We start from the raw sequence: 144,179 nt of genomic DNA on the forward strand, positions 1-144,179 counted from the left end.
CAGCTTTGGATTGCTTCCTTATGGTGATATGATTTTCATGGCTTTGGGTATTGATCACAACACTTGGTTGACATGATATGACAGGTAGTGATGGTATAGGCAATCGCTATATTGTTTCACTGATTTTTTTCAGATTTTGGAAAAGACTAGTTCCTAGTAACTTGTTACAGTAGATAATGCATTTCACCAAAAGTGATACCATTTATGTGGTCACATCCATACTTCTTCATTGGTATGTTTTGATTGTATTTGGCAATTTGTTGACTCTGATTTCACATCATGACTTACTATATGGTTTTGATACTATTGGATTGATCTATATTTGTGGCATTACACATCTTTCTCCTATTATTGGAGAAAGGGGGATTTTTCTTCATGCACATCTTTTACCCCTATGGCATTTTGTGGCATTATGCTCTGAAGTGAATTTATGATATACTCTGATCTATGTCTTATTCTTATATATCATATGTTTATCTTTAGTTCATTATTAGTTTTCTTTTCTCTCCTTTGGTATTATTGTCAAAAGGGGGAGATTTTTCTGATTGCTCCATAAAAATTTAGATTATGATTCAGTGATCAGTTTCAGAGTATGATTCAGTGCTCAGTTTCAATTTGATCAGTTTCATTGATACAATTTCAATTTGACATTGATCACAGTGGTTGTGGTGTTGGTTTGACAACAAGTATTCCAACATTTTTGTGATCTGTGTAGTGATATGAGAATTCACACAGAACTGATGTTCTTGGTTTCAGATGTGTAATACAGGTATATTGGTTCAATTTTTTGGCTTTGCTTCATTGATTTGACACCAATGCCAAATGGGGAGTTTGTTACCCCTACAAAATTTTTGGTATTGTGTCAAATTGCTTTGGTATGGATATTTAGTTAATCACTTTTATGATCATTTGACACTTGACATAGGTTACATGAAATATTTGTTTTGTGACTAATCAAATGCAAAGTTTTAAGTCACTTAATGTGACTAGGGCATGTGAAGTGCTTGGTCCCCACCATGAAGGAAATAACACATTAAGCGGTGGTTTGAAATAAAGAGGTGCAAAAGTCTATAAAATCACGTTATGTGACTAGGAAACATAACATGGTTTGATCCCCACCATGAATGCATTTGTTTTTAGTGAATGTCATGCAACATACTCACATATGCTAAAAGTTTCATTTTCAAATGGTTCTCTAGATGAAAACCTAAATCCGGTGAGCTCATTTTCACGAAGCTCGAACCGACAGGAGATGAAACCTTTTTAAGGTTTTACAACCAATGATCTTTGATGCAGCACAACAAGAATTCTTTGAAAGTTGGTAAAATCCGACCAAGATGGGTTTTAGAGGAGAGAGTTTGACCTTCAACAACAGGTGTTTCGCATCTCTGTTATTTTCTTTTCTATCTAACAATGTTAACGAAAAAAAAAACTTCCTCTTAGTTAAGTGTTTGTCTGAAAATGTTTAGCAAAAAGGTTTGTTTCTTCTTTATCTATTCCTGTTCGATTATCATAAAATCTTTAAAATCTTTTCACTTTCTGTTAAGAGTCTCTGTTTAGCGAAAGTTGTTAGTAAATCCCTATTCTAAAGGCGTCAAAATCTTAAGTATGTAGGCATCAGGTTTTTGTGTTTATTTCACAGTTTTGGTTGAAAACATTTCATCTGTCTAACCCATCCAAGTACATGTATGGGGTTGTGGTTAGGTTGAGGCTATGTCTTATCACTCATTATCAACTTCATGTTATATCATAATTCTACAACCCTAGTGAAGGGTTTGTTATTTTCTGAAATGTTTTATTAATCTGAGTTTGGAGTAGCTTCGGGTTTGGTAAAAGTTTAGGGTTTTGTTAACCCTAGTTGAACTCTACTCGAATTTTTTAAAAGATGAGTTTAAAGTTGTGGTTACTTGTTTTTAAGTTCAAAAATATTTGTTTTTCTTTCTGTTTTGTATTCAGTTGTTAAAGAGATTCAGTTTGTTCAAAACAGTTAGACTTTGAACTTCAGTTGAAAGCCATGACAACATTACAGTTGGTTAAAAAAAGGTTATAAAATCATAGTGTGGAAGGTTTTTCTTTATCATGAAAGAGAGAGGAGAACTTGGACAAATGACTTGATCAGAAATATCATTTTATCATTTACAGAATTTTGCAGTTTTTTATTTTGTCTATGATTCTCAATTAGAATCAGATCTATATATGATTTATGAGCATTGGATTTGTTCAATACACAATTCTATTGCACATTGCATGATAAGCATACCAGTATTATGTATAAGAATAAATATGTTCTTTGCATGATGCTGATGTGTTTGTGCATGTAAAAGATTAATAGGATCTTGTACTTGAACTTTGCAAAGATGAACTCTTGCTTCTGACTCTTACGAGTTCAGAAGATGATATGAAATGAAATAGAGCAAAAACTCTATATGTACTCAAACTCATTTGTGAAAGTTGTATAAGCAATGAGGCACACATTTGTAGCCACTGAGGCAAATTTGTAACCAATGAGGTTCTTCAGCTAGTGAGGCAAATGCAAACATTAATTTTGCAGATTAAGCCAGTGAGGCATTTTTGAGTGGTTTTTCTACACCATGAGGGTTTTCCACTCAAGACAATTTTTGTGTTGTGAGTTGTTCCTTAATTTGCTTGCTCCCTATGTGCATTTTCTTATCAAGTGTCATTCAGTTGAAGTTGTCCTAAGATTCATTGATCAACATAAAAATGTATTATTATTTGTGATAATGTTCTCTGGTCATCTTTATTTCAGTCAGTCAAGCTTCACAGCAAAATCTTCGAGTTATGGTATCAAAAGGTTGTGCAAACATCTTTACTCTTAAGTCTTATATCTACGAGTTCATGTTTCACTTCATAACATTGAGTTGATATCTTCTTGACATAAACTTGTCAGTATTGTGTTATTGTATTGATCTTTGTCATAAGTTTTCATGATTAATATGTTGCAATATTTATGTTCAAGAGAAGTTGTCTTGTTACTCCAGTGAATATTGCATAAGGTCTGAGATGTTTTGTTGAGTTATCAATGTTTTGCCAAAGTGTTTGAGTCTAAGTTTGGTTGTCCTCATGGTTGCTATGTTCAAAGTGTGAAAATGATTATTTCAAATTCATTTGAATTGATATACCACCGATTCACCAATCGTGAAATAAAAAGTTATGTTATTGAAAAAAAATTGTATTACCATGTGGACAAATTAGATTGGGCAGAAAAAAACATACTACATCAAAGAGTTTAATCCAACAAAGGACCATAGTGAAAAAACATATTTAGGGGCTATTAAAGGTAAAGCGTGGATGCTAATTGCACAATTGAGAACTAGGTCACACCACCTTAGATGTGAGACTGATAGGTGGAAGATACCCAAAGAAACATGGGAGGAAAGAGCTTGCCTATTCTACAATAAAGCGGTTGTGGAAATAGAATGGCACTTGATCATGGAGTGCACGACTTATGAGGACATCTGTATTCAGTATGAAAATGGGTTGAGGGTTGACAACGTGCATCAGTTATTTGAGGAAGATAGAATTAACCAAACTGCCAACCTCCTAGTCAAAATCAATAATAGAAGATTGGACATCGAAAGGAATCTGAAGATTAATTAAGGATGCTATCTTCAGTGTTGGAAAATGCACACTCCAATGAGAAATTGTAGGTGATTGAAGGTATTGTCATTAATGGCAACCTTACAATCATGTGATACCAGCATGTAGACACAGGCACCGGCACCAAAAGAAAGATTGCCAGCACCCTGGCCGACAAGAATTTTGTATAAATGTATTTTGTAATTAATTGTAAAATATTTTTGTAAGTCGACTTGGCAGATTGTAATATGACTGATATATGTATGAGATCATTGTAGATCATTTAGAATGAGAAGAAGATGGAAGGATTAATGTAGACCTAAGATGTGAATTGTAAGGCAGATATAGGATAAGGGTTTATGTATGTAGCAGAGCTTAAACCAGTACTGAATCTAGCATAGTAGATGTTGATCTGAAGCAGTACAAGACATTGGATTAGTATTATCCATTTTGTAAGTCAGTGTGACTTCTTTTTGTAATTGAGCAGTGAGCTCTAGGCACTTGGCCTTCCTACATGTGCAGGCCCCTATTGTAAACAGTAATATTCTCTTATTGGCCAGTAAGCGAATATTGTGGGTCACAAATCCCACCGAGGTTTTTCCCACACCGGGTTTCCTTGTTAAAAATACTATGTTATGGTGTGTCTCTTATGTTGTGGTTATTGCTCTTATTTACTACATTATTTTTGGTTTACCAGTACACAGTTTTGATATGCTTTTCATTCTATAAGTTAAGAAATTTATTATACCGGTCAGATATTGATTCACCCCCCCCCCCCCACCTCTCAGTATCTTTGGGAATCCTAACAATTGATATCAGAGCTTGGTCCTCTATTTTCAAAAGCCTAACAGCTTGAGGAATATCTTGAACTATCATGTCCCCTTTTTAGCTCTATCTAGCAGAGACATGTGAGTTAGCCTATTATGGAGTCTTGTAGGTTGGCAATGGTGGATAGAGACTCAGTCAGGATATTCAGTGTTTGGATTTGGTGTTTTTGACAGTAGTAGACCAGTTTGGAGTAGTTCCTTGATTTTAGGAGGCAATTCCTACTTTTTAGGAGGTTGTGACAGCGTCCAGGGCTGGGGTTCCATGAGACCATTCCTTGGTTTCAGTTTCAATTGATTTGGGTGTGTTTCCTAGTTTTTAGGAGCATCCCTAGATTTTAGGGATGAGACTGCCAGTTGATCCATGATTTCCGACATCAGTCATCGACAGGTGACAGGTTCCATTTCAGACTTTCAGAGTCATTTGAGCCTTATGTAGCTATTTGGGTTATATTTTTAATATATTTAAATATTTCCTAAGTTAGCATTTAATTAATTAAATAAGACTATGTTTATAGCCATTTTGGAGTAATAAGGGGTTTTTGGCTTCATCTGGATGCATATGCCCATGTGTTATAGCTCGTTGGAAAGGTCTTGAACTTTTCTAAATGTTTCCCATTTGTTAGGGACCCTTTTGATGAACATAATTCTTTTATATTAAAAAAGTGGCGTTTTCTCTATACTTGGCGACTAAAAATGAGAAATAAGACTTTATAAGCCTAAGCACACTTTTCATACACTTTTAGGGTTCGAGCTAGAGGGAAGGAGTTATAAGGAGATGGTAACCTAATTATCAAGTATCTTTTACACATTTCATCTTTGATTTGGAGAATTTTCTCTAGAGAGCGATTCAGCATCTAGGACGGAAACCCTAGGGTCTTGCCTGTCTGGGACGTAGCCCCCAACACAGTGGTTATTTGGTTCTTGCATTCAATTTTCAGTTCCTTAGAGTTGGTACGACATCTTTTCTGGAGGATTCAGTGAACAGAGTTAGGGTTCAGCATGAAGATTGGGGTTTTCAGCTTGGCATCACCTAACAACCGTACGGTTGTACTTTGCAGCCATTTCTCTTCCCATGTGAAGCTATGTAAGAGCTTTAGATCTTTTCCGTGGCCTCCTTCTTGATTACAGTATTCACTCTTCATCTAGGTTGGATTCACTGTTATTGTAATCTTCCTGGAATTGTTTGGAATCACTATCTAGATAATTATTTGATTTAAATAATCATAAATCTACTTGGTACGATTCTGATTTGGCTGTGTATGAATATTTATTTCCAGTACTCTTTTCATGTACTTGTTCTTCAATTATTACTTATTGAAAAACTATCAAAAACACAAAAATAAACAAACCTTCTGTAACTTATGTCTATTCTCTAAAACCATCAAAGGAAACACAAGAAAATATAGTTTATTAATTTAAAAACTACAGCAGATCAGCAAAGAGATCCATCAGGGATCTTTCAATTTTCTTTCAGACTATGATGTAGAAAAAGTGAAGAATATCAAACTTGAGGATGATCTAAAGGCTACACAGGATATTATTCGAGGACTTCAAGAAAATTTCACTATAGCAAGGAATAAGAGAAGAGAACTTTGTGAAAAGATGCAAAATGATGAAGATGAAAAAGAAACTCTTAATGATCTGGTAAACAAACTGAGACAAGAGAACAGTACAATGAAGAATGAGATGCAAAATATGACTATAATATTTTGTAAAGAAACTGAAAATCATAAGAAGAATGAAGAGGACTTGGTTAGAAGACTAAATGATGTTGGAAATGAAAACACAAGACCCAGTCATGAAAATGATATGTTGAAGACAGATTTGATGCATACACAAAATGACAGAACTGAACTCATGAGATAGAAAGAAATGTTGGAGAATGAACTCACTGCTGCAAATCAACATAAGGAGAAATTCAAGAAAAGTTCAGAAGAACTTGTTGACATGCTGAAGAATCAGAAACCTAATGGTGATACAAATGGCCTTGGCTTTGAAACTAGTGAAAGCTCTCGTAGTGCAAACAATCATGATCATAGTAAACCGATAAGACAACCTAATGCTTACAAATTTAATAGAAAATTATTTAACTGTAACAAGTATGGTCATAGAGAAAATCAGTGTAGATCTAGAAATTATCAAAACACTAATACACCCACTAGTCAATGTTCTAAATGCAACAAAATTGGTCATAATTCAGAAAACTGTAGAATGAATGTAAGATGTTATGTTTGTGGAAGATTTGGACACTTATCTAATCAATGCAAAACACAAACCGGCATAGGATATGGAAAAGTTATTCAGAAAAATAATGTGACTTGTTATGCTTGTAACAAGATTGGACATATTGCTAAATTTTGTAGAAGCAAGACACCACCGGCAAATAACAAAGGTCCTAGTTTGAAAGGTAATGAAAAATTTGAAGAGGTAAAGCAAGAATTCTAAAAACAATGGATCAGAAAGTCAGATTAGAATGTTGATGGGAATACTCCTCCACCGGCAGAACAGAGTAACACTCCATCAGCAGGAGACTCTTCATCTAACTGAAGGAAAATCCTTTGGGGGTTTAGCAACAAACTGAAAAACATGCTAATATACCCTCGGTTGATGGTGAGAAGTTGAATTACTTCTTTACCGACAGATGAGTTAAGTTGTGACTTAACCAGCAAGCATTAAATGTGGTAGTTGGAGAAAATAACATTATAAAGTAAGTGTTTTGGCTCTTTTTTTAATTCACCGAGCATTCAAATCTTTGAGAGCACGAAAAATTCCCGAGCGAAGGCATCCTTAGTGAAAAAGTGAAGCAGTTCATCCAAGCACTCATCCTTAAGGAAAATTGAGGTATTTATAACTATGGCTTCCTCATCCACAACTGAATTTATTTCAAACCCTACTGTGATTGAAGTTATCAAGCGCCCTAGACCCGTATTCAAACTTGTTCTCGAAATAGAAAAGAAAGATGATACCCTAGGTGCATTTTCTCAAATTCCTAAAGGAGTAGTATATGCTGAAGATCCTAGGATATACATACATTGTCATATAGAGGAATTAGGAGATGATGAAATCAAGAACATGTATAGGACTGTGATTTGTGATAAATCTAGAAATATCAAATCGGAACATAAAATAGTGGGAACCCTAGGTTTTACTGAAATCCTTAGTGTCCCGGATTTTCCCAAGGATGTTATAAGGATTGTGATAAGAAGAGTGCATGGTGAATTATTTTGGTTGGATTCAATTCATAAGATCACCAAAGAAGGTGGACCTTCGAACTTAAAAATAATTGATAACTTACCCCCACCTCTTTCTGATACTCCACCAATAGAAACAGTTGACACACAACCCACTACTGAGAGCATAGAGACTCCTCTAGAGGATACAACTCCTGAGTCTAAAGTTTTGTATACCATGAATATAGATACACAAGAGGTGAATATTGTGGTAGATAAAGAGACCATTGAGGACAAGAAGAAAGATATGGCTACTGAGCCACCGATTGCAGATGTTGAGGTTGGAGTTAGTGAGACTGAAAATATAAGCATTGAAAAACCTACAGATACAGAGAAATTGGCAGAGGACGCCACTGAGAAACAATCTGAAGCACCAGTAGATGAAACTGAAAAACAATCAGAGGTGAATATAGAGAAATCAACAATTGAGAGCTCAATGAAATCCTCTGAGGCACCAGAACAAAAATAGGAACACCCACAGGTTGATACACAGGTTGAGAAATAGGCTGAAATTCAAACAGAGATAGTGCCATCGACAACAGCTGAAAAGCCTAAACCTTTTCTAGTAGAAATGCAAACACAAACTGACCTACCAGAGGCCGAGACAAGAAAAGTTACTACTACACTGGATAGCATGGAAATTGTGAAAACAGTTGGACAGACATCTGGTACTTCGATGATAGAATTCAGACCAATGAACGTGACAGAGGTATTATTGGATTCTATTAAGAAGATCACTAAATGTAATGCATAAGCCTATAAGGTTATTGATGACACAATTCCTATTCTTAAATTGATAGCACCCAAGTGCATTGTGGATAATAAAGATTCTTTAGGTCAACTAGACACATTGTCCAAATACATCATCGGTAACATTTTGATAGTTGATCAGATAAATGAGAACACATTAAGGGAGAGAATGATTAAGGAGAAAGACAAATTCTTTGAGGAAATAGTGAAGAAGAATAAGGAGAAAATAGAAACCTTATTACCGGAACTAGGAGAAATAATTTTGGATTTCAAGAAAGAGAAACCTGCAAAACAAATATTTTGATAGAGAACATAGATTCAGATATCACCAAAGCTCAAGAAGGCATTAACAATATTGCTGATAATTTAATAGGATCATCCGATTCATTTTTGGAAATTGATAAGAACATTGTAAATTTTGAAGAGAAAATTGAGAAGTTGGAAAAAGACAAAGAGAAGATAAAGGATAAGGCAAAGAACTTAAAATGCAAACTAGGTCCTAAACTAGATTACCTCATTTCTTTGAGAAAATAAATTTCTGAGGCTCTAGTTCCCGGACTTAAGACACCGGAAGAGAAAATTCACATACTAACCGGTACAGTTCAGAGAACAGAAGCAACATTAAAGGATAGTAAAAGATTCAGTGACAGTCAGAACTTGGTATTGGTAGATCTTTTCCAGATTGTAACCCCCCAGTTACAAGAATCTAGGCAGGAAACACACTCCACTAACAGCAAATGACAACCTTTATCATTGATGTCAAAGGGGGAGTAGTGAGATGAGAAAAATGATCAGAACAAGACATCATCAGCTCAGGGGGAGCATGGATTTTTGACAACACAGTTTGGGTAAGAAACTCTTTTTGGACACTTTTTAATTTTTCTCATGAGTGTTGCCATCAATGTCAAAGGGGGATATTGTTGGCAAATGCACACTCCAATGAGAAATTGTAGGTGATTGAAGGTATTGTCATTGATGGCAACTTTACAATCATGTGATACCGGCAGGCAGACACAGGCACCGGCACCGACATACAGATCACTGACACCAAAAGAAAGATTACCGACACCCTGGCCGACAAAATTTTTTGTATAAATATATTTTATAATTAATTATAAAATATTTTTGTAAGCCGACTTGGCTGATTGTAATATGACTCATATATGTATGAGATCATTGTAGATCATTTAGAATGAGAAGAAGATGGAAGGATTGATGATGACCTAATATGCGAATTGTAAGGCAGATATAGGATAAGGGTTTATGTATGTAGCAGAGCTTAAACCAATACTAAATCTAGCATAGTAGATGTTGATCTGAAGCAGTACAAAACATTGGATTAGTATAATCCATTTTGTAAGTCATTGTGACTTCTTTTTGTAATTGAGCAGTGAGCTCTAGGCACTTGGCCTTCCTGGATGTGCAGGCCCCTATTGTAAACAGTAATATTCTCTTATTGGCCAGTAAGTGAATATTATGGGTCATAAATCCCACCGAGGTTTTTCCCACACCGAGTTTCCTCGTTAAAAATACTGTGTTATGGTGTGTCTCTTATATTGTGGTTATTGCTCTTATTTACTGCATTATTTTTGGTTTGACGGTACACAGTTTTGATATGCTTTTCTTGCTATAAGTTAAGTAAATTTTTTTACCGGTCAGTTACTGATTCATCCCCCCCTCTCAGTATCTTTGGGAATCCTAACAAGTCCCATAGAGTTTTTAGTCTCATGAACGTCATCAAAAAATTCCATTCATTGATTCAATGTTCATAAATTTCCCTAAAAGCTAAAAAAAGGATTAAAATAGTTAAGGAATGTCATATTGATAATTTTGTGATTTAACGAACTTCCTAATATGTTGACATGGTTTGTATGTTCTCCATCTTGATGAAAATGACACACACCAAAAGCAAGAGAGAGGAAGAAAGGTGATTTAAAAGTTCCCAAGTTCTAATTGTCGATAACTTGGCAAGTTTATGAACCTGTCGAAAGTGCAGCATAATTTATGAAAGGCCAAAAGCATCGATCCCAACAGGTTGATTCCTTTCTCTTTTGAGATTTTAATTCTGTTCTCACAAACATACATTCTAGAATTTATGTCCTTGGTATGTTGTATCCCTAAACTCTTGTCATTTAAAATTCAAAAAATAAAAATGTACTACTTGCACGATGACCAAGAAATGTCATTAATGCAATTGTAATACTCATCAACTACCATATCAAATCCCATGAGGTTCAAAAGTTATTTTTTATACAAGCCGACATAGATTCAAAAAGAAAAATAAAACTCAACCATATCTAGTTATTATTGCAGAGCAGATAATTGACACTCCATCCTCAAGTAATTTCAATAGATTTCTTAGACAATGTTTGGTCCATGCACACAATCCCTGAAACCATCAATGTGTATAGGAAATGCAGAGGTCCAAAGGATGTTCTTTCCACATTTGTAAATGTCCTCATCAAGTTTTGAAAGGACATTCTTTTATGAAACACTGATCAAAATGACGACTACACCATTGACACGATTTCTATAATATACTTGCAATGGATCACAAAATTGATTGCACCTTTGATGCTTTGCTTTATGGGAATTAAAGGCCCTACTGTCCTCAATGTCAAGAGTTAGTTCTCAATTCCAACATGAGACAAACAATGAATAAATTACCTTTGAAACCTATATTTTAGCATTTCTAAAATTATTAAAAGCTTGCTCAATGCCTTGCAAGTAATAAAAAGTTATTTCATTTTTTATCTTTTCTCATCATTCTTGTATGTTCCACATTCTTTCATTTATCAAATAGGAGGTAGATCGTTTTGCTTCCCTTGCTATGTTGAGTAAGTGTTCTTATCTTGATGTATGAATGAGTTTTTCCTCTTTTTTGAGATGTACATCATCTGTGCTCGTTTGCAGGAACTATTTGTGAATTTCATATCATTTAAGCTTGTTATAAGGTATATTGTGGCCATATATCTCTCTTAGTGCTTGTCAAACCTCTCACTCCCATACATATTTGCGTATGTGAATTTATAGCCTTTCATAGGTTTCTTGTGTTGTTGTTGCAAGGAGAAAATTCAATTAAGTTTTAGTATATCACCATCTTTCCCTTTCCATATTTTTATTCTCCCTTTCGTCTACGAATCATTAAAGTAAAAAGAAGCATTAGTTTTAAACTATGTTCAATTAGATCAACCCATGCTTTCAGACTTGGAAAGGAACCAACCTTCTTTGATAGTCCAACTTCAAGTTAATAAGGTCTCACATTTAGAGTTCATTTCGATTATCTTTAAAATATTGTGACAAAAGAAATAAAGAGGAGTTAAAGATCTATGTCTAGTCCTCCTGTGACAAGATCAGGGGCTGTGAAATGTAATTTGCAAGGTTGCTTTGGGGAAAGCAAAAATTCTTCAATTAATGGGAAGAGAGGAGCTTCAGCCTCCCCTCGAGGACAATGAAAATTATTTCTTGGAATGTTAGGGGCTTAAATACCCCTAACAAGAGATGGACTTAATTAAGTGTGATATTTTTATATTGCAAGAAACAAAGTTGTCAAAGGAGTCTGCTAATTTGGTTTTTTCATCTTGGAGAAGGTGGAATTTTCTTTCTTCTCCTGCTTATGGTGCTTTAGGAGGTTTGGCACTGCTTTGGAATAATTATAATATTGAGGTACAGTTAGTGGCATCTGCTACAAATTGGATGTTGACTTTAGTTATAAGTAAGATTTCGAAAGTTAAATTGTGGCTTTTTAACATTTATGCTCCATCGGGAATTCAAGGGAAGAGTAAGTTATGGTGTGAATTAAAGAGGATTTCTTCTCCCTTAAGACATGGTTCCTTTATTATCTTCGGGGGTGATTTTAATGATATCACTAATTTAGATGAGAAAAGAGGAGGTGTTTTTCTTAATAAAAGGATTATGGATGACTTTGGGGATTTCATTTCTAATATAAGCCTTTTTTATTGTAAATCTCAAAATGAGGTTTTCCCATGGACAAACATGAGAAGGGATTTTTCTCAAATTGCTAAGAGATTAGATCGGTTTTTGTTATCTGAGAATTGAATTGATTCGGATTTTGAATTCTTTTCTTCTATTATACCAATCTCGGGTTCTGATCATTTTCCAATTTCCCTTTCACTTATTGAGAATAGGGCTTCTTTTAAGTCTCCATTTAAATTTGAGCCCATGTGGTTTAGGGATTCTTCATTTTTGCCTCTGCTTATGAAATGGTGGAATTCTGTTCCTTTTTGTTCTGGGTCCCGTATGTTTCAGATTGCTAAGAAGTTAAGTTATTTGAAATTGAATATTAGGGAATGGAATATCTCGCATTTTAAGAACATTTTTCAGGAGAAACAAAGGATTCAAGATATGATTGAGTGTCTTAATTCTCATGTGCTTCAACATGGTATGATGCCACAAGTTTTTGATGAATTGAAGTCACTAAAATTACAACTTGAGGAGGTGTTAGCTAGAGAAGAAATCTATTGGAGACATAAATCTAGAGAGTTATGGCTTTCAGATAGTGACAGGAAAACAAAAAAGTTTCATTCTTCAACTAAGATTAAAAGATGTAAGAATAGGATATCTTGTATTCAGTGTCAGAATGAGAATTTATTGACAGATCCGAAGGACATTGCTTCAGAGGCAATTAGGTTTTTTAAGTCATTATTATCTTTGGAAAATAGAAATCTCAACAAGGATATTATATCTAATATTCCTCCTTTAGTATCTTTGGAAGACAATAAGATGTTTATGTCTCCCTTTTCCTTAGAAGAAGTTAAGAGTGTTGTCTTTACCATGAATCCACATAAAGCTCCCGGACCTGATGGTTTTACTCCCTTATTTTTTCAAAAATGTTGGGATTTTGTGGGAAATGATGTTTTATTGGCTTTCAAGGAAGCTAGGAGAAATACGTTTGTTTTAAAAGAACTTAATACTACAATAATTGCAATTATTCCTAAAAAATAGGATACTATGACTTTTGGTGACTTCCGCCCCATTGTTTTATGTAACACTCTGTATAAGATATTTACGAAGGCAATTTCCCTTATGTTGGCAAAAATTCTACTTAGGATCATTTCATTGGAGCAAGGTTGTTTTGTTCCTGGAAGGGAGACAACGGAAGGTGCAATTGTAGCACATGAGGTGTTGCATTCTATTTCCACCCAAAGAACCTCGGCCATGATACTTAAACTAGACATGATGAAGGCTTATGATAGAGTAGAGTTGGGGGCTTTATGTGTTGTTCTTGAGAAGTTAGGTTTTTTCAAGGCCTGGGTCAAATGGATTCGTGCATGTATTTCTTCTACAAGATTCTCGGTTTTAATTAATGGTTCTCCTTGTGGTTTTTTCACTTCCTCCAGGGGTTTGAGACAGTGAGATCCCCTTTCTCCCTTTTTGTTTATTCTCCTAGCTAAAACCTTTAGTTGAGCTATTAGGGCTACTAAAGTGGGAGGGTTTTGGAAAGGTATAAGGATTCAGAATATTCCCCAAAGTATTTCTCATTGTCTCTTTGCATATGATACTATGTTATTTGGACATGCTTTGTTAGTTGAGGTAAAAGTGATTAAAAGAATAATATAGAATTATGCATCGTTTTCTGGTCAGAAAGTGAATGGTGATAAATCAAAGATTTTCTTCCTTAATACATCACAACTGGTTCAACATAGGTTGCAATCCTTTTGGGGATTTGAGACTGGAAATCTTCCATGTACTTACCTTGGGATTCCTTTCTTTGTTCAACAGGATAAGATTGGTTTTGGGGATAAGATTATTTCGGTCATTTCTAAAAGAATTCTCTCATGGAATGATAGATGGTTAACTTTGGTGGGTAAAATTCTTCTCATCAAGTCTATTTTGAATGTTGTTCCCATATATCTCATGTCTGTTTTGAAGTCTCCAAAAGCAACTATTGTTAGTTTACAGGATACTCTTAGAGATTTTCTTTGGAACAATAATAAAGATGACAAGAAAAAACTCCCTTTAGTTGCATGGGATAAGGTATGTTTGCCTAAGAAACTAGGGGGAACAAGAATTCAGAGTTTGGAGAATCAGAATTTAGCCTTAGGTGCTAAGTTGGTTTGGAAATTATATGACAAGCCTAACTCCTTATGGGCATAGATTATGTTTGCCAAATATTTAAATAATGGACCGAGAGTACATTTTTAAAGTCTTAAATTTGCCTTCGGGTTCTGCTATTTGGAATTTCCTTCGTAAATGGATTGTTCATAATGGTAGAAAGGTCAGATTTTGGGATGAAGTATGGAATGGACACACACCTCTAGTGAATATTAGGGATTGGTCTCTTTGGATCACTATTATTTCCTCCCTTTGGGGTGTTTTTGTAGTAGATTAGTTTGAAATTGTGACTAGTGGACCCCTTAAGCTAGCTAGATGGAAGTCAATTGAATTCTTAGATGTTGATCAAAGTATGAAATTAGATTTTGAGAAGATTTTTGGGGATAGAATTGTGTATTTCTTTCTGATTCTGAGGATGAACTTATTTGAACAGAGAATATTTCTGGTAAATACATTGTTAAAGATGGTTACAACTCTCTTTATGGTTGCTAAAGATTTATCATCCTGGCCTTATAAGTTGTTTTGGCATTCGGCTTGTCTTCTTAAAGCTGGAGCCTTTGCTTGGTTGGCAGTTCAGGATAGAGTCCTTACAGGTATGAGATTGGACAAACTTGGTATTACTGTTGTCTTCCCTGGTGTCCTTTGTAACAAAAATTTGGAATCTTCTTCACACCTATTCCTACATTGTGATTGTGCTTATGAATGTTGGCAATGGTTGTTTGAGAAGTTAAATATATCCTTTGTTATTGGTAAGGATCTCATTTCCTATTTTTGATCTTGACCCTTTATGTTTGCCTCATCTTTTTATGCATGTCTTTAGATCATATCTCCATCTATTGTGATTTGAAATGTTTGGCTAGAGTGAAACAACAGGATATTTAAAAAAACAAGTTCTCCTGTGTCTGAGGTTCTATTAAAAATTGAGTCTTCAATCTTTGAGGTTGCTTTGTTGTTTATTTATAAGAATTTGAAAAATCTTACTTCTTTTTCGCACTAGGATAGTAGAGTTACTAGTGTTTGGAAGATGTTGTCGATTTTACCCTCTCATGGTTCAATTTTAAAAAAGAATGATGCAATAGGTAAGAGATGCTCTGCTAGATGGAAACCTCCTCCGCAAGGGCACTTTAAACTGAATTTTGATGAAGCCTCTCATGATAACCCCGGGTTGGTTGAGGTAGGCATGGTAATTTATGATCACAATGCAAATTTTATTCGAGCTAAGTGTCATGCTATTGGTTTTAAAACTAACAATTATGCTGAATTTCATGCTTTGTCTTTTGGATTGAATATGGCAATCTCTTGTGGAATTAAGGACTTAATAATTGAAGGTGATCCTATGGTGATTATTCAATATGTTATGAAAAAGAAATCGAACTGTTGGAATTTGCAGTATATACTTGAGCTCATTTTACAAAAATTAGAATTGTTTGACTCTTTCTTGTTATCCCATTGTTACAGAGAAGTTAATAAGATTGCAGATTATTTGGCAAATTTAGCCATTGATAGCAATGCTAATCGACAAGAGGTGGGTTTTGAGGAAATTCCTTCTAAGGTATGGGAAAGTTTGCAACAATAGTTATGTGATTTTCTTGAGTAATGTTGATGTAAAATTTTATGATGATAATTATTCTCGCTTTCCCATTTCATTTCAAGTATTCATGTTCGTTGCCTAGAGGAGAGTTCAAGCTCATGGTTTTTGATACAATAGTGTTTTTCTAAAGGTTTTTTGATACTTTATTTTTTGGCTGGAAGGTTTTTGGCTCATGGGATTTGCCACAGAGCTTTGGAAAATTATGTCTTCTTCCATTGATAGCAACTGTGGAAACTAATATTATATGTGTTGTGACCGCATTTTGTATGTGGTTTTGGACAGGGTGTATAAACTGATTTGTTAGATACTATAAATTTATTTGATGAGCTGTGACTAGAGGTTTTCTTCCCAGGGTTCTTTCCTTTGGTATGCTCTTTGAATCTTATGTAAAAAATAAAAAATATTAATAAAAAAGGTTTAGTGGAATAATCCACTTTTATTGAAAAAAAAAAAATACATTTTCATTTAAAAATATTATATTTTTATCAAATGAACATATACAAAAATAAATAAAAAATTAGGAAAAAATAATCTCATCTTATAGAACTTATATATAGAAATCAAAAAATATTTGGCACGATAGGATTATCTATATATAGAAGCATTTAAAATTAGTTCCTTTATTACATCAAATAGTTGCAATAAAATATGACCAATTGTTTTGTATATAAATAGTTTGGATCACTGCCATCCTTGCAGTACGGTGAGACGATGCTCCTGCTCAGGTAGACGTACCGATGAATGATTTCTGCAAAAAATTCATACAATTCGATGATAAGTTTCATTTCAAGTAAATAGTAAATCTATATGTGCTTTCAATAGCCAAAATACCAAGAAAAGGGATTCAAAGTAAATAGGTTCCAAAGCAAACAGTCAGCACTACATTTGTTAAACTCCAAATAATTGAAGAATAGAATCTACATCCGCCATGGTTGTTGAAAGCTTTGCTGCCAAGGGTTGGTAGCCATTCCAGTTGATAGCATTCCAACATTATCGTTGGAAATTCTCTCTCCATATCTCCTCTCTTCGGAGAGCTGCATCTATATGGTAGATAATTACATTCTGTAGAATGATAAATACAGTACTAGACGACATTAATATCTGAACGTACCATTTTGTGTAGTTCATCATTATCTTTTTGCAAGTCATTGGCCTGAATTATTACAACAGTAAGCCATTTGAGAGTCGATTCACATATAAGAATTACTTTAACCAATGAATTAACAAAGAAAAAACTAGATATGAATGTTCAATATTTATACATATAATCTCAAATTATAGATCGATTATATATTGCTCTTACCCTCCTTTGGAGCTCCTCCACAAGTCGGTTCTGTCACACAGTCTAACAGTTATCAATTAAGCTGAAGAAGGGAAATTCCAGATGCCACAATTGACATCATGTGTTACATACAATTCCTTCTATCATTTATGTTTGCAGGTGGAATCAAAGTTATTTAATATTTTTCTATTTTTTATTATTTGTGTTTATCATTGTAAGAAAAATTACAAGTGCAAAAAATTGCAGAGAAGAACAATAATACATAATATTCAGATTTATGTGGAAAAATTTGGTAAAATTATATCAAGAAAAAAACCAAGGTCAAAATATATTTCATATTAATTCTCAGGAATTTACAAAGTTACAACAATTCAAAACTGTACTTTAAAATATGACTTCGAACAACATATAACAACCGATTGCAGAGTCCTAATTGAAAACAACTTACTAAATATAGTAAGCATGAATCGCACATCTACATATATGACATATACAGAAGTTACTAGATGAGATCCATATTGACTTCACATTCCAACAACTACCACATACAACTCCTTTTACATTAATACTATTAATTTGTTAAGATTCGCTTCTATAGATTTTAGATAAAATGATCCAAAAATATACTTGTCTCAAAAGAAAATCAATATGCAACAACATGAAAAATAGTTACCTTTCTCTCCCTTACTCTATTCATTCCTACTTGAATCTGGCGCTCCACTTGCTCCAAGTCATCAGGACCCAAAGAAGAAAGTTCCTCCCCCTTTAAATTCCTGACAAGAAAAGTAGAACGAAAATGTGTTCTTCGTGAAAATTAGATCATATAAGATACTAAGACGCTAAGAGACAATACTAGGCATGCAGCCGTTGTAAGCTTACCTAACCATTTTCTCCGTGACCTGTATCTTTTGCATCAATCCTGCTACCTTTTCTGACTGAGATGATGACTACACAATGACACCAGAATTAAGTACGATCGTCTCCATCATACTACAAGAGTAAGCTGGCCAAGGGTGTTTGCCTATCCTTGGCTTAATAGACACATCCAAAATAATTATTTGTTGGACCGATTTGCTTTGAAACGTATAAAGTTAAGATATAAACCAAACTTATTAGAGTTATAATTGTTAGCCTGGTAGAGAGGTCCTAGTTTTCAACCATCTTCTCCAATGTAGCAACGTCAGCAGTGCATGTAAATGTCAAACAGACATTTCCAACGAAGGGTGGTCCAAGATTAGAAGAAATTATAGAAGAAAATCACCGCTAACTCTTAAAAGAAAATAAAATGAAGACAGTTAAAATAGTTATTAAACGTTTGAGTAATTTAATATGTGAATCTAAGATGTTTAAACTTTGAACAATGGTCTCATTGAAGTTGTTGGGCTAGGGTGAGAAGACCAAGCTAATTTTCAGGGTAGTTTCAACAAAATTTCATTGTAAAAACTTAAAAAATATGAAATGAGACAGATTTTAATGTAATTAAGCAAAAAGTTATATATATAGCTTATTAAGGACGTGTTTATTAGTTTCCTTTAGTTCAAGAGTAACTTCAAGGATTTATTTTCGCAGTGGCATAACTGAACTGACTTGGATCAACCAATCCTAATTCAAAACATTTTATATTATATTTTTTTCGCTGTCATTTTATAGTTTTAATCTTATTTGAATCTTGTTTTTATATAATAAGAATGATAATGTGATATAACCTGACCAATACAAAGAAACAAACAACACTAAGGCTGCAGAGCAAGAACAAATAATGAGCACCACGTCAAAAGATGCTAAATACATCAGATGCAGGCATACAATCCAAGGACCGAAAGAGACGAGACAAATCAAGGTAGTCTGAAACCACCCTAGGGAGCACCAAACAGTCCCAATCATTCTTTGACAAACAAAACCATTCCATTCAGTCCCATTCATTCTTTGATAAACAAATCCATTCCATTCCTAGTTGTTATCTCTCTTTTAATTCCAACTTTGGTATTATAAAGACATATAAAGCAATATGAAAGCCTCTCTCCCAACTCCTTTTTTCACTTCATTTCAGTTGGACAACTTCTGCGTTTCAATCATAGGCCTGACATGAGTCTCCCCCAAATCCCTAGTTTCATCAAATTTCCTCTCGCTACAAAGCTCCTCTCAGCCTCTGATATCGCTTCTAGAAGGACTGTGCATATATCATTAATAGCAAATGTTCCTTTTCCCTCCCAAAAGGTTGCTTGCTCCTATTGCTCATGCACAACCAACAATGAGGCGATTATGGCAAAGCAGTGGGGGGTCCTAATAGACCCTTTTACCTAATTTAAGATATAAGGTAATCATAGTAGGGAGTGCTTTATCCCCTTCCAATAAAACAATAAATCTGAAAAACACAATAAAGTAGGTGATGTGGATCAAGACCTCCTAACATTCCAACAGCAACCCAGGAAGTCCAATCCATGCCGAAACATTACCAATGCATTCTTTCTCAACATAAAACATAAAAGCTTAATAGCCATCCAAGAGGGGACCCTAGATAATCTTCACTGTTCATTAAAAAAAAATGAAAAATCATTTATAACACATCAATATTTAACCTAATCCAATGAAATTTCCAACAAGCAAACTCCCCAACTTTCAAGCTACCCTATCAACAATACAATCAACTTCCTGAAATTCAAGCTACCCTATCAAAAAATAGATCAGGGACTTGTAGCAGAAGATTCTTACCGTCCACAAAACCAAAAATTAGACTTCACTGATGACCACAAACATCAGCCCTAACATCTTATGTCATTGGCATGTCATAATAATGTATACACCTTCGGTGTGCCTAGAGGATGTGAACACCTCCAAACATTTCAAGCTTAACTTCCCATTTAGCCGAAGTTAAACTGATTCTTGGATTCCATTCGACCATGGGAATTAATGATTCACACTGTGTAGTTCAACGTCACTCGATTGTATAAATAAACACGTATTGGCTAATACAAAAGTGAAGCTAGGTCAGTTGAACAAATACATTAAATGATGCATGACACTTTTCTTTCCTTCAGCAATTATGTTGGGCATTTGTTGGAAATTGATGTTGTCATCCTCATCCGCTAGCCTTATACACCAGCGTTGTTATCCTCATCCGCTAGTGCCCAGCATTGTTATACTCATCTGCTAGTGCTGTTCGTTTTTTGTTTGTTTTTTCAATGGTGGATCGTCTATCGTCTTTTATTACTTAGTTTCTATTTTATTTAATGTTGCAATTTTGAATGCTAATTTGTTTTCAATTCCAGAATTTGACGGAAGTGAGTATGATTACTGGTGTATAAAAATCAGAGACTTTTTTAAATAGAAAAAGACGTTTTTTAAATATAAAAAGACGTGGGAAATTTTAGAAACGGGGTATGAAGAGACTCCATGTTGGAATGCACTTGCAATAAATGATGTAACAGCTAAGAAAAAGAATGCATAGACTTTATTCACATTCAAATTGCTCTTGATAAGAGTCTGTTTCTGAGAATTGCACATGCAAAGACTCAAGGCAAGGATCATATCAAAGTTGTCAAGCTACAAACCTTGAAATTGAAACGGGAATTTGAGAATTTAAAAATGTAGGAAACAAAGAATACGAATGAATAGTATAAGGGTCAAAGATGCAGTCAATAAAATGACTACTTTGGGTGAAGCTATGAGCAAAGAAGTTGTGATTAAAAAAGTGTTAGGTCTTTAACACTGAGATGAAAAAACGTTGCCATCGTTATTGAAGAGAGCAAAGATTTGTCCACTTCTGAGTATGATCACCTTGTTGGGTCTCTTATATCACATGAGAAAAGATTGAGAGATTCATCTCAAGATGTGAATGAGAAAGTTGCTTTTTCATCTAAGGTGCAAATTTCGAAGCATGAAGATGTAAATAGTAGCTCAAAGAGAAATCAAGGCCAAGGTAGAGGCCAAAATCAGAGTTCATCAAGAGGAAATAGAGGAAGAAGAGGTGGTCAAGGAGGAAGAGGTAGAGGCTGATTCGACAAGAGAAATATCCAGTGTTACCATTGTAACAGGTATGGCCATTTTGAAAGAGATTGCAGATTTTATTAGGTAATAACAATAAAAATGTCAATTGTGCTCAAAAGAGTGGAGAGGCTTCCTCAAGTAATTTTTTTTTATCCTATGGCAAAGCTGAACATGATATGAAAAATGTTTGGTATTTAGATTCAAAGTGCTCTAACCACATGTCTAGTAATAAAGATTTGCTTTCTACAATTGATGAGAGTTTTAAATCAAAGATTATGCTTGGTAATGACAACACTTTAGAGGTTGCAGCAAAAGAAGCCGTGAATGTGGCTACAAAAAAAGGTATGAAAAGTGTCCAAGAAATTTTTTATACTCCACAATTGAAGCACAATTTATTAAGTGTTGGACAGCTATGTGAAAAGAATTATAAGGTTGTCTTTGACAACCAGAAATGTACAGTCTATGATAAAAATCAAGTCAAGGAATAGGATGTTCCCGTTGCATTTTGATGAAAATAGCAATCATCTTGTCATTATGGCATATAAGGACAAAAGTTGGTTGTGGCATCTAAGGTATGGACATTTGAATTTTAATAGCTTGAAATTTCTGACATCAAAAGCTTTGGCTTTTGGGTTGCCTAGCTTTGGTTTTTGGGTTACCTAAGGTTCAAGAATACACAAAACCTGAAGGGTATGCTAAAGGCAAGCATGCAAGAGAATCATTCTCTAAAGAGAAAGCATGGAGGGCACATTACCCTCTTCAACTGCTTCATTACCCTCTTCAACTACTTCATTTAGATATTTGTGGTCCTATGTAGACCACGTGTTTGGGTAAGTCATCATATTTTCTTACTTTCATTGATGATTACGCAAGGTATTGTTGAGTTTATCTTTTAAAGTCCAGGGATGAGGCATTTGATACATTTAAAAGGTTCAAAGCCCTTGTTGAAAATGAGAAATGGTGCAAAATTAAATGTTTAAGGACAGATCAAGGAGGAGAATTTTGCTCAAGAGATTTCAAGAGTATTTGTGATTTGCATGGTATAAGAAGACAACTCGTAACTACTTACGCACCTCAACAGAATGGGATAGCTGAGAGGAAGAATCACACATTGGTAGAAATAGAAAGAAGTATGTTCAAACTAAAGGTTTGAGTAATTATTTTTGGGGTGATGCAGTTGCTACAACAGTGTACATTCTCAATCGGAGTCCCACTAGAGCACTTGCAATGATGACTCCTTATGAAGCATGGTATGCAAGAGGCCTAATATTACTCATTTTTGAGTTTTTGGTTGTCTGGCTTATGTACAAATTGCTGATCAAAATAGAAAAAAATTGTATCCCAACAGCGAGTCTTGTATTTTTTGTTGGGTATAGTGAGCCTAGTAAAGCTTACAGGTTGTATAACCCTTGCACTAATAGTGTAATTGTCTCAAGGGATGTGATTTTGATGAAGGGGGAGTTTATGCCCATCAAAAATACCATGCTGAGAAGCCTAAATCTGTTTTGATGGTGGTATTTTTGCTGATATTGATCATGGGCAGCCAATTAATACTTTAATTCCGAGTGGTCCACATCCACAAAGAAGCCCCTTTTCTAGTTCTTTAGTTTCAAGTGCAAGCCCACCATCAAGCCCAATATATAAGGAAGGTTAAAAGCTTAGCGGAAATTTATGAAAGAAGTGCAATTCAAGCTCATGAAGAAAATCCTAGAGGTGAGATAGTACATTTTGCATTATTTTCATAGGCTGATTTAGAACCATCTTGTTATGAGGATGCATGTACTAATGAAGTTTGGGTGCAAGCATTGCAACAAGAGATGGATTCAATTAACAAAAATGGTAATAGAGATCTTAAAAAGGTTCCACATGATAAGAAAAAAATTGGCACTAAATGGTTCTACAAGACTAAGTACCATAGTGATGGAAGTGTTGAAAGACAAAAAGCAAGGTTAGTTGCCAAAGGATTCACTCAAAGGTATGGTATAGATTATGAAGAAATATTTGTACCTGTAGCACGTGAATAGACTATTAGAATGTTGATTTCACTTGCAGCTCAAAAGAAATGGAGCATACATCATATAGATGTGAAAAGTGCCTTCTTGAATGGGTACTTAGAAGAAGAAATTTATGTGGAACAGCAATAAGGTTTGAGGTGCAAAGTAAAGAGCATCAAGTCTACAAGCTGAAAAAAGGCCTTGTATGGCCTCAAGCAAGCACTAAGAACTTGATATGCAAGGGTTGATGGGTATTTTCAAGAGATTGACTTCACTAGAAGTAAGAGTGAACCTACCCTTTACTACAAACAAAAAGGTAATGACATTCTTATTGTCAGTTTGTATGTTGATGATTTGTTGTATACACATGGGTAGAATTCTACAATGAAAGATAACTTCAAATCTTTTATGATGAAAGAATTTGAGATGTCAGATTTAGGCCTTATGAAATATTTACTAGGCATGGAAGTCTATCAAAGTAAGGATAGAATTTTCCTTTGCCAAATTAAATATGCCAAAGATATGTTGAATAAATTTGATATGGTTAATTGTAAACCATCCCACTCCAATTTTTCAAAGAGTTGTGTTGTGTAGAGATGATAGTGCTAACCAAGTTGATGGGACAACTTATAGAAGTATTGTTGGGAATTTGATGTTTCTAACTCACTCCAAGCGTGACATTGCTTATGCAGCTTCTTTTGTTTCAAGGTATATGACAAAGTCTTCTGAATTACATATGAAGGATGCAAAAAGAATTTTAAGGTATGTGAAACGTACTTTGATTTTTGACATTCATTACTACAATTCTAAAGGATTTGATCTAGTTGGTTTCAGTGATTTTGATTTGGGAGGTAGCGTGGATGACTGAAAATCTACTTCTGGTAACTGTTTCACGTTTGGTTTCTTGGAGTTCAAAGAAGCAAAGAATAGTTTCCCTTTCTTCTACAGAAGCAGAATATGTTGCAATCACATCTGCAGGAACTCAAGAATTATGGCTCAAGAAAGTTCTTGAAGAGATAGGTGAAACATAATTTCAGCCTACAGTGATACATTGTGATAATATGAGCCCCATAAAATTGGCCAAAATCCAGTGCATCATAGCAAAACTAAGCACTTTGATTGATTAGAAATATCATTTTATCAAAGATTTGGTACAATAGAAAGAGGTTGAACTCAGGTACATAAAGAGTACAAAACAACTTGCTGATATTTTTACCAAGGCAGTTGCAAAGGCTCAGTTTTTGATGCTTTGAAATCGTATTGTTAGTCCTTTCCCCATCAAAGGGGGAGTATTTTGAAAATTCATGTTGTCATCCTCATCCGCTAGCCTTATCCACCAACATTGTTATCCTGATTCGCTAGTGCCCAGCACTGCTATCCTCAACCGCTAGTGCTGTTTGGTTTTTTTTGGTTTTTTTTCAATGGTGGATCACAATCGTCTTTCATTAATTAGTTTCTATTTTATTTAATGTTGTTATTTTGTATGGAGCGTTATTTTATAAAGCTACTCCATTTCTTGTAAATTTAAATGAGCAGAGAAAAAACATATAATGAACACAAAACAACTGAAAGCAAATTAAGACAAACACACAAAATAACACATAACATAGCTATTTACGTGGTTCACCATTATTGGCTACATCCACTAGAAAGCAGGGAAAACCTCTATTAATGTTATCCGGTAATACATCATACATGGCCATTTATACATTCATATTCAGCTATAAATCAAAGAGTTGAGGGAGCCAAAAGATCATGTCACCGTTGGGCTTCACATTCCCAACACTTCTCTTGTAAACTGTTTTTAGTGCAGAAATAATAATGTTGTGTGAATTTGTATTGCTGCGAATATTTATCACTTTCTTGTGGGACTGTTTTTTCAATTCTTCAGCATTGTACAGTGTTGTTGAATTTCTATTTTATTCTTGGAAGATCAAATGAATTCAGTCGTAAATCTTACATAATGGTACAGTGGAGATGAAGAGCAATTAACTCTCCTCGTTTTTTTCCGTATTAAGTTTCACCAAGGTAAACTATCATGTTAATGCTTCATTTTATTCTGATTTTGCACATTTTCATTCTTTACAGCCCCTTTATAGCTTTTAGCATTTAGAGTGTCAGTATTCAAAAGTATAACAATTGCATTATATTATATTTTATCAAGAATGTCAACATTCATGATGAGAAATCAAGAACAGGATGCCCATCTTAATTAAAAAGAACTACTACACTCCATGATTAAACCATTTCTGTTGTGAATGAGATACATTACATATTATTGCTAGTGAACAATTATCAAATTCACATTGTACGAATATATTTAAGAATGGGGACATTGCAAATTGAGTGAAATATGTGGATGGCATCCCATGGATATATCATTTAGAAAATTTTCGTGCTGTATGTTGATTGAAGTAGCATATATCATCAAAATCCATGTAATATCACACTGAAATATCCAAGTCAATTTTGGGTCAGACAGCATTAGATTATATTTTTCCTTGTGATTTTCATAAGGATGTTGCTAGCAATTTTTAGTTGTCTACTGGTACTCTTCCATATTTGGAAACTGACAGGGAAATGCAGAAAAATGGTGGCACAGTTTAACCATAATAGGGAAAACTATTTATATATAAATATTTCAAGAGGATTAAGGTGTTAATAAACCAACTCAAACAGAAAGGGAACACTTAATAAGTACGATACAGCACATATAAAAAGATGGTCCAGAATTGCAAGATACACTAGCACCCCATATAGGTTTTATCATTGTCGTAGATAACCTGCAACATGAGTTTGCAAAAGAGATGTTGGAAGAGATCCCAAAATATAACGAGGAAACAAAAGCCTACTGAGAAAAGGAGACCAACCTCTAGATACAAAAGATGTTCAAACCATAAGGGAAATAAGTAAGCACCCTATTGCAAGTTATACATTGAATGAACACTCCATTTAGTTTTTTTCAATCTTATCAATTAAATAGATTGAAATCTATTGTCAAATTTGGTCAGTTTATTTAAAAGAACAGTTATGAGATGAGAAATCTTGTAGAAGTTGAGAAAAAAATCAATTGTTGAAAATAAGCTATACTCCATTGACAATGGATTGTTCAAAGATGGGTCAATAGTTCAATTGCTAGAGCACTCCAACAGCATGAAATGTCTTAGGTTGGATTCCTAGCTGGTTGATATGAGCTGTAGCTCAACATGTGAAATCAAAACCAAGCTAGCAAATCCAAACACCTCAGTGTAACTTAAGGGGGTGTTGGAAATAAGCTACATTCAAAATGATAATGGATTGATCAAGAAAGGGTCAATAAATCAGTTGTAAGAGCAATCCAAAGGTAGCCTTCTGCAATCGACAAAGAACAAATTGAATAGGTCTAAAATCTACTAGATTCCTCCCCCTCAAGGGAAATTAAAGTTAAATTTTGATGGAGTAGTGAAAGACAATCGTAGAAAAGTAGGAGGTGGTTGCGTAATTAGTGATCACAAAGGACAAATCATTTCTCCAAGAGCCCTGAAATTGTACGTGGTGGGACAAACAATCTACAAGAAGCCCATGCTCTTCTTCAAGGAATCCTAATGGTTGAAGCCCTCTGTATCTCGAACATCATAATTAAAGGGGATTCTTTGCTCATTATCAATGCCTATAGAAAGAGTTGTGCTCTCAATTGGAGCATTCAACATATTTTAGAACATGTCTACTCCCTTTTGCACACTCTAGATAGATTTGAGTTGTGTCATTGTTACAAGAAAGGCAATCGTCTTGCAGATTGGTTGGCGAATAAAAGATACGCACAATCTAAGCCTATTGTCAATTATTCTATGGACTCTTTGCACCAATTTTTGGCAGCTTCAAAAATAATCCAACATGAAATGACAAACTTTTGAATTTTAACATTCTTGGTTTTTTGCAAGGCTACATTCCTTAAATACTCTCTGCCAATCACGGAATTACTTCATCCCGAAGGTACGCTGCTTGGCCTTGACTTGGTTCTTGTCTTCCTTGGCATGTCGAGTATTGTAGTACTCAATTTATTCTAGCTCATCAGTTGCATATCTATCCTCTTGTCACATCTTTAGAACAAATTCAAGGCTCTCTCATTCCTTATCAACCATGAGCCTTGGACTAGGAAGCAATCCCTGAAGAGGAAGTGCCCATTCTTCAACATTGCTTGGACACAACTTCAACATTGCCACTTTGCCTGTGTAGCTCAGGATAAGTCTCCTCACCACATCCAAGTCAAATTCAAGCCTAATCCAAATATGGAAAAGGATAATGATAATGCCATTGATGTTCTTAGCTCTTTCTCAGTCCCTTGCAAGATTTGTTGTCTAGTTTGTAAATAGGGTTGAGCTATGCTCCCCTTCTTTATGATGAATAATGATGAACAACAAATACCCTCATCGGTACTGAGAGGGGGGGGCGTGAATCAGTACATACCAAAACTTCTCAACAACTTATCAAGTTAAAACAATGCTAACCGGTTGTCTTCATCACTAAACTTAACCATGGCAATACCATTTAAACACAATAAGACTTTAGACATCTAAACCAATAAAACCGAATACTTCAAATAACATTCAACACTTGATAACTATTTCACCAACATACATATGCATGTGTTGTATCAGTAATACCATAACCATTAGCTTTGCATGCATATTCACCTAAACAAAGACTGCACAATTATCACATGAAAAATACACAACTCATGACACATATTTTTCATGTGGAAACCCAAATGGGAAAAACCACGGTGGGGATGAATACCCACAAGCTTTTTTTTGACCTCTTTTGAAAATCCTTTTGTTAGGAGCCTAGTCCAGTTAAAGACTTTACAATAAGGTTCTGTTAGGAACCGATCCTGTTAAAGATCACCCGGTTAAGGGATGGCTATATACCCTGTTAAAGGTTGAAACCATGTTAAAGGTTACCTTGCTAGAGGATTTGAAGAACTCAACGATCTTGAGTCACCTGGATAGAGGATTTGCAATAAGCCTATTTAAGATACCCGGTAAAAGGATTTTCCTACTGTTGAAATGGTTGGAAGACAACAAGTCAAGCTCTGATCTGATAACAGCACTACATGCTACGGCAGATCCTTTTCAGCTCCTCTATTCTGCAATCACACTCTGCAGTTTTGCACTCATTGGTCTGGCAAGTATTTCATCACTTGGATACAAACACAACATTTGCCAACACTTACAATATCAAAATTCATCGACCTTATAGACAACAATTAGGTCGGTAGCATAAACCCTAAACATTTTAAGTTTACAATTACAAGCGATCCAATCCTGACCGTTCACACACTTTGCATAGAATAAAACAATCTCAAACAGATCACAAGTCATTCTGCATCATCCATTCTTCACCGCATATAAAAATCAATAGCCCATCATGCTTTCTTCACATACTGCTAAGAAGAATGTTCATTCTCGAGGTAGATATTTAATGCAATGGATCTTCACATGCAAGATCCTCAAGGAAATCCTTCACGTACACAAAACTGATGTGGCATCTCGGTCTCATCCTTATTTCATAGCTAACTCATCAAAAAATGTCATCGGTTGCATCGCACAAGCTATATTGCCAAACCGGAAACCCTAGAGCTAAGACTACCAACCGGTAGTCATACTTAGTGAAACCCTGACACCGGTTCACTCCATCTCTTCATACCGGTTCTCCTACTTGAACATCAATCACAACTTCTTCCAATCTTCATACTAGTTCACCTGTACTTATTGACATCAATGACAATATACATTATCATCATATCATCATATGCCAACAATCTCTCTCTTTGGCATTGATGGCAATACTCAGCGTAGCATTGCTACTATATAAAAAAAATAGACCAATGCAATTATAACATATATCTTCATCATCAGATATCTTCACCCATATCATACATCATCCGATATCTTCTCCCCCTTTGACAACAATGCCAAAGTGGAGGCAAAAGCTTCCATTCTCCACTATGTTGCTCCCCCTATGGAGTAGCATCCTTCAACACATCAATCTTGAAAGATTTGTCACTGTAGTACTTGACTGATGTGGAACACAAAACTTTAGTTTATTTCATGAAGGGGAATAACACCTAATTCACCTCTCAAATAGGTAAATGTAATCTTCGGTAAGGGCTTAGTGAATATGTCTGCTAGCTTCTCCTTAATGGAAACATGTTCTAATACAACCTCTCTGTTTTGAACCTTCTCTCTCAAGAAATGATATTTGAGCTCAATGTACTTTGTCCTAGCATGCAATATCAGATTCTTGGAAATATTGATTGCACTTGTGTTGTCACAAAATATACTCACCGGTTCAGATATAGGTACTTTGAAATCATCCAATACATGTTTCATCCAGATTGCTTGAGTGCAGTTCATAAATGCTGCCACATACTCCGCTTCAGCTGTAGACAAGGAAGTACAGCTTTGCTTCTTACTCGTCCATCAGACTAGGCTTCCACCAAGAAAAAACGCTCCACCGGTTATGCTCTTCCGGTCGTCCACATTACCTACCCAATCTGCATCGGTAAATACCTTAAGATTAAAATCGCCATTGTATGGATACCACAATCCATAATCAATTGTCCCTTTCAAGTTTCTGAGAATCCTCTTGATTGCTACCAAGTGGGATTCTCTTGGACTTTTCTGAAAAACGGGCCACAATGCCCACTACATGAGCAATATCTGGTCTGCTATGTGCACAAGATCAAGTAAGTTCTCTGCTGAAAAAGGCTTACCTTTGAACGTTGAGAAAGACATCTTCCCAAGTTGGCATTCTCTGCGCAAAGAATTCTTCGGTTTATTCAGCAAAGGCAATCCTCTTACTACCTTGATCTTACTCGCCTTTACAATATTATCAAAATTCATATGACAAAATCTCCTATGCCATATCCAACTGTCATCAAACATCATCATCACACACTAACTAATCTTGGCATTCAACTGAAACAAGTTACCTTTGGTCTGCTTACCGATGGCAATAAGTTCATCACTCTTTCCAATTATACTCTAGACTCCAACTTTAAACTCCAGAATGAGTCTTTTTTCATTTAGCTGAGCAACACTCAAAAGGTTGTGCTTAAGACCTTCTACCCATTAGACATCATCCGCACTGCTCTTTCCATCCAGTGAGATGGATCCTTTACCTTTCACCAAGCATGGTGCATTGTTGCCAAATCAGACAACACCTCCATTATATTCTTCCAGAGACAAAAACATTCTCCGGTCACCAGTCATGTGGTGAGCACACCCACTATCAATAATCCACTCATTAGAGTTGTCAATGCGAGAGACAGGGCTTTCTTGTCAAACACTTCTTCCTTTACAACTACAAACACTATGTCTTCATTCTCTTTAAACTCAGATTCTTCATCAGTAACACCTTCATCAAATGCAACAAAACAATTTCTCCTACCTCCTCCTTTATACTTTCTAAACCTCTCTGGTTTATCCTTACTGTCATTGTTAGGACAGTTAACAACTATATGTCCTATCTTATTGCAAGAAAAACATTTTAAAATAATCTTACCTCTGTATTTTCCGGTGCCTTTTGGAAGTCTCTTGGCAAGAAGAGCTTCAAACTCCATCAAAATCTCTTCATCATCCATACTCTGCATTGCCTGGATTCATAACTGCTATTACTTCTTTTCCTTTTCTGGTTGGTGTAGCAGATGCTCTAAAGGCTGACTCAGACTTCTAAACACTGCCATCATAGCTATTCAACTCATATGCAATCAACTTTGTAATGATAGAGTCTAAAGATATCTTGGTTTTCTCAATAGACCTTAGCTCCTAAATAGTAGCAACTCTGATTGGATAGACCGGTAACAATGATCTCAAAACTTTACTGACAATGGTGGCATCATCAATTGTTCCACCAGTGCTCTTGATATCTCCAACCACACTCTTGATCCTTATGTCATATTGTTGAATGGTCTCTCCTTCAACCATCCTCATGTCTTCAAATTTTTCTCTAAGGCTTTCTTCCTTAGCCTGCTTGACATTCTCATCACCGCCATAAATGGTTTCCAGTGTGTCCCACACATCCTTAGGAGTGTCCTTATCTTGTACATCAATTAACTCAATATCGAATAGGCTGCTAATAAAGGCTTCCATGACTTGCTCGTTTTCTCGAATCTCTCTTTTCTGATCATCGGTTAGAGTGCTAGTGGGGATTACATAGGCATTCTCAACATAGCTCTAGTGTTCAGCACCCTAAATCTTGATTTAAATCATCATTTTGTCCTTCCATATTTTGAAATTATCTCTATTAAACTTAGGACCTTTTCTCTTCATCATTAAAGTAGGATCTTTTACCTCAAGCGGTTAAGCTTATATCATCGAGAACCTGGAGTTGCTCTAATACCAATTGATGAATAATGGGGAACAACAAATACCCTAATCAATATTGAGAGTGGGGGGTGAATCAGTACATACAAAAACTTCTCAACAACTTATCAAGTTAAAACAATGCTAACCGGTTGTCTTCATCACTGAACTTAACCATGGCAATATCGGTTAAACATAGTAGGACTTCAGACATCTCAACCAATAAAGTTGAATACTTCAAATAACATTCAACACTTGATAACTATTTCACCAACATACATATGTATGTGTTGTATCAGTAATACCATAACCATTAGCTTTGCATGCATATTCACATAAACAAAGACTGCACAATCATCACATGAAAAATGCACAACTCATGACATAGATTTTTCACATGGAAACCCAAATAGGAAAAACCACAGTGGGGATGAATACCTACAAGCTTGTTTTTGGACTCTTTTGAAGCTCGGTCTGTTAGGAGCCTAGTCTGGTTAAAGACTTTACAATAAGGTTCTGTTAGGAACCGACCCTGTGAAAGATCACCCGATTAAGGGATGGCTATATACCCTGTTAAAGGTTGAAACCCTGTTAAAGGTTACCTTGCTAGAGGATTTGAAGAACTCAATGATCTTGAGTCACCTGGTAAGAGGATTTGCAATAAGCCTGTTAAAGCTACCCGATAAAGGGATTTTCCTACTGTTGAAATGGTTAGAAGATAATAGGTAAAGCTCTGATCTGATAACATCACTACATGCAAAGGCAGATCCTTTTCAACTCCTCTATTCTGCAATCACACTCTGCAGTTTTCCACTCATTGGTCTGGCAAGTATCTCATCACTCGGATACAAACACAACATTTTCCAACACTTGCAATATCAAAACTCATCGATCTTATAGACAACAATTAGGTCGGTAGCATAAACCCTAAACCCTAAACATTTTAGGTTTACAATTACAAGCGGTCCAATCCTGACCATTCACACACTTTGCATAGAATAAAACAATCTCAAACAGATCACAAGTGATTCTACATCATCCATTCTTCACCGCATATGAAAATCAGTAACTCATCACGCTCTCTTCACATGCTAGGAAGAATGTTCATTCCCGAGGTAGACATTTAATGCAATCGATCTTCACATGCAAGATCCTCAAGGAAATCCTTCACGTGCACAAAAATGACGTGGCATCTCGATCTCATCCTTATTTCTTAGCTAACTCATCACAAAATATCACCAGTTGCATCGCACAAGCTAGATTACCAAACCAGAAACCCTAGAGCTGAGACTACCAACCGGTAGTCATACTTAGTGAAACCCTAACACCGGTTCACTCTATCTCTTCATATCGGTTCTCCTACTTGAACATCAATAACAACTTCTTCCAATATTCATACCGGTTCACCTGTACTTATTGACATCAATGACAACATACATTATCATCATATGCCAACAATCTCCCCCTTTGGCATTGATGGCAATACTCAGTGTAGCATTGCAGCTATATAAAACAATAGACCAGTGAAACTATAACATATATCTTCATCATCAGATATCTTCACCCATATCATACATCATCAGATATCTTCTCCCCCTTTGACAGCAATGTCAAAGTGGAGGCACAAGCTTCCATTCTCCACTATGCTGCTCCCCATATGGAGTAGCATCCTTCAACACAACAATCCTGAAAGATTTGTCACTGTAGTACCTGACTGATGTGGAGCACAAAACTTTAGTTTACTTCATGAAGGGGAAAAACCCCTAATTCACCTCTCAAATAGGTAAATGTAGTCTTCGGTAAGGACTTAGTGAATATGTCTTCTAGCTGGTCCTTACTGAGAAACATGTTATAATACAACCTCTCTATTTTGAACCTTCTCTTTCAAGAAATGATACGTCAGCTCAATGTGCTTTGTCCTAGCATGCAATATCGGATTTTTGGAAATATTGATTGCACTTGTGTTGTCACAAAATATACTCACCGATTCAGGTATAGGTACTTTGAAACCATCCAATACATGTTTCATCCAGATTGCTTGAGTGCAGTTCATAAATGCTGCCACATACTCCGCTTCAGCTGTAGACTGGGAAGTACAGCTCCACTTCTTACTCGTCCATGAGACTAGTCTTCCACCAAAAAAAAACGCTCCACCGGTTGTGCTCTTCCGGTCGTCCACATTACCTGCCCAATCTGCATCAGTAAATACTTTGAGATTAAAATCACCATTGTATGGATACCACAATCCATTATCAAATGTCCCTTTTAGGTATCTAAGAATCCTCTTGACTACTACCAAGTGGGATTCTCTTGGACTTTTCTGAAAACGGGCCACAATTCCCACTGCATGAGCAATATCTGGTCTGCTATGTACCACAAAGTGCAACTTACCGATCATTGAGCGGCACTCCTTCTCATTCACCAACGTTGAATCATCTTCCTTAGTCAATTTACAGCCAGTCACCATCGGTGTACCTACCGGTTTGCTCTCCTCCATGCCAAAGGTCTTCAATACCTCTTTGACATACTTGGACTGGGTAATAAAGATACCCTCTTTCATCTACTGAATTTGTAAACCAATGAAGAACTTTATCTCTCCAATCAGAGACATCTCAAACTCTTTATTCATTTCATTTGCAAATGCATGGTTCATTTCATCATCTCCTCCAAAGATTATGTCATCTACAAATACTTCACAGATCAGAATCTGATCACCTTCAGATTTCAGGTACACGTTGCTATCCTCACTTGTTCTCTGAACTCCTATCTTCACAAGATGAGAGTGTACCCATTCATACCATGCTCTTGGTGCTTGTTTCAATCCATACAGGGCCTTGTGTAATCTACACACCATGTTACTATCTTCTGATAAGGCAAACCCATCTGGTTGCTCAATATAAACTTCCTCTTCTAGGATTTCATTCAAGAATGTGGACTTCACATCCATCTGGTATACCTTGAATCCCTTAAATGCTGCAAATGCAAGTAGCATTTGAACACCTTCCAGTCTAGCCATTGGGGCAAAAGTTTCTCCATAGTCTTCTCCCTCTTCCTGAACATATCCCTTGCATACAAGTCTTGCCTTGTTCCTTACAACTGTGCCTTTGTCATTCAGCTTATTCCTGAAGACCCATTTGGTACCTATGGCATTCTTGTGTTTCGGTCTGGGTACCAAAGACCATGTTGCATTATTTTCTATCTGGTCCAGCTTCTCTTTCATTGCCTTAATCCAGTCTTTATCTATAAGTTCCTCTCTAGTAGTCTTAGGCCTAAATTCAGAAATCATCCAAAAGTTTTCTTTCACCTTTCTTTTTGTGAGTATCCCTGCATCTTTATCTTCTATGATCTGCTTCGGATCATGATGTAGTTTCACATATCTAGGAATGACTCTAGCTGGTTCTGCTTGCTTTTCCTCTTCTTCTTCTTCTTCTCCATCTTCTTCTTCACCTACTGCAGCTTCTACCAGTATAGGAACACTAATATCTTTGCTTGTTTCTTTCTTAACCGGTTCCCCAAAGGCTACACTCGGTTCATCTTCCACTTGCTCGTTGCAAGTTTCCTCAGGCTCCTTAGGGAATTCGTCAACCTTGACATTGATACTCTCAACAATTTTTTGGGTCCTATTGTTGTAGCACTTGAGAGCTTTGCTCTTAGTGGAATATCCCAGAAATATTCCTTCATCACATTTAGCATCAAACTTGCTCAGATGCTCACCTCTCTTGATATAACACTTACTGCCAAATACTTTAAAATAACTCACAGTGGGAGTCTTCTCAGTCCAGTACTCATAAGGGGTTTTATCTTTACCTTTCTTGATAAGTACTCGGTTCATAGTATAGACTGCAGTGCTCACCACTTCTCTCCAATAAGTGTGAGCAACCTTTCCTTGGATCAACATTGCTCTAGCCGCTTCAACTACAGTCCTTTTATTCCTTTCTGCTATGCCATTTTGTTGTGGTGTCCTTGGGACAGACAACTACCTCCTGATACCGTTCTCTTCACAGTACTTGTTGAATTCATCAAAAGTGAATTCACCTCCTTGATCAGTTCTTAGGCATTTTATCCTTTGACCACTTTCCTTCTCTACTAATGCTCTAAAGGCTTTGAACTTTCCAAATGCCTCAAACTTGTCTTTCAAGAATGTGACCCAAATCATTCTTGAGCAATCATTAGTAAGAATCATGAAATACCCATCTCCTTGAATACTTCTAGTTTTCATTGGACCACACAGATCAGTGTGCACAAGATCAGGTAAGTTCTCTGCTGAAAAAGACTTACCTTTGAACGTCGAGGAAGACATCTTCCCAAGTTGGCATTCTCTGCAAAAAGAATTCTTTGGTTTCTTCAGCAAAGGCAATCCTCTTACTGCCTTGATCTTACTCGCCTTTACAATGTTATCAAAATTCATATGACAAAGTCTCCTATGCCATATCCAACTATCGTCAAACATCGTCATCACACATTGACTAATCTTGGCATTCAACTAAAACAAGTTACCTTTGGTTTTCTTACCAGTGGCAATAAGTTCACCACTCTTTCCAATTATACTGCAGACTCCACCTTTGAACTCCAGAATGAGTCTTTTATTATTTAGCTGAACAACACTCAAAAGGTTGTGCTTAAGATCTTCTACCCAGTAGACATCATCCGCACTGCTCTTTCCATTCAATGAGATGGATCCTTTACCTTTCACCACGCATGGTGCATTGTTGCCAAACCGGACAACACCTCCATCATATTCTTCCAGACACAGAAACTTTCTTCGATCACCAGTCGTGGTGAGAACACCCACTATCAATAATCCACTCATTAGAGTTGTCAATGCGAGAGACAAGGGCTTTCTTGTCAGACACTTTTCCTTTACAACTACAAACACTATGTCCTCATTCTCTTTATCCTCAGATTCTTCATCAGTAACACCTTCATCAACTGCAACAAAATAATTTCTCCTACCTCCTCCTTTATACTTTCTAAACCTCTCTGGTTTTTCCTTATTGTCATTGTTAGGACAGTTAACAACTATATGTCCTATCTTATTGTAGGAAAAACATTTTAAAGGAAGCTTACCTCTGTATTTTCCGGTGCCTTTTGGAAGTCTCTTGGTAATAAGAGCTTCAAACTCCATTCGAATCTCTTCATCATCCATATCTCTGCATTGTCTGGATTCATAACTGCTACTTACTTCTTTTCCTTTTCTGGTTGGTGCAGCAAATGCTCTAAAGGTTAACTTAGTCTTCTGAACACTGCCACCATAGCTATTCAACTCATATGCAGTCAACTTTGCAATGATAGAGTCTAAAGATACCTTGGTTTTGTCGATAGACCTTAGCTCCTGAATAGCAGCAACTCTGATTGCATACACCGGTAACAATGATCTCAAAACTTTAGTGACAACAGTGGCATCATCAATTGTTCCACCAGTGCTCTTGATATCTCCAACCACAGTCTTAACCCTTTTGTCATATTGTTGAATGGTCTCTCCTTCAACCATCCTCATGTCTTCAAATTTTCCTCTAAGGCTTTCTTCCTTAGCCTGCTTGACATGCTCATCACCGCCATAAATGGTTTCCAATGTGTCCCATACATCCTTAGGAGTGTCCTTATCTTGTACATCAATGAACTCAATATCGGATAGACTGCTAATAAGGGCTTCCATGACTTGCCCATTTTCTTGAATCTCTCTTTTCTGATCATCGGTTAGAGTGTCAGTGGGGATTACATAGGCATTCTCAACATAGCTCCAGTGTTCAGCACCCAAACTTTTTTTATAAATCTTCATTCTGTCCTTCCATATTTTGAAGTTATCTCTATTGAACTTAGGACCTTCCCTCTTCATCATTAAAGAAGGATCTTTTACCTCAAGCAGTTAACCTTATATCACTAAGGACCTGGAGTTGCTCTGATACCAATTGATGAATAATGATGAACAACAAATACCCTAATCAATACTGAGAGGGGGGGGTGAATCAGTACATACAAAAACTTCTCAACAACTTATCAAGTTAAAACAATGCTAACCGGTTGTCTTCATCACTGAGCTTAACCATGGCAATACTAGATAAACACAATAAGACTTCAGACATCTAAACCAGTAAAACCGAATACTTCAAATAACATTCAACACTTGATAACTATTTCACTAACATACATATGCATGTGTTGTATCAGTAATACCATAACCATTAGCTTTGCATGCATATTCACCTAAACAAAGACTGCACAATTGTCACATGAAAAATGCACAACTCATGACACAAAGATTTTTCACGTGGAAACCCAAATGGGAAAAACCACGACGGGGATGAATACCTACAAGCTTGTTTTTTAACTCTTTTGAAGCTCACTCTGTTAGGAGCCTAGTCTGGTTAAAGACTTTACAATAAGGTTTTGTTAGAAACCGATTCTGTTAAAGATCACCCGGTTAAGGGATGGCTATATAACCTGTTAAAGGTTGAAACCCTATTAAAAGTTACCTTGCTAGAGGATTTGAAGAATTCAATTATCTTGAGTCACCTGGTTAGAGGATTTGCAATAAGCCTATTAAAGCTACCCGATAAAGGGATTTTCCTACTATTGAAATTGTTAGAAGACAACAGGTAAAGCTCCGATCTGATAACAGCACTACATGCCAAGGCAGATCCTTTTCAGCTCCTGTATTCTGCAATCACACTCTACAGTTTTCCACTCACTAGTCTAGCAATTATCTCATCACTCGGATACAAACACAACATTTGCCAACACTTACAATATCAAAACTCATCGACCTTATAAACAACAATTAGGTGGGTATCATAAACCCTAAACATTTTAGGTTTACAATTACAAGCAGTCCAATCCTGACCGTTCACACACTTTGCATAGAATAAAACAATCTCAAACAAATCACAAATCATTCTGCATCATCCATTCTTCACCGCATATGGAAATCAGTAACCCATCACACTCTCTTCACATACTGCTAAGAAGAATGTTCATTCCTGAGGTAGACATTTAATGCAATCGATCTTCACATGCAAGATCCTCAAGGAAATCCTTCACGTGCACAAAAATGACTTGGCATCTCGATCTCATCCTTATTTCTTAGCTAACTCATCACAAAATGTCACCGGTTGCATTGCACAAGCTAGATTGCCAAACTGAAAACCCTAGAGCTGAGACTACCAACCAGTAGTCATGCTTAGTGAAACCCTGACACCAGTTCACTCCATCTCTTCATACTGGTTCTCCTACTTGAACATCAATAACAACTTCTTCCAATCTTCATACCAGTTCACCTGTACTTATTGACATCAATGACAACATACATTATCATCATATGCCAACACTTTACTTTTTACTCTGCGCTTAGCATCTCCAAATTGTAAGGTCCTGCTCCTTTTTGGGCGATCCTCACTCTCCTCCTCTATATATAACTCATGTCCTAATAGTCATATTGTTTGATGCATTTGTAATCCTATATTTTATTAATATATTTATACGCTCCTATCATTTTGTCAAAAAAAAAAAGTATTTCCAAAAAGAACGTAAGTTACTATTTTTAGCGTCCTAAATTGTACTAGCCTATAATTTTATCCTCACTGAGGCCTCAATTTGGCATTCATCCTCTAAGGCCTGATCGCAGCTCCGATTTTGCTCACACCAATCATCAAACTTAACTTTTTCATGGTCTGTACTTTCTCCCCCCTTAATCTTGGGACCCTGATGTGGTACCAAGGTTCCCAACGCAATGGTCCTCTTAAAAAGGAACCCTTTTGGGACCTCATAACCGTCATTCGGTTTGAGAGAGAGCCTAGATTCCATGTTGCCCTATGTCAGAAATTTAATTTTTTTTTTGACCAACAAGTATAAAAGGAGGTCTACCCCTCTCATTTCTAATATAATCCGAAAATTCAAGATCATCCTACACTCTAGCAAATTCAAGTGAGCAAGCAATCAGTCTTCTATAAAGCATTGGAGTACAAGTAAAATCAAGATTCAAGCATTGTAGATGGCATTCATGTTCTATGTTTTATGAAAACTATCTACATGAAACCCTAATTCCTTGTGAAGAAAAACAAAACTTCATTAAAAGGTATAGCATTAGTGTTTCAGACATTTTCAGTCTTTCCCTCAAAAGGAAAACATTATATTGCAGCACTTTATTTACATTTCATTTCTATTTCAATGTTAATTCCGAAACCAGGGTATGACCTAACACAAACCCCTATTCCCAACAATTTCTCCCTTTTTATTGTGTAGGAACAGGTACAGAGCTTCATTTCGGAGGAACAACAAGATTTGTAGAGACAAACATGTTCCACTTTGGACGCCGAAAATTTCGGAGGACCAAGGCGAACGCCACCACGGTCCTGAGAATTCAGGACGAATTTCAAAGAGAAAATTTGAACCTTCATCTACTGCTCAAATCCAAGTTTATGGTTCTATTTGATGATTGTAGCTCACTGTTGATGCATAATTGCTTTAATAATCCACCATTGTACCCTAATCCTTTACAATTCAAAAATACAATTCAATCCAAGAGAACGAAGAGCCCCATTTAAAAGGGCTGGAATTTGATCAAAATATTTGTCTATTAGGTTTAGATCTATCAAATTCCTATCTTTCCCTAATGTAATGGTCCTTAAGCAAAATTAGCTATTTTACTACATCCCATGGTGAAGCCTTAATTTTTCATCATTACACTATTTTAACAAAATATTTCTAAAAAATAATGTCAATATTCTAAAAAAAAATTAATTACTTAAAAATATATCTTTGTGAGAAATGATAAAAATGAAGGTAGAGCATCCCACCCCTATCAATGTTATGCAAGTAAACATTAGAGAATTAGAAAGGAATTTTGTAACAAGAATTATTTTCATTATAAATAAAGAAACTATAAAAAAAACATTCTGAGAATTTCTATGTATTTTCATTTACTGAGAAAAGTAATCATTGTGTGACTGTGTTGAAACACCTAATTACAAGTGAAATGGTGTGGAAATGGGGTCTTTACTCTAGTAATGCAAACTAGGAACCATTTTAAATTGGGATGTCATTTCATTAGCTATGACCAATATGATTGGTGCAAGAGAACCTCATGACTAAGATGATAAGAGCAATAAAGGCTAAAGGTCACACATGGGAATGTGACCTTTCAATCTATTTAATAGGATAGTCTTGTTTGTTTGATTTTTTTAATGAACCCCACCTTGTCACCCAATGTCATGGATTTGGCAAATTGATAAGCCACCATGGGAATATGGGCCTAGGGGTATTTAGTTGAGTATTTTCTATGTGTTTATGTGTTGGAGATGTCTTGGGAAGGCTTAAGACAGGTTGAAACAACTCTAGGTAGGCGGACTTAACATGTGTCAAAAGTTGCTCAAACATGACAACATTGGTTACAAATAGCAACTTCTTTCCAATGGTCACCTCGGTTCAAAAATTTGGTTGATAACCGTTGAGTAAGGTATAAAATGTCATTCCCAATCATCATTGGGGGAGAGAAGTACTTTGTACACAATTGGCATCATTGAAGCAATAAAAATTTGAGAATTTCTTGCAAATTTGTTATTCTGCACGGTGTACGGTACTGTACGAACAGTTTGGAATTAGGAAACCAGTGGGATGTGTTAGAGTGGCCAATCACCTTTCAGATGCATCAAGTCTAAGACCCTAATTCACCAGGACAAGGGAGAAACCTACCATTTTCTGGAAGTGGTCTAGATTAGACAGTTTTGCCTAGGGTTTTGCAAAGAAATGGCCTCATCTTGCTAATCATTCATTAGTGGCTCACGGCTTTGGAGGGGATGCAAGAATGGCCAATGTATTTTAGGATTTTGAAGGCCTTTTGCAGGTTAAGACCAGTTGGAGGTGAGGGTTTGATGCATTAAGGTGGGCAACTCCATGTGGCCACCGTGCAAGTGTAAGCAAACAGGTCTTGCATCAAGGGTTAGAGGTCTGATCATGGCCTAAAACTTAGGAATTGGTGGATTTACCATGCCCTAAGGGTGTGCCTTGAATTTATTTGGCAAGTTAAGGTCTGTCTCCACACACTTCTTTGTAAAATAGGCCTAATTGGGGCTAATAGGTCTCCTAACCAAGATAGGGTTTGGATTCTTTTGTTCCCAACCGATCAGAACCCTTGGGATATGTTTTGCAACTCTCAAAAGGGTATCCAAATATGGAATTTTTTGTCTAAGTCCTTTGGGGAAATCAGGAGTTAATTGTGGAAAACCAGTCTGGCAAGGCTACTAGGATTAGTAGGCCTTATTGCAGCAGTTACCCCAAACCGATAGAGGGAACCTAAAGTAATGATAGAAGGGGGTCTCTCTGACCTAAGGGACTTCAAACCAAACCTTAAATAGTCATTGATGCATTGGAGAAGGGACCAACCCATTGTTGGCTATAGGGTCCTTAAGAGCCTGTAGAAGACCTTGCGAGACACTCAATAGAAGTGACCTTGTGAGGAAACCTTTTTGGAAGAAAGGGATGTGGGACTTGTCAAACTAATATTCCTTGACCCCTTGTAGTGTTTTGTGATTGACAGGGTCCTTGGTGTCCTCTTGGATTAGGGGAAAGTATCATATATCTATACCTAGGCTCTGTATCAATGATTATGATGAGAAATTATGCAAAATAGACAATAATCATCATAAATAGATAAATAAAGAGCTAGAAATCAAAATGTAAGCTCAAATCTTGAAATGAGAGACAAAGACGAATCCTTCACTAAGATTTAAGCATGAAATGATGGACTATGAAGCTAGGCACCTTAGTCCTACAAGTGTTTGTGTCATCTCAAGTTCTGAATTTCAAATCACCATACTCTATAAATTAGTTCCTCCAAAATTCAGCCAAAAAGCATCGGACTATGACGCTAACCAGAATAGACCTAGGCTTTTCACCTATTTGAAGTCTGGAACTGTGTGTCTTGGCCAGTTTTGCATAATTTTATCACTTTCAACTATCAAATTTATAACTTGTACACACACACAAAATGTTGTGTTGTGTAGGGTCTTGCCTAAATCAAACTCCATGTCGGTGTTTCCACCTCCACAATAGCTATGATGGATGAAAGAGAGTTTATTCCTAGTAGGGCAAAGGCTGAAAATCTTAAGAAAATGATTGAATTGACAAATGATACCTTAGATATGAACTTCTTATCATGAAGACTGAGACAAAGCTTGATGTTTCTTCATATGTATTAATACATGCCTTCACTCATTGAGGAACACATAACTTTATCATGATTCTTGAACTTGAATGCTTGAATGGTTGACTTCAGATTTCTCCTTAATTGACTTTAAGATGCATGATTGAAATGTGCAATTGGAGTGATAGGAAAGTGATTTATTAGAGATGGATGCTCAAATGAGGGAGGGAGTTTTACTTATACACAACTTGAACCTTATTAGGTTTAAATTTTAAAAAAGGCCAACATCGAGGAGCACTTTTCTACCCCTATAATTCTTGACCATTGTGATTTCAAATTTGGGCCCAAAATGGTTGTACTATTATAGCAGGTGCCATAGTCCAAGAGGTCTAAGAGCCATAGTCCTATATTACTGAGTTAAAATCAAGGTCAATAAGCATAGGATTGTGTTGAGCTTCCATAAATGCCCATGGACTGAACATAATCAAACATGAATCAAGGGCATGAGGGACAACCACCAAAGTGAGCCCAAGATGAGTGAAATTGTAGAGGGATACAATTTATGATAATACATTTAGCCCCCACTTTAGTGGTAGTATGACCTTACACTCGTACTCTCAATAAAGTGTAGGATAACATACAAAGAATTTCACCAAGACATTTTGAGAGATAATACAACACCAAGCCCCAAGGACTGGGATATTATCAGTCTAACATATCAAAATAAAAGGAGCAACATTATCAGCATACACATACACATGGAGCTTTGCAAGAACACAAAAGGGTATGATATCATAGGGCTAAAAAGGAATCCATAGGAAACTTACTATGCATAATAAGAGAAGAGGCATGACATCTAGGTCTACTAAGGGATGCTTACTAGGAGTAGTATTAGAAAAACAGAATCAAACAAGTCTACCAATTGTATTATGCTAGTTGACTCGTGCTAAGGAAAATTACAAAGAAAAGTTTTGTTTGATAAATAATTTGAAAATATGATTGCTAAATGGGTGTTGCGGTGTACACAAAGCATATCATGGCGTGCGATCAAAGTGTACAAACCAATCTCATGTTGTATGCATAAAATGTAACATATAGTGGAGTGTATGCCCCCACATTAAACTAATTGCATATGCCTTACTAGGAGCAATTGCTTTAAGGTAGCATTGATACATGCAAAAGACAAGCACAATGCAATAGTGAAATACTCCAAAACATAAGCAAGTCAAAGGTGATGGTCACAAGACATGAAAGAGCAAATAAAGGGATTCACTATGTGTGTTTAGTATGAGCAATAGATAAATCATGTATATCAAGTATGATTGTTTTGAATTTTCCTCATCTCCCAAATGTATTACAAGCACAATAGAATAAGAGAACATAAGATAAATAACAAGTATTTTTGGGTCAAGATGAAAGAGACCAAGAAGATCTCAATACTTTGCATCGTCCCCAAGTAGACAACACAAAAACACATTTACAATATAGCATGTATACAACATATAGAAGTGTAGCGTCCTAAAATTGCGACACTTGCAATTTCGACTGCATTTCGGTCTTCACGATGGCGACGCAACACGCAACCTGAATGGAGACCCCGAAACCTGTTTTTGACACTGAAAACTGCATTTTCTAGCACCCTGGCCTGAACCTCCTTTGCACCCTGCTGTCCCGGGAGGTGGGACCAGAGCGCCCAGCGCCCTGGTCCTTCAGGACCAGGGCGCCCAGTGCCCTGGTCCCTGGGTCCTATTTTGGGCCCGGTCTCTTTTGGACTTCGGGTCTTTTTGTTTGCAAATTGGAAATTATTGTTTCCTGGTCGGCCTAAGGTCGGGAAAATCAGTCTTTTAACCCTAATTGGCAAGTATATAAACTACATTTTTCTCTCTCATTTGGCATGATGAGGAGGACATATGTATACAAGCGTGGAAACTATACTCAAGCATTCAAGCATTCAAGCATTCCTTCTAAGTCTCCATTCAAGGCTAAGTGTTGCATTCAAGACAAGGATTCAACCATTGAAGAGGAGATCACTTACTACATGCTACAACATACAACAAACAACAACATCTATACCTTCGCACATAAGGATACAAACATCCTTACAACAAGGTATTAGTACTTGTTTTACATTACATACATTTACATTTACAGCATTTCTCATTTCTTGGTTAATTCCAAAACCGGGGTTTGACCTAAAGGCAAACCCCTAATCCCTAACCCCCCAATCGTCTTCGCTTTTCTGTGTGTAGGTTGCAGGTACGCGGCTGAAATTGAAGATCTGGAATCCTTGTGCAGAGACGAACATATCCCCCTTCGTTTCGCGGATTTTTCGGAGGACCGTGGCGCCGGGCGCCATCGTCCTGACAACTTTTGCTCAAATTTGCAGGACAGCGCCGTATCGACATTTTACTGCTAATTCCAGGTCCGCAGCTTCATCCTATATCCCTGTCTCAGTTTATAAGCGAATCTTTGTCACTTTCTATGCATTCCTAGCTTAATTCTTCTATCAACATTCTTTACAAAAGAGGGTAGCCTTGCTTTCTTAACCCTTGAAACACATTTAGCATCCAATCTTGCCTTGTGTAGGATTGGATCTTGTGGGTTTCAACCCCTCTTTTGAATGTAAAGTCTCTCCCCTAAGTGAAAACTGTCAACCCTAGCAACCTCCCTTCTCTCTCCTCGGAGTTGGAAGAGGGGAGAGCAACTAGGGTTCGATCGCGATTTTCCGCTTTACAAGAAGAATGATGATAAAAATAAAGGAATGTTATGATAAATCAGTCCCTTTGAATCCTTGTGCCAACAAAGCAATAAGGGTCATCCAAAGAGATCTTTAACAAACAAAAAGACACGCCAAGAAGTATTGTATGTGAGATCACATTACATGCAAGCAAACACATAAAACAAACCATCTACTACACAAAAAAGCTAGTTTAGTAGATCATCTACCTCCTAATATTTTCAACACTAGGTAGGGATGGTGCACAAAATACCAAAGGAGCTACGATAGTACAATAGATGGAGCTATGTCTAGTGCCAAATATGGAGCATGCCCTAATGATGGATCACAATGTGTATCAATAGGAGATAGGGTTGATGTTTTTGAAATTATTGAAGACAAATCATTGTAGTATTCTCAACAAATTTAAAATTATCATCATAATAATAATCTAAATTGATCGCAATAGGAGATTTGATAGGAGGAGGAGAAGAAGAATAACATGGAATTGACAACTTCAGATTTCAACAAGGTTGGGCAAGGTAAGGATCCTCTCTAGGTGTATAAGATCGCAAGGAAGGCTACAAAGGCAGGATCAAATCTGCATTTGACTGCTTAGGAGAAGAATCAATTTTGGCAACAATCTCACGAGACTTGCAATGACATCTTCATCAAGATTCCCTTGCACTACGATTTTGTTGGTTACAAGTCACAGATTTTCTAGGAGGAGGTTGGGGATCACTCAACATCGATTCATTTTATTCCTTTGCTCGAGGAATGAAAGGAGGAATGAAAGGAACTACTAAAGGTTGAGAGGTAGGAGGTGTCAAGTGTTTCTACCTTTATCCTTTATAGGATTACGCAAGTGATAATGTAGCATATATAGGAGGAATGTTAGGTGTAGGTAGGATTCTTGATCTAGCATGTGGTTCAGTCATTACCTATGGTGCAAGAAGAGCTTCTTCTATATCCATAACTGATGAAGGATCCTTAGGGTAGAAGTCGAAGTGAATGCCAAAGGATCACCTGAGGATAAGTCAGATATCCTATTGGCTTTAAACTTTTGATTGGAAAGAAATAGGATATCTTGGCGAGATTTAAGTTGTTGAGATTTTTTAGGCCAAAAATGATCATGGGTAAAGTTTCAACAATTAGAGAAATGCTGCAAAATACTATGATGTATAGTTATAAATGGTCTTTTGCAAGGAAATTTTGAAGACTTATGGATTGTGTAAGGGATTGCCTTCAAGCACATAAGCCAAGGGTGACCAAACTTCACACAAAATTGGTCTGCAATACGGATAATGGTAAAAGGAACATCTACGCACTTAGAGCCAACTTAATAGAAACAACGATAGAACCTATCGTAGGAACAGTGAAAATCATCAATCACCTTAATCAAGACTTTAAATTTATTATGTGTCTTAATATAACTAGTGTATAAAGATATTCCTCTGTAATCACATTCACCATACATACTATATCAATAAGCACTCCACGTAAGAGTTCAAGTTTTTTCTTTTTGTAATAATGTATAATGAACCATTAGGTGCATTTGTGATATCATGTGAGGTAAACGTTATATTAGGTTCACGTTTAGGCTTAGGTTTCTCTTGGTCTATCAAATTCACAATATTGTTTTGGTCAAGTAACTCATTAGCGGTTATATGACTATCATGGGAAGGCAAATGATTGGTAATGATTTGCAAGTTTTGATTAGGTGATGCTATGAATTTGTTGCCTTTATCATTCACACCATACACCACAATAAAATTAGAGTCAATGAGATCTTGTATTTCATTTTTTTCGAAACATACATCTCTTTGTGTCATGCCTAGGTTGATGATGATATTGACTAACATCTTTTGAGTTAAAGGAAGGAGGTGAAAGTTTTGAGATATCTATGGCATGGATAGGGAGAAGCTTTATCAAATTATTGTTAATCAATCAAAGGATAGTGGTATGCAAGGACTCAGAAATTAGTGTGTAGTTGCAATGTTCGAATGGTTTAGAAAAAAAGTGAGCTACAACGGGAGTTGTTGTCACAGCAACTTGATTATCAATGTTATTGAAGGAATTGTTGTTGACTACCTTAATGAAGAATTTTTATTATTTTATAAATCCTTGGAAAGTTTGTCGATCATCTTTAGACTTATCAGCTAGAGTCAAAGATGAAGAACCTTCATATTGACTAACCTAAAGTTGATATTCATGAACTTTCATGCACAAGTGTGTGAAAGATTAGTATTTCAAAAGAAAAATCTTTTCTCTAATATGTGGTTGCAAATTATCAATAAAAACTCTTTGAATATTAGCATCAATAAAAGCATAAGAATTTTGTTAATACAATGTTGATATCTAAGTTAATGAAATCAATCAATTTTTCCTTAATTAACACCCTGTTTGCAATGCAGTAAATCAGTCAATATAACTTGTGGCCCAATGATGTTTTGAAAATTTTGCAAGAATGCATCTACCAATTTTTTAAATTAACAATTTTAAATTATTAGGCAAGGAGTAAAACCATTCCAAAGCAATTTATTTTAATGATTGAAGAAAAAAAATTGCATGAAGTTTTTTGTCAAATAAGTCACTACATAAAGAAGAAAATGTTTTCACATCGATACTTGGATTGGGATTGTGTAATGTTGGCCAACTGTCATTGTGGGAATGAAAATTTTTGCAACGAGTGGTTTATGGAGGCACCAATGGGTGAGTCAGTGGTAGGAATATTGGGTACTAAGCATCTCAACTTGGGTTGGAAGAGAGTAATATCCAACCACTTTTGTGCAACTAGCTATCTTCATAGTATTTTCATACGCTATGTGAGCTATGCTACATAGAAATTCCACACCGTGTTCATCACCTTGAATCAACATCCTTAAACTCTCAATCAAGCGGATTGCCTATCTAGCTAAGTGTTCTTGACTCATAAATTGTTTAAATTTTTCCAATTTATTATCGTTATAGGATTAAATTAGGTCAAGATAAGTATGTATATTGTGATACTAAGGAAAAGTGAAACCAACTACATCACATATCATATCTACATCCTAATGAGCCTATTGCTCTTTTGAGTTCAAGAGCGCACCAAGTTATGTTTACTTTTGATCATTGCCAATGCCCAAGTTCAACTCAATGGCATTTGTTATGGAGAGAGTTGATCCATCTTGATCTCTGTGGAGCAAGGGGACAGTGGAGTTTTCAAGAAAATTATTCCTCCTCTTAACTCTAAATGGGTTGTTCTTATTTTAAGTTTTTTTTCTTTCTAAGATTTATGTTTGTTGGGTGGAGAAAATGATTTTGTTTTCTCTCTTAAATATGTTTAATCCTAATGATCAATATCAAAGCCCTTTCTATGGTTTCCTATACGCAAAAATCTCCTTGACTAAGTAGCTCAAGGGCCTCATCATTTTGGACTTCATCTATTGTTATCTAGTGACACTTATAACACCTAATTAGGTCAAGGTATAGCAATTCAAAGCTTACGATGAAAATAAAGTTATCTAGGAAGATTGTTGTATCAACTTTGTTTTCATAAGGTTTATTACCAAGGGAAAGAACATAGTTCTAATAGTATCATCAAACCACTGTATATGGTCACAAACATTTGGAGCTCCAAGCTGACATCATTAAGAGGTAAAAGATATAAATCTTATAATGAACCCAGTCCTAATTTAATAAGTATGTATATAGAGTTAGGAGAAGAATATGAAAAAAAAAACAGGTGAAATATAAAGAGAGCTAGAAATAGATTCATATCACTACAATTTTGAAAGAAGATTATGTGTGTGAGCGTGATAAAGAGTTTGTTATGAAGTGTTATAGTGTGTTGATATGTAGGAAATGGAGCCCTAGCCTAGAGACATTAACTAAGATCTTAATTCCCAAATCACTATCATTGATTGGAGGAAATAGCCAACGCAATCCAACTTCAATCCCAAGGGGAAGCTAGATGTTGTGTGATTTTTTCCTCTTTTTAATTTAATTTTATTTGATGTGAATATGTAATGTCTAGTTAAAATGATGTAAAATTGATAATATTCACCATAAACAGACAAAGATACAACAAAAAACTACAAATCTGGAAATGTGATCCAAAGAGAAACTTGTTACTAAAATATATAGCTAAAAGTGTCGGTCTAGTGAGCTAGGTACCCTAGATCAAGAGGTGTCTTCGTGAGTTGAGGCTTTAGATTTCAGATCAAGATGCTCTATATATCTTTCCCTTCAAAATTCAACCTAAAAGTGTTGATCAAGTGCGCTAATTAGTATAGTACACAGGTTTTTTCCTACTCAGAGTTTGGGACTGTACATCTCAATCTACTCTATGTGAATCTTCATTTCTCTAATGTCAGATCTACAGCCTGCACACATAGAGAAGGGGAAAATGTTGTGTTGTATAGGGGCTTGCCTAAGTCAAACATCGTTTTGGTGTTTCCACCTCCACTACAACAATGACATGATGTAAAAGAGATCTTACCCCTCATAAGGAAGATAAATTAGAATTAAAATACTAAAATTAAATGATATCACCTTAGGATTTGATAATGGTGGTGATGCAGTTCTCTTTAGACAATTCATCTAAGTGTTGATGCAATAAAATTACAAATCATAAAACAATCCATCATAAAAATATACTTGATAAGTTATTGTAGCATTGATGCTCCATGTATTCAGATCTACTCTTGATGAAGGAATTAGGAATGCTTCAATTGTAACTTGTAAATTATTAGATTGTGAGTAATAAATGATTGCTTTATATAAGTTTCTTAAGATGTTTTTATATCTACGCCAACTTCCAACGGTCATATGAAAGTATCAGGATTGGATCACAAATGGTGAGAACTGGTACTCGCACACTTTTGCAATTTGGCCCCAATTTGGAGGGATTAGAATGCTAGGCACCATAGTCCAGTAAGACTAGGGTGCTAGGTGACATAGTTCATCTGCAAAAGGATGAAATGAAGGTGGTTGCAAAGCATTCAGGCCTAGGACAAAAAATCAAGTCACCTCATGATCATATGACAACAATTTAGATGTTATAAGGCCAAAATAGGCTAAAAAAATGATGCAAAAGGAGTCACACTAAAGCAAGGGCCTAAAAAGAGTATTAAATTGTAAAGGGATTATAATTAATGACTACATGTGTAATGAATTGTGCAATTAATAATTAGTTCTTTAGTTATCATTATTGATTCTTGTGATTCTATTACGACAAGTTATATTTCACTACAAATGATTTAATATTTCTTCTATTGTTAGTTTTTGGGTATAAATACAACCTGCAAGACTATAGGGATAAAATTCTAGTCTATGAACCCAATATCTCTTGCCAGCTTTTATTTTTATGTTCAAGACCTTGGAAAATAATAAAGGATAAGATTAAATCATAAAGGCTATTAGAGGTGTTGATGTAGAAAGTTTTTTTAGGATATTATGGATAATATAGAAAAAAATATGATATATGACATATCTTTAAAGTTCTAGCCTTGTGAGAGAGGGTTGGAAAGCTAGAAGATGACAAAAAGAAAATGGGGATCTAGATGGAGCCATTAGAAAGATGCATCAAATGAAAATTAGATAAGGGTAGAACACATGGGAGGCATAAGAGAACCAATGAAATTCCAAAACACCACAATTGATGGGAAAAGGAGGTAATATAAGGGAATTTAGGTATAGCCAATTAGCAATGGAGTTGAACAGAAAGAAAAAAGAAAACATAAGAAAGATAGGACAGATACCGTATAAGGATAAAAAAAGCCAAAAAAACTAGACGTAAGCACACCAAGGAGATGTGACAATAAGAGGTGAAGAAAGGGAAATTAATTCCCTAGAATTTGAGAATTGGATCACACAAGAACATGTCACAAGGACAAAAATTGAAAATAAATATCAAAAAAATTTCAAGATTATGGAACCAAGACAAGACAATGTCATTGTACATTTAGATAATACAACGTAAATTCTCAATATGATGGATAAAAGTATTGAAGAATATGAAAAGTATTTGACATTAGATGAAGAATATCATAGTCTAGCACATAGGCTACACCACTTCCTTGTGATAACTTCACTAAACGTATAAAAAAAAAATGAAAAATTCATTAATTGACTTGCAGAAAAATTACTATTTTTCATCATATAACTTCACTAAAAATATAAAAAAAATTAAAAGATCATTAATTGAAGATGATATTATATCAAGCAATAAGTAAATGAAGAGATGACATTTTCACTACCTAGACTAAGGAAAAAATTGAAATAGGATATGATAGAATGGAGACATCACTAACAAATAAGATATCATCAAAGAAACAAACCATGCCAAACCATACCTCCTAAAATAATATTTACCTTTGAAGAGACGCAACACCTTTACCAAGAGGCATCCCATGTGCCATCTAAATCAAGAAGACTTTCAGCAAATAATATATTAGAATAAATAATTGAGAGTATTGATTCAGACTATGATAAATACTTGAGATTGGATTCTCTGATATAAAACTATTCTGAGATAAAGAAACAAACAAAAAAATTAGTAAATCACAAGACCTATTAAAAGAAAGATAAATCACCAAATCAAGCAACTCAACTTTGCAAAAGACAAAAGAAAATATATCCAACGTGGCTCCACAAGAAAAAATTAATCTCTAGTATATATTCTACAAAAGAGGTCGAACACATTTGTTTTGGACTCACCGTGGCAAGGGAGATGAACCACAAGAGTCTAAACGAAGTTGTTCAACTTTGTAGGTACCATGTAGAATGATGCATTAAGCTAGTATAAAAAGTGTCCTCAACATTACAAATAATGGAGAACAATTAAGAACGAATTCTTATCCAGCTTTTCGTCACTAGAAATCCCTACTAGAATTTAACTATGATGAGGGGTATGACACAAGAACAAGAATCTATCAGATTTTATTTCCTTGATAAATGTCATCAAGTTTCTTCACCGGCAAGAACATTCTCTTCTCTTCATGAGCATTTAGAAGAATAGAATCCACAAGACAAAGTCTAATCAGGCCTTTGGCTTTCCTATCTGCAAGATCCCAATCCTCTTCTTTCATGCCTAAGAGTTTAGTCCTAGACACTTCAACCCAAAAGTCTTTGTCCACCAACAGGTCTTCCATCTTGAGTTTCCATAACTCATAATTGTAACCATTAAATTTCTCAATGTCTAGTCTTCTTGATGTACTTGTCATCGTACTCTGTAATCAACAATACTCTGCAAAACTCCCACTACAGAATTAACACAAAAAACCCGTCCTACCCACAAGGATAACACAACTGGTCAGACTTTGATACCACTTGTAAGGAAAGCACAACGCAAAAACGCTTTCCACAGTGTCAAATTATTAGAGGAGAGAAGCAAGGACTACTTTTAATTGCAGATTCCAGTCATTAAGATGCACATAACAGAAAAACAGAACAAAACAAAACAAGATTCACAAACACAGAGTGAACACTAGATTTCACATGGGAAAACCCTTACGGGTGAAAAACCCACACACCAAAGCAATATATCTTGTATTATAGTAAATCAATTTTACATACAAGTTACAGATCAATCGCTTTGGATCAATCTCTGTTCAGGCAACATACACATTCTAGATCAAGTTAGATCCACACAGATTACAAGCACAACGTTCTGCAATTCGACAATCAACAAAATCATCAACTAGCCAACATACCAACTTCTACAACTGATTTATCTACTTCCAACCTATCTGCAACCGTTTCTTCAAATGTTTTATAACTCTGTCAAGAAAAATGGGTTGTTTCAATTTCCTCACGGCTCAACTGTTGAACTTCTAAGTTGTCAAAAACATAGTGCGTGATCTACATCGAATTCCAACTGTGCTCCACAGACTCCAACTCAGACCAATTACCGACATCCAACCCAGCAGGTCAAACTGACTCACACATGGTCCCTACTGAATCTCAAAAGCTATAGACAAATGCTCCAACACAGACCAACCACAAGCTTCCAACTTAGCATGTCAGCATGAGTCAGTCGTGGTCCCCACCAAGACCATCTCAAAGCTTATCGGCAAGATATCTCACTTCGACATTCTCCTAGAATGACTTTATCAAAAACCAAAATTATATCAAAAAAATCCTTTGTCGTCAAGACTAAACAAAGCTATATCGAAATAGTCTTATCGCGAAGAGATGTGACTTCAGCTACCAACTTGAAACATATTACCAAAATCACATGTTACACCAAATGACTTCAACATTTGATATTGCCAAGACTTCCTATAAGTCTTATTGAACTCATTGCATCTCTAGCTGTGTGTAAAACATGAAGGATATTCCACCGCCTTTGGGGATGGTCGACAACACAACAGTTTTCCACACCGAACTACTCACTGCAGAAACCAAATGCCATCTAATCAAGATTTCAACCAGTAAGTTTGAGACACCCATTCTCGACAGCCCTGTCATCTATCTGATCTAAATGATAAGAAAATCCTAGAAAATGCTTTGTTTCGGCCTAGTTGTTAACCCAATCTACACAACTAGACACTGAAACATACTAGCAATATTCCAAGTAATGGAAATATTAATGAATAAATAAAAGAAATAAAAAGATTCACATTGATTAAATGAAGACTAGAGATAAATAATTAAAAGGTAAACACTAGTAAAAGTTTTATGCGGTTGAATTCTCTCTAAATATTTTCACCTACAAGAAATAGAAAAAGTGGTTGGGGTTGTGTGGGAGCTTGTCAAGAGTGATCAAACCCCTATCTTATGTGTATCTAGGAATTGACAGAGTAGTGAGAATACAAATAATGTGAACTAGAATGAGAGTGATGGAAAAGATGTAAATATATCAAGGTGCCAAGGGCACTACAAAAAATGCTACACTAACAATGAGAAATTAAATAAGGTAAAAACAAAAAATATAGTGTCGTATATTGAAGCTTAACGAAGCAAAAGGGTACAAAGATGTTGTCAAATACCACAAGGCCTTCATGATGATTGTTGTAGAAATCTTGGCGTGTTCACAGGTGAGGAACCAATGCCAAGAAAGTTCTTGTAAGTAGCTATACAAAGCATAAAAGATTGTGAGACTGAATAATTGTGAGAGAGATTGAGTGTATGAATGAAAGGTCCTATTCAAAGTGAGGAATGTGAGGGAGATAAGGGGGTTGGAGAACCATTAATATTTGTCCCAAGTGGGTACAGTGACCTATGCAAGTACCAATTTGAAACGCGCTCAATAAAAACTACTGGACAAGAAACTATCATGGGATGTTACCATGCCACAAAAGTATTGCACGTTGTGCTATTCTCAATCAATTTGACCTGTATAAAAAATGAAACAAAAGAAAAAAACAACATTACGACACTTAAAATATTAGTTTGACCAAAAAGGACAAGAGGAGGCATGGCATTGGCACCCTAGGGAGAAAAAAGGCTAAGACACAGGCTAAAATGATCCTAAAAACATTCTACAGGGATAGACACAAAAATGATCACAAAACATAGCATGAAATTTTAATGGTATTTATTTTTTACGTTACACATGAAGATCTTGAAGAGCAAATAGATATGGAGCAATAAAAGGGTTTTCTACAAGGTTCTTCCATGATTTACAAACTTAAAAAAAATTACATATGGCTTCAAGCTAGCTCCTCAAGTTTGGTATGCAAAGATGGATTCTTTTCTTCTTTTTATAGAATTTTCCAAATGCCATTCTAATCCAAATATCTACATCTTCAGGCAAGATGATTCTCTCGTAATCTTGGTTTTGTATTTGATGTCTTACTAATTATGAGGAGCTCTTCATCTTCTATTGTGACAATAAAAAATAATCCTTCAAGACAAGTCTTCTATGACCAACTTGACTTTATTGAACTACTTAATAAAGTTTGAGATATTAGTATACTTATGAAATTATTAAATTTCCAATCCAAGTATGCAGTTGACTTTCTCTCATAGTTTCACATGGTTAACTACAAGCTAACTTTGACTCTTTTCTTCTCAAAGTCAAAACTAACGCATATTGTTCTTCACCAATGGTTGATATTACTTTGTGTCATTAACTTATTTATAGCCTCATATACTTGAACAACACATGCATTGATATTTCAAAATTTTGTTAGGATGGTCTCTCAATTTATATAGGAGTTTCATTAACTACATTAAACTATAGAAAAGTGAATTCAGAATCAGATATAGTGAACTCACATTTTGGGATTATTTTGAAATAATTATAAATATTGTCTTGGTTGGGTATATTGATATGTTAGACAAATTTTTTAAAGGATTGTGTATTCAATTTATGCTAAATCTTCTCACTTGGTTAAAAATCTATATGTTGCTCAAGAAGTCATTTCTCAATCTTCCATTGAGGTTGAGTATCAAGGGGATGTGAATATTTCCATTGAGACCATTTAGCTTCATCACACTCTCACCAAGTTTTGTATCTAGCTTCATTAGTCATTTATCATACATTTGACAAAGTGCTACTTACATTTCATATAACCCAGTCCACCATAAACAAACCAAGCATATAGCAATTAATATGCACTATATTAGGGATATTATCCATGGATAGATCATTTCTCTCCACTAGTATAATATTGCCAAGTAGATCATTGACATCTTCACCAAATGAAGTAGTTGTTACATACATTTCCTACACTCAGATTTAGTTTGCATGTTATATTAGAAGTGTCACCTCTCTCTCTCTCTCTCTCTCTCTCTCTCTCTCTCTCTCTCCACTACCCCCCGCCCCCCTTCCGTATCTCCATTTGAGAAGCTTCTTACTTGTGGGGGGAATAATATTTATATTATTATTTAATGTGCCTTCATTTGTCAAGGGTCATCTCTTCACCCACATAAGTTACACATGAGAGGGTATTTTATAGGTTTTTGTCTCATTTCATTGCATACATTTCTCAAACTTAGATTTAGCTTGCATAGTCTATTAGAAGTGGGCGATGGAATGAGTTGATGACATCTATCATAGGATTTACTACTTCCTACTTTATGAAATTTAGAAGTTACATTTTTCATTGAACATATTTACCACCTTACATGATTTTAAATAATATTGTGAGGTTTTTGTTTAATCATATTATTTTTTTCACTGTTATCCTATAAGCATTGACATATCATATCTCATTAAATATTTTATTCCATTATTTTATCTTATAATCAATTATCAAATAATTTATTGAGTCTATTTCGTGGACTAAGTACCGATTCTTCTTATTTTTTACATAATCTAACAAAGATGAAATTTTATATAACAAAAAACTAAGCTGAAGTACTAATAGAATTAAAAAAGACTACATGTGATATAAACTAATCCTTTCTAAACCATTGGAAAGAGGCCATACCTGGAATTTAGATGGCAATTTACCACTACTTTTAACATGTTCATGATATGCTTGAATAACCACATTCATGTCACTGCCCACAAAATTACATGATCATTAGGGCATTGTAGTTGTGACCATATTATTTAATATATGCTAAGAAGAAAACTGTATATTTTATTTAATCTACTCTAGGCTTAGAGGTATTTAGAAGCATGTGACGAGAGAAAAAAATTGTAAGATTATCTGCTCACGTAATATATATTAAAACACATAAAGTTGCTTTGGTTTAAATTATTAATTTACATAATATTCATATTTATAATAGGATAATATTGTTATGGTTAAGTATCTATTTAGGTAGGTTAGATTTGCATCATGTGTGAATTGTACTTTTCTTTCAAGGCTATACATTGAAACCCTTAATTAGGCCGGCCACAGATAAAATGTATATAAGTTAAAAAAGTTGATCACTCAAACCAAAACAACACAATACAATCCTCTCTAGGAGATAAAAGGGACTAAAATATTGGCATTGTATTGTCATTGATGTCGACCAGTAATGGTGTCATTGATGTCAACTGGCATGTTACAAGATGGAGTTGACCGGTGAGTAAGTATTGGAGAACGGTATGGAATGACAAAGCGATGGTTTGGCAGTGTATGGTTTCCAATCGGTAGGCATGTGATCAGTAAGAGCTTGTAGTTGGATGTTTGGATGTGCAAAAGCAAGACTCCCACCGAATAAAGATGTTGTCACGAGATGAAGATATGACTAACAATGAGTGTGCTCAACTGGATCATATGTCAGGTTGAAGTTGTGTCTTCTCAGTCAGAAAAGTTGAAGGCCAGTGATTGAACGCTCACACCGGATGAACTGGTGCAACATGAGGATGCCTCAGGTGCATGAAATCAAAGATATGCACCGGTTCAACAAGAGAAGGAATGATGAGTTGTCGGTACAGAAAAGGAAGGATAAGTTTGTCACTTTGACAAACCAACTGAGAGGAGATTCGGTCTAATGAAGAAGGAAAGGTTCAACATTGCAGACAGAGAGTGCAACTAGAATGCTAATGGAGACAGTTGGAGATTGATGACAAGGTGTCATCAAGGTAGTGATCGATAAGTATGTCAATCGATAAGCGAGCAAAGTGCAGAAGTGAAACACTCCCATCTCATGAAGATGAGCATGTTGTGGACTGACAAGGTTGGTGACCTGGTTAATGTGATCCCACCAACAGAACAGAGAAGAGCTAGCATGTAGGTTGAACGGTCAATGCATAACCGGCAGGAAGATTGAACCGGTAGGTAAGCACCGATACTGTAGCGTGTAGTCAGTGGAAGAGTCTAAACCAACACAGGTGCCTAAGAAGAGGTGGATGTCGACGATGATGACACGTAGGACATAGGTGTCATGCATGCAATGGTCGGTGAAGTGTGCGCCAACGAGGTTGGTGATGAGTTGGTCAATATTAATGTTAACTGCGGATATCATAGGTTGAGGACAGAGGTTTGCGGCTCGATGCAAACCGATGGCGAAAATCTATGGCATGCATTGATCGATGCTAGTTGACCAATTGCAGAACCAATCTGATGAAGACAACGAAGAGATCATTTAACATGACTGACAAAAGCAGGTCGATGATCAGTTTGGCGTGTTTACTAAATATAGAAAACGTGTATTGGACGCGTTGAGATTGGCAAAGTTGAATGATCTGTTGCAGGTTGTTAATCCCCGAGCAAGATCTGATTAGATTCGATACCGAGTGGGTTGGGAGAAGGAACCCTAGCGCGCCAAAATTTGAAGTTACGTTTTGGCGGGATTGCTCATGTATAAATATGCAGGCTTAAGATCTAAGTGGTTGCTGCTGTGAAGACCAAGAAAGGATGTCGGATGCTAGATGTTGGATGCAAGTGAAAAGTGCAGACAAAACAGTTTGAATGTTTAAAGTGTTAAACCTTGAAGCGACTAAGATTTTTGAAGGGAGAAACCGGTAAGAGGGTTTAACAGAAGGTTAAACCGGTGTGGCCAAAGTAATCTGTAAGCTGCAAAGAGTGTTGCAGTCAAGTGAACTGGTAGTGTTCAAACTAGTAAGAAGGCTGCAAAAAGGGAAGCTATGTAGTGCGAGTAACTGAGGAGATTCGGCAAGCCAGAGAACTGTGCAGGGTTAAACCGATAAGTGGAGTAACCGATAGCAGGTGTATGGCCTGACAGTTGATCCAACCGACAAAGTGAATAGTATCAGTGGTGGCAAGCAGCAGGGTATCTGAGTGAGCAGAGAACTAGTAGAAAATAGAATAGAGGAAGACCGGTTGAGAAGAGTTCAACCGGTAGAGTAAGTTGATTGTGAGAGGTTACAGAACTCATTTGTTACCGGGTATTACTATTATTTTGATATATGTTATTGTGATCACTAAGTTGGAGCTTGGTGCAGGGGTTGGTACTCCTTGGGTTGGTGCCCTAAACTTTGTAACAATGTTTATTGTGAGGCTAGATTGGAGCAGTAGACTCCAGCAACATTTCTCACCGAGGATTTTCCCATGTTGGGTTTTCCTCGTACATCTGATGTTCCTTTTGTGTGTTCTTGCATTTGAGTCTTTTCCCTATCTCACCAGTATATACTCCTTGTGTTAGATCTGCTAACCAATACTCACATTTAGGATTAAATGGTTAAAGTTTAGAAACCACTGATTCACCACCCCCTCTCAGTGGCATCTTGTAATCGACAATTGGTATCAGATCCTAGGTTCCCGGTTAGATAAGCTTTCTCCAACTTGGGTAGATTCTGGTTCTAAGAACACAATGGTCAGTTTTGTGTCAACTCCTATTCTGGTGTTTGATGGATCAAACTTTTCTATTTGGAGTTGTAGGATGGAAGTCTACCTGTCCTACTTAGGGTATGATGTATGGATGTCAGTTGTAAATGGTCTCTCTAGACCGGTCAGTCCTCCCACCGGTCCTGAAGCAGAAAGGAGATCTATGTGTAATGTTGAAGCAATGAAGCCCATATTCAGTGCTCTTCGGTGATGTTTCTGAATAGGTGGATAAGTCCAAATCGGCAAAAATTCTATGGGACAAATTGAAGAAACTTTATGGCAATGAACCTACCACTACAGAATCGGTTTGTGAAAGCAAGAAGAAAAATGGAACACATGAGTCTACAGATGAAGATATACCAGTTAGCAGCAACAACAATGATGAAGAAGGAACCCACCTCTTCATGGCTCAAGAGACAGAAGGTGAAATACACACATAAGAAAGTGATCATGCAGATCAATCCTACCGGCAAGATGTATTTGGCAGCGATGGTGAAGATGAAGAAGAAGATCAAGCTGAAATTGATCTTGAAGGAGAGCTTGTAAGTGAACTTGAGAAGCTCAGCAAAGTAAGAACAGAATACAAGTTGTTCAATAATGCTTCTATTATGGAACAAAACCAGTTGATCAAATGCCTTGAAGATTCTAAGGAATGTATCTCAAAGTTGAAAACTCAACTAGAAGACACCAAGAAGTGCAGGTGCAAAGATCTAGAGTCTAAGATAGAGGCCAAGGATAAAGAATGTCAGAGGCTAAAAGATGAAATGGAGAATCTTCGAAAAGACCTTGAGAAATGGCAGGATGAGCTCAAGGTGAGGATCCGGTTTGATGGTAGCAATGATGCCTTGGATAAAATGTTGAAGAATCAAAAACACTCCAAGGATACCAGAGGATTAGGATGTGATGCCGGTGAATGCTCCACCAGAAAGAATGTCTCCCATAAAGACATTCAATTTGTCTCCTCAAGTGGAAATAACAAGAGGCAGACCTTCACAATCAGAAATGCTCCTAGGAAGAAGGTTGATCTAACTACAATCGGTGAAGACATGAGGTTGAAGACCGGTACTGCAAAAAGGAATAATGTTGATCCTAAAGGGAAAGGGAAGCTAAGAGAAGAAGGCTTCATTAGAAATGGGAACATATGGAGACAGCCTAGAAGACCTTTTTCTGATGGAAGACAAGGAGATGTTGTTGTTCCCAAGAATAATCCCCGGAGAAGCAAAAATGGAGATGCTAAACTGGTAAGATCTCCTCGTGCATGGCAAAATAAATTTGTAAGTTATAAGCCCTCCTTCTCTGGTTACTGCTTTACATGCAAAGATTATGGCCATAGGGAAGATGAATGCAGAATAAGGTCTAGGAATAGACAAAATGTTTTTCCTAGAAATAACAATTCAGTCTTTCGAAGATGTAATGAACTTGGCCATAGAAGTCATGAATGTAGAAAGAAAAACATTCAGTCATATGGCAGTCGATATAACATCTATGCTCAATATGGAAGTGGTTATGGAGCATATGAAATTCAAAGAGTTGCATGGAACAAAAGGAGAAGTGTTTCTGTAAGAACAAGAGATCCACCGGTTCCGATAGCCGGTTACAACAACATGATCAAGAGAAGTTCTTCAAACCGGTTTAATAGAAGTTCCTCAAATCATGTGTTTGGTATGAACACAGTCTGCTTCTACAGCAATGCTTCCAGTCATGCTGTAGAATTTGGTAGAGAAAGGAAAAATCAGTAGAAGAAGGTAAGACCTGCTCCAAACACTGCAAATGGGAAGAGGAGTGAGACCAAGTAGGTATGGAGGAAGAAGCAAGAAAGTAGAACCATGGACCGACACTGTGCATTCATTGCATAGGTGATATCTCCTAAGGCTTAAAGGAGATGCAGGACCTTAGGGGAGCTACATGTTCAACACATCATTCACCCCCATAGTGAAAAGGACAAAAGCAAGAATGAGTTGTTGCCGGTAAAGGGAAGAAGATGAGATGGCAGTGTGTGTGGTTAATGTCTTGGCTACACATTTATGCCTGGGAGATGAATTACTGTCGCACATGTCATTGGATGGTTCAAATTGCAATTGGAATCAGAGGTATTTGGCATAAGAAGACAAAGGTTGATGGATAAAATGTCTTGATGGAGATGATGGACCGGCATAGTAAACATGTATGTGCAGTATGTTACCGCTATGGATACTAACCGGTATTGTAGGTTATGTAAGTCAATGTGTTCCGGGATCATTGCAATAACTCTGGTGACATGGATTGAGATAATTATGTCTCAGGTGATATTGGAAAAGACTTGAATGACATGTGTTGGCCCGGTAGTAGATCATATATGCATGCATCATTTTGATCTAACCGGTTTGTTAGTTGACATGATAGTGATGTGGTTTGGCATTGTGGTCATATGAGATCGTGTCATAAGTTGTGATGGATATCATGGAGCTGAAAAATCATATGTAGATCACATATGCATAGCTCAACCGGTATAAGGTGCAGATGGAGCTTCGGTTTAGAACCTGACAAGCAATAACGACCTGCTATCTATGGCTCAGGGGGAGTTCATAGCCATATCCTCTGATTTGTATCATATATATTAGACATAGGGGGAGAACAAGTGTCTATGACTGTACCGGTATGTTTGAGACTTTGGGATGTGCTCATCAATCCTTGTTTGTGAGGCCTTTCAATGTCTATTCAATTTTTACATAATAGAAATCACAATTGGACTACCGAGAGAGTTACCTGCAAAGAGGGAGAGTTACCTGCATAGGAGGAGAACATACATTTGGTATGGAGAACATACAAGTGATATAAAATTGGTATCATTGTCAGCTTCAACACTTGATATCAGCAAATTGGAATCAGAATAACTATTTGCATATCAAAGGGGAGATGATGTAGTCTGACCAGCAGGTAAGTCAAATTCACTGGCACACGTTTCTACAATTGATATCAGACTAGTATATACAATTGGTATCAGATTTATATATACACTTGGTGGCTGAGAAATTGGTGTCAGTTGGTGTATGAGCTCTCTATCTTAAGTGTTGTTGTTGGAGAGGATGTAGAGTATAATGGTCACAAAGGGAGAAGTAACTAGTAGAGAAAAGGGAGAGAGAAACTTTGTCAATGCCCTTTGCCATTCTTGAAAAAGGGGGAGAGACAATCTGTAGTATACCGGATACTACAGGTGTTGACATCAATGCCAAAGGGGGAGATTGTTGGCATTGTGTTGTCATTGATGTCAACCAGTAATGGTGTCATTGATGTCAACCGGCATGTTACAAGATGGATTTGACCGGTGAGTAAATATTGGAGACCGGTATGGAATGACAACCGGTAAGTGATGATTTAGCAGTGTATGGTTGCCAACCGGTATGCATGTGACCAGTAAGAGCTTGTAGTTGGATGTTTGGATGTGAAACAATGGGACTCCCACCGGATAAAGATGTTGTCACAAGATGAAGATATGACAGACAATGAGTGTGCTCAACTGGATCATATATCAAGTTGAAGTTGTGTCTGCTCTGTCAGAAAAGTTAAAGGCAGGTGATTGAAGGCTCACACCAGATAAATTGGTGGAACATGAGGATGCCTCAGGTGCATGAAATCAGATATATGCACCGGTTCAACAAGAGAAGGCATGATGAGTTACCGATACAAAAAAGGAAGGATAAATTTTCTCACTTTGACAAACCAGTTGAGAGGAGAACCAGTCTAATGAAGAAGGGAAGGTTCAACATTGCAGACAGAGAGTGCAACCGGAATGCTGATGGAGATAGTTTAAGATTGATGACATGGTGTCATCAAGGTAGTGATCACTGAGTATGTCAACCGGTAAGCGAGCAAAGTGCAGAAATGAAAGACTCCCATCTGATGAAGATGAAGATGAACATGTTGTGGATTGACAAGATTGGTGATCGGGTTAATGTAATCCCACAAGCAGAACAGAGAAGAGCTAGCATGTAGGTTGACCGGTTAATGCATAACCAATATGAATATTGAACCGGTAGGTAAGCACCAGTAGTGTAGCATGTGGTCGGTGGCAGAGTCTAAACCGACACAGGTGCCTGAGCAGAGGTTGATGCCGACGATGATGACATGTAGGGCAGAGGTGTCATGCATGCAGTGGTTGGTGAAGTATGCGTCAACGAGGTTGGTGATGAGTCGGTCGACATTAATGTTAAATATGGATATCACGAGTCGAGGAGAGAGGTTCGCAGCTTGATGCAGACTAAATGGCAAAAATCTATGGTATGCACTGATCAATGCTAGTTGACCAGGTGCAGATCGGATCTCTTGAAGACAATGGAGAGATCATTTAACATGACTGACAAAAATAGGATAATGATCAGTTTACTGTGTTTGCTAAATATAGAAAACATGTGTTGGACATGATGAGATTGGCAAAGTTGAGTGATCTGTTGCAGGCTGTCAATCCTCGAGCAACATACGATTGGATTTGATACCGAGTGGGTCGGGAGAAGGAACCCAAGCATGCCAAAATTTGAAGTTACGTTTTGGCGGGATTGCTCACGTAAAAATATGCAGGCTTAAGATCTAAGTGGTTGCTGTTGTGAAGAACGATGAAGGAGGTCAAATGCTAGATGTCGGATGCAAGTGAAGAGTGCAGCCAAAATAGTCTAAATGTTTAAAGTGTTAAACCTTGAAGCAACTAAGAGTGTTGAAGGGAGAAACCGGTAAGAGGGTTTAACAGAAGGTTAAACCGGTGTGGCCAAAGTGATCGGTAAGCTACAAAGAGTGTTGCAGTCAAGTGAACCGATAGTGTTCAAACCAGTAAGAAGGTTGTAGAAAGGGAAGCTATGCAATGTGAGTGATTCAGGAGATTCAGCAAGCCAGAGAACTGTGCAGGGTTAAACCGGTAAGTGGAGTAACCTGTAGCAAGTGTACGGTCTGACAGTTGATCCAACCGAAAGAGTGAAGAGTACCAGTGGTGGCAAGAAGAAGGGTATCTGAGTGAGCAGAGAACCGACAGAAAACAAAGCAGAGGAAGACAGGTTGAGAAGAGTTGAACCAATAGAGTAAGTTGATTGTGAGAGGTTACAGAACTCATTTGTAACTGGGTATTACTATTTTTTTGATATATTTTATTGTGATCACTGAGTTGGAGCTCAGTGCTCCTTAGATTGGTGCCCCAAACTTTGTAACAACATTTATTGTGAGGCTGGATTGGAGCAATAGACAACAGCAGCATTTCTCACTGAGGTTTTTCCCATGTTGGGTTTTCCTGGTACATCCGATGTTATGTGATGTTCCTTTTGTGTGTGCTTGCATTTGAGTCTTCTCCCTATCTCATCGGTATACACCTTGTGTAGATTTGCTAACCAATACTCAAATTTAGGATTAAAAGGTTAAAGTTTGGAAACTACTGATTCACCCCCCCTCTCAATGGCATCTTGTGTTCTACACAAAACAAATCACAACACATCTTCGTAAGCTGATTCCAATGAACCACACATGCTAGAACATCCACCGGAGTCAGTATCAACCGTAACATGTATAACAATAATGAAGCACGTTTACCAGTCAATCCAAATGCATCACCCAATGCAAGATACACAATACGGATTTACACATGCCACTGTAGACCCGTATCAACATTCTAACTCAACCTTTAATGCATATTCAAACCAAAGCATATGATCCAAATAAGATATGCCACCTCAGTCAACGAGAGACCAAAACAACTCACAACACTAAACACATAACAACATAACTTCACATACTAATCAAAACAATACTAGAAACCTGAACTGGTACATTGCACAAACCATATGAACATGTACTCCAAGCCACAACACTTGAATCACCATAGCGGAGCAATGCAAAGCATTCTCCAAACCAGTCCTAACAGACAACCTTATTGTCAACAAACCTCCACAACTAACTACATCATCTAAGCAACTGAGAACTTGAAAATGTGATAATGCAACATCCATAAAACATAGACATTATATCCAGAACCACATGCCATGAACACCAAGAACCGGAGAAAAATATTAAATACTCTTTCTTGCATATAAATACAGTTTTCTTCATATTGAAACTTCCACAACACCAACCTTCCAAAAACACCTCATAGCAACTCAACATCACCAAAAAAGATAGCAACATCTAAACACTCATTTTTGGACCAACTAAAATGTATGCACCAACACATAGTGACATCAATGACAACATAAACAATACAACTCAAGTTTTGAACACCTATATATATACACATGCAAGGGTCTATAAAAGATTGCACAATATGTCAATGGGGGTTTAGTAGGTTTTATCCATGAGATTTGTATTAGAAGTAAGATTGTGTTTCTACTCTTTATGCCACTAAGGATTTTGAGGGTGTAAACCTTTTTATCAATTTCCAAATGTCAACTCACACACTTTTTTTAATACTTATGAGTCATTGCTATCAAAAATATTACAAAAAAAGATGTAATATGATGAAAAAGATCTAGGTCCTAGAAAGGATGGCATATTAGAATCAATATATTTGAAATAAAATATTTATAAAGAAGAGTTAAACATAATATTTCCTTTATATCTATGGAGAATTTATTATCTACTTCTACTTGAAATTTGTGCCTTATTGATACACCTTTGGCATCTATTTCTCCCATGAATATAATACATCATGATAATTTTGATACACATTATTGTGATGCTTCTTTGTTATTGTCATCTTTAAATCTTTGTTTGTATGTTAGTGATTCTTTTCATGTCCAAGTTGTTGCCAGTTATCCAAGTTTTATAATTAATTACTTACCATTTGATCATATGTGTTATAAGTACTCTTATTGATTGCTTTATCTTTTCTATGAACAACATCATATGTGTACCATCATAACATGAAAGAATTAAGAACCATGCACACATATGTGAGAAATATAATTGCATAATCTACATAGGTGACCTAGGAGAATACTCTCCTAACCCCTCATGTCTCATAAGTAAAATCAAACACATCCCAAAGGGAGAATAGGTCCTATCATATGATACATCAGGCAAAGTGTGAAGCATATTTTTGCAAATCATATTTGAAAAGTTGTACGTATAGGATATATTATTGGCAATGGATTTTTCCCTAGCCCAAAACTCATCCTCACATAATGTCAATAAAATATTATGATTTTGAGGTGATTCTTAGTTTTTAGATGAGAATATTCCTAATCTAGTAACATATCATATTGCTTTAACCTGACAATATCAATTTAGATCTTTGGAAAGAATTTCTTTACATTTACTCTCCCAATAGATGTAAGAAAATCATTAATGTTTGTCTTCATTGATCATTCTAAATTTAAATTTCATCTAGGCATACTATTAGAACTTCCTCATAATAGAAATACCTTATAGAGTCTAATTTGCTTAAATTCATAGGGCTGGATTCCTTATAGTTTGGTGTACAACACATTAAACTTTTGGAGTTAGTTTGCACTTAAACAATTGATTGACCCTTGAAATTCCTCTAGTTTAAAAAGCCAACACATGTTCTCCATAAGGTAATACATGGATAGTTAACAAATTGGCTATTCCTCAATGGGTAGAATCTCACTGGAATCCACAATTCTCACACCAAAAAAGTATGATGCTTAAAAAGTTTCATGTTGGAAATTATTCAGTGGGCTTTGGCCTCTGCATAGGTAATGTCTGCTTTGGCCTTTTCGAGGCGTACATAAGATGGTAGAAACTGATACATGAGAGACCTTTTGAATATCATTTCTACATGCAATTTTCCAATTAAATTATCCCTTGTCTAGAACCCAACACAAAGTAGATGCATTGATTAGATAAAGTGGGAGAGGGCCCGAACCTGTACATAATAGTCATACGACAAATAAAAAGGGGTCTCACGAGATGTGAGAAAATCCTTGATGTTGTGACCAAAATCCACAACAAAAAACCAAAACCAAATGGAAACTAAACACAAAACAACACCAAACCGAAACCAAACTGAACCAAAAAATAACCGCCAAGAGACACAAACAAATGGTCTACAGACTATGAGTTTTAATAACCTACCACTCCTAGCTAAGATCCTTCAGTTTCTCTCAAATGAGAGAGTCTTTTGATCTTATCCTTAGCAGGAGAAATAACATTGGACACAAGATTAACCTTATATTCAGTATTACCAGACAACTCCAAAGCAACACTACCAATAGCAACCTTTATGGACCTCTTCCTCTCGACATGTCTTAATTTAATATCCTTTTGGAGTACCTGCATGAAAGTCGACGTCTTCCTTGCCATATCCCTCACTAAAAGCCACAATCTCGTCTAAATTTCTTCTCAATACCTCTTGATTTCCCTGGATAGCAAATATTAACCTTGCTATTTCCTTTCCTTTTTCCTCTGAGATCACCTTAGCACTCATGACCTCAACCTCCGCATACAGATTATCCCATCTCATGAGTTTCTCTACCAAATCACTAGCAATAGTCCAAACTCTATCATCCTTATCCTCTGAGGACCAATCCCTAGCCCTTGCCTCCACCTCAGCCAGAGCCTCCAGTCTACTTATTTTCCTTTTAGCAATGTGAAGTTGGGCCAAAATTTCATCTAATTATTTTATTATACTTGTTGCAGGTGATACATAATTCATTAACTTTGTCTACCACCTCCATCAAACCCAAATCACCAAAGGACAAAATAGGGGAGGGGGAATGGGAACCTAGGGTCGGCCAAGAAGGATTAGGGGCAGGCATAGACATATTAGGGAAGGATTCATTTGAAGCCAATTCAAAAAACATATTCTAGGAAGAAGAGGAGATGACCTGGACTGGTTCACAAGACCAACTGCATTCTTTTCTTTCTGGGGTTGAACATGAGGCTCACTGATTTTTTATTTTAGTAGTACATTGGTGATTGATGCACGAAGCCAACGGTTTAGAAGGGGGAGTAACTATAGTAGAGCTAGAGGCACCTTTACAATTAGTCTCTAGGACATTCGATAATTCCACAACCAATGTAGGGTTCAAGTGGGGTCCAATAGGGTTCAAATGAGGGCCACTAGCAGGAGATAGAGACAAACGAAAATTATAAAGTTGAAGAATTAACCCTTGGTGAATGTGAAGACATCCTTCAACTTATAGACACAACAGAAAATTGAGATAGAAACAAAAAAATCCAAAAAAGAAAGTTCATCTTAACACCATGCCTACAATGATTCAACTTACAAAAAAAAAATGAATGGAATCTTTTGTACCTGACACTAAGAGTAACATATTTCAACAAGATGAAAGCTACATCTTTCCATTTACATAGGAGGTCCTCTCTATTGAACCCATTTTTCAGCTAAGAGATTCTCTCACCAACCACCAAGAATCTCTTAAAATCCTCCTTGTAATTTTATTTAGGTATTTTAGGGAACGTCACACCTTTGAACGAAAGTCCATTAACAGCCACAATGATTTCTATAGAAAGAGTAAAAGACACCCCAATAAAAACCCTACCCTCATGCCAAGAATGGGAAAATTGAACACAGAGAGAGGGGTCAAAGCCTTTCATACTATCAATGTAGGAGGTAAAATTACCCCTTTCCATCACAAACCAAACGATCGAGCATTTTTTTAAAAGAGTCACAATTATCAAGCTCAATCTGGACTAAATCTCCCCCATGGTAGGCTAGGGATTAAACAAACGAGGATAATTCAAAACTAAAAGTAGAAAAGGACAAACTATAGTGAAGTTTAGAATAGCAGCCCTAGTCCATAAATTAACAATCATTTTCCCCATCATGTAATGATAACAGGGATAAGCAATAGAAAAGGTCATAATGAGTATGGAAACCCTCAAATCTTCAACCCACATATGTGCTTAGATAATCTTGGATTGTGACACAAACCTCAACTAGGAGGTCATGCAAGGTAGTCTACGTTTGCAAGGAACTCGTGTAAGGACTCATGTTAGCTAGCCTATCAACCAACTTCTTCCCCTCCCTGAAGGTGTGAGATAACGTGACCTGTCTGATGGTGGATAGAATGGAGCAGCATTTTAAAATTAGATCTTTCACGGGCTAGCCAGGGGATGCTTCATCATGAAGCATCATGATTGCATTTTCCAAGTCCCCTTCAATAATGACTTTTTGAAAACCTTTGTCCTTAGCAAGAGATATGTCGTAGAAAGCCACTGCCCCTTTAGCAAAGTTGCAAGTTTGGATTCCAAGATTGGCCACATAGGCAAGCACAATATTTACCTTTGGAAGAGCCGTCAAATTTTAACTTCAGCCAGCTAGTGTGGGGGGAGGACCATTTAATAGTGTTTATGAGACCAATGGGTGGGGAGACAGAGAGAAACAAAACCAGTTATCCCCCAATTTTTAGCTATATTCATTTTGAGAGTAGAAGAAGGATGTTTATGTTTGAACACAGAAAAATTAGATGTTTTCCTTACTATTGTTGATGATGGAGAAAACCAAGGCTTCCCATTGAGTCTTCCTACCCTTGAGTATTCAATTATTGCACTATTTCCATATACTCCATCCCAACACAAAGTGGATGTTGTCCCTTCTTCTTTTTAGTGATTTTTTATTTAGTAAAATCACACCATTAATTGTGAGTAGGACTTTTAGGGCCACAAATTCTCTCTTTTGCAAATACGATCTTTGTAATTAAGGGAGAGCTCCCACATGAATTTTTATTCAATGTTCTAAATCTAAATTAGGTATGTGAATATATTATTTTGAGATTTTGGGGATCAAGCATTATCAAATAAATCTTATCAGTTACATTTTTATTGATTTCTTCAAAATTACTCTTACAAAAGTTGACCTAAATATTTGAATCAAGATATATTGATGTTTTTTTGTGTGCTGCCATGTGATTGGTTTTTTCTTTAATGTGATTTGTAAAAGTAAATGCTTTAAATGTTTACAGCAATAAACTATGTTTGTTGTTTGGGAGTCAAAATTATGCCACAATTTAGATAATAGTTTTTTTAGGTAGATTGTTGTTATCATTAATTTTAAATAGAAGGTTTTAAGTTTAATTTATATTTATATTTAGCATTGAAATTAACATAAGAAACTTATTTGATATAATATTATTTTCAAATATTTTTGAATTTGATTAAAATGTTTTAAATTTTTTAGAGTTTATGATAATATTAAGAACGATTTTTAGATTCGACTCTTAAAAAATTTCTTCCATCAATATTTTTCAACCATACCTTAATTTATCATCAATATGTATACTATAAATAAAAATAACATTCTAGTATAATAATAAAAATAATTTAATAAAAATATAATAATAATATAAGATAATATGATATTAATGTCATTTTTTTTACAAAAGGAAAACTTCATAATAAATTAATAGAATAGAAATATCCAAAAGTATCAACCACTATCGACTATCCATAGAGCTATACATTACAACTAGGAATACAAATACCAACCAAACTTTTTAACTCATGTGCATAAAATACTCTAAATTAATTCAACGAGTAATGTCAAGCCTATAAACAACTCCTTAAGCTCGACCATTTTATTAAATCTTGCAACAACTCATCCATTGCTTGATACAACAATCTGTCCACCTTCATCTTCACTTGTGGTTGAAACAACACATTTTATTGGCATATGTACTTGCACCAATTCCTTGGATGTTGACAATTTTATATAATATCTTCTGCATCGTGAGCAATTTTATATAATATCTTCTGCCAATTTATTATGCTAGGAATTTTAAACATAAGGGTTGGCTTCAAAATGTTTATAGTCAACCATTAAACTCTTTTGAATGCCATGTCTCTATATTTAATCGCCTGCTTAATTGCTCTTGAAACTATGATGAATCTATATTATGACTATAATGGTTACTAGTTTGGTGGAAGAGTCGTGGAGAGTTATTTTTTGGTTGTTTGCATTTATGTTTTGATTTCACTTTTGACAAGTGGTGTGAGATAACAAAGTGCCTATTCTTGGTCATGGTAGCTTCTATGTTGTACTTACATTACATTTATCAAGATGATTGTTAAAAAAGAGATAGGTGTTGTTGCATTGGAAGTTTCTATATGCAACGTGCCATGGAGCACATGTTGTTTGTGACACAACTTACCTCTTAGTCATTGGAGATGGTTTTGGAAAACCATGTGTGCATACCTCTTTGTGTTGAGCTCTATTTATATGTTGATTCCTTAGTTGATTTTGAGAGACAAGTTGATTATATTTCTAAGGTGATGTTATGCTACCGAAATTATTCTTGTATTCTATGTTGTAGCTACTCCTAAAAAGTATTGGCTCTGTGCATTGTATTTTAACTGTTTGTGTTTCTGATTATACAATTGAGTCTAGTTTTTAAAGAGCAGGTTTTTTCCCAAAAGGGTTTTCCCACATATATCTAGTGTTATGGTTTTATTCATTTAGATCTAATTTTGTATGTGTTTATCTAATATGTAGAGGTCAAGGGTGTGTAAGATTTTTTTTGCATCATCTCTCCTATTAGATTTAGCATTTGGAAGTGTTTATTCCATAATTAGCTTCCTTTCCATTGGTATGAGAGTATGTCCCGCTTTGTTATTGTTGTTAAGTTGATAGGTTTTTTGTCCAGGTCTATTTTTAGTGGAAATTTTGCAAAGGAAGATTTCATAACCTTGTTGCAGCTTTGATACGGCAAGCACATCCAACAAAATAGAGATGGAGAAGTTTAATGGAAGCACTTTTGAGTTATAGAAACTCAAAATGGAGGACATATTCGTAGACAGAGATCTATGGGTTGTGGTTTCTTCAACAAAACCCCAAAATACACTACATGATGTATGTGATACAGTGGATCAAAAAACCAAAGGTTAATAAGACTCTATTTGGCTGATTTTGTGCTCTTGAATGTCCGTGAAGAGAAAACTATAGCTAAGCTTTGGAAGAAGCTTGGCGATATTTAAAAGGTGAAATCCTTGGTAAATAAGTTATTCCTGAGAAAGAAGTTGTATTCTTTGAGGATAGAGGAAGGAGGATTTGTTGTAGATCATATGAATGCATTCAACATGTCAGTTGCTCAATTGAATTCTATTAGTATAAAGTTTGGCAATCAAGAAAAATACATGCTTATGTTATGTTCTTTACCAAACTCATGGGATCACCTTGTGATGTCCATTGGAAGAATGATAACCACTTTCAAGATGGAGGATGTGGTTGCTTTATTGTTATCTAGAGAGCAATGAAAATCTTTGAATATAGATAAGGCGACCCTAGTTGCTCATGGTAGAATGATAGAGAAAGGCATTAAGATGGAAAAGAAGGGTAAATACAAGTCTCTAGGGAGATCTAAGTCTCTTGATTAAAATTCCAAGGAAAAATGTTGAAATTGCAAAAAATTTGGTCATTTTTTAAAAGAGTGTTAGGAGGAGAAGAAAAAGAAAGGTAAAAAGGATTTCTCTGATTCTAACTCTGATAAATCCTCTCATGATGAAGTAAATGCTTTTGTTGGAGCCTTGGTAACACATGCATTAGAAGATGTGTGGTTGATAGATTTAGGTGCCTCTTTTAACATGACCTCACACAAAGGTTGGTTTTCGAAGTACAAAGAGTTTGATGGTGGGAAGGTGTATTTAGGAGATGACTCACTTGAAGGTTTTTGTCCATGGATGAGTCAAGATCTAATTCCCTGATGGTAGATTGGAGGGGATTGATGGTGTCCTACATATGATCCCTAGTTTGGTATGAAACCTACTTTCAGTTAGTAAGCTTAGTGATGTGGGTGTGCAGGTTGTTTTCTCAAGTGGTGGATGAAAGATGACAAGAGGATGTATGGTGCTTGCTAAGGGTGTTTGGATTGGAACCCTGTATAATTTGGATGCATGCACGATTTAGTGCAATAACATTTTTGTTAAGTCTATGAAGGGGGCTTTGAATTATTCATCTTCACCATCAGATCAAGCAAAAAAGAAGACTGTTGTTTCTAAATTTGATGGTCGTGCCTTCTAAGTACCTAAGGGTGCAAATTCTTTGGAGATGGCAATCCCCACTGAGAAGACAATATTATGGCACCCAAGACTTGGCCATATTGGTGAGAAAGGTCATAGAGACTTAAAAAATAAGAGCCTTGTTGTTGGCATTGATGATTGTAATCTCAAGTTTGAATTTTATTAACATTGTGTTTATGGTAAACAACATTGTGTTTCTTTTTATTCCAATTCTCATAAGTCTTATGGGGTTTTGGATTATATTTATTTAAATGAGTTTGGTCATGTTAATGTTCTTTTGATATCTAGATCTGTGTATATTGTCTCTTTCATAGATGAATGTAATTGAAGTTGTGTATTTCCTCAAAAGTAAATCTAAAGTTTTTACTCGATTTAAGGAATTAAAATCCTTGCTTGAAAACCAGATTGGTAGAAGAATTAAGTGTTTGAGGATTGACAATGGCGGTGAGTTTTGTTCAATACAAATCAACATGCTCTATAAGAACCATGGGATTGAGAGACACAAGACAACTCCATACACCGTACAAGAAAATGGAGTTGTGGAGAGGATTAATAAAACATTGATGGAGAGGGCTAGGGGTATGTTGAGTGGTGTTGGCCTTGAACAGAAGTTCAAGGTTGAAGTTGTAGCCACTTCATGTTATTTGATTAATAGATCGTCTACCTCGGTGCTAGTTGAAAAGATACCCATGGAGGCGTGGTCTGGTAAGAAGCCCTCATTAAGACATCTCAAAATAATTTTTTGTGAGGCCTATGCACATGTGCCGAGTGAGAAAAGATTAAAATTGGAGAACATGGCAATTAAATGCATCTTAATCAGCTATGGCGTAAGTGTGAAAGGTTACAAGCTTTTGGATCTAGTTGTAAAGAAGGTGCTCTGTAGTAGAATTGTGATCTTTTGTGAGTTGAAACCTTCCATTGTTTATTTACAAAAAGAAAAGGAAGAAAAACAAAAAAAGGAGGCAGTTCAAGTGCCATCTACTCCGATAAGAAATGAACTATGCACTCTTGTTGGACCTAATGATGAGGAGAGATCAAGAAGCTTTGAAAGTTCTAAGGAAGAGCAAGAACCTCAACCTTAGCAATTGAGGAGGTCTACCCGTGATAGGAAGCAACCTGATAGATATGGTTATTCACCAAAAAGGCTTGGATATTCTTTGTTGGATTCTAGTTACATTTTTTCTTTCATTACTAACATTGATGAGCATAAGACTATTAAAGAGGCTATGTGCATGCATGATGCAAATTCCTGGATGGAAGCCATGAATGTAGAGATGGTTGCACTAAAGAAGAATGGTACATGGGATTTGGTACCTCTTCCCAAAGGATGAAAACCCATTGGATGTAATTGGGTGTTCAAGAAGAAACTGGGTCTAAATGACAATCTTGAGAAGTATATAGTATGGTTGGTTGCAAAGGGGTATTCTCAAGTGTAGGGAATTGATTAAGGTGAAATATTATCTCTTGTAGCTAAGTCAACATCCATTTAATTCTTGTTATCACTTGCAACAACTTATGACTTGGAAGTCAAACAGATTGATGTGAAGATAGTGTTCCTTCACACTAATTTGGAGGAAGAAATTTACATGTCACATCCAAAGCTTTTCATAGAAAAAGGTAAAGAGAAACTTGTTTTTCAGTTTAAGAAATTTTTGTATTGTTTGAAATAGTTTCCTAGAATAGGTTATTAAAATTTGACACCTATGTATTGTCTTTGGGATTTTTGAGATCTAAATCTAACCATTATGTGTATTATAAATCTGAAAATGGTCACATTCTTATCATAGTCTTCTAGGTAGATGATATGTTGTGTATTGGGAATGGTAAAGAATGATTTCAAATTTGAAGTCTCAGTTAGCAACACAATTTGAGATGAAAGATTTAGGTATAGCTAGATATATTCTTAGGATTAATATAATTGGAGATAGAGATAGCAAAAAGCTTTGGATGAGGCAGAGTGAGTATGTTAACTCTGTGTTGGAGATATTCAACATGACAGCTTGCGGGCAGTTAGTTGTTCCAGTGTTACAAGGGATTAAAAAATTTGTGGGGGATTATCCAAAATCTCCTACTAAGATGGAGGACATATCTACAGTAAGTTATGCGAGTGTTATTGGCAATATGATGTATGCTATGGTCTGTACTAGGAAAAATATTGCCCAAGCAGTAGGGTTCCTTAGTTGGTATAAGGCTAATTCAGGTAGGGTGCATTGGGATGTAGTTAAGAGATTGTTTAGGTATTTGAGAGGTACTTCTAAGTATTCCTTGTGTTTTCATGGTTACCCTTCTGGACCTCGACATTCAATTTGCATTCATGGATATGTGGATTTGGATTGGGTAGGTGGCATTGATTATAGAAGATCCACCAATGTATATGTTTTCATGATGTTTGGTGGTGCAATTAGTTAGATGAGTAAGTGACAGGCTGTAGTCAATTTTTCCACTATAGAAGAAGAGTACGTGGTAGATACTCATGCTTGTAAGGAAGCCATTTGTCTTAAGAGATTGTGTTCTGATATTGGTTTTTATGCAGGACATATTACTATTTATCGTGACAATTAGAATTCTATTTATCATAGGTTACTATGTCAAAACCATGATGAATTTCTATTATGACTATGATGGTTACTAGTTGAGTGGACGAGTCATGGAGAGTTATTTTTTTGGTATTTGGCATTTATGTTTTGAGTTCACCTTACAAGTGGTGTGAGGTAAGGAAGGTGCCTATTCTTTGTCACAGTAACTTCTATGATATACTTACACTATATTTGGCAAGATGATCATTATGGAAGACAAGTGTCGCTGCATTGGAAGTTTCTATGTGCAATGTGTCATGGGTTTAGCAAGATATTGTTTGTGACACAACTTACCTCTTAGGCATTGGAGCTGATTTTACATGCTATGGGTGCATACCTCTTTGTGTTGAGCTCTATTTATTTGCTGATGCCTTTGTTAATTTTGAGAGACAGGTTGATTATATTTGAAGGCATTGTTATGCTACCAAAATTATTTTTAAAATCTTTGTTGTAGCTACTCCAAAAGAGCATTAGCTCTATGCATTGTATTGTATATGTTTCTGTTGCTAATAATACAATTGTGTCTTGCTTTTGGAGTGGGTTTTTTTTTTCTTGAAAGGGTTTTTCAACATATATTTGGCATTGTAGTTTTATTTGTTTAATCTAATTTTATATTTGTTTATCTAATCCCTAGCATTTTAGGTTTTTTTTTTGTTTTGTTTTTTTAATCTCTTCTATTAGATTTAGAATTTGAAATGTTTATTCTACACAATTTCTTCATTCAACATGATGTATCTTATTTTCATCAGGTTTTCCAATTCCATTCTCGGACTTTGGGAAACATGAGTCAAACTATATGATGTTCATCTCCTTTGCCTATTATAATCAATCTTCATTTTTTATACTAAAGAAATAAATTATATCCATAATTTCAACACCCTGCCATCTTACAAATTCTTCAGCTCTAGAGAAAGCCATGTAAGCATGCGTAAACCTTTTCATCATAAGCCTACCAAGGGATATGGGATTTTTAATATTGGAAAGGTCGGAATCTGCTCCACCCTTAATTCTAGAACCATCCATTATGCTTGTTTCTATTTCCATTGTATCTTTTGTAGATAATGTTGAACCATGGATTGAATTGAAAACTAGGTTACTCTAAAGCTTCCTTACAACAAGCTCAACAACATCAATGGAAAGAACATAATCCTTGAAAGCAATTACACACAATTGGAGGCAACATCAAAGCACACCGTTGGCCTCCTACTGAAGAGACATAGAAGGTGCTGACCCATATCAATTGGTTGTATTCCTATGCGGGAACTTCTAGACATGTACTTAAGAATAGACCTTTGCATAGATTCTAGCTTTGGTTTTCCATTTATCATTGGTCACAATTAGCATGGATGGGTCATACAAGGCTCTTTCTACATGCTTTCTAGTAAGGCAACCCTGGACTTTGTTGCACTTGTAGCGTCCATCTAATGGAATATTTGGCATCTTCAATCTAATTGCAAGCACTCTGATAGTCCTTTTCATTCTAGATTTCCTCCACTTGGAGCAATGATATCTTCTAATAGGTCCACATGACTTGCTTCCAAACTGGCCATGACATCTCTTCTTGGGCTGAGGCAATGGAGGCTCTCCACTATTGGGAAGATTGTCATTTTAATTATTACAATAGAATATTATTTTATTATTATATCTTATATTATTATTATATTATAGTATTATTAAATTTTATTTTTGTAGTTATATTATTTGATTATATATTACAATTATAATATACTTATATTATAATAAATATTATCATATTATTATACTATCTTATATTAATTTTTATTGTATATTCATATTTTTGTTTTCTATATTATTAAAATAAAAATATTATATTATAATTGAATTTTATTTTATTTTATGTTAGGGCCACAATTTTGGGAGCAGGATGGTGAGCGAAGGTGGCAAATTCAGCAATGACAGCAGCATCAGCAGGCTTCAAACCGATGAGCAGATTGTTGGGGCTCCGATCTATGGAAAGGGTTGGGGGAAGTTCAGGTCTTGGAGCGATGAAGTAGACAAATCTTTTCCAATCGAAACAATCTAGAACCTTACGATAGGCAAGCAACCAACGCTCAAAACAACAACATGGAAATATCAATCCCCAGGCCGACCATGGAAGGTGGATGTACCTAATCTTGTGATGAGAGGTAGTAGGGATCCTAGACCACAGAGGAAATCAAATGTTAGTCACCCCTACACATATAGTAATCTCAAGCCAATAAACTCGCAGGCATGGAAGAAAAATGGCTTCTCATGGAGCAATGATGGTTGGTTTCAAAATGCAAAGCTTCCTGCTTCTGATTTGGCGCGCAATTGGAAGTCAATTTTAAAACCTAATCCCTCTATATCGGAGTCAAGAAAACTTAACATCCATATTTGTCATAGGCAAGGTTTTAAACCCCCTCTGGGTAACGGCCCTCATAAATTTTGGATTGGGTGAGTTAGGCAACACAGAACCTCGCGCGTCGATCGTGCTAAGGCCTGGCAGTCCACTACCCCGGCTAGAAACCAACGATCTAATCTGGATCGAGTTTGGAAAAATGAACACTAGCGAAGATACAATCCATCGGCTCATCTAGCCATCCACAAACCGGTAAGGAAAACTGTGAGACCCACTATTATTTTGTATGATAATAAGATTAATTTGGCTAGGTCAAATCTTCAAGATTTTTGTTTCTTTACCAAATGGGGTGGTGGCAAATGGTTAAGGGGAAATTTTGAGAAATGGTGTAGATTGCAATGGGGGGAGCACATTAACTTTAATGTCCTTCCGAATGATTATTATCCGATTGAATTTATGAAAAATGAGGACATGCTTAATGCTAAAAATAAAGGTCCTTATACTTAGGACGAGATTGGGGTGCATATCATTGATTGGAAACCAAATTTTAATCCCCAGTTCCATACCCTTCCGGAAAACATAGTCTGGTTAAGGTTATATAACTGCCCATCGGACTATTGGCACATTGAGATCATAAAAGATATCTGCAAAGAGCTTGGAACTTTTATTTCTGTGGATGATATTCTAGAGGATAGGGTGTGGGGTAGCTTTATCAGGATATGTATTAATACCGGCCAGATCTCCAAAATCCCAGAAGAAGTCAAAATTATTGGGTCCGGAGAGGTATGGATTCAAAGGATTGACAGGGAAGATCAGTTGCACCTTTGCCCCAAATGCTTCTCAAGGGAGCACATAGGTCTTGATTGTGAAGTATCGGCCTCTATCCTTAAAAGTTATGCTTGTGTGCAATCTAAGCCAATTGACATGAAGTTAGTCAAGGAGAATAAAGAAAATCAAGAAGCAAATGATGTTGAGCAAAACTCAGCGGCCAGTATGAAGGAGATGGAAATGAATAATCCTATTGTTTATTCTCCTCTTGTTGTGTCAAGCCATCAACAGGCCCTTTCTCCCAACAATGAAAGTGCTCGAGCTCTACTAAATCTTTTGGAAGATGCTAAAACCCTTCAAAAGGATATTATAACAGAGTTTGCAACTACTCTTTTCTCAGTACCCAATAAGACCGGTGATCTTAGTATGATGGAGGATTAGATTATTGTTAGACCCAATATGGAAAGCTAATGTACTCAGAGGGGAGGGGTGAATCAGTACTTCAAATCCTTTTCCTTTCAATAACCTTACTGTTATGCATAAACCAAAAACTGTTGTAACATAACATAAAGCTAAAACAAATAAATAACAATCATACATGATTCACTCCATAACACATATTTTGGTTACGCAAAACTCTTGGTTAGAGAGAAAAACTGCGATGGGGATGGCACCCACAACTTCACTACTGCAATAATAAAGGTTGCTCGGTTACAGCTACATGTTCAGCTATTTCTGATAGCTTACCCTGTTAGAAGTATTGAGATCGTTAGATCTACCTTGCTAAAGGATTTTACAACACTTATTCTAAATGTTGCACCTGGTTAAAGGCTTTACAATTTATAGACTTTGTTAGAGTCTTTTACCCTGTTAAAGGTTTCTCTTACAACTCAAAATATTACAATAAAATCTTTACAAATATTTGCAACTTCACATCTAAAATGTTATAGCAGATTCTATGTTCCCAAAATGAGATTACCTTGCTTGTAGCATACCTCGGTAACCCATAAGATAACTCGATAAACCCTTTTGTTTACTCTGTTCCTTAACTGTTCTCTGAAATCCTTCTCAGTGACCTCTGTGTCTCTGACAGTCACAATACTCAGTGCCTCCTTATTTATTACTCATGTCTTGCTTCATACACCTTTGTTTTTCTTCTTTTTTCTTTTCTTTCTTATTCTTAACCCATGTTGTATAAATAGATCTCTTATGTCGGTGATCTGTTCATTGCTTCGATCTTACAAACATGATTTATTGAATGAATAACCATACAAAATATTTCATTGGATAGATGACCTCAAAATCATACAAAATCTTTAAGTGCAATTTCCAATGTGATAATAGTTCTTTGTTCCTCGATCTTGTAACACGTTTTCTCATAAGTGTCTAGGTTCAATGTATCTGGTAACACGTTTATGTTGGTGTATATCAACTCGGTGTATCATTATTGCTGCTTGGTAGACATAGAGTGTTACTCGGTAGACAGCTTGGTGAATACTAGGCTCTGTGACTACTTTCTCCTATAACCGACTGCTCCGTGCTTACCGAGTGAATATTTCGGTAGTAGTAACCGGCTAGAGTATATAGAATGACTTTGTTCATAAAACAAAGGGCAACTTAATAAATAGTAACAATCTCCCCTTTTGACATTAGTTGAGATGTTTGTCAAAACTACTTTCAAAGTCATAACTCAAAAATCTATATACTTACAAAATTTGACTAAACAGACAGTATATACATTAGTCAATAAAATAGTATATTTAGATATACTCCCCTTATCAATATACTGTACATAACTCTGATTATGCATGCTCGGTGATCAATGTTCTATGTTTACTACTTGGTTCACTGCTCGGTGATCACTGGTCGGTGTTGTGCATCTAGATACTCTGTCCTGCTCGGTATATTCCCCCTGTATGCTACACTCCCCCTTTGATACTTTGATGCTATACTCCCCCTTTTTTACAAACATCAAAATTTAGTGACCATTCGGTGGTGGCAACTATTCAAAAATGGACTTATACTTTGTTTGTGCATCGGTGAGAGCGGTAGAGAGGGCATCCTTAACACTATCCATGAGTGAATTCTGAGCTGTAATGTCAGCTAACAGTGAAATTAGTCCATCTAAGGTGCTTCCCTCTTGCTGAGTGGATAGGGAGGTGGCCCTGTTGATCTGTTCTTGGACGGATGAAAGATGAGGAATGAATAGTGTCTGAAGAGTCATTATGTCCATCCTTATTTGGTGCTCTTCATTCCTTAGTTCCAATTGTTGAGCCATGAGCTTTTGTAGCTTGGTATAGAAATTCTGAATAGAATTTGACTCAGTGGTCAACTTATTTGAGAGATCGGTGATCTCTTTCTCAATCACTTCGGTTTTATTTTTAATATCTTTACTGAATAAAGAAAATGTACAGAGTTTCTAAAATAAATAAAGAATGTGCTTGAGTTGCAGGGACAACTCAGCAATAAATTTGGCAAGTTTTACTTTGCCAATAGCAATAGCTTTCTGTACCTCTTCAATCATTATTGCAGTGAGCTCTTTGTCCTGTAACTTGCTCAAATATTCAGATGCGTCTACTCCAGATGTCTCTATTTTAGTTAGGAGTTCATCCAGTTGAATATGGTTGGCTGCATCTTTTGTCACTGTAGCTTCAGGTAGCATATCTGTTAATAGTGCTTTCACCTTCTGAAGTACTTTGTTTTTCTTTTGAATAGCCATTTGCTTCTCCTGTTCTGCTTTGGCTTTGCATAGTTCACCGAATTCAATGAGTGCCTGCCCTTTTAATTTGGATATGTCTACATTTGGCAACACTATTGGTTTTGACAAATCGAATTTGAAACTATGCTTTTTCATTTTCTTTTCTTTACCTTTCACTGGTTGAACTAATACAATGGCTTGTGAGGCTTGTTGACCCTCGATAGGTTGCTCGGTAGAGGGAACACTTTGGTCGGTTTCTTTAGCCTCTGTAGTGTCCTTCGGTGCTTCTGTGCTTGGGGTCTCGGTTGTAACATTTTCAATGCTAGCAGGAGCTTGAGAGGTATGTTCTCCTGTGGCCTGAGAAGCAGTTTCTCCTTCTGTAGACTTGTGACCCTCTGTTCCTTGTTCAGTATCTTGAGGGGCCTCGGTTGAAACAGGTTGAGTGACCGGAAGATAGGGCTGAACTTGTTCCAAAATTGATTCACTTGAAACCAATTGAGCATAAGCATTCCCTTCTATCATTTCTTGTTCTGGTGTCTCGGTGTCCATGATATCCTCATCAATTTGTATAGTGTCAACAGGGTCTTGCTTGGTGACATCAGGATCTTGCTCGGTGACATCAACTATTTCAACTTCAGCTTGCTCGCCAACATTCTTGAATTGAAAGATTTCCTGCCACTTTTCCTTGGTCTCATTCTCTACATCCAAATAAAGGCCATTCATCAATTTTAAGGCTCTTTGCTTGAATAGGAAGTTTTTGTGGGAGTTTTTCAGATGTTCATTGATCTCATCTACTGACATGTCTGGAAAGAGATGTACCAGACTCCTTTCTCTCATCTATTTTTCTAAGTCCATGGCATACTTCCACCTGTTATCAATATGCAAATATAATTCATTTGGAAGAGATTTAGATAATTCCAATGGGACCAACCGGAATTTCAGAAGTGTGCAGATGACAGCTTCTTCAATTTGTCTCTTTTCATCATCAAATCTGGATTCATACTTAACATATCTAAATGCTCCAAATCCACCATATTGCTTCAAATTAGTACAAAAATTATCAACACTATGTGCATTTACCTTTTTACTCTTGACAATCTGAAATTTGTTTTTGTCTTCAGATTCGGTGTCACTGGACTCTTTTGTCAAAATGAGTCTCCGAGTAGATTTCTTATATGTTTTTGTTACCTTTGGTGCAGCAACATTCTTTGGTTTCTTACTCGTTGACACTACAGATGATCTAGTGTTTGGGCGCTTTACTAAAGAAGTCGGTGACGATGTATCCTGTTTCTTTCTTTTCAAAACTTTTCCTTTAGGCAACTCGGTGCTCAGTGTAATAGCTGCCTCTTGGGCTTCAGATTCCTTCTCAGTAATGACTAGAGTTCCTTTGATTGGTGTGGAGGAAGAACCTTCTCCAAATTTCTCCATTAATGCCTTGATCATTTTTGTTGCTTTCCTTGTAGCCTTGGGTACTACAATGTTCATCTTAACTTCCTCTTTAACTTCTTCAAATGTATCGTATCTTAGCTCGGTAGCATGCCTTGGTAATGTAAGAAAAGCATCTATCTGCTATTGTGTGATGTCAAACTCAATCTCATAACCCATAGGTGGCAAAGATTGAGTTCTAGGTTCCACAGCATTGATATAGCAGTAGTCGGTGTCTACTTCAAAACATATATCATCTTTGTATTTCTCTACTAACTTGGGTGGAATTTTGTATCTGTTATGCATCTTTTCTTGAAACTTGCTGAAATAATCATCCATAATATCATTAAAGTTATCACCTAGCTTTTTGATGAAGTCATTGATTTGATGGGTGATTGGTCGGTGTAGCTCCCAAACTATATTACCGACTGATGGAAAGAATTTCTCAAAATAGAAAAACATGCATACCAAAAGTGATCCAAACTTCAGTGTGTTAGTCGAGTTGTTCTTCTTTGGCTTCCTTATGGTGTTTAGATTCTCAAACAAGTTTTTTAACAATACTTCACAAAGATCAATTTTCATTCCTTTCTTTACAATTTTATATGCTAAATCGACTGCTGCACAAGGTACATTGTTTTCCCTTGTTGATTGGAAGAAACAATAACCTATTACTCTAATGGCAAACTTCAGCTCTACATCTATCACACTGTTCAATTTCAATCCTCTGCAATCTGATTCTACTCCGGCTAGAGTGATCAATTCCTTCTATGATATCATTTTTTGAGCTCGGGCATGATAAAAAATAAGGTAACCGGTGATCAAATGAATGATTTCCTTGGTGATTTTAAATGGTTGCTCCTCTAATGACATAAAATCATCATGAACTCTGCTCAGAACAAACTTGACCCATTGGGGTTTGAAGACATGGAGATAGGTTAGGGCTTCGGTCAATCCCTTGATTTTGATGTGTTCATACTTGCTATCCAATTTTCCATCGGTACACAATTCATCATATGTGTCCTTGATTTCAACATGACCTAGTTCCTCAACACGACATTTAGTGAAGAATCTAACATCCTCAACTAGTAAAACCCTATCTGAAATGAGTGAAAATGCAATTTTGTCATCCGGTTCAGATGTTACTTTGGGAGTTAAAGAGTATTTCAGTGAGGGCTTTTCAATGTTCTCAACAACAACGGGCTTCTGGATCTTAGGTGCCATTGCAAATTTTGGATAATCTCTTAACAAAAGATTCTTAGGGTTTGAAGACTTTCAAACGACAAACAAATATAAAATAGATAATCACAATTGATATTTCCCTATAGCTGGCTCTAAGAAATGCTTGAGATCGATATGTAAATACCTTGAAATTCACTCGGGAGGTAGTTTGATCGCCTTTGAATCGCTTTGCTCTGCTTTCTGAAAACTTGGTAATTGAAAAATGACCGCGCAAAAAGGCTTTAAGTACGCAATATACCTTATCGGGCTTCATGTAGTTAGGTTAGAAAGCATTAAATGCACTCGGTATCACTTTCCTTTTTATGCTTTTACCGAGTAGCCAGTCTTCTTTAGTTATGCAGATTTTAAATTAAGTACATGATAAAATAGGAATTGTTTAAGTTTTAACCTTGAGATAATGCAGTCCCTTCATACCTTTATCGATTAATTTGGAATAGGTGCACCTAACTTGGTAGATAAGGTGCTTTCTTCATTTGACATAATTTCCTTCTTTTTCCAAATCATCTGTAATTTGCCTTTTATTTCCTCAGTGTCTCCTCTAGGTTGATCTCTGCAATCTCTAGCTAAGTGTCCAACTTTGTGACAATGAAAACATGCCATACTAGGATTTCTCCATGATCTTCGATTGTTCATTCCAAACCTTATAAAGCACTTCACACTTATGTGTCCATATCTTCCACAACATTCACACCATATCCTTGTATTGTAATCCCATGGTACTGCAGAATACTGTCGGTTAGGATCTATGTGAGTTCGGTAGCCTCTAGTATTTGCTCGGTTTGCATACCACATATAGTTTTTTTGCTTAAACCAACACTTCTCAGTACTATGTCCATATCTATAGCAGTTTTTACAAAATCCTTTGAATTTTGCCTTCTGATAATTGCTAACAGACTTTGTCCTACATTGGTTAGATGTGTGACCATATTTATTGCAATTATTACAATAACCATTAGACCTTGTGACATTCGGTTGCTTACCTTTTCTGATATGACACATGTTGGCAGTATGACCTTGATTTCCACAGTAGTTGCAAATAGGTTTCTTTCCTTTGATGTTCTTCTTATTTCCAGCTTGCTTTGGTGATTCTCCTCTTTCGGTAGTGTGGATTCCCTTCTTGGTAGAGTCTTTTCCCTTGTAACCAAGTTCTGCAACTTTGTTGGGTCTTTTTGTATTCAGTTGCTCATCCAACATCTTTGATGCTTCATAACTCTTTTTCAGTGTTTCTTTGGATTTCTTCTTTGTTTCCAGTTCATCGGTCAACCTTGATACTTCAAGTTTTAATGCTTGATTCTCATCATCTTTCAAATTTGCTTCATGATGTGCATAACCCAATTGATCTGACAAATTTTGTTGAATCCCAGTCAACCTTGTGATTTTATCATTCTTTTCAAATACTAATGCTTCAAGCTGTTGTTTTTCTCTTTCTAGATCTCTTACTTTATCCTCGGCTGTCCTCAATGCATCCAGATTTTCAGTCATCTTTGTGCTGAAATGTTCATGTCCTTTTTTCATTGCTTTTAGCTAATCAGTCAGTGCTTTGTTCTTTTCCTTCAGTTCTTCAATCATCTATTCAGTGTCTTTAGATATATTGTTCTCAGATGATGTTTCAATTTGTTCCACTAACTCTTGAGAGTCCTGCAAATCATCAGATAATCTTCTTCTAAGTTTCAATGATTTTTGCATTTGTCTTTGCATATCTGCAATCACTTGATTAGCATGATCCAATTCATTTTGAAGATTCATAATTCTCCGAGATTGTTTATAGCCTACCATTGATAAGATCTTTTTCTTTAGGTTGTTAAACCCTTTTCCAAGATTGAAGCTCTGATACCAATTGTTAGGCCCAATATGGAAAGCTAATGTACTGAGAGGGGAGGGGTGAATTAGTACTTCAAATCCTTTTCCTTTCAATAACCTTACTATTATGCATAAACCAAAAACTGTTGTAACATAACATAAAGCTAAAACAAATAAATAACAATCATACATGATTCACTCCATAACACATATATTTTGGTTACGCAGAAACTCTTGGTTAGAAAGAAAAACTGCGGTGGGGATGGCACCCACAACTTCACTACTGCAATAATAAAGGTTGCTCGGTTAGAGCTACATGTTCAGCTATTTCTGATAGCTTACCCTGTTAGGAGTATTGAGATCGTTAGATCTACCTTGCTAAAGGATTTTACAACACTTATTCTAAATGTTGCACCTGGTTAAAGGCTTTACAATTTATAGACTTTGTTAGAGTCTTTTACCCTGTTAAAGGTTTCTCTTACAACTCAAAATATTACAATAAAATCTTTACAAATATCTGCAACTTCACATCTGAAATGTTATAGTAGATTCTATGTGCTCAAAATGAGATTACCTTGCTTATAGCATACCTCGGTAACCCATAAGATAACTCGATAAACCCTTCTATTTACTCTGTTCCTTGATTGTTCTCTGAAATCCTTGCCGGTGACCTCTGTGTCTCTGACAGTCACAATACTCAGTGCTTCCTTATTTATTACTCATGTCTTGCTTCATACACCTTTGTTTTTCTTCTTTTTTCTTTTCTTTCTTATTCTTAACCCATGCTGTATAAATAGATCTCTTATGTCGGTGATTTGTTCATTGCTTCGATCTTACAAACATGATTTATCAAATGAATAACCATACAAAATATTTCATTGGATAGATGACCTCAAAATCATACAAAATCTTTAAGTGCAATTTCCAATGTGATAACGGTTCTTTGTTCCTCGATCTTGTAACACATTTCCTCATAAGTGTCTAGGTTCAATGTATCTGGTAACATGTTTCTCTCGGTGTATATCAACTCGGTGTATCATTATTGCTGCTCGGTAGACATAGAGTGTTACTCGGTAGACAGCTTGGTGAATAATAGGCTTTGTGACTACTTTCTCCTATAACCGACTGCTCTATGCTTACCGACTGAATATTTCGGTAGTAGTAATCTGTTAGGGTTTCAAGCAGATCCGAAGCAAATATGAACTAACAATTGTATACAGATTTAAATACAAAAGATAAAGAAATAAAAAAGGACAGAGATAACACAGAGATTTAACGTCGTTCACCCAGAATGGATTACGTCCACCATACACAGTCGTCCAATCTTTCTTATTATCCAGCAAAAACAGTACATCAACCTTTTTTTTTTTTTTAATTCCTTAAGCATCCCAGCCGCTCATAACATGCGTTTTTAGGGCAACAAACAAAGTCGGCCTTTTTAGGTTTTTATTACAATATCAGTTTTCATAAAAAAAAAAAAACCCAAAAAAAAATTTCTCGGGGGCTCCCGCCCCCGAACCCCCGCTTTTCTCGAAGGCTACCACCCCCAAACCCCTGCCCGAGGCCCAAACCGGCCCCGGACTCCAGCAAGGATACATGCTGAGTGTATAGTACTGTGTTGATCAGTTGCCACATTTCAACAATCTCCCACTTGGAGACTGATCAGGCTCCACACCGAACATAATCAACTAGAGTATATAGAATGAATTTGTTCATAAAACTAATGGCAACTCAATAAGTAGTAACAATTACTCCCCCTCTACCAGATGGTCCAACCACCTTTGATGATACAGGCAAGAAAGGCTTCACCATTGGCTTGCAAGAAGGAGAAATTGTTTCCTCTGTCTCGGAATGGGAAGAAGATATTGAACCGGTTGCCAACCTTATAATGGATGATATTGCAAAAGGGTTTGGGAAGTCTGAGTCACATATTAATGTACCAAACTTCCATCCAAAGGGTAAAAGGGGGCGTAAATCAAGGGAAAAAATGTCGATAATCGCAGGTGCAGCTAATGGGCAATCCAAGCTTAACCCCCTTCCCTAGGCTCCATGAAACTACTATCCTGGAATGTCAAGGGCCTTAATGCCCTTGACAAGTTGCATTTAATTAAGCACCAGATTGATGAGACTAAGGGGAATATTTGAGTATTACAGGAGACTAAATGGAGTCAGTCTGAGATCAAAAAAAAAATGAAAGTATGGAAAGAATGAAAAGGTCTTTTAAGGCAATCTGAGGGAGCCTCTAGTGGCATGGGAATAATCTGGAACCCTTTGAATGTTCAAATCACTCTCCTTGGCGAAGATAAATATTGGTAGCATTATCTGGTCACTAGTTTATGCACAAATGAGAGTTTCAATCTCTTTAATGTCTACGGACCTTCTGCTGCTAATGACAAACGTGAGCTATGGGCACTCCTGTCAAACAAATTCCAAAATATCACTATGGGCAGTTGTGTGTTTGTAGGCGACTTCAATGCTATCTTGGCACGTAATTAAAAGAAGGGTGGTATTCAGAGGATTGTTATGGCTCAGAAAGATTTCTAGGATTTTGTTGATAAGAATCAGTTATTGGATGTTGCCCCAAAGAATGGTACCTTTACATGGACAAATAGGTGTACCGGTTTCACTGAAATTGCAGAATGTCTTAACCGGTTTCTGGTGGCTAGTGATTGGGTAGCTCAAAATCTTATTCTTGAATCAACTAATCTACCCCTTATAGGTTCAAAGCATTTCCCTATTTGCCTTAATGTGTCTCTAGGATATTTTGAGGGTGGCCATCCTTTCCGATTTGAATCAATGTGGCTTTGAGTGCCAGATCTACATTATATGATAGCAGCATGGTGGAATAAACCGGTTCTCGGAAACAACTCGAGGTTGTTCAAGCTAAATAAGAAACTCAAGTATATTAAGATCAAAATCAAAGAGTGGAATTTCAGTCAGTTCCAAAACATCCATATGGAGAAACTCAGGGTTACAGCATAACTGGAGGATCTTTCCAATTCTGTCATTAAGTCGGGCATGAATGAAGTACTCTTCCAAAGGGAAAGCTCTCTCAAGTCTAAGCTAAATGAAATTCTCCAGCGTGAAGAAATTCACTGGAGAGAGAAATCCACAAAACTTTGGCTCAAGGATGGTGATAGAAATACCAAGTTCTTCCACAGATCGGCTAATGTCAATCGTAGCAGGTCCAGAATATCGGAGGTGGTAAAATCGAATGGTAGTATTGCCCGAGATTATGAGGATATTGCCCGAGAAGCAGTAAGACATTTTGAATCTCTAATGAATGGTAATTGTCAAAATGATCAAGAAGCAAGAATTAGAATTCTAGACGCAATCCCTCCTTTAATTATTGAAAGACACAATATAGAGCTCTTCAAGCCTATTGACTTAGAAGAAGTCAGGAAAGTTACCTTCCAGTTGAATCCTGATAAGACTCCAGGCCCTGATGGTTTTCCTGCGGCCTTCTTTCAGCATTTCTGGGACATTATTTCCCAGGATTTGCACCTAGCGGTAGAAGAATCCAGGAAAAAAATGACTATGCTAGGAGCCATCAATCATACCTTTCTATCCTTAGTACCGAAAAAGAAGAACCCTCAACAAATGGGCAATTTTAGACCAATTTCTTTATGAAACTCAATTTACAAAATAGTAACAAAGATCATTGCTAACAGGCTAAAACCTCTTCTAAAAAATATTATTTCAGATGAACAAAGTGGCTCTACCATCATCTCTAATCATGAAACCCTCCACACCACTAGGAAAACTAAAGTTTCTTGTATGATATTAAAGCTAGATATCATGAAAGCCTATGATATGGTGGACAGGGAATTTCTTGTAGAAGTATTGAGGAAATTTGACTTCTGTAATGAATGGATCACTTGGGTCAAGAATTATCTATCAACCCCCAAATTATCAATTTTGGTTAATGGTTCATCTCATGATTTCTTCCCTTCAACAAAAGGCATTCGCCAAGGGGACCCTATGTCGCCATTTTTGTTTATAATTATGACTGAAGCTTTAGGTCGGATGATTAAATATTTTCACTATGATATTCACTGGCTGGGTGTCAATGTGGCTACATGAGTTGAACATTCAACCCACTTGCAATTTGTTGATGATACCATTCTTTTTGGAGCCTCTAGCAAAAGAGAGGCGAGGATAATAAATACATGCCTGAATGACTACTGCAAGGCTTCAAGGCAGAAAATCAATTGGAGCAAGTCAAAAGTTTTCTTTATCAACACAATGCTGAATATGCAAGCTGTCCTATCAAGAATCCTTAATTTAAGAGTGGCAAACTTTCCAGGTAAATTCCTTGGGACTCCTCTTTTTAGTGGCCGCAATAAGATTTTCTATTCGACACATCTTATTGAGAAATGTAAAGCTAGGCTTGAAAATTGGAAATGGAAGTGGTTATCATCTGTCGACAAGCTTACTATGATAAAATCAGTCCTCTCTACCTTACCGGTTTTCTCCATGGCTTGCATGAAGCTACCGGTTGCCATAGAAGATGAGTTAATCACCATAATGAGAAATTTCCTTTGGAATGGATTGAATGATAAAAGAAAGTTTCCACTTATTGCCCGGGGAAAAGTAAGCCAACCTAAAAATGCTGGAGGTGTTGGCATTCGACAGATTTCTATTATGAATTTGGCTATGAGTGCAAAATTGGTGTGGGAAATTTGTAGAGATGGTAATCAGAGATGGACAAGAATCTTTAAACACAAATATCAGGACTCACTTGAGCCTAAAAGTATTCTCACAGTTACTAACCCTACTAGGGGCTCGACCATTTGGAATTTTATTCTGGAGTGCAGAGAGATCATTAGAGATCAGGTCACTTGGGATGTCAAAAATGGGAGGAATGCATCCTTCTGGATGGATTCTTGGAGTGGCAATGAAGCCTTGTGTCATAACCCCATTCTTAAACTTATAATGAGAGAAACTTGCTGGCTTTGGGGTCACAAGGTCTGTGATTATGGTCATTCAATTAAGGAGAATGGTATGGACAAATGGGTGTGGAACTCTCTGGACCCATTGGTTTTAGCCCAAAATCAGAAAGACCTTCTTATCAATATTCTAAAGAATCGAATTATTCATCCATCCCCGAACGAGGACATCATTAGATGGTGTGGCTCTTCTGATGGTAAGTATAAGGTATGTTTTGGCTATAAATTGAAAGAAGCTGCAATAGATAAGAAGGATTGGCCGGTTAGGCTGTTCTAGCACAAACATCTTCTTCCTAAAGCAAGTTCATTTGCTTGGATGGCTTTTCAGAGAAAAATCTTAACCAATGAAAGACTCCTTAAATTAGGTATTAATGGGCCTAGTATATGTGTATTATGTCGAAATCAAGAGGAAACAATTGATCACCTTTTGCTACACTGCAATTTCTCCAGCAACTATTGGTGACATTTTATGAGTAAGTTAAATCTGGTATGCCCTTTTCCGAAAGGTTTGGATGATTGGTTTCTACTATGGCCTAAATCAAAATGCAAGGCGTTATTTGGGGACTTATTTGTTATCCTTCCCTCACTGATGATTTGGGAAATTTGGAAAGGAAGGAATCGAAAAAATTCCCTGGATAAAGAGATGGGCCAGTTAGCCCTGTGTGGGAAAATTGAGAACCACGTAGTTGAGCTCCTGAACGAAGCAGCCAAGTCCAAATCGCTGAAAAAGAATCTATACACTGATTGGGATTGGAAGTTAAAGCTTGTGTTCCCAAATTTGACCATCCCCTAGCTTTTCGGTAATGGTAATCTTGAGATACCAGTTAATCCAAGATTGAATGTTAAGTGGGAAGCCCCAAAACCAGGGTGGCATAAGATTAACTTCGATGGTGCCTCTATAGGGAATCCAAGGCATAGTGGTATTGGATGTTGTATTAGAGATTCTGAAGGCATCTGAATTAAGGAAATCTCTGAAGGCATTGATCTGGCCACTAACAATGAGGCTGAATTCTGAGCGACATTAAGAGGTTTGCAATTGGGGGCTGAGTTGGGGATAAAAAGAATCCATTTGGAGGGTGATTCATTAAATGTTATCAATATTGTTCGTAATAACAATATCCCCAGTTGGCGTCTTAACCTATGGCTTCGACCTATGGTGGGTTTGCTTGAGACCTTTGAAGATTTTCAGATCAGCCATATCTATAGAGAAGGCAATGTGGATGCAAACACACTATCTAAGATGGCAATTGCAGACGGTGGTCTTGATCTGGGCATTCGGCTCAAGCATTGGTAAATCTTGATAATAGAAATTATTATGGTTTAATGCTGCATTTATTTTGGCAAAGGAATGAACCGCTTTAGTTCCCCGAAGTTTGGTCTCTACCGGTCGGGAGTACAAACCAGGGGATGCACCCTTACCGGGTACGGGTCTCCCTTTGATGGTGGTTTTTCTAGCTCCTACCGGTAGGAGTATCAGTCCCGACTACCTGATCTTTACCGGTTGGCGTTGTCGTTGTTTACATAGGCCTCTTGCACCTTTCCCCCCAACTGGTAATTTGTACGCTCCGGTTTAGGATCTCTTCGGAGTTACTCCAATGCCTTTATTGATGCTACCAGAATGATTATCTAGCAAAATTCTGATAAGCAGCTGCATTCGGTTCTCTCTCTAAACACTCTGTTCGGATAGAGGCATATCTACATTTTGATTATGGTGATTATTATGGCTGAAGTGTTACATCCGATCTTGTTCTAAGAAGGGACGTTTGTGCTCCCGATGGCATTGGCCCATACCGTTTGGTAGTTCTTACCGGTAGATGTATTCTTACCGACCTCTTGACTATCCCCAACCGGTATTCTTTATGGTTTTGGTAGTGTGATCCCACCGGGGTCATTAACTCAAGCTCCGGTTTAGATTTTGTCAGAAGACATCTAATTTGCATCATTACTTTTAGATACGGTAAAGCCGAACGGCGGCTGACATCAAAGAGGCAATCAATTGCGATTAAGGTGACATGCTAAAAGATGTACCTTGTTTGTGCGAAGTAATTTGGCTCCCTTAGCTAAGCCCTCGAGCTACTTAGCCTTTATGAACTAGCGAGATAAATAAAGAATGACCTGCTTATTTTTAACATATCAACTCTTCCCATTTCTTGCTCTGCTACTTACAATGGAAACACCAATTTTGTTGGAGGCAACCTATCGTCAAATGGCATTCCTAGGCAAAATCTTTGATAAGTGCCTGCAATCGGTTCTCTCCTCGAGTCACCCTTTGATTCTGCACTATGTTAAAAGAATTTTGGGGGAGGAATTCCTTAATGCATACCATAGATACAGAGATAATGCAAACATCTCGACTTTCTTCCTAGCCATGCTACTCTTTATGGGGACTAGCAAGCAAAGGGTGAAGCTTCTCACCCAAATGGTGTTTGAGCATCGCTTTCTTGGGGAAATTGTTGGATAATGTTGATGGCAATCTCAGATTTCCATTTCCCAAAAATTATTATATGAGTTTGGGAAATGGTGCGGAGGTGCGGAAAATGGTGATCGTAAGCTCACTTGACTTCAATGCCTTGGAAGCCTCCTGGCCTATTATTACCAGAAATATTGAGTTCCTTTGCAAGATTGATGGTATACTGCCTGGCTTCACGACTGCTTGGAGAAGCACCTATATCCAGGAGGAAGGGCTTTCGAGTAGAGAAGACCTTGGTATTACGACCAACGGTGACATAGTTGAAGGCAACTCTTGGGGGCTTGGCAATGGAGAAGAGTGGATTCTAGATGATGACCGCCACCCCTGGGAGAAAGAGGAATCATTGGCCCATGCAGCTTGTGGGAATGATTGCCCGATAATTTTGGATGCAACTATTGTTCCTACTCCTGGTACCGAGGACCCAGACTCAAATACAGAAGAATCCTGATTTCCTTGTTCAATTTCATACGCTCTTTAGGCCTTTGGTTCAACCAACATTTTTCTCCTCTTGTTTTCTCCTAGTTTTTTAGCATCTCGACCAGCGTGGCTGGCTTTTTTGTATTTACTGTTGGAGAAATGGTAGGGGGTTTTCTTATTGGTTCTTTCCCCCTACGGCTCTTTCTAAACCAGTTGTGTATTTTTCAAGTTTTGATTAATACAAGGGTGTTGCCCCTCTACATTTATTAATCTATTAAAAAAAAATTATATTATAATTAATATTACATTATTATTATACTCTTATATTATTATTATAACTTAACCTATCTTTTATAGTTTTTATACTTCAAACAAATTATGTGGTATATTATTACTAGCACCTGCACCAAAGTAAACACCCATAGTAATGTATACTTTGAATAAAGGATGTGAAAACTAAATTTATTAGTAATAATTTTTTGTAATGTAAATGAATTGATTTTGAAATATAAAAATCTAAATACAAATAAACATGAATTAATTTGAATTTGTTTTGCATGTCTTTCACTACGATTCTCTTTTCCTTTCTAAGCCCCTTTTTGAGTGTTTCAACATTTCTTACCTTGGCATGCCTATTAAACTTGTCATCCATTGTATGTTTTTCCCTCCAAGCCAACTCTTCCCCTCTTAGCCTCTTCAAGGATTTGAATTTCTCATTGTGATATCTATGTCTAACTTTCCAAATCCCTAACATGCATCTCGCTTAAAGTCCACTTTTTCCCATTAAACCATATTTTTTAATTTTAGAATTTCTCATCTTGGCAAAAACCTATTATAGATTTGTCATCCTTGACATACCTTTCCCAAAAATGCACTTTTTTCTAAGCCCTTTTTATAAGTTTCAAACTTTCTAATCATAGTATGCATGTAAGACATCTTGTCCCCAACATGTTTTTCCCTCGAATTTGCTTTTCCTCTCATGTAATTATCCCTAAATCTACCTTAAACCAAAGTGTTCCCTAATGTTAACTATAATTATAATCTAAACCTAACCCTTATTCTATCTGAAACTCTAACTCCAATTATACCTCTATTTCTAACCCTAACTCTACCTCTAACCCTAAACTTAACCCTTATTCTAATTCTAACCCTAACCCTAACTGTATTCCTAATTCTAACCCTAACCATACTTCTAATTCTAAGACTTACCCTAATTCTAGCTATAACCCTAACCATAATCTTAAAATTTCAAATGTAATTATTATCCTAATAATAAACTTAATTGTAATTGTATCTCTAACTTTACTTCTAATTGTATAACCCTTATTCCATACTACTTCCAACCCTAATTTTAATTATATCTTGAATTGTATTTTGATACTAACCATAATAATAATTATAATCTTAATTCTATTTATAATGCTAATCTTAATTGTGATTTTAAATAACTAAATTACTCATAGACATAATTGTTAATCATTATTATTGTAAACTTATATTATTTAAATAAAATTTATGCAAAATTAATTATAACCTTGATTTTATTTATAACTCTAATTCTAACTCTAATCTTAACTCTAATACCTGAGATAAATAAATAATTACTCTTAGGCAAAAAATTTAATTATATTATTAATACCAAGAGGCATTCTACAATGGTAGCATGGGGTGAAGTGAATTGTTGTGAGTAAGTTAATGTTAACTTTTACCTTTTAACTTAAATTTGACAACCATTCACATGCCAAAATATTAATATTAATTATAAGCTTAATATTTTTAAAATAAACACAATATAAAAAATGTATACCCCCATCAAAAATATAAGTTTTAGATAGATCTGTTATTATAATTTAATAAAAATAACTAATATAGATATCTTAAATACATCTACCAATTGGAAAATTTTATCTACTTTAAAATTATTTTATTTCTCTTTAATTACTACATAAATTTTTTTAAATTATATCGCATCTGCATTGTTTATTTTTTCCCTCTACAATTTTTTTATTTGATAATTGACATCTAGGTTTTTATATTTAAATTTTAAACTCCTTATAATTGTTCAAACAATCAAAAAAATAAAAATTTATAATTGTTCTACATTGCTTTCCACGGATGATGTGAGGGACCTGGACCATCCTTCCTCCTCAGTTTCAACCTATTCTGGTCCCTCTTCTTTATCCCCTTTCTCCCCTAGGTTTTCTTCGGATGTATAAGGGCTTTATTGGGTGGGATATAACTTGTTTCGATGTATTTTGTCAAAAGGATTGTGGATTATCATGGGTGAGGGTGGGGTAGTTCTTTACGATAATTCACTTTTGTTACTCGGGCTACAACGGGGGGTTTTCTTCCTAGTTCTTTCCCGCCGGTATGTCCACCTGAACTAGGCTCTGTAAATCTTCTTTCTTAATTAATAAATTTTGTGGCTCTGCCACTTTTATTGAAAAAAAAATTATAAAATTATAAAATACATTTTTTATAAAGAATTTTTTAATTATGAAATGATAGATTTTTTTTTAAATATCTTTTTTTAAAATTTTATAAATTTATATATCTATCTAAAACTTATAATTTTGATGACAGTGTATTTTGTTTTATATGATATTTATTTTTAAAATATTAAGTTTATAATTAATATTAATATTTTGATATGTGAGTGATTGTCAAATTTAAGCTAAAAGATGTTTAATATTAATTAATATTAATATTAACACACTCACACCATTTCACTCCACCCCTTGCTATCATTACATAATGCCTCTCAGCATTTAAGATGTTTAAAAATAATCTACCATTTCATAATTACAATATTCTTTTAAAAAGATATATTTTATAAAATTTCTTTTAATGATTTTTTTGAACAATGATAAGAAGTTTAAAATTTAAATATAAAAATTAGATGTCAAAATAAATAATCTGTATGAGAGAAAATATAAATAATTTAGATACAATAATTTTAAGGTAAATAAAATAGTTTCAACTAATTTCTCTCAACATTTATTTAGATAGATGTATTTAAGATATCTATACTAGTTAATATTACAAAATCATTACACTACCTTATATTATTACTAACACTTGCACCATAACAGGATGCAATGGTTACGCCAATAGTTAGATATAGTTTAGGTAATTTGTTTAGAGGGACAATAAATCGTAGAAAATGTAAATTGCCCCTATTAGGAGTAATAATTGTGTACAATATAAGTAAATTGAATTTGTAACGTAAAGATATCTGAATATGAAACAATGGAACTTAATTTGGGACAAAACCATTTTATACCTTGAACAATACATCTGTTTGTACAACTTTTGGGTTCGATAGCAAATTCTCTATTACTATAGAAGATATTGTAATTTTTATACAAAGATAACTAAAATACATGTTTGTTTTATGTTTCTCTTTATTTCTTTAAACTTCCCTCAACCAGTTTTTACGAGAAGAGAAGAACAACCATGTAATTTGTAGGAGATATTCAAATGATATTAAAACATATTGAGGAAAACAAATTGAGATAAAAGAAAAATAATACAAAGAAAAGGAAAATCTTCTTCAATGGTAATAATTTCCATCTAAAAAGAAAGTAATAAAAAGTTTAAAAAAATCAAATCTTCATATAAAAATTATGAAGCTTGACTTCCAAATACATACAAAGAGAGAGAGAGGAGGGGGGTCGTGAGAGATAGAGAGAGGAATATTTGGAAGAGATATGGAGAGATATAGATAGAGATACAAAGTGATATAGGTATAGTAGTTTAGACCTAGGACTCAAATTTGTTATTCTCGAACATAGTTCAAAACTATAGGTGAGTCCCAAAATTTAGTTTAGAACAATGTATACAATGTTCAACCCCTTTTTTCCAAATTCAATTTTATCTATGGGCGTAGTATTACTTATTGTGCACTCCGTCAAACATAAAATATTCAAAATTTGATGCTAGGGATTATATAAGAGGACAAACCTAATCCAATTCATTCCATCCATATATGAGATCATAAGGATTGTGATAAGTATTTCATGTTCTTACATGGGTGTGTTCAAAATTGATCAACATCCATGAATAGATCTAAGGGCTCAACATATGGTAGGAATCTCCAAGGTGGCATTGGACATTGGGTCAAAAATAAGCACTATCTTTGTGGGGGTTCAAGCACATGGCATTGTAAACCACAAATTAAGTACTTGAAGAGTTGTAGAATGTTGAATTTGCAAGTATTGGAATGTTACTGAAATTAATCCTAAATTAAATATCTTGGTGAAATTATTGTGAATGATTTCTTTGCAAGTGTGTTACAATATTCTATTTGATTTGAATAATACTTTGAGCAAGGTTTAGAGCATGAAAATTTTCTCTTGAAAGGGTTTTCCCCACAAAAAATTGTGTAATGTGTTCAATTGTCTATGTTGTTGATTTAGGCATTTCTCAATTTTTTGTAATAGTTTTAGATCATATTTTAACCTTTTTAAATTACACTTCTTTCAAGATTAGCATATGAAATTGATTTTTCTACCCCTTGCTTCTTAATATATTCTTGGTTGCATAACTCCTAATATAGTAATCTCCTAAAGGATATTCCTTGATATTATCTTTTTTAAATTTGGGTGGAAATATTAGGATACAAGCTCATAATTCTAAATAAAATTACATTCAAATCCATGTGCATAATGTAAATGTATAAATAGATTCCAAAATAAATATTGTATTTAAATTCATTATTGATACTATATATTTTATGTTGAATATATTAAATTGAGCTGAGCTAATATATTATTTTATACATATATATAAATTTATAAATGTTAAATTATATTAATTTTCCTATTTAATTAAATTATGTATTATTTGTTTGAATCTTTATTGGTGCTATATATTTATATTGAACAAGGTAACTTGAAGTAATAGCTTATTTTTTAAATATGTTTAAATACATATTTGTAACTATATATTTATAAAATAGTTTGATTGAAATTAATATCTATTGTATTCTATAATTTTATAATTCTTTATTGAAATATATTTTCTATTTATTTTTTTTGTAATTTTCTATTGTAGCAAACTAATTGTGGTTTGATATGTTCTTAGAATTAATATCATAATAAATATAAAAAACAGAAAAAATAAAAAAGTAATTTAATTTCATACACATAAAAAATAAACTAAATATGTCCAACACAACTTTGTAAAATAACAAGAATTCTAAAATTTATAATATGTAAAATTACTATTCTTTTAAATGAAATAAAAATTTATTATTTTTTGTTTAATTTTATTAAGTTTCTTTACTAATTGTCCTTATATTTTTTGGTAGTGTTTTTTATTTTTAGCCTATATTACAACTAGCAATTGCACCTTAGTGTGGAATGGGCATGCCTAAGATGTGTGGAAGGTAAATCACAAAAACAAAAATGGTCTATTTTTAGCACCCATTTGTGCAATACATGAAGTCAATTGAAAAATGTTTTTTTTTTTTTTGATAGGTAATGGGTGGAAGTCAATAAAATGTACATACCCTACCCCCTTGTGGGATTTGAAATTGTGACCTCTTTTTCAAGATCACAAGTTCTCCACCACTAGGCCAACTTAGGTTATACAATTGAAAAATGATGTTGTTTGTGCAACAAAGGTTACAATGGATAAGAGATAGCTTCATGTCAATTATGCATCCACTTACAAAGATCTGGACAACTAAAAGAAAACCTTTGAAATAATAACATAATCAAGATCTATTACCAATAGGCTTATATTATTTTTTCAATATAGAGAGTGGGAGAGAGAGAGATACATAGGGACAAAATGAGGGAAGCGCGAGAGAGAAATGGGGTGAGGGAGAGAGAGAGAGAGAGAGAGAGAGAGAGAGAGAGAGGTGGCGGCCATATAGAAAGACAAAGAGATACAAATATAAAGGTCTAGAAAGAGGGAGATCTATACGGAAGGATTGAGAGAAATATGTCAAGAGATAAATGGGGATAGAGGAGGATAGAGGTAGATATATCTATGAAGAGAAAGAGAAATAGAGATATATGGGAAGATAAAGGAAATAAGACATGAAGGTAGAGAAATAGATAGGGGGATATGGAGGGAGTGAGGGAAGGAGATATGGGTTGAGGATGGTGGCTAGCCTCCGAGGTGGACTAAAGGATGGAATAGATCTAATTATATTTCAATATTCTCACAATACAAGGATGACCACCCTTGAGATTGCAGTTTGCAAGCATTTCCACTAAATTCCTAATGTGGTTCACTATAATGAATATGCCTTTAACAAAATATTAATGATATTATGGTGTATTGATATGGATTTGAATGATGTTTACATGGATTTATATGCTATCATTGATTATTAATACTTTATGATTTTTAGTGTCAATTTCTAGTGATTAATATTGTTTGCAAGACCTAAAGCAAGATTATACTATTAAGGGCATTACAATTGACAATTTTGTTATAAAGTTATATTTATAAATATAATGCATTTCTCATCTTAATTTAGATTTAATGTTTCAAGAGTAAATTCAACTAAATCCCAAAAATGGACATTATAGAATTCATATTTGCATAGATTAATGGTGTGATATCAATTTGGTATTTTACTAACACAAGTTAAATAGATAATAGACATCTCAAGAATGGTATCACTCAACATATTATATATATTATTATTATTTAATATATGTATGCTAGTTATGTTTTATTTTTATGCATTCTATCACATAATATCTATGCTTTGCTCTGTTGCTGCTTTTCAAAAATTAAATATATCATTCAATATTGTCTAACATAATCATTGTCTTTTTTTAAAAAAATTTAATGATAGATTATATAATATCAAAAGATCAAATATTATTAAATTTAAATAATATAATAATTTTTAAAAATGCATTTGGAATCTGGATAGTGTTAGCCAATGCCATGGAATCTAGAAAGAAAAATATGGTTAATAAAAAAGAACAATTTTAAACAATATTTCTACAACCACTTGTCGGCCTCTGCCATGAAAGAAGGGCTAAGAGGAACCATCATAATGCAAAATTCGTGCTCATTTAGGGCTCCGTCGCCATTCAATTCTCCTTCCTGCACCATTGCATTTTATTTCTAAATCTGTCAAAGATTCCATACCTAAAATAACAGAATTTCTCTTTAGACTTTCAACGGTGATCAAGGCAAAGGCAGATACAGATGCAGCAAAGTCAGTATACAAGGTAGAAACATAATCATTTGACCCCAAAGTTAGGGTTTTCGATCCCATTTTATCTTTGAATATAGATCTACGCCCTCTAGTAGCAAAGATATGGGTAGCTTAGGTAGGCATATTAAGATTGAGACCCGATATAAGTGCCAGTTCTTTAGCAAGGCACTTATATATTAAGATTGATTTTATATTTAATTTATATAATTTTATATTATAATTATCTTTACAGTACTATAAATAAGATATTATTTAACATAAATTGATTTATTTTTAATTGCATTAGAAGATTAAATTTATTAGATTTCCACAATCCATGATAGATTTTATGAGAAATTTTTTGGATTCAACTATGTAAATGATTTTTACATCAACGTTTTTGGTCACACTACATGAACCATCATCAGATGTAAGAGAGCAACTGCATGAGAAAAATGAACGTAAGTACACTTCGTTTGATTAAATAGATGACATGGAAAGATGAGGAGCACAAAGTTCAAAGTCAAAGGAAATAAAAGAAATAAGAAAAAGAAAACCATAAATTAAAAGAAAGAGAAAAGGTTTAGAAGTAATAGTTAAAAGGGGGGAATAATTGAAAGGGAGAAAATAAAAGGGAAATGAACAAAGAAAGGAAATAAAAAGTTAAATGCTAAACAATTTGATGGTTTACATAGTGTGCCCTAAAATGTTGATGCAAAAATCTTTTAAACAATTGAATCCAAAACAAATCTCATACAATGCATCAAAATATTTTGTGTTTCTTTTATGGAATATATTTAATGTCTCAATTAGGATGTGAAATTTATGCAATGTTTCAAATAGCATGTAAAACTTATGCAAAAATCATTTTTTAAAGAGGAAAATAGATAATTTCATCTCTTAATACCAAAATAATCTATTACATAGCCTTATATGTGACTATCTCAGTTCTACAATCACACGTACCTTCTTACTTATATATATCTTTCAACCTATTTTTAAAGTGTAATACCCTCTTACTTATATATTTATACATATTCCCATGTTGTGCAAACACACACACATGATATTATTGCTTATCAAAACATTTATGTATAATCCTCGCTGTTAAGTAATATAAAATAAGATAGCTTTCAAAAATTATTCAAGTCTTCAAATAATAAATGTAGCAACGACGCCTTTTCCAAGATATGTGCAAATAATAAACAAAATTGTAGATATCATCTCCAATGTGGTTAATGCGTCTGACATCGATGGAGAAAGAAAAACTTTTCTACTTTGAACGTGCCATTGATTTTTAATTTTTAATTTACTTTGTTGTCGGCATGTTTTATGGATACTGACAACTGACGATGACAGAAGAAAGTTAAGATTTTGCATAAGTATGCTCGATAGTTTGAAACATAATCCTAAAATCTTGGGTGTCCGTCATTTAGGTTTTCCAAAAGGGTAAAAGCGATGAACGGACAAGATTCGTTTCATGGTCTTGCACGCCTTTCTAGAATTTGAGACCATTGGATTTTCAAGTGAAGTTATTTTTTTTCATAAGGAATGCCTTTGGCATAACTAGTGGCGGGTTCAATCAATTTTCCAAGGCATTGATTGGTCTATACGATTCCTTTCAAGAATATCGGGAAGGGGAAAACACTAACGAAATTTCATTGGAAAAACAAACCCGACATCCGACATAAGACGAAACCAGTGGAAGTTCTAACCTATAATAGCCTATCTAGGGGAAGAGCACCAGTAGTTGAGCACCCTAACTTCACGCTTCTCAAAATCTTACGTGGAAATTTCAAATCACTCTCAATTTTTTACAGTAGCTTACTTGGCAAGTCCCCTACTTATAACTAAGCTTTCAGCACCACATCATCAAGTATGGTGCCACATCAGCATGCTTTTTGCCAAGGTGTCCAAAACAGCCCAAAAAAAAAGTGAGACCAATAGGCGTGCAAAAGAGACCCCAATAGTTGTGCAATTGATGTGGCATCCCCTGATTGGTTACTTTTTATAATATTAGTACATTTCCTAAGGACTATTGGTACATTTCCTAACAAAAATTGATATTTTATGTTTCAAACAATAGATTTTATTTGTTCAATTTTTGGAACAAAACGTATCAACAACCCTCACAGCAATTGGTACATGCTCAACTACTGGTGCTCTTCCCCTACTAATTATAATTTAACCTAGCTTTTATAGGTTTTAAACTTAAAACAAGCAAGAGGCCAACATTCATATTATTTGTTGTCATTGTAGAAAACTTTATTTTTTGTATGTTGTATTTAATAATTTTACAAATTTAAAAATAATCATTAAAAAAATTTTAAATGATTTAAAATGTTTTTTGCAATTTAAAATAATTATTTTAAATTATTTTATTACAATATGTAGAATACCATTTTTTATAAATTTAATTACAATTCTTAATCTAATGTAAATATTAAATAATGTATACCAAAATTAAATAATATGTACCATCTTTTAATTGTAGTTAGTGTTGAGGGTTAATGTTAGCTTAAAGTTAGGAATAACAGTTGGTTAAAGTTAAGGTTTACACTCTAAGATAACGCTTAGGTTATGATAAAGCTCAATTAGGATTAGAGTTAGTTTTAGGATTCAAGTATAGGATTAACATTCTAAGATAAAATTGGGGGTTAGAGTTACAATTGATTTAGGGTTTGTGTAAGCATTAGAGTTCAATTACGATTGGAGTTGGTGTTCCTAAGATTTAAATTAGGTTTAGAAATGGTTTTAAGGTTAGCGTTCAAGTAGTTTTAGGGTTAAGGTTATTATTGTGGTTACACTTAATGTGTGTGATATTAAAGATAGAATATAATTAAGGTTATGGTTCTATCTGCAATCCTAACTATGATCATAATCGCGACCCTAAACCTATCCCCAACCCTGGAACTTAATTCAAACAATAAATATAACGGTAACCTTGAATCAATTTCTAACCATAACCTTGAACTTAATCCTAACCAAACCATAACTCTAACCCTAATTCTATATCTTCCCATTACCATAACCCTAACCCTACCAAACAAGACATAGCAATGATCAAGATCAATTATATTCATTGTAATCTATGTAATAAGTTAATAAGTTAAGTGATTCCTTGTATTGTAAAAATTCTACAGTGTACAATGAAGGATCATAGGAGACTTATGAGGAGGATCCCAATTATTGATTTATGTTTACTTGACATACCATAAATCATTACCATTGTCCCTTCAATTGTATCTTGCAATATATTATTTAGTGTATATATTATAATCGGTGTAGCCATTGCACCCCCTTTCCGTACAAGTGCTAGTACATTAGCTGAAATAAGGATGGGTACCCATCAATTTCTAGGGATACCACCTACAGTGCCTCCAATAGCAAGTTCGCCGCATCTAGAAGAGGAAATGAGCTTATTTTAAATTGTCAAAAACCATCATGAGGGGAATTTTTATACCAAAATCTAGAACTTTCATAGGCCCATGCAATTAGGAGGTTGGGAAAATTCATTCCATGAGACCATATTTCTTGAGGCATTTTGTCAAACAATTCAATGCCTTGAGCTTCCACTTTTTGGATAAACATCTAAGAGGAGGATACTAGAAGGTATTGAAAACACAGCATAAAATGTTTGCTACAAGAAACAATTAAAATTGAAGATTCTTTTCTATTCAATTCAATACAAACAACATTACAAACACCTCTAATAAATAAAGGTTTGGATGATTATGAGAAACCTCTAGAACATGCAACATTTAAGAGTGTACAACCTATATTTAATCTGAAAATCTGATAAATAAACTAAAATAGAATAGAAGGAGATTAACAAGATTCCTTTAACTATTTTTAGTTTGAAACTGATGGTCGAGGTGGAGAAATTAATTAGATTCTTCTAACATTCTCCCCTAATTTCTTAATTAGATTCTTCTAACATTCTCCCCTAATTTCTACCACTAATACTTCAGCATACTCAAATTTCATTGCTATTGACTATAATCTTTGTTTTTGCTTTATTGTAATCATAACTAAGTCTTTAGACTTACTCAAAACTTTTCTTTGATAATAACTTAAAACCATCTTTGAGATCTTTTCTCAATAATGATGTCTTTATTTTTAGCTTCCTCCAACTGGTATGGTAGTTTATCAAACCATTGATTTTCAGATCTTTTAAACTTCAATCTGGAACTTCCTTCAACTTCATTTTATGTAGGTATCTTACAATACAATGATTTATTTTGACCCAAAATATTTGTTATCATTTTTTAACATTCAAACCTTTCACGATTCTATAATTTTTCACATACGCACATTTATACTCGAACAATGTTTACAAACATGTCTGTAATCTTTTTAACTTCCAATTTGATCCCTAACTGCATCCACATTCCATCTTCATGCATCCTGTCGTAGATTCATTTTTTAATTCTTTGTTCCAATACGTTTTTTCATTATGATTCTTCAATCCACATAAAGTACAAAGATGTAGATCCCAACACAGAAATTCTTATGTCCTTTCATGTTAAAATGAGAGCACTGCATTCCTTGAACAAATTTGACCTCGTAACTGACTAAATTGGATCTCTTATTCCTTGTTCGTACTTTCCCAAACCTTTCACCTCATAATCCATTTTTAGCATTATTTATGAAACCACCATGCTTTGGACTGCTTATGTCATTATTATCACAACTTGTAATATTTACAGATTCATACAAATTAACATCTTAATTCTTAAATCTTACCAAAATAAGCTTCACCTATATCACTCAAGTCATTTGTATCAAATGAAACATTATAACGTACAAGCTTCAACCTTTAACATTAGTTTTCCTTTAGAAATGATGTAAGTGTTTAATTTAGTTTACTATTTTCTTCTTCCAACCTGAATATTTGATTCTTTTTAAACTATTTTCCTCTTCCAATTTCTTCATCTTTTCTTCTGTCTTCATTCCACATTTTAACCTTATCGAACAAACTTCAACTTTTCTTATAATTCTTCGTTTCTTTTTTTCAAACCACATCAATTTTTTCTTTAGATCTTCATTCTTATTTTTAATCTTCTCAAATTGTTTTTCAAGAATATCATTTTTACACAAGTTTTCATAAACAGCCTTTCCTACATCTTTTATTTCTTTTATTTTTTCTATCAATTCTAAGTTCCACATTTTAAGTTTTATGGAATCATCTTTTGAAAAATTCATTTTCACACATTAAACTTACATTTTCTTTCTTCACCATCTTTCCCATTGACCCAAATGATTTCAAATAACCTGATACTTCTGCATCAACTCTGCTACAATGACCAAAATCTCCGCAGAGACGGTTTTTCTGTATAGATCTGCAATCTCCAGGCTTTTTTTGTACTCGGTCCCCTTTAACTATAGCAGCATTAGCATATACTTCAGAAGAGGCTGCGATCTTTTATTAGTGGCTCTTACAAGTCCTCAGTGCCTTTTAACCTTGACTGAGAGAATTCTTTGCATTAATAAAAACAAAAGGAACCACATTCTTTTGGCTGACTTCTACCAGATCTGCAGATTCAAAACAGAGATCGCACCTCTATTGACATTTCAGATTTGGGCAGCTACAATCTCAAGATTTCTCTCTGCAATAACAGTGATCTCTGATCTCCTTGATTATCCCGGGATCTTCCCGCAACACCAACTCCCAGCAAACACCATTGACCTGCTCTGACAACAATTTGAAAACAGAGCAAAATGTTTGCTACAGCAAACAATTGAAACTGAAGATCGTTTTCTATTCAGTTAAACAGGTGTGTGGGATTCGCCATTACGCCTGCCAAGAGCATTTGCTAGGGGCGAGGATGTTGGCAAAGCTTGTGGAGTCGGCTTTGCACCTGCCAATTGGAGGAAGGCTCCTCCATATCCTCTTCATAATCGCAACAAAACTGCCAAATGGTTTTTTAATATTACTTAGTTACATCAAATAACAAATCCACTTTGAAAGTATCTTGCAATGATGGTATTCTATGAGACCAAATTTCATCACACCATTTTGGTTGAATGGTCTTGCATCTGGTCCCTTCGTCTACATATCTCATGCATGCTTACCAGGACATTCGCATCATGCTTACATGCTCAGCTTCAAAGCTTCATTTTTGGCACTAGAAAGGATGCTGAAAAAGGTCGATGAATTTGGCTTTACAGCTTCCAAATGTATATTTTTCTAAAAGTTTCTAAAAGCCATTTCAATAAATCAATATTGCACATAACCTGCAACTATCGCAATTCATGAGGTTGCATGTCTTCCAAACATTCTGTGGATCAATTTCACCTGCCCCTTTCAAGGCATCAACAGAATGGATGCGTTTTAATAGAATGCTTTCTCCTCGCCTAAGAGCCGATGGCTCTCATATATAGTTCTTATATCCAAAGCTTGGCAAGGTTCGATATTAATCGAACGAACTTAGCATGGAGCAAAGTCCACTTAAATCTTGGCAAGGTCTATAAAGCCATGCATACTTGTTTGTTTAAGTGTGAAAAGAATTAGTCTTTAAGGTACGTATATATGCGCTTACTATTGACAAGAAATGTATGTAAAATTACTTGTTTGAATGTTTTAGATTATAATTTGTTTGACATGCTAAACATAATCTATGACAGGATAAAACAATCCTAACCACTCAACTGACCATTAAAATTTAGGAGAGTCATCAAATCCTAACTCATCTCAACAAGTCTAAAACTTATAGGTTAGGGTTTTTAGATGGCATTATGTCCTTCTATAACTTCCCATTCCTGATGAGGCTCTACATGATCCGCCTCCTCCGTCTGATCCGTTTGGTAAGCTAAGCCAGGGTAATCATGTTCAGCAGTGGGTTTTTCAGAGTGGGTGTTGGGTGGATATGGCCCCTCATTCTGGTTTAGTGGAGGGGTTTAAAGATCGCCAAACCCTAGCTCATTCTTCCCAAACATTTCATTCTTGTCCGATAGGTAATCATGAAAACAGGCCAGTTGTGGATGGCGGTCGTCGTCATTTTAAACCAACTTCAAATTATTTTAAGATCTTTTCGGGTATTCGGGTCACAGCTCCTAGGCGGTTTCATAATCACAGAGGTGGAAATCGAAAGAATGTTTGGAATAGGCGGAATAGGGGGAGTCGGTAGAATAGGGTTTTGGAGGGTGTACTCAAAGCATTTCCTTCAAAAAAACCATAAGGAAACTATTCCTAGAGATGTAGTGAATAATGTTTCGAACCCTAAGTCTAGGGTTGAAGGATCTGATGTGCGGCCCAAAAATATTTGATTGCAAGTGTCGTTGGTGAATGCGGTAGAGGATCCTTTGAGGCAGAGAGTGCAAGATCTTCATTCGTACGCGATCATTTTGCAGGTTTGGGGTGAGTCGGTTTCCTTTTCTCAATTACACAAACGAATTCATGCAAATTGGTTCGAGACACTTTATTTCCAAGTACTATCATCCAATACCTTTATTCTGGTTTTTGATTCAATTGAAGCTAAGCAAAAGACGCTTGAAAAAGATCATTATTGGATGGGTAAAAAATTGATTTTTGTGTTTCCTTGGAAGCCCTTGTTTCAATTCTTTAATGATCTTCATAAATCAATCCCTGTCTGGTTTAATTGCCCAATATTCCTTATGAGTTTACAGATCCTGACATTGTTAGCAATTTGGGAAATTCCTTTGGGAAAATTTTGCTTTCTGATAGCTCTTTTAATGAAGGGTTTCTTTCGGCTTAGATTTATGTTTTAATAAACCCTAATTCTGTCATTCCTCGAATTTGCAATTTGTAATCTATTAATGGAATTTGGCGACAAGATATTGTTAAAGATTCTGATTGGTTTCAGAAAGCTGAAATTAATATGGATACTAGTTTGTTTATGAAATTGGAAAAATCCCCTCCCTCGTTAAATGTTCAGAACTTCAGAGCGATATCTTTAGTCATACTTTGCCTTGAGTAGAGAGGAATATATCTTACCCTCCTCCGAAGAATGTTTCTGCTTTGATTGGATTAATGGAGTAAGGCCCTATTCCAAATCCTGACTTTTTTATCAGATAGTTTGTCGGAGTCCTCTATTTCGCTATCTGAACATGAGATGGTTAATCCTGTGATTGATAAGAGTAACTTTGCTCTTGTTAATGATCCACTTACTGAAAAAGAGGTGATTTTTCCTGGTGATCAATTTCCTAATGTTATTATTCCTGATGATCATCTTATACAAGTACAAAAAATTACTGAAAATTTTGATAGGGTATTGATTAGTAAAGTTACTGATTCAGTTGTCATGGCCATTGATAATGATCTTGTGCACTTGGAAAAACATGTTCCTTTTCCTTTGTCTCAAAATCCCTTTGATGTTTTATCCTCAGATAAAACGAATGCTCTAGAACAAGTTGATAATGTGCGTGATCAATCGATTGCTGTTTCTGAATTGCCTATCTCTCAAACTCCCTTATCTCCCGGTATCCCTTTAACAACTTCTTCTAGGAGAGGCAGAAAGCCAAAGTATTTTATAATTCAGCAAGAAATTGATGCAGAGATTCAAACGACTCTTTTTGCATCAAGAGGGTCCTCTAAGAAAAAGAAGAAATTTAGTCCCCCGATAACCAGAGCTATTGCTACAAAACGGAATTTACAGTTAGAGTTTACTGCTCAGAATTTGTCCCAAAACAAAACTCAAGAGAAGAGGGGAGTGTCCTCCCCTCGAGGACAATGAGGGTGCTTTTTTGGAATGTTAAAAGAGACGCTTATTTAAGCGTCAGTTAGATTTAGTTAAATTTGACATTGTTATGTTGCAAGAAACTAAGTTATCTTCTTCATCTACAGATTCTCTCTCCTTGGGCCTTTGAAGACTTGGAAATTTTGTTTTGTTCCTTCTGGGGCTTTGGGGTGGGGCTTGGGGGGTTTGACTTTTCTATGGAATGATATGACTATTGATGTTTCCTTGGTTTCTTCTGCATCCTATTGGATGTTAGCTTTGATTAAAAGTAGAATTTCAACTGTTCAATTTTGGCTTTTTAATGTAGTAGAATTTCAACTGTTCAATTTTGGCTTTTTAATGTAGTAGAATTTCAACTGTTCAATTTTGGCTTTTTAATGTATATGGTCCTAAGACACTATTGGATAAAAAGAAGATTTGGGATCAACTGTTTTGGTGTTTGTTCCCTTAAAGGAGTTTTTTATTTTTGGTGGTGACTTTAATGCTATTCTTAATGAATCTGAAAAGATGGGGGTATTATTCCTTCGAATTTTTCAGTTGATTGTATTCCTTAGAATGGTCGTTTCACTTGGACTAATAAAAAAAAAGATTTTTGTCAAATTGTGGAGACTGGATAGATTTTTAATTTCAGAAAATTGACTTTCATTTGATCTTGACGTATATTCTTTGGTTTTACCTTCTGTTGGTTTGGATCATTTTTCAATTTTGTTTGTTATCTACAGGATAGAGCTCCTCACGAGGTTCCTTTTAAATTTGAGCCTATGTAGCTTAGGGATAAATCTTTTCTTCCCATGTTAAAATTTTGGTGGCAGAATTCTTCCTTCTTTGAAGGTTCTGGGATGTTTCAATTTGTGGAAAAACTCAACTTCCTTAAGCTTAAAATTAAGGAATGGAATCTTTCTCATATCAAGAGTATTTTCTCTAAGAAAGCTAGAATTCAACAGGAGATGGAAGATCTAAATAAAACTATCATTAGAAAAGGTATGAATTGTAGTCCGTATTCCCTCAATAAGTCTTTGAGTTCCCTCAATAAGTCTTTGACTATTGAACTTGATGAAATCTTACTTTGTGAGAAAAAATTTTGGAAACAAAAGTCTAGAGAACTTTGGCTTGCGGATGGGGATAGAAATACAAAGTTTTTTCATGCTTCCACTAAACTTAGAAGGCAACATAATAGGATACTCTGTATCCAAGAGTCTAATGGTTACATTTTGGAAAATGTCAAAGATTGTCAAAGAGTCTAATGGTAACTTTTTTAAGAATCTGCTTTGAGCTGAATCGACTACTATCTCTGATTCTATTCTAGATTATATTCCTTCCTGTGTATCAGCTGAGGATAATAAAATGCTTTTATCAACTTTTACCTTACAAGAATTAGAAGATGTTTCTTTTTCTATGACTCTTGAAAAGGCTCCGAGGCCAGATGGCATTACAACTCTTTTTTATTAGAAATGTTAGGACTTTATTTTCCTAGATATGATCCTTCTTGCCTTGGAGGAGTCTAGGAGAAACATGTCTATTCTTAAGGAGATGAATGCTACTTTGATTTCCATTATTCCTAAAGTTGACAAGCCTAAGTCCTTTGTTGAATTTTGGTCTATAGGTTTATGTAACACCCTTTGTAAGATTTTTACTAAAGCTATTGCTTCTAGATTGGCTAAAATTATTCCTAAGATTATTTCAGAGGAGCAAGGGGGCTTTGTTCCTAGCAGAGAGACCTCTAATGGGGTCGTTGTGGCTCATGAAATTTTACATTCCATCTCCTCTCACAAAATACAAGCTATGATTCTCATGTTTGAGATGATGAAGGCATATGATAAGAGTAAATTGGGATTTTCTTTGTTTGGTCCTCAGGAGAATTGGTTTTGCTGACAAATGGGTCTAATGGATTTAAGCATGTATTTCCATTGCGAGGTTTTCTATTCTTGTTAATGCCTCCCCTTGTTGTTTTTTTTCCTCTTCTAAAGGTATTAGACAAGGGGATCCTTTGTCTCCTTTCTTCTTTATTCTTATGGATAAAGGGGTTGAGTAGGGCTATAAAGGCTACTAATTTGACTGGTTCTTGGAGAGGCATAACTATCCTTCAACTTGTTGAGTCTCAAACCCATTCTTTATTCGCTAATCATACTTTGCTTTTTGGGCAAGCTACTATGGTAGAATCTAGGATCACTAAACAAATTATCTTTGATTATTCCCTTGCCTCAAGTGAGCTAGTTAATCCTACTAAGTCAAAGGTCTTTTCATTAATGTTTTGCCTTTGGTTCGAATTAGACTAACAAGCTTTTGGGTCTTTTCTATGGGTTCTCTTGTAAATATCTTGTCATCCCTTTTTTCATAGGTTCTGAGAAGCATTATTTTTGGGATAAGGTTATCTCTTCTATATCCTCTAGGATTCTATCTTGTAAACATAAATGGCTTACGTTCTTAGGGAAACTTATGATGATTAAATTTGTTCTTAATGCTATCCCCATTTATCTTATGTTAGTTGTTAAAGCCCCTAAGAATTCTATTGTCCAATTGCAATACACTTTACATTCTTTTCTTTGGAATGATAATGTTGGGGGTAGAGCTAAGATTCCTTTGGTTGCTTGGGATAAGGTATCTCTCCCAAAGGAGTGTGGTGGTACAGGCATTAGAAGTATAGCCCTTTAGAATAAGGCTTTGGGAGCTAAACTTGTTTGGAAATTATATCAAAATCCTTTTTCTAAATGGGGGAAGCTTATGTTTGCTAAATATTTGAATAACTCTAATAGAGAGTATTTTTACTACCTCTTCTCTGGTCTGAGGTTCTTCTATTTGGAATTTCCTTTTCTTTTGTCGTTCAGTGACTTTACCTCATCTATCCTAGCTAGTTAATGATTGTTAAAAGGCTAGTTTTGGGGATGATGTTTTGAATGGGTATCCCTCTCGTAAAAGTATTAGGGATTGGTCCGAGTTAATGATATTATTGAAGTCTCTTTAGGGGGTCTACATCTCGGATTATTTCTATATTGATAATTCTGGTGTATTTTCGGTGGCTTGTTGGAAAACAATTAATTCTTTTTCTCTCTCAAGATTTGATTTTTGCTTATAATGAGGAGATGAGTAAGAGGTCTGTTATTTTAAGTAACCTAGGAGGATGAATTAATTTGGAGTAAAGCTAAATCTGAAAAATATTCTGTTAAGGAGGGTTACAATTCCCTCATTGATGCCTCTATCATCTTTGATCTTCCCACTAGGCTATTTTGAAGTCTTGCCTACCTCCCCAAAGATGGGGCCTTTGCTTGGTTAGCTGTTCATGACAGAGTCCTTACTGGATTGAGATAGGATAGACTTGGCATTACTATTGTCTTTCCTTGTGCATTATGTGGACATTTTATTGAGTCTTCTGATCATCTTCTTCTCAATTGTTCTTTCACTAAAGAATGTTGGTATTAGCTTCTTATGAAGTTGGGTTGGTCTTATGTTCCTTGTTCATCTTTGAAATCAAAGTTGGCTCAAGATTTGTTATTCTTCTTATTTTGCCTGTATTTGGGATATCAATCCTTCCTTGTTTATTTGGAATATCTAGATTGAAAGAAATAATCACATCTTTAGGAAGAAATTTTCTCCTCTGATGGATGTCCTACGTTCTATTGAAAAATTTATATTTGAAGCAACTTTATCCTACATTTACAAAAATATAAATAATTTGAAATCTTTCTCCTCTTGGGATAGTGAGATTGTTAACTCTTGGCCCTCTTTAAAACCTTTACCTCATCATGGCACTATTGATATTTCAATTGATAAGGTGCCCCTAAGGAAGAATGCTAAAGGGTTCCCTCCTCCCCCTCATAAGTTTAAATTGAACTATGATGGTGCTTCTAGAGGTAACCCTGGTAAATCTGGTATTGGTATTCTTATCTCTGATTATAAGGCAAATTTTATTAAGGCAGCTTGTAAAATGATAGTTGATGGTACCAACAATATGGCTAAATTGGAAGCTTTATGCTTTTGGATTGATATAGCTCTCTCCCTTGGGATTAAGGAAATTACAATTGAAGGGGACTCTATGTTCATTTTTTATGCTCTTACTAATACTAGCCACTACAGAACACTTGTTATTTTTTGTTCCAATTTAAACTCTTTTTTTTTTTTTTTCATTCCCTTAATAATAGACTTGGTTTAATTGACAACTATAGGCTGCCAACATAATCAATGTCTTGTGGATGAAGGTTTTTAAACTTCTTTTCTACTTAGACCTGTGTTCTTTCACCGTGTGGTTTCTTTGTAATTTCGAAAGGCGTAAGGCATAAATTTATAGAAATTTTGGTTTCTAGTAGTGCTTGTTTCGGTTAAAAAAGGTTTGTTTAGACAAGACTCATATTCCCAATGCCCTTTGGCTTCAGCTCCCATGGTTCTTACCTTCCCCCTTCCAACAGAAGAAGCTAGTTGAAGCTCTCGGCCAAGTAGAGCTCTACCAAGTGGTTTATGTTCCAAAACTAGCCCCCAAAGCATCCGCTCTACAAAATTTTGCAATGAACGATAAGGAATCTCGATTGGTCTGTCTTTTTTGTATCTCCCTATTGTTTTTAGTGAATGCTTAACAGGGGTTAGTCCTTTGTTTCTTAAGGGAGGTCTAATTTTCTATCTCTTTATTCCCATAAGGAATCGCCTTCCATATCTATACTCATTTTGTATTAATCCAGCTATGTAATCAATATTATTAGTAACAAAATATAGGCATCAGCCCTTTATTAAAAAATAAAAAATTAAAAAAAATTATAAAATCATTACGATTTTGAATTGTAATATTAGAAATAGATAAAGATCATAAAACTCTAACGCTTAACAGACAAATGAAAATCTAGAGTGCTTCCGAATTAGATTGCGTATAAATTTTTTTGCATCAACATTTGGGATCACACTTTGTGATCCATCATCAGATAAAAAAATTCAATACTAAGAGAAAGGACCCAGTAGTTGAGCATGTACCAATTGTTGTGAGGTTTGTTGATACCTTTTGTAATAAAACCTATTGCTTGAAACAAAAAATATCAATTTTTGTTATGAAATGTACCAACAGTTGTTAAAAAATGTACCAATAGTTGTTCAGAAATGTACTAATATTGTAAAAAGTAACCAATCAGGTGATGCCATGTGCACAACTATTGGGGTCTTTTTTGCACGCCTATTGGTCTCACTTTTTGGGGGCGCTGTTTTGGACACCTTGGCAAAAAGCATGCTGATGTGACATCATATTTGATGATGTGGCCCTGAAACCTTAGTTATAAGGAGGGGACTTGCCAAGTAAGCTGCTGTAAAAAAATCGGAGTGATTTGAAATTTCCAAGGAAGATTTTGAGAAGCGCGAAGTTAGGGTGCACAACTATTGGGTCCTTTCCCCTATACTACTTATTTATGAAATGGACTACTCTCACAAATATTGACCCAGTATCAATCCCTTTTGGTGATCTCCCCACTTGCTTATGCCATTAATACGCGTACCTTATGTTTCTTGTTTTGTTGAATATAATTATTGAGCACCCAAAAATATGCCAAACAGAAAAGCACTATCTTATTCAATTGCAGGAAATAGAAAGAAACACGGATCTCTTCGTATGAAAAGCTCCATTTGCTCTTCGATCGTCTGATAGGCTCGTGTTTTTCTATTCCGAACAAGTGGTCAAAATCTAAATCTATGAACTGGTATAAAAACAAGCTAGTCTAATGAAAGCTGCCTGGTATGAACTTTTGTGAGAGAATTAGAAGAAAATTAATTATTAGGGCCTAGCTCAACTTCATCATCACCCAAGCTCACCTTCCGAAAATTTCTAATCTATTATTTATATATATATATATATAGATCGATTTAAAACAATATGATTTTAATGTCATTAGATTTTTACAATCGATTAAACTATTTGTATAATACTTTTGGATTTGATTGTGTGAATTTTTTTGCATCAACAGAATGTGATTAGAAACATCGATACAAAAAAAACCCACACAAACGTCAATGCAAAAAAACTCACAACCAAATCCAGAAACATTATACACAAATACACTACGACTTGTTTAATAACAAGCTAATACAATGAAAGCTACCTGATAAGAGAGTTAGAAGCAGATGATCTACCTGGGGGAGGAGAAATGAGAGAGTTTGCCGGTTTGAGAAAAGATAACGAGACCCACTTGGGCGTCACACATCACGGAAAGCTCCCGTGACTTCTTCATTAGACCTGTTCGCCTTTTACAAAACGTCACTATTCTATTCTTTTTGTCCTCAATTTTCTTCGCTTCGATCTTTCGTCGCCCCATTAAATCCTTTTTCAGTGATAGCGTTCTGCCAAAGAAGGAAACATTCCTGGAATTGATCATATCGTTTTTAGCAATATGAAACGACCGGAGCGCGGTGGGTCGGTGCTCTTTCCCAGCAGAATTCAATCCTCCTCATAATCACATCACCAACACCACTCATAAAAAGTACGAGATTTCAATGGGGAGGACAATACAGCTTTAAGTAAGTAGATAGGAATGACCTCTCAAAATAAAAACTTATTCGACAGCGAGGACATATTAATAATAAAATAAATAGCTGAAATGGGTCTGGACAATGGACTGTTCGAGATCCCTAAACATATTAAATTATTTTAATCTAATTTAAACTAGCAATTGCACCTTGGTGTGCAATGGGTACGTGGAAAAGGTATGGAAGTTAAACTATGGAATATTTTGGTCTATTTTTTCATACATTTCTGCAGTGCATGATGCCAATTAACAAAACATTTAAAATTAAATAACTTTTTTTTGTGCAACAAAGCTCTCAATAGAGAAGCAATAACTTCAAATCAACTATGTCTCTAATTATAGGGATCCAACACAATTGAAGAAAAATATATGAATTAGAAAGATAATAAGTTTCCATTACCAACAAGTTCATGTTATGTTTATAATGGGGAGAGAGGGAGAGAGGGGGAAATATTGGGATAGAAAAAGAGAGAAATATAGGGTGGAAGAGAGAGAGGTAAGGAGATAGAGAGAGAGAGGAAGATAGAGATAGAGATGAAGATGGAGAAAGAGAAGGATATGGAGAGAAGGAGAGGAAGTGTTAAAGAGATAAACAGATAGATAGATATGGAAGAAATATTTAGAGAGAGAGGGAGAGGATGTGTGTGTGTGTGTGTGTGTGTGTGTGTGTGTGTGTGTGTGAGAGAGAGAGAGAGAGAGAGAGACATATGGGGGTTTAGAGAGTGTAATAATGAGATCAAAATAAATTGAGAGATGGAAGAAGAAATAGGAGAGATAGAGATAGAGATAGAGGCAAGGAGAGATATAGAGGTCTAGGAAGAGGGAGATGGAGAGAAATGGATGGATAGTGAGATGAAGAAATGTCTAGAGATAGAGGGGGAGAGGAAGGCAAATGTAGAGATGATAAAGAGATGAAGAGGTAGAGAAAGAGAAGAAGAGGAGGATAGAGAAGGCGAGATATAGAGGAAGAAGGATAGGGAGAGATAGAAAGAGAGGTATAGATGTTGAGATAGTGTGATATGAGAGATAGAGATATAACGTGATATAGGAGGAGAGGAGAAGATAGATAGAGAGACAAAAATAAAATAAAAAAATAGAGATATACCAATAGAGAAGGAGTGGTTCATGCTATTGGAGCTTTAAAAAACACTTTAACATTAGAAAGTTAAAAGTTAATAAAAAGGACTTATTCAGATTGATTGTCATTAAAGTTATTATTATCTCATCCCATGATTTGCTCGCATTAATGATGTGAGTGTGAACAAATGTAGATGAAGCATTAAGAAATGTTCTCTTGTTTCAATATCATATACATACATACATACATAAAGATTAGATACATAAATTACATAACATGTAAAAAAAAAAAAATAGTTTCATTTATGTCACGTCATCAAATAAATTAATTTAAAAGTAATAATTTCCAAAAACTCCACTTTGAAGATTTTTAAGTTTTAAACACTTCGATTCGTACATTGTTACTAGTCCTTTGTATAGGATGGGAGACTAATGTTCGTGTGGCCAAAAAAAATCTCCATGTTATTGAATGTCATAATTCAGAAAATTTAAAAACATTTCCCAATGATTGGATTTAAACATTTGTTTTTGGTAAATCTATTGGCTCATGCTTTTGGATTGGACGTTATGAATTTTGCAATAGTTTTCATGAATTTTTATTTATTTCCAAGTGGCATTGGTAAAACAATTCACGTGTCTTATCTATGCTTCCATGTTTTGCATACATGCAAGGAGAAATGACTTTAGGCCTGCTCTTCAACTTGGTTGTCTATCTGCACTACTTGAAATTTATTGTTTGTTGGTCCCCTTTGCAACTTCCAATTCATTTTGGTTCAGTATTTTTGCAAAGAAACATTTTTGGTTTGTTGGTTTCTTGTTTAGATACCAAGTCATTTATTGTAGTTTTTGTTCTTGGTTTAATTTATGCTTTGCCATTATAGATTGTGTTTCAAGTGCAAGGTGTGTCACCTATGTGTTTAGAAAGGGTTTGTAGAAAATGAGCTTAAAAAGGTTTTAGGAAAGGCAATTAGCAACTATCAACTGTCAAACTACAAAAGTAGAGACAAATAATTAGACAACCTAACAAACAAAGAGTAGAGAGAGCTATACAGAGGGAGAGAAAGGGAGAGAGAAAAGAGCATAGATAGAGGGTCATTCAATGAGATAGAGAGGGATAGAGAAAGAGATTGGGAGATAGAATAATTTGGCTATTAGAGAGAGAGATCATAATAAAGTCATAGCTAATAGATGAATATTAAATATGATCTATGTACTTTATTATTTGGATGTTACATAATATTAGAAGGAGAAACATTAAATAAAAATTATGTATTCATATCTAGATAAATGAGGAGCCCTCTCTGTCTATATGTTTATATGTATACTCTAAAAGCAAGAAAGAAGTTAAAATTCACAAGTCTCCATTTTTAATGTTGTAATAGTTTGTGATAAGCAATTTTTACTTAAGATTATTTTTTATCCTATAACTACGAATTATTATAATCATAAAGTAAAAAATAAAAATAATGTCTAAGTTTCTTATGTAAAAGATATAAATAAAATTAACTTCTCTATACTTTCATCGTCTTCAATTTCTTCTCACACATTATTGTTAGAAGATAATAATTAAAAAAAAAAAAAAAAATCTTGAATTTCCCATTGCCCTTTCAGTCCAATATCAGGTAACGCCAGCAAATATTTGGCTTTAAATGTCATCTAGTCTACTTGGAAATGGCGGGCTCAAAGCTGCGAATTGAGGGAAGATTTTTCGGCAAAGCTTTTTAGAAATTATTTGTGTCATGATTGCTGTCAAATATTTCCAAAATCGCCTCACATCAAATCTATGACTACGGCATGGTGATAGTTAATGCTTCGGACTCCAAATCTGTCATTTGAAATGTTGATTCGTTGCATTTCCATTCTTCATTTAGAAGATGTGAAATTTTAGAGCAGGTGGTCCGCTGAAAGAGCGAGGAATACGAGAAGCCCAGCGATGACGTGGCAAGATCAAAGTGGAGAAAATTGCCCTCCATCTGATATGTCCTGATTACGATGGTGGTGACGAGATCTTCACCCCCATCAACAAACTCCAAACACATCACTTTATCACTGGCCTGGACCATCAAGTTGGCACCAAAGATCCTTCACGTGGCATTGTTCTGCAGCACGAGGTCAATAGTTGCCACGGCAGGGCCCACACGGGTAGAAGCCATGCCAGCAGTGTTAAAGCACGTGTTAAACAAAGCCACACTCTAACACTTAGGCCGGGTCATGGCTGCTGACTTGGACGCCACGTAGGTCGGTGTAGTAGTCGTCTATGTAGAAGTTGTTCTTCAACAGGGGCATCATGACTGAAGAAGAGCACGTCGGCTAATTTGGCAGTCGAAGGCAAGCAAATGGAAAACTCCTGTGAAATGTCGAGTGATGCAACTAGCTGAGCTGGCAGTGCCAGCGAGGGTATCGTCATACCGGCAAGCCCCGTTGCCTTGTTGGGGTAGTCCCGAAGGATGTCGGTTTTTTCGGTGTAGGAGAAGACCATGCGGGACACCTTAATGTAACCACCAGGGTTCGAACCCGAGGTGGAGCGCACGACCACCACGTCGTGTGCCAGCTCATAGTTCGGCGTACCCGGAACTATGCCCGTGCCGTTGTGGCAGTCGGGGTCATCGGCGAATATTTGTATTACTTGCAGAGGGTTTCGCTGCAGGGGAATAGAGAATATGTGGAGGATTTGTAGACTTTTGCTGAGTAGCGAAGGATGTAGTAGTCGTTTGTGAGATCGAGCATTAAATGTTGCTTCTGGACAGGGGTTTTTGGCAGAATCTCGATGGTGTAGCGTAGTGTTTTGGCATCCTTTGTGATTGGTGCGACCAGAGTTTTGGGGGAAACAACATTTGCCAGCAATTGATAGGAAATGGAGGCAATGGCGACAGGCCAACAGAAGAATACGCAGACAAGCCATTTGTGTATGTGGTTTATGATAGCAGTGATGGCGAAAAGCAAATCATATCCGGAGAAATGGTTCATTGTTACTTGGTCGTGATAGTCTGGTACAGAGTAAAAGACGTCAGTGGTAAAAAAATTAATTTGGCCCATGGCAAACGGAATTTGAAAAGCTCCATACAGAAGAGATCGACGATTTTTATTGGTGAAATTTCCCCAGCAAGACTGATCAAAAGGGAGAAGATTATGGTCATTATTTGAAATTAAACTAACAGAATGAACATGGAAAGATAAAACTCAGTGAATGAAAAATAGTAAACATTCGACCATCTAGTTTTTTCTTCCGTGATTTAAGATCTCGTACACGATCACCAATCACGGTCATTCGACCCTGCACACAGTAGACCATTTTGCATTTATAAGCAGTCGTGTTGTACGGTATCGTCATTCTTTCTAGACCTTTTCATGTTGGACAGTGCAGATCGTTCTGATGGTCTTGCACCCTTCTCAAGCATTGTAGATCATTGATTTGTAACATCAGCCGATGCATCTCATATAAGAGACGCCTTCGGCGTAATGAATCAATGTTTTAAATAAAGATTCAAAGATTATGGGATCTTTGAATAATCAATCATTCAAAGAAGTATAAAAGTTTAAAACATTCAAATCATTAATACATTTATTTGATCTCCATTTTCTTTTGGATTCTACAAATCTCCTCTTATGTATCTTGATCAAGTAATCTCTATTTTTTTTTGTTATTCTTTCTTTTTCAAATAGGTTACTCATTGAATCCACATTTAAAATCATGAATATTCATGTAAGTCTAACACTCCATGATTTAGTGTCATTCTATCTCCATGAACTCCAAAATATGGAAACAACATATTCTAACTGCCCACTCTCTTTTAAAAATCGTCCACCTTCGGATTTCACACAAGTTTACATTGGTGCAAACTAGTACTTAGCAGAATTGTTGATAACTGATGCAAATCAGACAATTTGTTTCTGATTTGGTAATCAATTTTCATTAATATGTTTTCTAGTTTCAAAATTGTCTTCTTGTATTATTTATATATGTCAAAACAAAACCTCTATATTGAGATAATAAAAATTGAATAAATAAAAGATATTTGTGTGTTAAATTTAAGTTTGTTTTTTTGTGTCTAAGATAGAAAAGAATTGAAGATTGTAGAAGCTTGAGAACCAAAAAAAGATCAAAATAGAGTAAGAAGATTGTGGGCATCATGTTATCTGGGTAAGAAGAAATTGCAATAAAAGAATTGAATGGAGGAATAGAATCGTAGATCAAGAAAGAAGTTGAAAGAATTGAATGGAGGAATAGAATCGTAGATCAAAAAATAAGTTGTTGCATGCTTTGAAAAAGCTACAAGGTTGAAAAAATATGTACATTTGAGAAATCATCCAATTTAACGTGAAAGATTGTTGCATGTTAGTACAAACCATCGCATGTTATTAATAGAAGGGTTGTGTGATTGGAGGAAACCATGCATGAATAAGTTATTCTAGGATTTGGTAGAAGGTAAGTGATAAAATTGAAAGTATTTATGTAGATTGCAATTGTTTTAAGCCATCAAATCAAAACCATCAAGAAATGAGTTTAAATCTTTTGTTTCAAGAAAAGTAGGTAAAAGAGTAAAGAATGAAAAATTGTTTTGAAGGAAGAAATGACTAAAATTAAGAAATGTAATCAACAATTGATAGAAAAAAATTTAAAGTTTGGAAAAGGAAGATGTGAATATTTATTTGAAATTGAGAACCTTGAGAAAGAATTGTCTAATGTTAAATAAAAAAGGTAAAGATGAAAGAAAAAATGAAATTGTTTGAATTGAGTAAGAAGAAGAATGAACATTTGAAAAAAAAATACAAGTGTTGGGAGAAGAAGATCAGTGCTTGAAATCAACGGCATTAGTTTGAGATGTCTTGGTTGACACAAAATATTTGTTTATTGATTTATGTGAAGTTTTTTTGCTAAATAAGGTGAGGTTGAAGGTTAGAGTGTGTTTGAAACTACAAGTTCTGCAGTTTGTGATATTAAAACAAAGGTTGGTTTAACAAAAATAAATTTGAAGATTATGAAGAGAATGGGATATGAAGGAAAAGGTTTCGGAAAGCATGGGCAAGGAATAATAGGACCCATTTAGCCAACTATGAGGTAAAAGTATGAAGGTCTTGAATATAGAAAGAGAGATAGCAATGATGTTGCAAATGTTACAAGTTCGTGGATATTAACTCAAAGAGCACAATGTATACAATTTTCTCATTGGAGGACATAAAAAGAGAAGTGTTGGGACAGATTCGCCATTGTGCAATTTGTGGGTTGAAGAATCACTTTGAAAAATCACATGTTGGAATAAAGAGTATAATGGACAATTTATGAAAGATTGTATGCATATTAATTATGGATGTACTTATCGATCCTACTAGAAAAAGGTAAAAAATAATTCAAAAGGTTATATATTCTTGAACGTTCACGTGTATATCGAAATTATCGTAAAACAAGATTTTAACATTTGAGTCAAGTGATTGATGATTGCTTGTTATGAGTGGAATATTGGACGGTGTCAAGTAGTTTGAAAGACTACAGGTCTTCTCTATGGAAAAGTTTATAAGACTAAAGAGATGGTCAAATTTTAAAATCTTTGAGATCATATTGTGAGTCTTCACATCAAGGGGGGGTATGTTGGTAACTAGTGTGAATCTGTTAGTTTGCATTCCTACACTACCATCTTCTTTCTAATTTGTTGATTAGTTTTCATTAGTATGTTTTTAGTTTTAGAAGTTTCTTTTTGGTGATGCAATGAACTATTGATTTTTTAAGGCTACAATCTCTATAAAAATTGCCTTATTGTATTGTTTACATAGGTCAGAATAAAACCTTTATATTGAGGTGAATCTTGATGTAATAGAAATTGAATAAATAAAAGATATATGTGTGTATCTTATTTTAAATATGCAAGAGTCATTAACATTTTTTCTTTATATTTTATTTTTTCTCTCGTATAGTTTTATTGTGCATGATCATATGAAGGATTGAAATGCTTGATATAGTATTCTCTTTTCCTCCCTATGTATCTTGTCCACTTACTTTCTTTGAATTTTTCATGACATATTTTTTAGTGTCTCATTGATAGTTGGGCACTCTTCGATGTTGAAACCCCACATATTCATCCACTTGTCATTGTGTTTCATCCATATGCTCTCCGTTCTATCTAATCTCTTCTACTACCTTTTTCAATCAACAAGGCAATTCCATTTTCTAGCCTCCTTAAATATCTAAGCCCTAATTCAACACTTTTTCAAGGAAATTCATCCACTTGTCATTGTGTTTCATCCATGTGCTCTTCCTTCTATCTAATTTCTCTTCTACTACCTTTTTTGACCAACAAGGAAATTATCTAGCCTCTTATAATAAATAAACCCTAATTCAACACTTTGTCAAGGAAGGCAATTCAATAGTAAATTCTCACAAAAACTCACGAGAGAAGACAATTAGAAAATGTAGGAATTTACAAACATAAGTATTAAATTATAAGAGTGGAGACCTATTAATTAGGCACATACAAATAATCGGGAGAGTATTTGTAATAGTTTAATCTATTAATAGAATATATTAATTATTATAAATAGTTTTTTAATAGCAATAATTATTATGGAATTAATTCTTTTAAATTTATTTTACATATATTATTGATGTATCAAAATGTATCTAGTTATCCATTAGAGAGTATACAATGTAATTAATTATGAATAACATTTACTCATAAAGATGAAAAGTCATGATGGTGAAGGAGAGCAACAAAGGAGGAGGTGTTAAGGTTTTAGCAGATGGGGAAGGAGAAAGCAATAATGGTACCTAGATGAGGGTAGATCTACCTTTCGCTATGTTTCTTTGGGCATGGCTTGGATGTCTATGGTATTCCTTAAGCGGAAGGTTCTCTAGTGGTACCCCGTATTTGTGGAGTCTATGTTTTTATTTCTTCAAGGTCGCCTTGTGACAAATTTCTCCTTTGAATTATCAAATCTAAGATGGATTCCAATCAAATCTACAGTTTTCTGGAGACAGGATCTTGCGACTATTCTTTGGTTCTCTTTTCTCATAGGTTATCGAAGAACTCTCATGAAGGTTTGGTTCGACATGAAAGCAGCTACTCACGCCTAGTTTGTTGGAGGCCATTTTTGCTTCTAGCCAGTGGGTTGTTTCTTTAGTCTTAGTTTCAGGAGACCTCATAATTTGATAGATAGGGGGTGTTGGAGGCCTTCTCATGGTTCCCTGTTTGGGGTCATGAAATGGTGGTTTTGTTCCATGCTTTTGACCTCATGAAGTACCTATCACCCTGCACACTCCTAGTTTTCATAGGACCACACAAATCAGTATGCACAAGATCAAGCAAGTTGTCAACAGTGAAAGATTTACCTTTAAAGGTTGAGGAAGACATTTTCCCCAATTGACATTCTCTGCACAAGGTATTATCCGGTTTGCTTAGCACCGGTAATCCTCTAACTGCCTTGATCTTACTGGCCTTTACAATGTTATCAAAGTTTACATGGCAGAGTCTCCTATGCCATATCCAGCTATCATCAAATTTGGCCATAAGACATGTGCTTATATTCGCATTCAGCTGAAATAGATTACCTTTGGTCTGCATGTCGGTGGCCACCAATTCACCATCTTTTCCCTTGATTCTGCAAACTCCATTCTTGATTTCCAGAGTGAGGCCACTATCATTCAGCTGGGCAACACTCAAAAGGTTGTGTCTGAGACCATCAACCCAGTACACATTGTCAGCACTACTCTTTCCATTCAGAGAGATGGACCCTCTACCTTTGACCATGCATGGTGCATCATTGCCAAAGCGAACCACACCACCATCATACTCCTCCAAGGATATAAAATTGCTCCGGTCACCAGTCATATGGTGAGAACAACCACTGTCAATGATCCACTCATTGGAATTATCAAACCGGGAGACAAGAGCCTTCTTGTCTGACACATCTTCTTTGATAGCAACAGACACAATATCTTCATTTTCTTCATCCTTTGATTCTTCATCTGTGACACCTTCATCAACTGCCACAAAATAGTTTCTCTGGTTTCCTCCTTTGAATTTCCTGAACCTTTCCGGTTTGTCCTTGATATCGCCATTAGGATGTTTAACCAAAGAGGGCTCCACTCCCTTCTTACTTGAACCTTTGATGGTCTCAAACCTCCTTTGAGGGATGTTATTTTCTTCTCAAGCTTGTGCTTCTTTACCTATATCCCCTTGTCCTCTTCATATTCATATGGTGGGTTAGTTAAGTGCTCCATTTTTGGGTGCTTACATCTCCTTATGGGTTAATTCCTTGTCTGAGAAAGTCTTGGCTCAAGGTGGTCCTTCAGGTAAAAGGTTCGAGAAAGACTTTAAAAATCCATTGTTTGTTTTCTACACCCTTGACTATTTTAATTTCATTTCAAGGGGTGTTTGTAGGATGATGGTTCAGGGTGCTTTCCTAAACCCCTCTACTCTAATTAGGTGACTTTGTGTGGTTGGGGACTTTGTTCCCACTGGTTTGGTGCTCTGTTCAAAAGCATCTATTCAAGAAAGGGTTTGCCTTTTTTGGTTTTTGTGTCTTAGTGGTCTCACTAATGGTGAGTTCTCCTTTTGTGTGTTAATGTGGTGGTTATGTAATGGTTTGGGCCTATCTCAATTTATCTAATCGAAACATTTACTCATAAAAATATAAAAAAATTATTATAAAATGTCATGTTAATTTTTTAATAATCTTATATGTAATTTATTCAAATGCATAGACAAAATCAATATATGAATGTTATTTAGTAGAAAATATATAACTCATTAAATTAACTAGAATAGTATTGTCATGAACATTGATGTGTTCCTAACATGACAGTGACAAATTATTATTTCTCAAAGTCATTACATCGAGCTCACAAGTATTACAATAAATGTTTAAATTAGAGATTTCAACTACAAGAGAATTAATAGGGTATAGGACCCACTAGTTTAGCATGTTCTAATTGTTGTTGTAGCATTTGTTGATTTGATGTCCGATATTTTAATATTATAGCACTAGTAGTTGTGACTTTGAAGTTGCTAATGTTGATAATGAGTATAGATAATTGAATGAAATGTATCCCTTAGAGCTAAATAATAATAAATAATGTGATGTCATATCATAGTGTCAATAATATATGACTCAATGAACACCTATTAGTCTCTATTTTTGGGTCATTATGGATATATCAACATAAAAATAGATTGATATGGTATCCTATTTGATTTTGCGGACCTAAAACCATGGTTAGAAGTTGTAATGAAATAATTTGCACAAATGAGAAAGATAATATGAAATATGTTGAGAATGATGTATAATAGCATAAATTAATAAGCCACTTTGAGGGGGAAAAGCTCCTAATATATTCAATGAGAACACACTTAACAATATGATGATAAGATAAGACACACTACCTCCTACATATACCTTATTTATGCCTAGGACATCACCTAAGCTGGCCTAAATATCACTATATAGGCCTAAGACTGGTACCTAACAAACTAAATAGAAATGTAATAATGATAATATGACTTAATTAGAGGTTAAGGTATGTCATAACTTGACTACTCACAATCATATATATACTCTAGGATTAAGGTTGTAGAATGCACCCTCTCTTCAAAGAAACATTGTCCTTAATGCTAACCAAGCATGGATTCTTCTGACTGAACTCTTCATCTTCCCATGTGTCATCTTCAATTGGTAGATTCTTCATTTGAATGAGATATTCATTGATTATTCTAGTCCACAACTTCTTTGCACATGTTTGGAGAATGCACTTTGGTTGTAATATGACTCTTCCTTCATCATCAAGCTTTGGTAATATTGTTTACAGTGTAGGAATGTTATTCCCTATTACTTTCTTCAAAAAAGAAACATGAAAAATAGGATGTATCTTGGTTGTTGGTGGTAAAACTAGCTTGTAGGAAACACTACCTAGCTTTTGCATTATTTGGTATGGGCCATAATAATTGGTGACAACTTATTATTTCTCATTTTTTATTTCAATGATATTTTCTTATAAGTTTGCAATCTCAAGAACACCCAATCTCCCACTTCAAATCTTCTTTCATTACGATGTTGATATTGCAGACACATAAAATTGTCCTCACTTAATTAAATAAATATTTTACTTATTTAATTATTTTATCCCAATTTCTTTATTAATTAAATAAATATTATTATTTAATTAATTAAATCATAAATATTTTCCTCTATTATTTAAATAAATGTATATATTTATTTATCTAATTCATTAAATTCCTATTCTCTTTCATAAATCAATTTTTAAATAAATCCCTAATCTCCACCATTTCATAAATTCATTTAATTTATCCCTTACAAACTCCACCAATCACATTTATTCAATATATGTGGGATAAATAGCATTTATCTATCCATTTCATTTCTTTATCCCACATCCTTCCCAAAACTTGGATCTCCCACAAGGACAACTATAAAAGTATTTTCCCCCTCAATTTTTGGCTCTTTCTCTCATTTCTTTGAAAAATGAATGTTTTCTATGTCATTTGAGATCATTTGCATACTTTGAGGAACCCTAGAAATCTTCACATTTTCATCCATATCTTGATCATTGTTATCAGTCAACCAACTTCATTCTCCCATAGCCTCTTGTGCATTGTGCTTGCAAATCTGAGAGCAATTATAAACCAAATACAAGATCTTGGTAGATAGGAGAACAAGAGAATCAAGCATCTCTTGAATACATATGTTTATTTGTTTATTTATTTGTTTCATGTTTTGCATTCCTTGAGGAAGTATTCTCTGGATATGATGTTGAACTCTTCATGAATCCTTTTCTTATGGTTGGGATTTTATAAGATTCAAGATTAATTTTTCAATTCTTGCATCGTACATTTGGTATGCCTAGTGGGCCCTTTTGTCCTATCATTGATCTAGTTTTTGTTTGACCTAGAAGGTATTTCCTTTAAACTTGCAAGCAAAGATGCATTTGATGCTTAATCTATGCATTTGAATAATTTTTTAGATAACCGTATTTACACATTTGTCTTTCTTGTTTTGCATTTGTTTCATTGGATAGACATCTCTTTGAGTTATACTGTCAAAAGGTTTGTGATTGTCCTTTCATTCATAATGGATATAAGAAGTGGAGATACTAGAAAACATTGTGAAACATGGCTCTATACCTACCATTTTGCATTTGTTTAAAAGTTTCTAATCTTTTCAATACATTCATTATGTACCTGTTCAACCAGGTTGTCAATGTGTTCCACATTTTGTCATGCATATCTTATAAGGCATTAATATCAACGTGCTACTTTTAAAGATCCCAAATTGGTGCAAATAAGGATTATGCTCATAGGCCACGGGGTGCTGGAAGAGTTTGTTGAATCATTCATTTTGAAATTTCTTAATTAGTCGTGTCAAAGAATCTACTGTATCAAATTCCTTAGGTGTTAGATTTGTGTGAATGTTGTCATTGATGTCAAACCCGATGATCTAATTAGGACTGGATATGACATGTTGAGCAACATTGGAAGATAAGCATGTACATGATATGAAGTAGTAAGGCATGCATGATCTACTAGAGTTATTTTTGGAAGGTCCTCTTCTTCATAATATTGTGTTATGTGTATTAGGATTGGTATCCTGGTCCGGTATCAGTTATATCAGTTATATCAATCATATGTGTTGTATCATTTGTGTTAGTTGATTTGCTATTTGGATGTTTGTATTGCATTATGACTTATGGTTCTACATTCCATAATCTATGACATATGTATCTTGGACTTTAGGAGTTGTTGTGCTTGGAATTTGTGCTTATGGGTTTGAGTCTATGGGTTTGGTAGACCCTTGTTTTATTTTGATAATTAAGGCTCACATTTTGGTAAATGAAGTGTGTGATGGAAGCGTGTGCACGATCTGTGGAGGTTGACTTGATTATCCTATTTTTGGTCGGGCCATGTTTTGGATAACGTGTTTATATGAGCAATGCATTATGGTGTAAATCATTTGTTTTTGGCCGACATATTATCTCGGTGTATGTGCTCACTGGTCTTTATATGTATAGAAGATATGTGTGTATAGTAGAGGTGAGTAATATGGCGAATAGTTGAGAAATTCATGTATGTGGTATTCATTATTCAAGCAGAGCTGTGTGTGTGTGTGTGTGTGTGTGTGTGTGTGTGTGTGTGTGTGTGTGTGTGTGTGTGTGTGTGTGTGTGTGTGTGTGTGATGATGTTGTGTGCCAAAGCATGAAGTTTGCAAGTGATAGAGTTGTGGACAAAAGAGCAAGCAATGGAATATGATATATGAGTCCAGATGTGTGTGAAGAAGAGTTAGAGTGCAGATAGTACTATAGTAATCCTTTACTGAATCTGCTGCAAGCAGTTGGTTTAGGAGAGTGCAGTCACAGTGGTATAGTAATCCTTTACCGAAGCTACTACAGGCAGTTGTGGAAAAGTTGGAGAGATCCTTTACCAGATATACTACAGGAAGTTGTGGATAGGTTGGAGAGATCCTTTGTTGGCATATTGGCATAATTGAAGGAGATGTTAGTGTACCGGTAAAAGGATTGTTGGTGATGATATATTTATGATATGATTAGTTATTTGTGTTGTCATTGATGGCAAACATATTTGTCTATGTTTGTTTATGCTTGGTATGTCATCTAAGTCTACTGGTTAAGTCTAACGGTAATGGATTGAAATGAGTTAAGTTGGAAAGCAAAATTGTCAAGTGACAGTGAACCAATAAGCATGAATAGAGAAGGAGATGGTTGCGGTTGTGATCCGTGTTGAGTTAGGTGTTGCGGTTTAGAATGTATGCTTATGACATCATAATGAGTCTATGACATGGACCGCATCATGTTTGGAGAACCAGAAGTTGTGTTTGTATTTAACTGTTGTATAATCAGCCAAGGTTTTAGAACCAATATCAAGATCTTTGATTGGTGATGTTTTATGGTTTGGCGGCGATTCTTTTCATGTTCATAAGTTGATGATGACATGTCAGAACCCGCATGAAAAGATAAGATATTGTTTTGGTGTGTTTAAGGATCTAATTTCTTGGGAAGCAACGAAGTGCTTAGCAGAATGTGTTAAGGGTTTGACAGCGTATTAGATCGATGTGCGGTGATGAGTTATGATCATTCAACGACTGCAATTGTCTTGAAATTTATTGTAATGATTTGTATGATGAATTGCAATGATTTGTAATGATCTTATATGATCTGTGATGTAGATTCATTGTAGATTAGGGTTTTGTAACGGACCTAATCGTAAAGGTTATTTAGGTTGAGTTTTAGAAGGGTTATTGTGTCAGTGATCAAAGAAGTGTGTGTGTCAAACTAGAAAGATATGTCTACATGAGTGAAGCAAATGGGAGCTGAAGTAGATCTGTATTAGCAAGAAGTGTATTGATCCGATCATTTATCTATTGTTTCCTAATAGTTGCAACAACACTAAAATCCCTTAACCGGGTAGCTCAACAACTCGAGTTTAAATCCTCCAGCGAGGTTACTCCTAATAGGGTAAATCTTCTAGCAGAGCTAAGTTGTAAAATCCCTTGACCAGGTGACTCCTAACAGGGTGTTCTCTTAATCAGGCATTATTGTAAAGTTCCTAACCGGGCTAGGCTCCTAATAGGGCGCATTTCAAAAGAGTGCAAAATTTTGTGGGTACCAATTCCCACCGTGGTTTTTTCTATTTGGGTTTCTACATGAAAAATCCTTGTGTTCATGTTGTGATTGGATCATTGAGTTATGTTTTTGATGTCTTTACTTTATGATGAACACTTAAGTTGTTACTGATAATGTTTTGGTAAATCTGCATTAAGTAATTGTTAGATCAGCTACCGGTACTAGTTATGAACTGTTTTGTGAAGTATTGTTCAGTTTTTTGAAAAGTTTTAGTTTATTCTTATTACTGATTCCCCGCCCCTCCCTCCCCTTAGTAATAATCAGATCCTCACATTAACATCCTTTACCAGATTTGTTGTGAGTTATTGTGAGTTTCTATGAGTGGATATCTATGCTTATATTGAAACTGACCTCATGCATTAGGAGATAGAATTTTCTTCAGTTCATTTACTTTCTATTGTAGTGAGCATTCTGGTAGTGAGTCACTTTGTAGTCTGGTAGTGAGACGCTCATTTTGTAAACACCATATAACTAGTTATATTATCTTGAGATTTAACACTCTCTGTGGTTTTTCCCATTTGGGTTTTCTACGTATAAAATTTGGTGTTTAATATGTGGTTGTGTTATTTGTTTAGTTTGTATTTGTTATTTCATGTTGATGAGATTAATTGCTAAGTTTTATATATCAATAAATATTTTATAAGTGTAGGAATACTGATTCACCCCGCTCTCAATATTTTGGTCTATTCAACCATTCAACAATTGGTATTAGAGCTCGATCCCTTTCTTGAAAGCTTAACTGCTTGAGGGAGATCCTTGTTAGTTAAATCATGGCTCTGATGAGTATGATCGAAGAATATCATGTAGACGAGGAATTGAAGACAACTCTTGAAGGTCTAGAAAGTGTGGAATATGAGAATGTGAAGGTAGCGAATGAATGTGTGCAAAAGCTAAGAGAACAAATCTTGAAATTCAAATTAAGACATAAGGAAGTTAATAATCAGTTGAAGCAAGTGAATGAAACTATTAAAGATTTGATTTTGAAGATTGAGGAGAAGAACAAGATAAAATAAACCTTAAAAGATTCAATTAAGTTGAAGACTGAAGAATGTGAGAGGTTGGATCAAGAAGTGAAGAAGCTAAAGGCAAAAAGTAAAGTTCTTGAAAGTATCGAATTGTTGGAAGATCTGATTAACATGCAGAAAGATCATTTAGATAAGACATGACTAGGATTTCTATCTAGTGAATGTTCAAATCAGAATGATAAAGACAAAGGTAAGGAAGTCAATGTTGAAGCAGAGAAGAAACCAGAAGATGCAAGAAAAACCTGTAATCAGAGATCTACTGCAAGGAGACTACCGGTTCAACAACTGAATGCACAAAGGTACCCACCATTTAGTGGTTATTTTTTTCAATGCAATAAATTTGGTCATAAGGATGCAGTTTGTAGAAGCATTCAATGTTACAATTGCAAGAAGTTTGGTCACAAGGAATTTTTTTGTAGAAACCATGTGGTGAGTCGAATCATAATCTAGTTGGGATGAGTAGGATAAATAGTAACTTTCATGGATATTGTCATATATGCAATTATTATGGTCATAAAGCTAATTAATCTAGATCTAGAACAACTTCAATAAATTCAATGCAGAGAAACAATAATTGTTACAAGTGTAAGTAATCTAAACATTATGCTAATCAGTGCTGAAATGAAGTTGGTATGAAAAAGTCACTAGAGAAGAATGTGATGAAGGCTAGTGAATCAAAGAAAAAGGAAGTCATGGTTTGGAAAAGGGAAGAGGTAAATAATGAGAGCAATCATGATGTACCAAAATCTGATACCAACACCTCTTCCTTTAGTAATTGATCTCATTGCTTCAGGTCACAAGGAGTTTTCAAGGAAAATTTATTGATCCCCCCTTCTTAGGTAGTTCATATCGTCAGTCCGCCATGATAAGACACTTTTTGGTAGCAAAACGCTAGAAGGAATTGGTAAGATAAATTTTGGAATTTTAGATAATTTTCATCATTGTGCGAAGAAAAGAGTTTAAAGAGCAAAGAAGCAGAGAAAAAGTTCAAATCATGGAATCGAAGATGTTTTTTGAAAAACTAAGCAGAAGTTTTCAGACTTTGGAAAAGGTACGACTAGATGAGTTTGGCATGAAAAAGATCAGAAAAATTTAAAGGAGTTTAAGTGAAGCGGATTTTCAAAAAGTCAAAGAGTTAAGTCATAAAGGAATGGATTTGTGGAGTTCGTTCCCATGGTTTGATAATGAGGATGTGATCAAAATAATCTTGAGCCATGTGCAGAATGATTGTATCATGTTGGATAAATCCTATCTGATCATAAAGGGCATTATTTCAACTATTACTAGTTTGTGTGACAATGGGAGTATACTGGTTAAGAAGACATTAAAGAATAAATAGGTTGAAACCCTAACTGGTGTGATGGGAGATCAGAGAGCGTTGTTGATCGAGAAAATCATCAACCTTGTTGTGAGATATGTTGTATATGATATACCTTATAAGATCTTTTTCAAAAATAAGGAAGGTTCTACATCTGTTATTATTGTTTATGTTGCACAAAAGATTTGTATGGAAGATTCTATGTTTGATTTGTGTGAATGGTTAAAGAATCACTTGTTAGAGAATATCAAAATGACTAAAGATCAAGGTTACCCTTTCCAGTTCGGATCATTGCTTGTATGTTTGGCTATGTATTGTTTAGGATCTCTACCGACAAAGAAAAATGTGTTGTGGGAATCTCGAGTCCCTATTGTTGGACAAATCTTTCATTATCTTAATGGTTTGGGTAAGAAAGAAGAAGCTTGTGATGTTTATTTTAAATCATTACTAGATATATGGAGTATTGGTTTGATATCCTCTACTAGTGGTGTGGCTAAGGAGGGTCCGACCTTTGGAAATATAAAGTGAAAGGAAATTGTGTCCTCTGGCTCTTCGGAACCTGAGAAGAAGTCGAAAGAGTGAAATCTGGAAGAAGTTATTGATTTGGATGATCCAGAACCCCCTTGTAGTTAAAGAGGAATTGGAAATTTAAGAGCAAGAAATAGATGATTCAGAATATGAAGCATATAACATGTAGGATTTATTGGATAAATGTGAAGATGCTAGAAGAACTTTATAAGAGTGCATAAATAAGATGAGAGATTGTATCAATTGTGCTAGCAGAGTTTACAGGGTGTCTTTAATTGCCAGCTTCTATGGCGAAGCATAAAGTGAAAGTTGAATCTGTTGAAGAAGAATTGAATTCTCTAGGTAAAACATTTGATTTTATAAGCGACAAAGATGGAGAGCTAAGGAAAAAGGTAAATTCACCATAGTCTGAGTTGTTATTTTTGCAAAGGCAGAGGGAATATTATGTGAGTATTTTCTGGAAAGTTAAGGAGATCTTTGAAGCTACGTTGGAACACTTTTCAATATTTCTTGGTGATGTTGTTAAGTATGAGCAAAATCCATCTGTTCCTGACAGTTTTTCTCATGGGGTTGATGTGTTGGTGGAGTGCAAAATCTTACCTGTTACCATTAAATTGGCTATTAAGTCCTGGAAGGTTCTCCTTCCAGAGCTTAAGAAGAAATACAAGTAGATATTTCAGAAGAAAAGCAATTAAGAATATTTTTTGTTGACACACAATTATGACATTGTTTTTGTTGAACACATTTATTTTTCTTTCTTTTTCATCAAAGTCACCCTTTATTTTTGATGTCGAAGGGGGAGAAGGAACAAGGAGAAGGAATAAGGTAAATGGAGAAATAAGGAGAAACTTAGAGTAAAGGAGATATATGAGTAAGGGGGAGTTGTATGCAGATATATTTTTGGGAATATTCTTTTTGATATGTTTTGTCATCAATGACAAAGGGGGAAATTGTTAGATTTGTATGAATGTTGTTATTGATATCAAAACTCGGTGATCCAGTTAGGATCAAATATGGAACGTTGAGAAACACTGGAAGATAAGTATGTATGTGATATGAAGCAGTAAGGCATGTATGATCCACTGGAGTTATTTTCAAAAGGTCCCTTTCTCCGGAATATTGTGTTGTGCCTATCATGGTTGGTATCCTATTCCGATATCAATTATATCAATTGCATCAGTTATATAAATTGTATCATTATATCAGTTGTATCACTTTTATCAGTTGTATCTATTATATCAGTCATATCTATTGTATTAGTTGTGTCAATTTATTTTTTATTCAAATGTTTGTATTGCATTATGACTTATGGTTCTACGTTTTGGAATATGTGGCATATGTATCTTAGAGTTTGGGAGTTGTTGTGCTTGGAATTTGTGCTTATGGGTCCGGTAGGCCCTTGTTTTGTTTCAGTAATTGAAGTGTACATTTCAATAAATGAAGTGTGTGATGGAAGTGTGTGGAAGATCTATGAAGATGGACTTTATTATCTTATTTTTTGTCAAGGCATGTTTTGGATAATGTCTTGATTTGAGCAATGCATTATTATGTAAATCATTTGTGCTTGGCTGACATATTATCTTCGTGTATGCACTTACTAGTATATATGTATATATATATATATATATATATATATATATATATATATATATATATATATATAGAGAGAGAGAGAGAGAGAGAGAGAGAGAGAGAGAGAGAGAGAGAGGATATGTGTGTATAGCATAGGTGAGTAATATGGTGAATAGTTGAGTAGTGCATTAATGTGGTATTCGATATTCAAACAGAGTAGTGTGTGTGACGATGTTGTGTGGTAGAGAATGAAGTGTGTGAGTGACAAAGTTGTGGACATAAGAGAAAGTAGTGGAATATGATATATGAGAGAAGGTGTGTGTGAAGAAGAGTTATAGTGAAGATAGTGTTGTAGTAATCCCTTAATGGATCTATTGCAAGCAATTGGTTCAAGAGAGGGTAGTCACAATGGTACACTAATCCTTTACCAGATCTATTGCAGGCAGTTGTTGAAAAGTTGGAGATCTATCCTTTACCATATCTGTTGTGATTTACTATGAGTTTATGTGAGTTGATATTTGTGCTTATATTGGAACTGACCCCATGCATTAGGAGATACAATTTTCCTCATTTCATTTACTTTCTATTACAGTGAGCATTCCTACAGTGAGTCACTTTGTAGTCTAGCAATGAGCCATTTGGTAGTGAGCCAACCATTTTGTAAATGTCATATAACTAGTTATATTATCTTGAGAGTTAACACTCTCCATGGTTTTTCCCATTTGGGTTTTCCATGTATAAAATTTGGTGTTCAATTTGTGTTTGTGTTATTTGTTTATTCTTCATTTGCCATTTCATGTTGATAAAATTAATTGCTAAGGTTTATAATATATCAATAAAAGTTTTATAAGTGTAGGAATACTGATTCACCATGCCTCTCAGTATTTCGGTCCATTCAACCATTCAATAATGGGAAGGCGCTACCTTGAGGCATTTTGTCAAACATGTGCTTTTATTACACTTCCACATTTTACATTACACATGTTGTTTGTATTTGCATGACAGGTTTAATGCCTTTTCAACCATATTATTTTGTCTATATCATGCAATCACAACTTGCATGAGACTACATTTCTTTGAGGCGAGGATGATGATGACAGAGGTTCTTGAATTTTCTCTTTGGGCTTGTCGATTGCTTGAAGGTTTCTAAAGCCTTATCATCTATCTATTTTCTGAGAATCTTGCAATCACGAGGTGACGTCTACTTGAGGAATTATGTCAGAGTTTACTGGAATTGTATTTTGAAATAGTTATTTTTAGTTTTGTTTTCATTTTTGAATAGTTTTTTTAGTTTGGTTTTTGGTTTGATAGTTTATTTTTTAATTTAGATTTAGTTTTAAATAGCTATTTTTAGTTTGGTTTTTGGGTTTTGGACTAATCCCAATGGACTAACAAGTTATACAGCATGTCCTTATATGTTGAAGACTTGGAGATAAAACTAGTAACAATTTGTGGATGCAGATTTGGCTTGGTTTTTAATGAATAACTCACACTTAGTTTTCTAAATGGTGAATTAACCCCTTCTTATCTTAGATTACTTCACATTTTTTTGGTGCTTAAAAAGGACCCAAGTTTTTGTTGTGTTTGCACACTTTTTTAATTTTAATTTTAGTAGATCCCAAGATAGTGCATGAGTATCCTCTCCCCTTGCCTTCATGGATTGCAGATGACTATACAAGATGAACTCAATTTGATCAAGTTGTAGAGTGTTGAAGAAGATGACCAATATGCCTTGAAAGCAGAAGAGAAGTTGAAGAAAAAACATGAAAAGAGACATAGTGGTAGAGGTGGAAGGTTTTCCAGAGGAAGAGGAACCTGTAAAGATCAAAAAAAAGACAAGTAAGAAAGGATGGTAGTTTGTACCAAAAGAATGATATAGATTTCTACTAGAGAAGAGAACCTGATGGTTACCGGAATGAATGTTTTGGAAAAGCTGACAGAAGATAGGAAAAGAGAGCATTAATAGGAACTTGCTTTAAGTGCGGAGGAGAAGGACATCATGATTTTGAATGTAAGAAGGTAGAAAACACTGGAAGAACAACATTTGTGGAAGAAGACTCTACCAGATTAGCTAACAAACCAGAAGATGGAGAACTATTGATGATGAGGAGAGCTTTGTGCCATATTGGAGATGAAGAGGAGCCCTTGCAAAGAAGGAATTTGTTCAAAACCAGATATAAGGTATCTGGTAAGTGTTGTAAAGTCATTATTGATAGTGGTAGTTCAAACAATCTTGTCTATGAGGAGATGGTGAATAAGTTGAAGTTAGAAAGATTGAAATACCCTAAGCCTTATCAGATAGCATGGATTCGGGATGATCATAAGATATTAGTAAGTGAGCAATGTCGGATGAAATTTAAAATGGGGAATTATCGTGAAGAAGTTTTGTGTGATATTATTCCTATGGATATGTCATATCTTGTTGGGTAGGCCTTGGCAGTATGAAAAACATGCAATACATGATGGGAGAAAGAACATATATACTATTGTTGCAAATGGGATGAAGCAAACCTTGTTACCCTTGGAGGAGTCTCTGAAGAGTGAAGTCTGTACAAATGCTAGAATTTGTTTGGTTGATGGAAGGATATTCTTGGATGGCATGAGACACGAGAATGTGTGTTTTGCCTTAGTTCCTAAGAAGACTGAGAATCCGAAGCATGAGGAAGAACCACCAAAGGAGATAAAGGATTTACTAACAGAGTATGCAGACATCATTTCAAATATTGTGCCTGATGGATTACCACCTATGAGAAGTATCAGTCATTGCATGGACTTGATTCTTGGAGCTAGTTTGCCTAACAAAGCAGCACACTAGATGACACCGATAGAAAATGAGGAGTTGAACAGACAAGTGCAGGAATTGTTGAAGAAAGGTTTGATCAGAGAAATTTTTAGTCCTTGTGCAATACCAGTCGTGTTAGCACCTAAGAATAATGGAGAATGGAGAATGTGTATCGATTCTAGAGCAATAAATAATATCATAGTAAAGTACCAGTTTTATTTGCCTAGGATGGATGACATAATGGATTGTTTGAGTGGAGCCAAATACTACACAAAGATAGAATTGAAGAGTGGATATCATTAGATTAGAATCAAAGAAGGAGATGAGTGGAAGACAATGTTCAAGACAAATGAAGGATTGTGTGAATGGTTGGTGATGCCTTTTGGGTTGACTAATGTACCAAGTACTTTCATGAGATTGATGAATGAGGTATTGAAGAAATTCTTGGGTAAGTTTGTTTTTGATAAGGATAAATGGGTTTTACAAGGACCCGAAACCTAAAGTTTTACAACAGCCGGCCAACAGCCAACCCGACAAGAAACAACAACAAAATAGGGGAGAAACCCCAAACAGAAACAAAAAGAAATGCAAACAAACAAGCCAAAGCAAAAAAAAAGCTCTCAGTTAAGCGAGAGCACCAGATCCTTGTTCTTTTGGATGGAAATCCTATTGATTTCCTCAAGTTCCTCCATGATGAATCTAGAGGTACCCTTGTTGCTACTTCTGCTCCTAGTTTTGGAACTTGGTCCAGTGGTTTTGTTGTCTCCAGTAGCCACATCATCTCCTCCAAGATCTTTCACTGGGTCACTGTGGAAGGATCTATAATCAGTAACCATCTCATTGATCTTTTCAAGCCCCTTAATGTTTTTGTTCATGGCTTCTTTACTAATGTCGACCAGATTCTTGAGATTTTTCTTAATCTCAACCATGGATTGCTCCACCTTATCAATATTTTGTTCATGGTTACATTTCATTACTTCCACATTTAGAGAGTTTTTTTGAGTCATGATCATGAGTTTTTTCGGCTTGCTGGGTTTAGGGGAGGCAGTGAAAATGTCAATTATTTCTTTAACCCCCATCTTGAGGGTGTCAATTTTGCACTCAACCCACTTCTAGCAACACTCCTGGCTTCTGGTGGCTTCCATGACAAGATTCATCAAACTACCATCTTTCGCCTAATTATCTTTCTAGAACATTGATAGGGATGTCCAGTTTAATCCCTTGGTTTGTAATCTTTAGGTTGTTATCCTTCGTAATCTTGGGTAAGTTTGTTATTATGTATTTGGATGACATTCTGATTTTCAATAAGACAAAGGAGGAGCATTTGTTGCATTTAAGACAAGTTTTGTAGAGGCTGAGAGAAGAGAAGTTGCTGATAAATCTTAAGAAGTGTGGTTTCATGAAGGAAGAGTTAGTCTATTTGGGATTTGTGATATCTATGAATGGATTGAAGATGGATCTGGAGAAGGTAAAAGCAATTGTTGAATGGCCTACACCGGAAAGCATTGGAGAGGTAAGATTATTTCATGAATTGGCTAGTTTCTACCAGAAGTTTATTAGAAATTTTAGTTCAGTTTGTAGCCCTATGACTAAGACAATGAGAGGAGATAGGAAATAATTCAAATGGACAACCAGAGCAAATAAGAGTTTTGAATTGTTGAAGCGAAAGATGATTGAGTAGCATGTGTTAGCTTTACCGAATTTCAACAGAGAATTTCAAGCGGACTATGATGCAAGTGGAAATGTAATTGGCATAATGCTAAGTTGGGAAGGGAGAACAATAGCTTATTTCAGTGAGAAGTTGAACGATGCAAGATGGAGATATTCAGTGTATGATCAGGAATTTTATGCCATAGTTCAAGCCTTAAAGAAGTGGAGACATTACCTGTTGTCTAAGGAGTTTATGTTGTATACTGATCATCAAACCTTTGGAGTATTTGAACAGTTAGAGTAAGTTGAATTAGAGACATATGAGATGGGTAGAGTAGAAGAAAAAATTTACTGACAGAGATGAGAGTGATAGTATTAGGATTTGAGGAGTTGAAGACCTTGTATGATGATTACCCAGATTTTGTAGAACCTTGGAAAGCATGTAGAGCACTGGTTATGGTAGATAGAAGTAAGTGGTTGGACTATTTCATTCAGGATGGGATGTTATTCAGAGGAGTTCAGTTGTGTATACCTAAGAGTTCTATGAGGGAGAATCTGATAAAGGAGAAGCATAGTGGAGGATTAGCCACATACTTTGGTGTTGACGAAACAGTAGCATTAGTGAGTGAACATTACTTTTGGCCTTTGATTCACAAGGATGTCAGGAAATTTGTGCAGAGTTGTAGAGTTTGTCAAGTTGCAAAGGGTAGTAGTCAGAATGTGGAATTGTATAAACCTTTGACAGTTCCAAAGAGACTTTGGGAGGATATAAGCATGGATTTCATACGTGTATTACCTAAGACACAAAGAGGAAATGATTCTATATTTGTGGTGGTGGATAGATTCTCAAAGATGGCTCATTTCATACCTTGTAAGAAGACATCAGATGTAGTGCATGTTACTGACTTATTTTTCAAAGAGGTAGTGAGATTGCATGAATTACCTAAGAGCATAGTTTCAGATAGAGATAGTAAGTTTGTTGGTTATTTTTGGAGGACACTTTGGAAGAAGATGAAGATAGATTTGAAGTTCAGTTCTACTTTTCAACCATAAACTGATAACCATAAACTGATGGATAGAGAGAGGTAGTAAACAAGAGTTTGGGAAATTTGTTGAGATGTTTAGTTGGAGAGAATACCGAAAGTTGGGATTTGATTCTTGCACAAGAAGAGTTTGCCTATGATAGTTCAGTGAACAAGAGTACTGGAAGAACACCTTTTGATATTGTTACTGGAGCACACCCTAGAGGTATATCAGAATTGACAAATATCAGTAATGAACACAAGTGGAGTGTAGAGGTAGAAGAATTTGCAAATCATATGAAGGCTTTACATGTTCAAGTTAAGCGGCATTTGGAGGATATCAACATCAAATATAAGGAGAAAGTAGATGAGAGGAGGAGTCATAAGGAATTTGAAGTTGGCGATGAAATTAAAGTGTATCTGAGAAAAGAAAGATTTATAGTTGGAACCTATAACAAGTTGCAAATGAGGAAGTTTGGCTCTTGTAAGATCTTGAGGAAATTCAGTTCTGGAAATGTATATGAAGTGGAGCTACTAGATAGTTTGGGGATTTCACTTGTATTCAATATTGTCGGTCTAGTATCATGAATCAGAATTCAGTGAAGGCAGTATTGCAGACTTGGAGAAGCAGATACCCCAGAAGGAACCGGTTCATATTGAAGATATTTTTGACAATAGGATTGGGTGTAGCACCCGGAGTAGTCTATACAATGAATATCTTGTGAAATGCAAGGACAAAGAAGTTGAAGATTCATCTTGGATTTCTCAGGCAGAGGTAGACTGCCTTGGTTTTCCTTTGACCCCAATAAAGTGAGGGACTCACTTTTTCAACAATCCCAAATGTCTGATGTAGGAGTATCCCCGGTTCTTGGCAATCTTGCATCAACCAAAAATATTTCTTTTTAGTTTGTTTTTCATTTTTGCAGTTTTAGCATTTGTTTCTGCATTTTCTTGCATTTGCTCACCGGATCTTGCAAAGCTGGATTTTTCTTGTAATCATGATTATCATCCTTATTCCTGAACTGCAGGTTGTTTGGATTATTTTCTAGCAAGTTATTGCTTTCGAATTCTAAGATAGTTTTCTGGCTTAGAACTCCAGAACCACTGGGACCTATTTTCTATTATCGAATCTTGTGGATCCTTTCCTTAGCTTGCGGAGCCCTAGTTTGTTGTTTCCAACATTCCTTGGCATGCGACTAACCCTCCCTCTAATCCGCACTTCTTCCTTTGGATTTTTTGGAGGATTTTCATTGGCAGAGGCCGACATGGTGATTTTCACGTTTCATCATGTTCATCATTGTTTGATTCTTCTTAGGCTTACCCAGATCCCTCTAGATCATATAAATCAATGTAATTTATCTTGTAGTAGCAAGTTTTTGGAACCAGAGTGATCTATCTTGAGGTTAAGAGGTCTAGTATTGACCGAGACTGTAATTGAGTATGTCTATATTAGGATAGTGAGCCGAATCTTGTAGTCTGCATGTTGCCAGAAGATTGTAAATAGTTTTTCATGATATAATTAATCAGTTATGCATTGCCTCCATCATCTTGTCTTGTTTTCGTTGTGTTTTACTCTTACTACATGGTCCAGATGGATCTCATTGAGGTCCCTCCTAACCATGACTGCACCAAGATGTCTGCAATAATTGTCTTAAGGGACAACAAATATTTATCCCATGCTTTCCTCAAACTTTCCAAAATGTTGATCATCCCACTAAAAAGATAAGCAAGCGTTTCAACTCCTCTTCTATCTATCGGAACATTGGAGTCTAGAGCATCCTTAGCATCTTACATACTGCTCATTAAATAATTTATCCAAGGAGTGATAAGACTCCTTAACTCAGACACTCTACCCAAAAATCTATCATTTTCATGGTTTAGACTTGATTTTATTCTGTAAACTCAAAACTTGGGGTTCAAAATTGCTAGCCAATTGTGGTGCATATGACTGTGATATGCTTGCTAGATGGCTTTCACATTCTCTAATTTTCTTGTCAATGTCCATGGTGAATTTAGGCAAAATCAGACATGACTTGTATATCTGACCACCTTCATCTAATGCATCTTGGATATTCTTCATTGCGGTAACTAGACTAACTCTATCATCTTCAATCATCTTCAAAAATGTTTTCAACCTCATAGCATTAAATTGATTCAAAACTTTAATATCTGATGTCTTCTCCAAAGATTCAAAATCAGAACCAACAACATTTAACAAACCTTTAAGCTTACCAGAGGGATCAGATGTATCCGGTTTGAAAGATGGCATGATTTTCTCCAGCATATCTACTGCTAATGATATTAATTGCTTATCTGCAGAATGGGACTTAAGAAAGTCCTCCCTGGCTTTGGCTTGAGCTATAATTTCCAATTTAAGTGCTTGAATGGGAGATAAGGAACTCAAGTCAATCAACCCTTGACCAAAATCATCTAAATCAACAAAAACCTGTTTCCCCTCAGCAACACTAGCTTCTCTTGTCACTGTTGTCGGAGCTTGATTTGCCTTTTCCTCTCCTTTCTCCTTGTCTGCAACTTTTGCACTTTCACCTTTTCCACCTTTCTCACCATCACCCTTGTCCTTCTCCACATCTAGTGTCTCCTCAACTATTTTTTCTAACACAACTTCTATAACTAGAGGTTCCTATACAAATTCACTGAAAGTATCATTCGCACCATCAACTGGAGTTTGATCATTTGATCATTAGGTTGTCATTGATTTCAACTGGTTTGGCATGGTCACTGGTGAGTAAGTAGTGGTGACTGATATGGGAGAAGTAAGACATGATTATGTCAATCCATATGTGTAAGCAGACATAAAGGTATGTTACTGGTACACCTGAAATGCATCATCTACCGGTAAAGCAGGACCACTGCCAACACAAAGCAAG

The 144,179-nt window shown here is 35.5% G+C and overlaps 1 protein-coding gene across 4 annotated transcripts; it reads right to left on the minus strand.

Annotated features, from left to right (window-relative positions):
* Positions 1 to 16,587: 16,587 nt before the first annotated feature.
* LOC131873663 (truncated transcription factor CAULIFLOWER A-like) lies at positions 16,588 to 116,515 on the minus strand. 4 transcript variants are annotated; one of them, XM_059216752.1, is made up of 8 exons: positions 116,284 to 116,515; positions 56,895 to 56,967; positions 18,232 to 18,299; positions 18,026 to 18,125; positions 17,374 to 17,403; positions 17,182 to 17,223; positions 16,992 to 17,110; positions 16,588 to 16,818 (listed from the first exon to the last, which is right to left on the minus strand). In XM_059216752.1, exons 1-8 carry the CDS (start codon positions 116,463 to 116,465, stop codon positions 16,752 to 16,754), a joined length of 681 nt encoding a protein of 226 aa, XP_059072735.1. In that variant the 5' UTR covers positions 116,466 to 116,515; the 3' UTR covers positions 16,588 to 16,751. The 4 variants fall into 4 exon arrangements, with proteins under 4 accessions (XP_059072735.1, XP_059072732.1, XP_059072733.1 ...); XM_059216749.1 differs by having other exon boundaries at positions 16,954 to 17,110; positions 116,284 to 116,514; XM_059216750.1 differs by having other exon boundaries at positions 16,954 to 17,104; positions 116,284 to 116,513.
* Positions 116,516 to 144,179: the final 27,664 nt, after the last annotated feature.

This window comes from Cryptomeria japonica, chromosome 2, assembly GCF_030272615.1.
Source record: "Cryptomeria japonica chromosome 2, Sugi_1.0, whole genome shotgun sequence".
In the NCBI taxonomy this organism is placed as follows: domain Eukaryota; kingdom Viridiplantae; phylum Streptophyta; class Pinopsida; order Cupressales; family Cupressaceae; genus Cryptomeria; species Cryptomeria japonica.

What these genes read in the sequence shown, in the direction of transcription:
- LOC131873663 (XM_059216752.1), bottom strand. Translation starts at nt 116,465, where the DNA reads ATGGGGCGACGAAAGATCGAAGCGAAGAAAATTGAGGACAAAAAGAAT. An exon ending in ATAGAGTAAGGGAGAGAAAG is followed by an intron (nt 17,404 to 18,025) that starts GTAACTATTTTT and finishes ACTGTGTGACAG; the next exon opens with AACCGACTTGTGGAGGAGCT. An exon ending in TGGAGGAGCTCCAAAGGAGG is followed by an intron (nt 17,224 to 17,373) that starts GTAAGAGCAATA and finishes GTAATAATTCAG; the next exon opens with GCCAATGACTTGCAAAAAGA.